The sequence below is a fragment of the Pelophylax lessonae genome (assembly GCF_965119305.1).
Source record: "Pelophylax lessonae genome assembly, chromosome: 11".
Taxonomy (NCBI): Eukaryota; Metazoa; Chordata; class Amphibia; order Anura; family Ranidae; genus Pelophylax; species Pelophylax lessonae.
Genome location: NC_138778.1, coordinates 227,197,228 through 227,341,406, shown reverse-complemented (window position 1 = coordinate 227,341,406; position 144,179 = coordinate 227,197,228). Strand labels below are relative to the sequence as shown.

Genomic DNA, 144,179 nt, shown 5'->3' with positions numbered 1-144,179 from the left:
TTAATTATTATTATACAGCATTTATATAGCGCCAACAGTTTGCACAGCGCTTTACAGTGTGGGAGAAGACAATACAGTTACAGTACAATTCAATACAGGAAGAATCCGTGGGCCCTGCTCGTTAGAGCTTACAATTTCTCCCCGTATTTTCTGATATCCTATTGCTCTAGCGTTTAGAATCCTACTCTTTTTATATAAAATTATTACACCAACTGAAGGTGCATTTTAGGGGCCACTGCCCACTACATCACTAAATCAGAATTACTAGCTTTGACAACTTTTTTGTTGTCTAATTTAGTAAATCTCCTGTATTCGGGAATAAATACGAGTTTACTGGTCCTTTCCTAATTCGATGCAGAGCATAATAAAAGGTGTTCTTGGGATGACCTCTCTCCTTTTCACATTTTTGTAGCTGTGGATACATCCCTGTGTGCGACTTGTCAGAGCTTACACAGGGTTTTTTCCCTGCCCACCCCTATGTGACAAGACTGGTCCAATCACTAGGCACCAGCACTGTCACATTGGGGAAGGAGGACTGTATCCATCTTCAATCTCCTCTACCTCTGCATCAGCCCCTCCTCTACTCAGAACTGACATCTCCATGCGTAGTCGCTATGTCAGTTTTCATCAACCCCCCCACCCCATATTGGTTGTGATTGCCTTAACGGCTTCAGCCCATGCATGTACAAAAGAGCTTACACAGGACTTTTTCCCACCCACTGCCATATGACAGCACTGCTCCAATCACTAGGTCACATAAGGGATGGAGGGTTGTATCTTGTCTTTAGTTTCATCCACCTCTTCTTCAGCCTCTCCTCTACTTAGGCTGCCATCTCCATGAAACCCCCCCACCCCACGTGCACACACATGCTGGTTGTAATTGCCTTAATGGCGTCTGCCCGTTTCTAAATGGAAGAGCTAACACAGGGGTTTTCCCTGTCCATCCCCAAGTGACAAGACTGGTCCGATCACTAGGTACCAGCACATGGCGGAAGGAGGGTTATATCTGTCTTTAATTTCATCCACCTCTTCTTCATCCCCTCCTCTACACAGATTTCCATCTCTATGCGTGGCCACCATGTGTCAGTTTTCCATATGCACACATTGGTTGATATTGCCTTAACGGCTTCAGCCCATTTCTGTACGAAAGCGCTTACACAGGATTTTTCTCCCGCCCATCGCCTTGTGACAGCCCTGGTCCAACCAGTTGGTGCCAGCACAGTCACATGGGGGAACGAGGGCTGTATCTGTCTTTAGTTTCAGCCACCTCTTCAGTCCCTCCTCTACTCTACTGCCATCTCCCCCCCCCCCCCCCCCATTGGTTGTAATTGCCTTAACATTTTCTGTACAAAAGAGCTTACACAGGACTTTTCCCCGCCCACTCCCAAGTGACAAGACTGATCCGATCACTAGGTACCAGCACTGTTCCATGGGAGAAGGAGGGTTATATCGGTCTTTAGTTTCATCCAACTCTTCTTCATCCCCTCCCTCTGCTCAGATTTAAATCTCTATGCATGGCCACCATATTTCAGTTTCCCCCCCCCCCCCCCCCCCCCCCCCCCAACACACACACACACACACACACACACACACACACACACACACACACACACACACACACACACACACACACACACACACACACACACACACACACACACACACACACACACACACACACACACACACACACACACACACACACACACACACACACACACACACACACACACACACACACACACACACACACACACACACACACACACACACACACACACACACACACACACACACACACACACACACACACACACACACACACCTTTAACTGCTTCAGCCCATTTCTATACGAAAGAGCTTACACTGGATTTTTCCCCCACCCACCCCCATGCGACAGCCCTGGTCCAATCACTTGGTGCCGTCACATGGGGGAACGAGGGTTGTATCTGTCTTTAGTTACATCCACCTCTTCAGTCCCTCCTCTACTCAGACTGCCATCTCTATGCCCCCCCCCCCCATTGGTTGTAATTGCCTTAACGTCTTCAGCCCATTTCTGCATGGAAGAGCTTACATGGGATCCCCCCCCCCCCCATTCCCAAGTGACAAGACTGGTCCGATCACTAGGTACCAGCACTGTCACATGGGAGAAGGAGGGTTGTATCTGTCTTTAGTTTCATCCACCTCTTCTTCATCCCCCTCCTCTACTCAGATTTCCATCTCTATGCGTGGTCACCATATGTCCACCCACACCCACACCCACACACACCCACACACACTGGTTGTAATTGCCTTAACAGCTTCAGCCCATTTCTGTACAAAAGCGCTTACACAGGATCTCCCCCTTTGTGACAGCCCTGGTCCAATCACTAGGTACCAGCACTGTCACATGGGGGAACGAGGGTTGTATCTGTCTTTAGTTTCGTCCACCTCTGCACTCCCTCCGTTACTCAGACTGCCATCCCCATACCCCTCTCCATTGGTTGTAATTGCCCTAAGGTCTTCAGCCCATTTCTGTATGAAAGAGCTTACACAGGATTTTTTCACATGTTCACCCATAACCACAACTGGTTATTTCCTTTTTCTCCCATAGCTGGTTGGGATAGGGGTGTCAAGGTAAGGTGAATAGACGATGTTGGGGGAGGGGGGGGGGTTGTAAGGGGTTGGGTAACCCTTTTATTATCTGCATAGACAAAGGAAAGGGTCACTTTAAGATATTACCAATTTCACCAGCCCCTATGCTTGTATGGGTAAAGGCCGAACCTACAGCACCAACCCTACCCTTGTATGGGTAAAGGCCGAACCTGCAGCATCAACCCTACGCTTGTATGGGCAAAGGCCGAACCTGCAGCACCAACCCTACGCTTGTATAGGTAAAGGCTGAACCTGCAGCGCCAACTCTATGCTTGTATGGGTAAAGGCCGAACCTGCAGCACCAACCCTACGCTTGTATGGGTAAAGGCCGAACCTGCAGCACCAAACCTACGCTTGTATGGGTAAAGGCCGAACCTGCAGCACCAAACCTATGCTTGTATGGGTGAAGGTTGAACCTGCAGCACCAACCCTACGCTTGTATAGGTAAAGGCTGAACCTGCAGCACCAACCCTACGCTTGTATGGGTAAAGGCCGAATCTGCAGAACCAATATTTTTAGTTTTACATAAACATATCTTGGAGGTATATATAATATATCATTCACACTTCCTGCTGTAGCAGCCTTCTGCTGTCAAATCGCGTCTCCACTAGCTTAGAGGTAGGCGAGCCCATAGATACTTTACTGACTTGGATTACTGTCCTGGGGATTGCAATTAAGCCATAGAAGCCCAAGCCCCTCACACACACACATTTTTGACAGGTCCCCTTTAAAGGAGCCATACTTAATAGTAAAATATCAATTTCGGAAGGTCCTCCTAATGTTCATGAACCATTTAAAGTGATTTAAACTGACAAGACTGACTCAATGTCTGCACCCAATTTCATATAAACAACGCGACTCCAATTATCAGAAGTCCCGCAACTTCTTACTGTTCTTTGTCCCAGCAAACATGGAAGTCATAGTAGGACATAGATGTTGTTGACTGTGCAGTGCTGAAGCCGTTATTATATACATAGAGGATACTATACAGCAAGGTCCCACAGGCAGCCAGTGTGATGCCGCTCCTTGGGGGCGAATCTGGCGATCTCATGTGTAGCTGTGATCTCCGATCATTCCGTCGAGGTGTAAATGATGAGATTCCCGTCTGTATGGGCAGAGATCCTCTTAAAGCCGGGGCGCAAGCGGGTGTAACAATTGTGGTGCTTCGCTGGGTTATAATCTTGAATGTGTAGTTAGGTTTCGGGTAATTGTACTTTAATATCTCGTCCTCTCTTGTGCTGAACATAAAACGGTCCTTATATTTATAGTGGATGTATTTGCTGGTTTTTGGCAGGTTTTAGAAAGTCGGTTATATGTGAAGTCATGGTAATCTTGACTTATAGATCCTATTTTTGTTTTCTTATAGAACTCCTTTTGATTTCAAGTTTAAAGATTAATTCCAGGTATGGCATTTTTTTTATTTTTTTACAGTGATACATTGATTCTAGCTTGGACCAATATAACTCTGCATATACCCAACCTGTGGGATCTATCTAGAACAGAGGTCTCCAAACTGTGACCTGGGGGCCAGATGCGGCGATTTGCTTGCTTTTATCTGGCCCTTAGGGCATTATTTCATTCACTGATACCAACAGTGGGGCATAATTTCCCCCACTGACACCAATGAAGAGGCACAATTTATCTGAATGGCACCAATAACAGGGCCCAGTGACACCAATGATGGGGCACATTTCCTCCCACTGACACAAATGAAGAGACACAATTTCTCGCAATGACCCTGATGGGGCACAATTCCTCCCAATGGCACCAATGATGAGGCCCAATTACCCCAATGATGGGGCACAATTCCTCCCAATGGCATCAATGATGAGGCCCAATTACCGCAATGATGGGGCACAATTCCTCCCACTGGCATCAATGATGAGGCCCAATTACCCCAATGATGGGGCACAATTCCTCCCACTGGCATCAATGATGAGGCCCAATTACCCCAATGATGGGTGCATAATTCCTCCCACTGACACAAAAGAAGAGATACATATTCTCACAATGGCACCAACGATGGGGCACAATTCCTCCCAATGGCACCAATGATGGGGCACAATTCCTCCCAATGGCACCAATGATGGGGCACAATTCCTCCCAATGGCACCAATGAGGAGGCCCAATTACCCCAATGGGTCACAATTCCTCCCAATGGCATCAATGATGAGGCCCAATTACCCCAATGATGGGTGCATAATTCCTCCCACTGACACAAAAGAAGATACATATTCTCGCAATGGCACCAATGATGGGGCACAATTTCTCCCACTGACACAAATCAAGAGACACAAGTTCTCCCAATGGCACCAGCGATGGGGCCCAATGACTCTGATGGGGAACAATTCCTCCCAATAGCACTAACGATGGGGCCCAATGACACCAATGATCATGGAACAATTCCTCCAACTGACACCAATGAGGAGGCACAATTTCTACCGAAAGGCACCAATGATGGGGCCCTAAGACACCAATGATGGGGCACAATTCCTCTCACTGAAACAGTCAAAGGAGCGTTATTTCCTCCCCACTGACATTGGGACCTTTCCTACTCCCACTGGTCACCGTCCGGCCCCCCTATCTTTGTCAGTGAAAGGAATAGTGCCGGTAATGGAATTAATTCTGCCCCACCATTGGTATCTCTGGGAGGGGGGGGGGAACAGTTCCCCATTTTTGCTGTCAGTGTATAAAATCGTGCACCAAGGGCCATGCAAAGCAAGCTAGCAAAGGGCCACATCCAGCCCCCGGCTGTACTTTGGAGACCACTGTCCTATAGCATGGGTGCTCAACTTGTGGCCCTTCAGCTGTTGCGGAACTACAAGTCTCATTATTCCTCTGCATTTGAGAGTCATGCTTATAACTGTCAGCCTTGCAATGCCTCATGGGACTTGTAGTTCTGCAACAGCTGGAAAGCCATAGGTTGAGCACTCATGTCCTACAGGGATCCCACAGGTATGGCATATTACATAGCTATATTGGAAGACGCTTGAACAATGTAGCTTTGTAAAAAAAAAAAAAAAATATATGCTATACCCAGAATTCTTTATATGCACCATTTACAAATGTCTAATTTCCGATTTCTGTGCAAAAGATATTTGCTGTAAAGCCAAGTGCCACTTGTTGTTCCCTCTTCTCTTATGAGGGACACTGGACAGGAAGTGATGTGTGTTTAGAAGACTGTCTCCCTTTTAGGAAACAGAATTTCTTTTTTTTTAATGTCTGAAAAGGTTTCTAAAAGTGTAACCTATAGATGTGGAAATGTTAATAATGAAGCCGTGGAAATGTTAATAATGAAGCCCTGCTTTACATTTACTGTCATGTAACCATTCTACGCTGACTTGCCTGTGTCTGATGCTAGCTGTTTAGGCATACTTGATGAACCACCACCACCACCACCGCCGCCGCTGGGTTGGCTCGGTTCCTTTTTTCTGTGTTGAATCGCATGCGGGAACAGCTGACGGAGGGATTGCAGAGGTGTGCACCTTAAAGAGGAACTCCAGACTGAAAACAGAACCTAATTAAAGGCTAAGATCACCTCTTACATAAAATGGGCCCAATGCAGACAAGGGGGGGCCCCAGTATAAAACGCACTGTACTGTTTGCGAAAAAATTTCTGTCACTCATGAAGCCTGGTGAATGCACAGTGTGCGCTCTTTCCCTCCCCTATCCCAGCACAGGCTTAGCTCAGCATTGCTGGGATAAGGGGAAAGAGAGGGCGCTATGAATAGGGAAAGCGCAGTTGAGGGGGCGAGGACTCGATGTCTGCTGTGTCATGTAAATAAGCCAAGACAAAGGAATGTAAACAGTGTGAGTATTTTGGCCGTGGTTCATCGCTAAAAAGGCCTAAGAGCCGGTTCACACTAATCCGACTTGTCAGGGGACTTGGTCACCTGACAAGTAGCTCCCAATGCTGTGCAAGTAGCTCCCAATGCTGTGCAATGGAACCGTTCTAATCAGAGCGACTCAAGTCGCTCCGACTTAGAAAAAGGTTCCTGCACTATTTTTTGGCAAAGTCGGAGCAACTTGCATTGACTTCTGTTATGAGAAGTTGTTTGCAAGCCGTGCTGAAGTCGTGCTGCACGGGCGACTTTGAAGTCGGGGCGACTTTGAGTCGGATTAGTGTAAACCTACTCTACAGGTATGACGTTTGCATTAGGAAAAGTTCACCTTTTTCTCCAAAAATTAAAAAGTGAAGTAAATATCCTGGCCTTCTCACCAGGCTCCACTGCACATAGTTGCTGTGATGCCCCGTACCGCCGATGTAGCAGTTTGTACTCCGTGCAACGCAATACGCAGCCCCAGAGTTGAGCACCATCATAATGCTCGCAGTGGCAAGTTCTCATTGGTCAGCATGCCCAATTCTCACCAATGTGCAGAGCTTCTTTCTTCTGGCACACCTTACTGGAAGAAGCACCAGCCTCAGATGTGCTTCTGATTGGCCAGCACAGTCACATGGCTACAGTGACCAATGAGCACTTGCCTTTGCGAGCGTTATGTTGGATGCTCACTCCGAGGCTGTGTATTGCAGTGTAAGGATCTCTACATCGGCAGCACAGAGGGCATCATGGCCGGGGTCCAGAGGGCTGGCCAGGATATTTAGAGTTACTTAACCTTTTTCATTTTTTAGATGAACTCGCCATTTAAACCTTATTCTTACCGCACGGTACATTTTAAAATAGCGGGGGGGCACCTTGTCTTTATTGGCCAATTTATGTAAAAGGAATTTGGCCTTTTAAAAAGGACTACTCTAAAAAAAAAAAAAAAAGCGCTATTAAAAATTGCCTGCGAATAACTTCTAGTGATCGAGTGCTCAGTAATCGCACCAATGATTTCTTATTGGGTTAGTGACAAGTTGGCCTGTAGCAACCGTTAAAGGTCAAGTCCACCTTTCTGACTGCCCCCCACTTACTTTAATTGTGGGGGGTTTTTGTATTCTTCTGAATTCGACACGTCTGCGTTATCCATTTACGGGGATCTGTGAATGGAAGACTACAAGTCCATTCTTCTACATTGTAGAGTTGAATGGAGCACACAAGTGTGGTGACATCCAGGCACGCACTTGTAGTGCATTGTTTGCTTCCTTCAGCCCCAACATGGTGTAGAGACCCTTGCCCTAACCTGGGGTTAGGGCAAGAGTCTTTAAGAGCCTGTGCACTGCACCCATGACAACGTTGATCATGGCTGCAATGTAAAAAAAAGTTTTTAAAGCTGAACTCCGGGATAAGTACATTGTCTAAATCCATTCATCATGTGTATTGAATCTCGGTGAGCTTTGTGTATTTCTTCCAGATCTGTGACCTAATCCAGTGTGAGACTTCCTGTAATAAAGACCGCTCACTGCCTGTCCCTCTCCTTGTGCAGCGTGACTGGTCTTGTCTCCACCCCCTCCTGCAGTTTCCTGTAGGCAGCCTGTAGTGGGTGGGTCCTGCTGGGCCCTCCCCCAGCCCTGCTCGCTCTCCTTGTGCAGTGGGACTGGTCTTGTCTCTGCCCTCTCCTGCAGTTTCCTGTAGGCAGCCTGTAGTGGGTGGGTCCTGCTGGGCCCCTCCCACATCCCTGCTCGCTCTCCTTGTGCAGTGTGACTGGTCTTGTCTCTGCCCTCTCCTGCAGTTTCCTGTAGGCAGCCTGTAGTGGGTGGGTCCTGCTGGGCCCCTCCCACAGCCCAGCTCACTCTCCTTGTGCAGTGTGACTGGTCTTGTCTCTGCCCTCTCCTGTAGTTTTCTGCATGCAGTCTAGTGGTTGGGGCCTGCTGAGCCCCTCCCACGGCTCTGCTCTCTCTCATTCTTGTGCAGGATGACTGGTCTTGTCTCCACCTCCTTCTATAGTTTTCTCTAGGCATCCTCTAGTGCAGTGGTCCTCAACTCCGGTCCCCGGGGCCCACTAACATGCCAGATTTTAAGTATTACCTAGGGCCCTGGTCCCCAACCCTGGTCCTCAGGGCCCACTAACAGGCCAGGTTTGCAAGATAACTGAAATACATCCCAGGTGATATAATTTGGTGCTCAGTGATTGCATTACTCTAGTCTGCATCTCCCCAAGGTAATACTTAAAATCTGGCCTGTTAGTGGGCCCTGAGGACCGGAGTTGAGGACCATTGACCTAGGGAAAATGCAGACTAGAATACTGCAATCACTGAGCAGCAAATGAGATCACCTGTGATGTAATTTAGTTATCTTGCAAACCTGGTCTGTTAGTGGGCCCTGAGGACCGGAGTTGAGGACCACTGCTCTAGTGGGTGGGTCCTGCTGGGCCCCTCCCACAGCCCTGCTCACTCTCCTTGTGCAGCGTGACTGGTCTTGTCTCCGTCCTCTCCTGTAGTTTTCAGCATGCAGTCTAGTGGGTGGGGCCTGCTGGGCCTCTCCCACAGCTTTGCGCTCCCTCTCTCTCTCCTTGTGCAGGGAGGGGTGACCTTGTCTCCACCTCCTTCTAATAGTTTCTTGTAGGCAGCCTGTAGTGGGTGAGTTTTGCTGGGCCCCTTTTATAGCTCTGCTCTCTTTCCTTCTGCAGTGTTTGGCATTGTCTGCCCCCTCTTGTAGTTTTTTTTGCAGGCAGCCTGTAGTGGGTGGGTCCTGCTGGCCCCTCCCACCGCTCTGCTCTCTATCCTTGCGTAGGGTGACTGGTCTTTTCTCCACCCTCTCCCTTAGTATTCTATAGTACAGTGATGGCGAATCTTGGCACCCCAGATGTTTTGGAACTACATTTCCCATGATGCTCAACTACACTGCAGAGTGCATGAGCATCATGGGAAATGTAGCATCTGTAGATGTTTTGGAACTACATTTCTCAGACCAGTCACACTGCACAAGGAGAGTGAGCAGGGCTGTGGGAGGGGCCCAGCAGGACCCACCCACTAGAGCAGTGGCTCATCATGGGAAATGTAGCATTTGTAGATGTTTTGGAACTACATTTCCCATGATGCTCAACTATAATGCAGCGTGCATGAGCATCATGGGAAATGTAGTTCTAAAACATCTGGGGTGCCAAGGTTCACCATCACAGCTTTAGTATATGAAGCCTGCTGGGCTTTGCTCCGGCGTATGTCCAGCACAGTGAGGTCACCGCTACTTTTAGAAGGTTACATCTGGGCTTGCAAAGACAATTGGTGCAAACAAAGTAGGTTTATACCCTTTGTGGCTATCGGAGAATAGATTAAAATGTATGTGCCTGGAGTTCAGCTTCTTTTTATAAATAAAAAAAAAAGTAAAAGTGGAATGTGCCTTTTAATTTTAATGCAATCAATTCTTACTGCTGTGTAATGAAAACAGCAGAGGGCGCCAACTAAGTGCAGCATATAGGAAAAAGACTTTATTAAAAATCACAAGTGGTGCCCTTCTCCTTGGTGTTTCTGCTGTAACACCACATAGGGAGTCCGTTGTTCCATCTGTAAAGTGAGATCTCCAATCTTGGCAGTTAAAGTGGTATTCCAGCCTCCCCCCTCTAAAGATTAAAAGTCAGCAGCTACACATACTGTAGCTGCTGACTTTTAATATTGGGACACTTACCTGTCCTGGAGTCCAGCGATGTCGGCACTGTAGCCGATGTTTCCAACGGTGTCGGGTGCTGCCCTTGCCGGTGAGGGAACCTGGCAGTGAAGCCTTGAGGCTTCACGGGCGGGTCCCTACTGCGCATGCGCATTCAGATTGGTTCGGTGATGGGGGAAGGAGGAGGGGGGCCTAACTTCCAAGGGACAGTGCCGTGTCCCGGAAGTGGGGAAGGGTACCTGTTAAAAACAGGTACCCGTTTCCCCCCCCCCCCCTCCCCCCTGAAAGGTGCCAAATAGGGAAAAAGCAAATGAGCAGAAGTTCCACTTTTGGGTGGAACTCCGCTTTAATTGCAGGCAATTTTTAATATCTCGTGACCGGGTGACTAAAAAAATAACTTTTCTACCACAGAGGCTAAAAATTGAACATAGCACTATTTACCGTACTAAGAGTTCTTCTTTAAGTAAGATCTGTGCTCACCATCCGCCAATCAGATTTATACATTCCTATGCTGAGACAGTTGCGATCTGATTGGTGGCTCGGGGGGCGGGTTCACACAGACAGTTGGGATCTGATCGGGAGCGAGTTCACACAGACAGTTGGGATCTGATCGGGGGCGAGTTCACACAGACAGTTGGGATCTGATCGGTGGCTCGGGGGCGAGTTCACACAGACAGTTGGGATCTGATCGGTGGCTCGGGGGCGGGTTCACACAGACAGTTGGGATCTGATCGGTGGCTCGGGGGTCGGTTCACACAGACAGTTGGGATCTGCTCGGGGGCTGGTTCACACAGACAGTTGGGATCTGATCGGTGGCTCGGGGGTGGGTTCACACAGACAGTTGGGATCTGATCGGTGGCTCGGGGGCGAGTTCACACAGACAGTTGCTGCCTATGATGTTTGTAAACAAGACTTTCTGTCTTCAGTCTGATCCACCTCTACTCCTCTCCCCCACCCGCCCCCGCTTAGACTGCTATCTCCATGCGTTGCCGCCATGTCAGTTTTCATTCCCCCCCCCCACATTGGTTGTGATTGCCTTAACGCCTTCAGCCCATGCCTGTACGAAAGAGTTTTCTGTATCACAACCGCCCCGCAAACAGTTGTGGCAGAGATGGATTTGAATATTAAGGTGCTTGGTTTTTGTTTCTTTTTTCTCTCTTTATATAAAGCCTTAAACTATTGACTTTTTTTTTTTCTTGCCTAATGAGGAATAATATTTTAATTTCATGTTCTAAATGTAAATATATTTATAATGATTAAAAAAAAAAAAAAAATTAGACGTCACTAACAGATTGTGAAAAAAAAAAAAATAACTTTGTGTGACTCCTGTTATCTTTTTTTTTTTTTTTGTCCTTTATTCTCCCCCGAGCAACATTGCTATGGTGTCATTCACACTAGGGATCGACCGATTATCAGCAAAGCCGATATGCACTTTTCCCGATATATCGGAATTGGCCCCGGAGGTTATCGATATTTCGGGAAAGTGTTGTACCGGAGTGATGCCTGCAGCTAGAGGCGTCACCCCGGTACCGGCATCCATAGCCGACGGTTGGCTGTCTTGTAATGACAACCGATGCGGCTGAGAAGCTGCTCGGCTGTCATTACAAGGAGGGGGTGTGTCCCCCTGCCCCTCCGCGGCTCGCCCCCGCCCCACTAGCCTGCATGGCTGCCGAAAACCCGATCAAAGCCGCATTCGCCTCTGATCGGGTCTCCATGCAAAATCCCGGAAGTGATGTCATGAGTGACATCACTTCTGGGTACTGTCTGGCGCCAGATTAAAAAAAATGACCGCATTCAAAACAGCCAAACTTGGCGTTTTGAATGCTTTTAGGTGCAGAGGAGGGGTTTGGGGTCTTTGGGTTTGGGGACCCCCAGATCCCTCCGAGGGGTTTGGGGTCTTTGGGTTTGGGGACCCCCAGATCCCTCCACAAGAGTACCTGTCAAAAAAAAATGTTTAAATGTACAAAAATATCGGTCGATACCGCTATGCATTGGCCAAAATATCGGTATCGGCAACGAAAAAACGATATCGGTGGAACAATAATTCGCACCCTGTACACAATTACCTGTTTTACTTTCATATTGGGACTACAACCTCTTGCCTTTGCAGTGTTCCCCCCTCTAACAATGCCTTGAAATTTTCCACATTTTGTTATGTTGCAACCAAAAACGTAAATGTATTTTAGTGGGATTTTATGCGATAGACCGGTGATGGTGAACCTTGTCACCCTACATGTTTTGGGACTACATTTCCCATGATGCTCCTGTACTCTGCAGTGTAGATGAGCATCATGGGAAATGTAGTTCCAAAACACCTGGGGTGCCAAGGTTCTCCAACGCAAAGTGGCACATAATTGTGAAGTGGAAGGAAAATAATAAATGGTTTTCAACATTTTTTTAACAAATATGTGAAAAGTGTGGCGTGCATTTGTATCCAACCCCCTTTAGGCCCCTTTCACAGCAGAAGTATGACAGCTGTGTCTCCGCGCTGTGTGCGGAAACACAGCTGTCGGTTCCCCATGCATCTCTATGGGGGAAATCGGATGGGAACGGACCGTTGGTCTGTTCTCATCCGATCCCATCTGATCCGATCCGCTGGACAGATGCAAAATAGGGTTTCCATCCGTCCAGATTTGACGGATCGGATTGGATGTCAGCGGACATGTCTCCGCTGACATCCGTTGCCCCATAGGAATGCATGGGGGGGGGGGACCGTTCAGATCCACCAAAAAAATGGACAGGTGGATCTGAACGGTCCCCCTGTGTGAAAGAGCCCTTACTCTGATACCCCTAACTAAAATCGGGTAGAACCAATTGCCTTCAGAAGTCACCTAATTAGTACCATTAATATTCTTATTAGAGTCCACCTGTGTGTAATTTAATCTCAGTATAAATACAGCTGTTCTGTGAAGCCCGCAGAGGTTTGTTGGAGAACATTAGTGAACAAACCGCATCATGAAGGCCAAGGAACACACCAGACAGGTCAGGGATAAAGTTGTGGAGAAGTATAAAGCAGGGTTAGGTTATAAAAAAAAAAAAATCTCCCAAGCCTTGAACATCTCACGGAGCGCTGTTCATCCATCATGGGAAAATGGGAAGAGTATGGCACAACTGCAACCCTACCAAGAAATGGCCGTCCACCTAAACTGACCGGCCGGGCAAGGAGAGCATTCATCAGAGAAGCAGCCAAGAGGCCCATGGGAACTCTGGAGGAGCTGCAGAGATCCACAGCTCAGGTGGGAGAATCTGTCCACAGGACAACTATTAGTCGTGCGCTCCACAAATCTGCCCTTTATGGAAGAGTGAGAAGAAGAAAGCCATTGGTGAAAGAAAGTCATAAAAAGTCCAGTTTGCAGTTTGTGAGAAGCCATGTGGGGGAGACAGCAAACATGTGGCAGAAGGAGCTCTGGTCAGATGAGACCAAATTTGAATATTTTGGCATAAAACCAAAATGCTATGTGTGGCGGAAAACTGACACTGCACATCACCCTGAGCACACCATCCCCACCGTGAAACATGGTGGTGGCAGCATCATGTTGTGGGGATGCTTTTCTTCAGCAGGGACTAGGAAGCTGGTCAGAGTCGATGGGAAGATGGATGGAGCCAAATACAGGGAAATCTTAGAAGAAAACCTGTTTGAGTCTGCAAAAGACTTGACTGGGGCGGAGATTCACCTTCCAGCAGGACAACGACCCCAAAACATCCAGCCAGAGCTACAATGGAATGATTACATCAAAGCATATTCATGTGTTAGAATGGCCCAGTCAAAGTCCAGACCTAAATCACATTGAGAATCTGTGGCAAGACTTGAAAATTGCTGTTCACAGATGCTCTCCATCCAATCTGACAGAGCTTGAGATATTTTGCAAAGAAGAATGAGCAAAAATGTCCTCTCTAGATGTGCAAAGCTGGTAGAGACATCCCCAAAAAGACTTTCAGCTGTAATTGCAGGGAAAGGCGGTTCTACAAAGTATTGACTCCGGGGGGTGAATACAAATGCAGCCACACTTTTCACAGATTTATTTGTATCATTTATCATTTTCCTTCCACTTCACAATTATGGCCACTTTGTGTCGGTCTATCACACAAAATCCCAATAAAATACATTTATGTTTTTTGTTGTAACGCGACAAAGTTGTAACACTTCAAGGGGTATGAATACTTCTTCAAGGCACTGTATCTACCTCAAAGGGATGGAATAAGGTTACCTATTTTATAAATAAATAAATAAATAATCCTGAGCTGGTTATCGAATTACTTTAAGACAACTTTATCAAAAACAGAGAAGAAATAGGTAGGATGGGATTTTAAAGGTGCTATTTGAGTCCACAAACCGGATAATATGAAATCCTAATATTTTATGTGTACAAAAGTTAAAAGCCAAATCCATATAGACAAATTACATATATGTGACAAAAATTTTGAACATTGCTTGTTATATTCTACACTGCTCAAAAAAGTTGAAGGAACACTTTTTAACCAGAGTATAGCATCAAGACAATTAAACTCCTGGGATATTGATCTGGTCAGTTAAGTAGCAGAGGGGGTTAATCTGTTTCAGCTGCGTTGGTGTTAATGCAATTAACAACATGTTCACTAGATGGGCAACAATGAGACTATCTCCAAAACAGGAATGGTTTTACAGGTGGAGGCCACAGACATTTTTTTCCCACTCATCTTTTCTGACTGTTTCTCACTAGTTTTGCATTTGGCTGGGGTCAGTGTCACTACTGGTAGCATGAGGAGATACCTGGACCCTATAGAGGTTGCACAGGCAGTCCAACTCCTCCAGGATGGCACATCAATACGTACCATTGCCAGAAGGTTTGCCGTGTCTCCCAGCACAGTCTCAGGAGCATGGAGGATATTCCTGGAGACGGTCAGTTACTCTAGGAGAGCTGGACAGGGCAATAGAAGGTCCTTCACCCATCAGCAGGACCGGTATCTCCTCCTTTGTGCAAGGAGGAACAGGATGAGCACTGCCAGAGCCCTTCAAAATGACCTCCAGCAGGCCACTGGTGTGAATGTCTCTGACCAAACAATCAGAAACAGACTTCATGAGGGTGGCCTGAGGGCCCAACGTCCTCTAGTGGGCTCTGTGCTCACTGCCCGGCACCATGGAGCTCGATTGGCATTTGCCATTGAACACCAGAATTGGCAGGTCCACCACTGGCACCCTGTGTTTTTTTGCAGATGAGAGCAGGAGGTTCACCCTAAGCACATGTGACAGACAGGAAAGGGTCTGAAGAAGCCATGCTGTCTGTAACAGCGTTCAGCCTGACCAGTTTGGTGGTGGGTCAGTGATGGTCTGGAGAGGCATATCCATGGAGGGACGCACAGACCTCTACAGACTAGACAATGGAACGCTGACTGCCATTAGGTATTGGGATGAAATTTGGACCCATTGTCAGACCCTACACTGGTGCAGTGGATCCTGGGTTCCTCTTGGTGCACCACAATGCCCGGCCCATGTGGCGAGAGTATGCATACAGTTTGTGGAGGATAAAGGAATTGATACCATTGAATGGCCCCCAGGTTCGTCTGACCTAAAATTGAATAGAACACCTCTGGGACATTCTGTTTTGGTCCATCCGACACTGCCAGGTTGCACCTCAGTCTTTTCAGGAGCTCAGTGATGCCCTGGTCCAGATCTGGGAGGAAATACCCCAGGAAACCATCCGTCCTCTCAGGAGCATGCCCCGACGTTGTCAGACATGCATACAAGCACGTGGGGGCCATACAAACTACTGAGGACCATTCTGAGTTGCTGTAATGAAATTTCAGCAAAATGAACTAGCATGCTACATCATTTTTTCACTTTGATTTTTGGGGTGTATTTGAATTCCGCCCTCTGTAGGTTGATCATTATTAATTTACATCAAACAATGTGGTATCCTTTCCTTCTTAACACATTACCCAGTCCAACCAGTATAGATCCTAACACAATAACCAGTCTATATCAGTATAGATCCTAACACATTACCCAGTCCATACCAGTATAGATCCTAACTCATTACCCAGTCCATACCAGTATAGATCCTAACACATTACCCAGTCCATACCAGTATAGATCCTAACACATTACCCAGTCCATACCAGTATAGATCCTAACACATTACCCAGTCTATATCAGTATAGATCCTCACACATTACCCAGTCCATACCAGTATAGATCCTAACACATTACCCAGTCTATATCAGTATAGATCCTAACACATTACCCAGTCTATATCACTATAGATCCTAACACATTACCCAGTCCATACCAGTATAGATCCTAACACATTACCCAGTCCATACCAGTATAGGTCCTAACACATTACCCAGTCCATACCAGTATAGATCCTAACACATTACCCAGTCCATACCAGTATAGATCCTAACACATTACCCAGTCCATACCAGTATAGATCCTAACACATTACCCAATCCATACCAGTATAGATCCTAACACATTACCCAGTCTATATCAGTATAGATCCTCACACATTACCCAGTCCATACCAGTATAGATCCTAACGCATTACCCAGTCTATATCAGTATAGATCCTAACACATTACCCAGTCCATACTAGTATAGGTCCTAACACATTACCCAGTCCATACCAGTATAGATCCTAACACATTACCCAGTCCATACCAGTATAGATCCTAACACATTACCCAGTCTATATCAGTATAGATCCTCACACATTACCCAGTCCATACCAGTATAGATCCTAACGCATTACCCAGTCTATATCAGTATAGATCCTAACGCATTACCCAGTCCATACCAGTATAGATCCTAACGCATTACCCAGTCTATATCAGTATAGATCCTAACACATTACCCAGTCCATACCAGTATAGGTCCTAACACATTACCCAGTCCATACCAGTATAGATCCTAAAACATTAACCAGTCCATACCAGTATAGATCCTAACACATTACCCAGTCCATACCAGTATAGATCCTAAAACATTAACCAGTCAATACCAGTATAGATCCTAACACATTACCCAGTCCATACCAGTATAGATCCTAACACATTACCAAGTCCATACCAGTATAGATATCCAGCATGATATTCTTCACTATTGAGATCTGATGTGTTTTCAAAGTGTTCCTTTTATTTTTTTGAGCAGTGTATTGAATTCCATATGCACTAACATCTTCTACATGTTTCGCCAAAATGGCTTCTTCAGGACATATTGAAGTGTGGATAACATAACTAAATGAAAAACTGATCGGAAATTAATACATGCACATATGTAAATTATTTCTATAACATCAAAAGCAACATCACATACCAAAGCTCTGAGGTCTACATCTAGGTGGAGTCAATGGGCCAACTACTTTTAATAAACGTTATTTTTCTGTGGACATTAAACTAGATCATTGCTGAGCACCTGCTAAGAGAGGTTCTGCCTTCAAGGGTTAGTTCATTCTTACAAAGAACTATCTATGCAGGTAAGGGGTTCCTGTAGAAAAAATAAATAACTGTGCAGCTTTGATTGAAGTTGGATAATGCCCTTGCTATACAGTAGGTGTAGCCCATTTATTTACCTCCAGAAGCCTGGCTGAGAAACTCCCAGAGATGGCATTTTCATGGTGCCAGCATACTAACACATATATGCTGCCATGGATTAGCCCAGGAAAGGAAAATTAGAGTATGTATTTTACAAATCTTTCCGTTATCCAGTTCCTCTCTTGTTGCTAGGACATTGCTAAGAGACTCCTAACTGTTACTGTTCACCCCACAAACGTGTGCTCCACTCTCTCCTCTGTCACTGAGCTCAGAGCTACTACAGCAGGCGAATGAAAGAGCGCAAGCATGTCTTTGCAACAAGGCAGGAAGGGATGATGCTGGGGTGGAGCCTGCTCAGGAGGTGGATCCATGACACCGCAGTAGTACTGATGTAATGACCTCACAACTATTTCCATCATTGTTACATTGTGGATGCAGGGCGCTGGAATGAAACCTGCTCAGGAGGTGGATCCATGACACCGCAGTAGTACTGATGTAATGACCTCACAACTATTTCCATCATTGTTACATTGTGGATGCAGGGCGCTGGAATGAAACCTGCTCAGGAGGTGGATCCATGACACCGCAGTAGTACTGATGTAATGACCTCACAACTATTTCCATCATTGTTACATTGTGGATGCAGGGCGCTGGAATGAAACCTGCTCAGGAGGTGGATCCATGACACCGCAGTAGTACTGATGTAATGACCTCACAACTATTTCCATCATTGTTACATTGTTGGATGCAGGGCGCTTGGATGAAGCCTGCTCAGGAGGTGGATCCATGACACCGCAGTAGTACTGATGTAATGACCTCACAACTATTTCCATCATTGTTACATTGTGGATGCAGGGCGCTGGAATGAAACCTGCTCAGGAGGTGGATCCATGACACCGCAGTAGTACTGATGTAATGACCTCACAACTATTTCCATCATTGTTACATTGTGGATGCAGGGCGCTGGAATGAAACCTACTCAGGAGGTGGGTCCATGACACCGTACACTCTCACAGGATGTGTTCCCAGTCTTCTTGGTTAAATGACGTTCAGCATCATAGAGAACATCTTGTGGTCGAGAAGAGGTACTGCGAGGGATGGGCAACGCTCCAGAGAGGAGGTACATATTGCAGCCAGGACTGCATCCTAATCTTCTTTTCAGCTGCTGGGGCGCCTTAAAAGAAGAAAAAGCAAGCTGGGCATTGAAGTTAAAAGTGGAACTACCCTGCATCTGAGCACCATAAACACTATTTAATTGCCAATCCCTTCGTGTCTCCATGCTTTATTTTGCTGAGAAATAACTTTGAAAAACAACCCCCCTAGCATTTTTGGCTGTTGCCATCTTGAGTAAGAGCAGAGGATTCATGTACCATTTACTTCCTGGAATCCATCTGCCCTTAGTTTAGCTGTGCAGGCATGAGGGAGCGTGCTTAAAGCGGAGTTCCGGCCTCAAAATCGAAAAAATCGATTTTGGGCCATCCGCTTGCTGAGTGCAACCTGAAAAAGATTTTTTTTTTGGTCACTTACCTTACAGAAGAAAATATACTCATCTTCGTTCCACTTCCTCCCTCTGCGGCCGCGTCCCGCGCCGTCACTTCCTGTTTGCGATGACTCCTGGGAGCTGAACGTCATCGCTTCCAGGAATCAATGCGCCTGCACCGGCCCCGCTCGTCACTTCCGGTGCAAGCGCGGCATTCCCTGCTATACAGCTTCTGGGCAAGGCAAGAAGCTGTGCAGGGATGCAGCGCCTGCACCGGAAGTGACGAGCGGGGCTGGTGCAGTGCATTGTGGGACTCCGACGTCACGGAAGAGGACACAAAGAGGGACGCTGCGGCTTCAGCTGCCCACACCTGAGGATGGCAGCGCTGGAGAAGAACTTTTCAAGGTAAGTATTTCTTCTAAAAGGTAAGTGCGACCTGGGACAGTTCAGAGGCTATCCATTGTGGAATGTACTAGCCCTGACTGTCCTGGGGGTATTTTTAGCTACAATTGACCCCCCCAGGCCGGAACTCCGCTTTAAGCTGAGAAAAAAAAAAACCTCTTCCCCTACTAAAGACTCCTGGGATGTATGACATGATTTGCCTAGGCCAGAAAATAGGAAGAAACTTAAAGCGGAGTTCCACCTAAAAAACAAAAAAATACATAAAAATACCCCCGGGACAGTCAGGGCTAGTGCATTCAACAATGGCTAGCCTCTAATCTGTCCCGGGTTGCACTTACCTGCAAGAAGAAATGCTTACCTTGAAAATGTCTTCTCCAGCGCTGCCATCTCAGGTGTGGGCAGCTTGAAGCCAGCGCGATCCTCTTCTGCGTCCTCTTCGGTCCCACGATGCACTGCGCCGGCCCCGCAGCGTCATCCCTGCAAAGCTTCTGGGCATGCCCAGAAGCTGTTTAGCAAGGTATGACGGCGCCTGCACCGGAACTGACGTCGGGGCCGGTGCAGGCGCATTGATTCCTGGGAGCTATGACGTTCAGCTCCCAGGAATCATTGCAAGCCAGGAAGTGACGACGGGCCGTGGCCGCCGAGGGGAGGAAGAGGAAGTAAGGTAAGTATATTATCTTCTAAACAAGGTAAGTAAAAAAAAAAAAAATTGTGATTATCCATTTGTTTTTCAGGTCACCCGGACCAAGAAGATGGAACGAACTTTCATTTTCGGGTGGAACTCCGCTTTAAGAAATGTAAAAAAAAAAACTTCTATTTACTAATACTAGCAGCAGAAGGATTACAAATATTCAATGTGGATTGGGAGAGTGAAGTTTTGTGTTAAACTAGAACTGAGCAGCTATGTGTCCCCAGGAGCACTAGGAATGCGTGGCATTTTCAGAAATGTCTGGTTTGTACTTTTACAGTGTAAGTTCTGTGCAGTTCAGGAAGTGGTCATATCCCTGTATTTATGTTCCAAGTCCAATGACACATTTCCCCTGCTCCGGAGTTACAAGGACGAACGCAGACATGGAAGTAGAGGATCAGCTGCAATAATCTGCTAAACACCTAAAAATAACAAAGTGACTAATGCAGAGGGTGAGGCAATGGTCTGCTTTACGAGGTAATTCCTGTATTGTGATTCCTTCCAATGGCTATTCTAGACCAAGGGCACCGGTTATTAGAAGATACTGTATAAACATGAGCCTGAGCAAGCAATAATGGGCACCCTAATGTGTCAATATTATGTAGGACTGTCCTCGTAGGGCTTGCTGTATGATGACTTATTGGGCTTCCTCGGATTACCAGCACACAGTCACTTATGGCTCGTTTCCACTGAGCTTTCTGGTACGGTTCGGTACGGTACACTATTTATGCCATTTCCATTATTAATGGTACCCTAATTCCGAACCGTACCGTACCACTTTTTGGTACCCTTTCGTTGGGGTACCAAGCGCATTAGTACCGTACCAACAGGGTGGAGCTACACTCTGCAGAACTTTGATTGGTTGACAGAGAATCGTCTATCACAGCTTTCCTGCTACACCACGCCTATCGTGAAAGGGTACTATTGGCAGTGGAAACGCAATGTGTACCGTTCCGAACCGTACCGTACTGAACCGAACCGTACCGTACCACTCAGTGGAAACGAGGCATTAGGGTACAGTTCACACATCTCTCCTTACTCCCAATAGCTCGTTGGTCATTAACCACTTAACCCCCGGAAGATTTTACCCCCCTTCCAAAACCAGGGCCTATTTTGCGATTCGGCACTGCGTGACTTTAACGGACAATTGCGTGGTCGTGCGACGCTGTACCCAAATGAAATTGACGTCCTTTTTTTCCCACAAACAGAGCTCTCTTTTGGTGGTATTTGATCACCTGTGCAATTTTTACTTTTTGCGCTATAAACAAAAAAAGAGCGTAAATTTTGAAAAAATAACAATATTTTTCACATTTTTTTAAATGAAATTCCCCCAAAAAAAAAATGTAAAAATCAAAATTTTTTAACATTTTTGGCCAATTTGTTTTCTGCTACATATGTTTGGTAAAAAAGAAATCGCAATAAGGGTATTTTGATTGGTTTGCGCAAAAGTTATTGCGTTTACTAACTGAGGGAAGTCATTTTTGGTGGGTTTTTTTTAACGAGTAATGGCGGCGATCTGCAATTTTTTTTTGCGTGACTGCGACATTGCGGCGGACAGATCGGACCCTTGACTGACATTTTTTACACTTTTGGGGTTACCAGTGACATTACTAAAGTAATCAGTGCTATACATATGCACTGTTACTGTAAAAATGACACTGGCAGGGAAGGGGTTAACTTTATTGGTGATCAAGGGGTTAAGTGTGTTCCTAGGGGTGTGTTTCTAACTGTAAAGGGGTGTGGCTAGTGGTGCAACAACAGAGACATATGATCCTACATAGCAGGACCGTATGATCTCTGTTATTACACAGGGGAGAATGACAGGTGGCTTTGTTTACATTAGCCGCCTGCCTTTCTCCCTCTCCACGGGGAGATTGCGAGTGACCGGCGGACATCGGATCCGCCGGTGACACGCGCAGACTTCTTAGGGAACGAGCGGGGGCGGGAGAGCGCCTCCGGCGGCGCACGCTTGCCCCCTAGAGGCTCACAGGCTAGTGAAGTAGTCCTACGTCACTTTGCCTGTACGGGGCTGACCGCCGTTGTAAATAGTTGTGCGGCGGTCGGCAAGCGGATAAACAGTCCAGGGGTATTGGTTTTTAATATTTATTGTAGAACTTGGATGGGAGAAGGGAATAGTGGGATACGCCAACTGGAACTATGTACTAGGGATCCACGGATTATCGGTGGCCGATATGCACTTTCCCCGATATATCGGTATCAGCCCCGGAACTGGCCGATATTTTTGTGACATCATTCTGCCTTCTTAGGCTGCCTCCCTCGCCTTGGACAGCCTCGTCTGGAGTCGGGACTAGTCTCGCGGGAGTGTATCACAGCCATACACCCACCCACAGCAGCCCGGTGCCAGCAGCCAGCCACCCACACCCACAGGCCCTGCACCAGCCAGCCACAGGCACTGTACCAGCGAGCCAGCCAGCCACCCACAGGCCCTGTACCAGCAAGCCACCCACAGGCCCTGTATCAGCCAGCCACCCACAGGCACTGTACCAGCCAGCCACCCACAGCCCCTGTGCCAGCCACCCACCCACCACAGGGTGCCAGCCACCCACCACAGGGTGCCAGACAGCCAGCCACCCACTACAGGGTGCCAGCCAGCCACCCACCACAGGGTGCCAGCCATTAAACACAAATTAACATGTTCAGTACCAGATTTGTGTAAAAAAAATGTATTTTTCAAAACTTTAAATGTACAAAATATCGGCCGATACCGAAATGCGATGGCCAAAAAATATCGGTATTGGCAACGAAAAACCGATATCGGTCGATCCCTAATATGTACATTGGATAAGGACAACTCTCACTTGGCTTCACCAGGTTGCTTGTGGAAGCAGTCACATTGCTTAAACCATACTGCCACATGTATAGAAAGGGTGAAGTCTCCTTGCTCTCTCTCTTACTCCAGCAATACTGTAGATTTGGTGATCTACATTATCTTCAGGATACTTTCTAGCGTCCCCGTTACGGACACCCGTCCACTGAGTCTTCTAGCTGCAGGGGTGCCCCCCCGGGGTGCCCCCCCCTCCCCCCCAGGTCAGGCCCCTTGACACAGATCTGTACTCACTGTATGCAGAATCATATCCTTCGCTGTCTCCCCTCTCAGTCAGCTCCACAGGACCTCTGGGTTCAGTTCCTCACTAGCACTCTGCAGACCCTAAGGTTGACCAGCTGAGGCCGCATGGCACCTCTACAGTGGAGGAGGCAACCGCTCCCTCCCTCAGGGACTCCGCTATCCAGACAAAAGACCCCGAGCACATGTGCTCCTAGCATTTATACAGTATCCCAGCATGCACCAAGGCACTTTCCTCTGCCAAATCACCAGGGCTGTATTAAACGCCTGTGCACTCATTCGTCAGGTTTCCTCCCACTGTCCAATATGCCTCCCTATTGGACCAGTGTGAAACACTCTGCAGACAGACTGAGTTGCAACTGAGCACAATGAGCAGACCTCACTAGCAGATCCTGCTCTCTGGTAGGCAGAGAACAATATAGATTTACCTGCAATCTCTCTGGTAAGCAGACAGGATTCACAACTATACTTTCTCTCTCTAGCACCTACTTAGGAGGGTGCTACAAGTATATCCTTATTTTTCTATTTTTTGCTCTAGCTTGCTTAAAAGTCACCGTATTGGAAGTGCTCTCAGTATGCAAATACTCCAAGCTGGAGCGCAGGCACGCTCCTCTCATCCCATTCAACAACGTTGGTGCCTTGGTGAAATTATGGGACATGGTGCTAGAGAACAACATACGGTGCACATCCCAGATCTAAGGTCTTCATAGCCAACATTTCTCAACCTATTTTCAGCTGTGGCACCCTTTAAAAGTATGTAAAATCTCGAGGCACCCCAGTTTGAAATGGAAGAGAAATATTGTAAATGTTAGTTTTAAATGGAACAATTGAGTACTGTCTATGATGCTTTATTTTGTATTTGCACCAACATCCAAATTGTCAGGATAAGATTCTGAGGTGTGCCCCCTTCTTCAAGGTCCAAGCAGTAGAAGAAAGGGACAAACCTCAAAAGCGTGTCCTGAAAATTTGGATGTTAGTGCAAATAAATAAAAGTAGCACGGACAGTATGCAATGGTACTAGTTGCAAGTGCACTAATATGACTGAGATTACCTCAAGTTATACATGGGAAACCTGAACCTGGGATAATGCACACAACCACCTTGACAAAATGAACTTAAAGGAGTTGTAAAGGCAGAAGGTGCATTCCATGCATTAAGATAAAAAGCCTTCTGTGTGCAGCAGCCCCCCTCTGCCCCTCTAACACTTACTTGGGGTCCCTCTCTTTCCAGCAATGTCCACGAGTTTCTCAGCCGCCTGAGATTCTCCCTCCTGATTGGCTAAGACACAGCAGCTGCGCCATTGACTGGCGTTGCTGTCAATCAAAGTCAGCTAGCCAATCAGTAGAGAGAGGGGATGGGATCACGTCAGAGGCACCCTATCACATCAGCCTCACCCCATCACGTCAGCGCCGCCCCCATCATGTCAGAGGCTCCTTATCACATCAGCACCCTCCCATCATGACAGAGGCACCCCATCACGTCAGCGTCTCTCCATTATGTCAGAGGCTCCCTATCACATTAGCATCCCCCCATCACGTCAGAGGCACCCTATCAAATCAGCCTCGCCCCATCACGACAGAGGCACCCCATCACGTCAGCGTCGCTCCATTATGTCAGAGGCTCCCTATCACATCAGCATCCCCCCATCATGTCAGAGGCACCCTATCACGTCAGCGTCGTCCCATCATGTCAGAGGCTCCTTATAACATCAGCATCGCCCCATCACACCAAAGGCACCCTATCACATCAGTGTCTCCCCATCACGTCAAAGGCTCCCTATCACATCAGCGTCGCCCCATTATGTCAAAGGCTTCCTATCAAATGAGCGTCTCCCCATCATGTCAGAGGCACCCTATCACATCAGCATTGCCCCATCATGTCAAAGGCTTCCTATCACATCAGCGTCGCCCCATTACATCAGAGGCACCCTATCACACCCAGAGGCCTACTACCACATCAGCATTGCCCCATCACATCAGAGTCTCTCCCTCACGCCAGTGGCCCCCTACCACATTAGCATTGCCCCATTACATCTGAGGTTTTCCCATCAAATCAGAAGACCCCCCCCCCCTTCATGTCAGAGGCCCCTAGTGCCACAGTCCCTCCATCACAGCAGAGTCCCTCCATCACACAGTCCTCTCTTCACATGAGAACCCTGCCTTTTGGCTCCAGCAGTGAGGCAGAAGCCAGGCAGTAGAGGAGGTCTTGAGGAAGGAGACTTCCGTCTTATACTAAATAATGGGTGCAACCCTGCATTCTGCCTGTCCTCAATCGGAGTCATGTGTTGCTGTGGTGCAGCCATCACCATAGCAACAAATGTTGCCGTGTGTCATTGGTTATTATGGTGCTGGTGGCCGTCCCGCACGTGCCATGACAATTCAATGACGCTGATCTGGGGCAACCTGGTACATTCCAAATGATTTATTGGTCTCATTAAAAGCAACACAAAATAGCTAACATGTTTCGGCTATGACAACCTTCTTCAAAGCAATACTTTGAAGAAGGCCATCATGGCCGAAAAACTTTAGCTATTTTGCGCCCCTTTTAATGTAGCCCAATAAAAAATGTGTGTCATGGACATGCAATAGTGTCTGGCAGCTTACCTTCTCCTTCATGTCTGCATTAGAGGCCAGACTCTCCTCCTGGCTGCTTTTTATCATCTCTCCTCCCTGTTTGGCTCCACCCCAGGCCATTCCAGGAAGTCTATATTAACCAGCGCACTGCAGGTCTGCTTTGCTGTTCAACAGTGTTTGTTAGTTTGTGTTCCTGTCTGCCGTGTGCTTCATCTACCTTTCTGTGTACCGACTATGGCTCGTTTCTGACTACTCCTATTTGCCTGTGACCCTGACCTTTGGCCTGTCCCTTGGTTACCCTCGTCTGCCTGTTGCCCCAACCTTGGCTTACCCATCACCATCCCTTGTGTCCTGAGTGGCTGCTTCCCCTCTCTCCCTACGGAGCGTGACCCACGGGACCCCAGGGGCCGCAACCTGGGCCCGGCTGCAGCGAAGTCCATCCTCAACACTAGAGGCTCTGGTGAACACCTGCTGGGTCTTAGACTCCGCGCCCTGGGGAATCTTGGGCTCACGTTTCTGTCCATCCACAGCAGTCAGCTATTGGGTTCACTACCTTGCGGTGCAGCCCTGCCTCCAACAGGATGCAGTTGTCACCTGGCCACAGGTGACCTGACAATGTGGAACTTGGAATGTACCGGGTTGCTGGGTCATTTCTTCTATGAATTGATGCCTTGGGAGACCAGTTGAACTTAGGTAAAGTTTCTTCAATATTTAGTAAGAAGTTATTTATGGGTTTTGGAGCTTAAAAGGGGAATACTGCATTATGCGTGCTGTTTTCAAACCTTACAATAGATCCTAAACTCTAAATTTGACCTCAAAATTGTTTATGATGTTAAAGGAAAACAATCCCACTCCCATTTTGCTTGACTTTTTCATTAAAATTATTTCCCTTCTCGAAGGAGGCGGGCAGTTGTCACCAGAACAGGTGTCCTCATTGAGAACTTTCCCTTCATCCATGTGTAGTGACATCTTTAAAATGTGGGCCAATGTCAGTGGTCACTAAGACAAATCGAAGGTTCTAACAGAGAGGGTCACAGACAGCAGTAAAAACCTGGCAGGGGATTTAAAGTGGTTGTAAAGCTTTGACATAAAATATAAACAAAGCATATCTCTCATTAGCTGTCATTTCTGTCCACTGACCTCCTTCCTCTACTCTTTGCATGACATGTTTTCCTGACACCAAGAGTTAAAAATATAACGGGAGGGAACCCCAGCACACAGCCAGTGATTGATACCCTCAGCTCTGTTCCTGTGTGAAGGGGTGTGTGTCCAATCAGCTCACAGCGCCCCCCTCAGTGAGCTCTACAATGTGTAACTTCAACTCTCCGCCCCCTGCTTTCTGAAAGCTCAGACAAGCTGTATACAATTGTGGACTTTGAATGGCTGTAAAGAAGAGAAGACTGTAGATAAACAGGTACAATTTATGTAGGAGGATTTGTTTCATCTCTGTGTATCACCTGAAGACAGTATATGGAATGGTTTACAACTACTTTATAGTGGTTGTAAAGGCAGAAGGTGCATTATATGCATTAAGATAAAAAGTCTTCTGTGTGCAGCAGCCCCCCCCCCCCCCCAATACTTAGCAACCTGTAGGACCACAAACCACCCGTGGAATTAAAACACATCCGAATAAGGTTCAGCACGCCTACATCACAAAGATTGATTATAACTGGGGCAGAGGAGTCTCTACTTCCTATCATCACATGAATGGTCAGGTAATAAAGAACATTGCAACCCCTGTGGTACTGACACCTCCCCCACAGAACTCTTCTACCAAACCCCCCAGTACAGAGCCCTCCCCCCAACCTCCCTCCCCCACAGAACTTGCCTACCAACCCCCTCCAGTACAGAGCTTCCACCCCAACCTCCTTCCCCTACAGAACTGTCTCGTCAACCCTCCCGTACAGAACATTCATCCTAACTTCCCCCACAGAACTTTTCCTCTAACCCTCCAGTACAGATTTCTCCCCACAGAACTCTCCTTCCAACCCCCTCCAGTACAGAGCCCCCCCCCCCAACCTCCTTCCCCTACAGAACTGTCTCGTCAACCCTCCCGTACAGAACATTCATCCCAACTTCTCCCACAGAACTTTTCCTCTAACCCTCCAGTACAGATTTCTCCCCACAGAACTCTCCTTCCAACACCCTCCAGCATAGAGCTTCCACCCCAACCTCCTTCCCCTACAGAACTGTCTCGTCAACCCTCCCGTACAGAACATTTGTCCCAACTCCCCCCACAGAACTTTCCCTCTAACCCTCCAGTACAGATTTCTCCCCACAGAACTCTCCTTCCAACACCCTCCAGTACAGAGCTCCCCCCCCCCAACCTCCTTCACCTACCGAACTGTCTCGTCAACCCTCCCGTACAGAACATTTGTCCCAACTTCCCCCACAGAACTTTTCCTCTAACCCTCCAGTATAGAGTTCTCCCCACAGAACTCTCTTTTCAAACCCTTCAGTACAGAGCCCTCTCCCCAACCTCCCTCCCCCACAGAACTTGCCTACAAACCCCTCCAGCTCCAGTACAGAGCTTCCACCTCAACCTCCTTCCCCTACTGAACTCTCTCGTCAACCCTCCCGTACAGAACATTCATCCCAACTTCCCCCACAGAACTTTCCCTCTAACCACCAGTACAGAGCTCTCCCCAAAGAACTCTCCTTCCAAACTCTTCAGTACAGAGCCCTCCCCCCCAACCTCCCTCCCCCACAGAACTTGCCTACCATCCCCTCCAGTACAGAGCTTCCACCCCAACCTCCTTCCCCTACAGAACATTCTTGTCAACCCTCCTGTACAGAACATTCGTCCCAACTTCCCCCACAGCACTTTCCTTCTAACCCTTCAGTACAGAGCCCTTGCCTCAACCTCCATCCCCACAGAACTTACTTACCAACACCTCAGGTACAGAGCTCTCACACCAACCTCCTTCCCCCACAGAACTTTCGTCCCAACCTTCCTCCCCCACAGAACTTTCCTTCTAACCCTCCAGTACATAGCTCCCCCCCACAGAACTCTCTTACTAACCCTTCGGTACAGAAATCCTGCATCAACCTACTTCTCCCACAGAACTTTCCTGCCAACCCCTATGGTGCAAAGTTCTCACCCCAACCTCCTCCCCCCCACAGAACTCTCCCACCAACCCCTCCGGTTCAGAGCTATCACACCAACCACTCTCCCCCACAGAACTTACTTACCAACCCCTCCAGTACAGATCTCTACCCTCCAACCTCCCTGCCCCACAAAACTTTCCTACCAACCCCTTCAGTACTGAGCTCTCACCCCAAACTCCTTCCGCTACAAAACTCCCCTGTCAACCCTCCCATACAGAGCTCTCGCCCCAACCTCCCTCTCCCACAGAACTTTCATCCTAACCTTCCTCCCCCACAGAACTCTCCTCCTAAACCTCCACTACAGAGCTCTCCCCCAACCTCCTTTCCCTATATGACTTTCCTGCCACCCCACCAGTACAGAGCTCTCCCCCACAGAACTCTCTTACCAACCCCTCCAGTACAGAGCTCTCACCCCAACCTCCCTCCCCCACAGAACTTTCCTGGACAGAGCTCTCGCCCCAACTTAACTCTCCCACAGAACTCTCCTGCCAACCCTCCAGTACAGAGCCCTCCCCCAACCTTCTTTCCCTATAGGACTTCCAGCCATCCCTCCAGATCAGAGGTATTCCCTGCAGAGCTCTACAGCCAACCCCTCCAGGACAGAGCTCTCACACCAACCTCCCTGTCCCACACAACTTTCCTACCAACCCCTACGGTATAGAGTTCTCACCCCAACATCCACCCCCAAACTATCGCACCAACCACTCTCCCCCACAGTTCATACCTACCAACCCCTCCAGTACAGCTCTCCACCCCCCAACCTCCCTTCCCCATATAACTTTCCTACCAACACAGTACAGATCTCTTCCCTGCAGAATTCTCCTGTCAACCCGTCCAAGAAAGAGCTCTTGCACCAACCTCCCTGTCCCACAGAACTTTCCTACCAACCCCTATGGTACAAAGTTCTCACCCCCAACCTCCATCCCCCACAGAACTCTCCTACCAACCCCTCCAGTACAGAGCTATCGCACCAACTACTCTCCCCAACAGAACATACCTACCAACCCCTCCAGTAGAGCTTTCTACTCCCCAGCCTCCCTCCCCCACATAATTTTCCTACCAACACCTCTAGTACAGAGCTTTCACCCACCCCAACCTACCTCCCCTACAGAACTCTCCTGTCAACCCTCCTATACAGAACTCTCTTGCCAACCCCTCCAGTACAGAACTCGCCCCCCCAACCTCCTTCCCCTAAAGGACTCTCCTGCCACCCCTCCAGCAAAGAGCCTCTGCCCCTACCACAGAGCTCTCCCCTGCCAACCCCTCCAGTACAGAGTTTTCCCCTCTATCTAGCTGCCCTGCCACCCCCCCCCCCTAGTGCGGAGTTCTCCCCCATCGCCCACCCCACCTGCCCTTCCCAGAGTCCCAGAGGAGGGCTACTGTAGGAGAGCACCTAGTATCTCACTGTGAGTGCCAGGTAGAAGTCCTCAGTGTAGGTGAGGGCTGTAGAAGAAGCCGCTGCTTTTACCAGTCCTGTGTTTACCGCTGACAGTACGGTAAGCACGAGGCAGTTGTGGTACAAAGTACAGCCACGTTCCGGACCAAAAAAAGCCCTGGATATTGAGAATCAGTGTTGCTTGCAGGAGAATTTCACACTCATTTGTCGGTTTTAGAAGCCATAGGGGGCTGCAGATTGAAAAATCCTATATAATAAATGTACAGTGCCTTGCGAAAGTATTCTGCCCCCTTGAACTTTTCAACCTTTTGCCACATTTCAGGCTTCAAACATAAAGATATAAAACTGTAATTTTTTGTGAAGAATCAACAACAAGTGGGACACAATCATGAAGTAGAACGAAATTTATTGGATATTTCAAACTTTGTTAACAAATAAAAAACTGAAAAATTGGGCGTGCAAAATTATTCAGCCCCTTTACTTTCAGTGCAGAAAACTCTCTCCAGAAGTTCAGTGAGGATCTCTAAGACCCCGTTCACACTGGGGCGACCTGTCAGGCGACCTGGTCGCCTGACAGGTCGCCGTAGGTCGCCTGCCATAGAGAAGCTGTGGACCCGTTCTAATAGGAGCGACACAAGTCGCTCCGACTTAGAAAAAGGGTCCGGAGCTTCTTTGGGGCGACCCGGAGCGACCTGCATTGACTTCAATGTTATGAAATCCGTGCCAGCCGCTACGAGGTCGCGGTGCGAGCAGCGCGCCGCGACCTGTGAGGTCGCCCCGGCAAGTCGGATCGCCCCAGTGTGAACGGGGTCTGAATGATCCAATGTTGACCTAAATGACTAATGATGATAAATAGAATCCACCTGTGTGTAATCAAGTCTCCGTATAAATGCACCTGCACTGTGATAGTCTCAGAGGTCCGTTTAAAGTGCAGAGAGCATCATGAAGAACAAGGAACACACCAGGCAGGTCCGAGATACTGTTGTGGAGAAGTTTAAAGCCGGATTTGGATACAAAAAGATTTCCCAAGCTTTAAACATCCCAAGGAGCACTGTGCAAGCGATAATATTGAAATGGAAGGAGTATCAGACCACTGCAAATCTACGAAGACCTGGCCGTCCCTCTAAACTTTCAGCTCATACAAGGAGAAGACTGATCAGAGATGCAGCCAAGAGGCCCATGATCACTCTGGATGAACTGCAGAGATCTACAGCTGAGGTGGGAGACTCTGTCCATAGGACAACAATCAGTCGTATACTGCACAAATCTGGCCTTTATGGAAGAGTGGCAAGAAGAAAGCCATTTCTTAAAGATATCCATAAAAAGTGTTGTTTAAAGTTTTCCACAAGCCACCTGGGAGACACCAAACATGTGGAAGAAGGGGCTCTGCTCAGATGAAACCAAAATCAAACTTTTTGGCAACAATGCAAAACGTTATGTTTGGCGTAAAAGCAACACAGCTCATCACCCTGAACACACCATCCCCCACTGTCAAACATGGTGGTGGCAGCATCATGGTTTGGGCCTGCTTTTCTTCAGCAGGGACAGGGAAGATGGTTAAAATTGATGGGAAGATGGATGGAGCCAAATACAGGACCATTCTGGAAGAAAACCTGATGGAGTCTGCAAAAGACCTGAGACTGGGATGGAGATTTGTCTTCCAACAAGACAATGATCCAAAACATAAAGCAAAATCTACAATGGAATGGTTCACAAATAAACATATCCAGGTGTTAGAATGGCCAAGTCAAAGTCCGGACCTGAATCCAATCGAGAATCTGTGGAAAGAACTGAAAACTGCTGTTCACAAACCCTCCCCATCCAACCTCACTGAGCTCGAGCTGTTTTGCAAGGAGAAATGGGCAAAAATTTCAGTCTCTCGATGTGCAAAACTGATAGAGACATACCCCAAGCGACTTACAGCTGTAATCGCAGCAAAAGGTGGCGCTACAAAGTATTAACTTAAGGGGGCTGAATAATTTTGCACGCCCAATTTTTCAGTTTTTTATTTGTTAAAAAAGTTAGAAATATCCAATAAATTTCGTTCGACTTCATGATTGTGTCCCACTTGTTGTTGATTCTTCACAAAAAAATTACAGTTTTATATCTTTATGTTTGAGGCCTGAAATGTGGCAAAAGGTCGAAAAGTTCAAGGGGGCTGAATACTTTCGCAAGGCACTGTAGATAAAAACCCAATCCCCAAAATATAATCTTTCACACGTTAAGGTAATTTAAAAGTCATTATCAGGATTTTAAAATCTGAAGTCCTCACTAAAATATTCCCCAGTGATCCTGTCATAAAGATCCTTGTTCAGGCATGTTAGTGGATGACAACATTCTCCCAAGTGTTGTCTCCATTGTTACCCCGTCACGTGTACACCTGGTGGAGACTACAAGCAGCCATGGGGGAACACACAATGTGCAGGCTTGGTTTACTGTTGTAACCATCTGTCGCCATTGCTTAAGTGAATGCATGTAAACAGGAAGTGGCTGAAAGAGACTGGAATAGATCAGCAGCACTGAAATTGTGGCAAAGGGATAAAAAAAAAAGAAAGAAAAAAAAATGTATTTAATAAAAGAACAAAAAGGCAGAAGTGTTTCTGATGCAGTCAGTTTATAGGAGGTCTCAAGAATGTGACATATTAGGTAGCGTTACAAACAAGCAAAGAGATCAGTTTTTGGAAGTTGTATTTATTTTATTATAAAAGAAAAGGATGTAGGATAAGGAACTAATAAAAAGGGAAAAGAGAAAACAAAAGTGTAAATGTCTGATCAGGCCCCTTTCAAGTTCAGGAACTAATTAGTGTAAGGAGTGGTCCTTGTGGCTTATCACAAGATAATAAAAAAATATCTTGGTCAGACATCTAGTGGAGGAAATGCAGCATTACATGCTTTGGCGAATTTAGTAGAAAAAAGCCTGGACCCTGCTGCCCTCTGCTGGAATCTTATGAATAGTGCATTTCACTAAAAGGCAAGTGTGCAAAATGTAGACTTGCAAATGTTTATTTTTTGCTTTTTTATAATATATATATATATATATATATATATATATATATATATATATATATATATACATACATACATACAGGGCTTTTTTTTCTCAGAGAATAGGTGCAGGAACTCCTCCGTTCTGGATCAGTTCTTGTCTCTGCCCCTACCCACCTCCGAACACCGTTTCTTGATTCAACCACCCCTTCTCCCCTACCTCTCAGTGCCGCCCCCCTTTAGAAAATACAGAGCCAGGTATAATTTTGTGGTGCTAAGTAATTTGTATGGAATTTGGTAATGATAGCAAGAAAATCAGTAAAATAGATCCCTTGCAGCCACCAGAAATAGACCCTCCCCAGCAACCACAGATCTTAAAGCAACCAGCATCAATAGACCTCTTCCTCAACAGCAGGTCATATCCAGCGACAATTGATTCCCCGGCATCATAAGCCCCCCTCCAGCAAACCAGCAACAATTGACCTCTCAAGAAACAATAAACAACCATGCATAAATAAAATCCCCTCCAGCAACAATAGATCCCCCAGCAGCCAGTATCAATAGACCCTCCAGCATGCCCCAACACCCCTTGCCATTAAATATAATACCATTCAGTACTGAAGGTCCCGGAACTGCGTTCCCCCACGTTCCCGCTGAAAAAAAGCCATATATATATATACATATATACACACACACACACACACACATACATATATATATATATATATATATATATATATATATATATATATATCAGGCTTTTTTTCAGCGGGAACGCGGGGGAACGCAGTTCCGGCAACTCCAGCACTGAATGCATGTAATGGCAAGGTTTTCTGGGGTATGCTGCAGGGTCTATTGATTGAGGTCTATTGTTGCTGGTGGGGGATCTATTGTTGCTGAAGGTGGGTCTTATATTGCTGCGGGGTCAGTTGTTGCTAGGAGGAATCTACTGTTGAGGTAGGGGTCTATTGTTGCTCGCTGTGAGGATATTTGTTGTTGCCGCTTGGGGTCTATTGTTGCTGGGGGGGTGAGAGTATATTGTTGCAAGCGGTCCATTGTTGCTGGGGGGATCTATTGTTGGTGGGGGGGTCTATTGTTGCTTGTTCTCGGGGCTCTATTTTACTGCTTTTCTTGTTATCATTGACAAATTCCATACAAATTACCTAGCACCACAAATGTTTGTATTCTCTAAAAGAGGCAGTATTAAAAGGTGGGTAGGGGTTGGAACCAAGGGACAATGTTCGGGGGGTGGATAGGGGGTGGAGACAAGGGGTGACTCTGAAAGGGGGAGTTCCTGCACCTATTCTCTGAGAAAAAAAGCCCTGTATATATATATATATATATATATATATATATATATAAACAGTGGGGATCGAAAGTAAAAAAATTGTATTAATGTGCATAAAGAAGCCAAGGAAAGATGGAAAAATCTCCAAAAGACATCAAATTACAGATTAGACATTCTTATAATATGTCAACAAAAGTTAGATTTTATTTCCATCATTTACACTTTCAAAATAACAGAAAACAAAAAAATGGCGTCTGCAAAAGTCTGGGCACCCTGCAGAATTAATATCTTGTACTGCCCCCTTTGGCAAGTATCACAGCTTGTAAACGCTTTTTGTAGCCAGCCAAGAGTCTTTCAATTCTTGTTTGAGGTATCTTTCCCCATTCTTCCTTACAAAAGTCTTCCAGTTCTTTGAGATTTCTGGGCTGTCTGTCACGCTCTGCTCTTTTAAGGTCTATCCATAGATTTTCAATTATGTTGAGGTCAGGAGATTGTGAAGGCCATGGCAAAACCTTCAGTTTACGCCTCTTGATGTAATCCCCCGTGGATTTTCGAGGTGTGTTTAGGATCATTATCCATTTGTAGAAGCCATCCTCTCTTTAACTTCAGCTTTTTCACAGATGGCATCAAGTTACCATCCAAAATTTGCTGAAATTTTATTGTATCCATTTTTCCTTCTACTCGTGAGATGTTCCCTGTGCCACTGGCTGCAATACAACCCCAAAGCATGATTGATCCACCGCCATGCTTAACAGTTGGACGGAGGTTCTTTTCATGAAATTCTGTGCCCCTTCTTCTCCAAACATACCTTTGCTCATTCCGGCCAAAAAGTTCAATTTTAACCTCATCGGTCCACAGAACTTGTTTCCAAAATGCATCAGGCTTGTCTATATGTTCATTTGCAAAGTTCAAACGCTGATTTTTGTGGTGAGGACGTAGAAGAGGTTTTCTTCTGATGACTCTTCCATGAAGACCATATTTGTACAAGTATCTCTTTATAGTGGAATAGTGTACCACAACTCCAGTGTCTGCCAGATCTGGAGGGATGGTGCAGTCAAACGTGGGTTTTGAATTGTTTTTCTCACAATCCTGCGAGCCGTTCTGTCTGATATTTTTCTTGGTCTTCCAGATCTTGCTTTAACTTCCACTGTTCCTGATGACTGCCATTTCTTAATTACATTCCGAACAGAGGATATTGACATCTGAAAACACTTTGCTATCTTCTTATAGCCTTCTCCAGCTTTGTGAGCGTCAACTATTTTCAGTTTCAGTTTTCTAGACAACTGCTTAGAAGATCCCATGGCGCTGATTGTTGGGGTAAGGTCAGATGAGTCTGGGCATTTAAAACCTTTGAGATTGACATCACCTGGTCTTCCCAGACAATGATTGAGAACAATCCATGACACTGGCAGGTCTCAGCCTTGCAAAGGGGGCAGTGCATGCTATAAATTCTGCAGGGTGCCCAAACTTTTGCAGACGCCATTTTTTTGTTTTCTGTAATTTTGAAAGTGTCAATGATGGAAATAAAATCTAACTTTTGTTGACATATAAGAATGTATAATCTGTAATTTGATGCCTTTTGGAGATTTTCCATCTTTCCTTGGCTTCTTTATGCACATTAATACAAATTTTTACCTGGGGTGCTATCACGTACCTGATCAGAGGCCGAGGTGCTGAGAGGGCTTCCCTTGTGGCTAAGTGCAAGGCACCCCTGGAGGTGGAGACAGGGAATGCTGTGCCCAAAGGAACAGGGGTCGCCAGCTGCGGCAAGCTCCGGTGAAGAGGTGACTGCGGTGGTTGTAGACACGTAGTGCGTGCTGAAATGCACGATGCCTTGAAGGTGACTGGAGAAGGTAGCCAGGCGTGCGACAAGAGCGAGGTCAAGATCAAGCCAAGGGGTCAAACACAGTTCATCAAGCAGAAGAGGAGTCCGTAGGAGCAAGCCGGGGGTCATACACGGGAACAGCAGACTGAAGCAGAGTGGGTAAACAAGCCGATGGTCGGAGCCAGGAGGAGAGACAAGACAGGTGAGACAAGCCGGGTCGGTAACAGGTAATCCAAGTAAACAGGAACAGGAACTCAGGAACACAGGAAACAGGAAGCTGAAGATCATCCAGCAACTAATGGCTGGAGCAGGCTGGTTTAAATAGGCCACTGGGCGTCGCTGCATTAGTGTGGGCGGAAGATCCAGCTCTCTTGTGGGAAGTTCCCTGACAGTGCCCCCCCCCAAAGGGCAGCCTCCGGATGCCCAATTGGGCCTGCTTCTCAGGATGCTTGTTAAAAAATTCTCTAAGAAGTTTGGGGGCATGAACGTTATTTGCAGGCTCCCATGAACTTTCCTCAGGTGAATACCCTTTCCACTTAATCAGGTATTGGACCTGTCTTCCCCTCTTTCGGCAGTCTAGGATGGCCTCTACCTCATACTCAAATTCCTCACCCACCGAGATGGGAGGTGGAGGTGGATCACCCCTTCCTGAGAAAGGGCCAGAAGAGGCAGACTTGAGCAAGGAGATATGAAAAACAGGATGGATCCTGTAGGAATCCGGTAAGGAAAGTTCGAAGGCTACAGGGTTGATTTCCTTCTTGATTTTGAAAGGGCCAATGTACCTTGGACCCAACTTCCGTGATGGGCAGGGTAGTTTGAGGTTTGCCGTGGAGAGCCACACTTCATCCCCCACTTTCAAGGCTGGATTCTCCTTTCTCTTCTTGTCATATGACCTCTTATAATCTTCCTGCGCTTTACGCATGGTTGCCTGGAGGGTTAGGTAGTTCTCTTGGATAAAGGTTAATCTATCCTGAACCGCGGGTACCGTTGCTTCTGGTACAGAGTTGGGTAAAAAAGAGGGGTGAAAGCCGTAATTGGCCCAGAATGGGGATTGGTTGGTGGTAGCATGAATAGAGTTATTGTAAGCGAACTCTGCGCAGGGCAGTAAGGCCACCCAATTATCCTGTGAGAAGGAAGAAAAACAACGAAGGTATTGTTCCAACGTTTGATTTGTTCTCTCCGTTTGGCCATTGCTCTGGGGGTGATAGGCAGAAGATAGGCAAATCTTGATATCCAAAGCCTTGCAGAGGGCCCTCCAGAATCGAGAGGTGAATTGTACCCCCCTGTCCGAGACAATACTGTTTGGTACGCCATGTAGCCTTACAATCTCCTTGATGAAGATATGTGCTGTGTCCATGGCTGAGGGAGTGCCCACCATAGGCAGGAAGTGTGCCATCTTTGATAAGCGGTCTACTACTACCAGGATAGTGGAAAAACCTTCAGAAGGGGGCAGTTCTACAATAAAGTCCATAGACAACATCCTCCAAGGCTGGTCTGGAACAGGCAGAGGTCTTAGCAAGCCCCAAGTCTGCGTGAGACTTCCTTTACTTCGGGTACAGGTCGTACAAGAACTTACATAGTCTTTGCAGTCCTGTCTAAGGTTGGGCCACCAATAGGAACGTTGGATCAGTTCTAATGTCTTGCGGACTCCAAAATGGCCTGCCAGCTGGTGGTCGTGGAACGTTTTAAGAACCTGGACTCTGGCTCCCTCGGGTACAAAAATCTTATCCTCGTGCCACAAAAGACCTTCCTGCCTTCTAAGTGTGGGGATTTCGGACTCAGGGCACCGGGAAGAAACCTGTTCCAGGGTGGCCCTTAGATCAGGCTGGATAAGAAGAAAGTTCTGGGGAGACAGAATGGTGCTGGGGGTGGCAGTATTTGGGGTCTCAGGGAACATTCGTGACAGAGCATCCGCTTTACCATTCTTGGATCCTGGGCGATAGGTGAGGTGAAAATTAAACCTTGAGAAAAACAAGGCCCACCTGGCCTGTCGTGGTCTCAATCGCTTGGCAGATCTGAGATACTCCAAGTTCTTATGGTCGGTGAATATCATAATTGGGTGCGCTGCACCCTCCAGGAGATATCTCCACTCCTCCAGAGCGACTTTGATGGCCAGCAGTTCCCGATCCCCAACATCATAGTTCCTTTCCGGCTGAGAGAGCTTTCGGGAGAAGAAAGCCACTGGATGCAATAGTGCTTTAGGGCCCAGACGTTGAGATAGGACGGCCCCTGTGGCGACTTCAGATGCATCAACCTCCAGTACGTAGGGCAGGGCGGGGTCGGGATGCTGCAGGACAGGGGCAGAAGTGAATAACGCCTTTAATTTATCAAAAGCCTCTTGAGCCTCTTGGGACCACTGGAAGCGGCAGTGTTGGCGGGTTTGCTGGGTAATCGGGGCGATAATGCCAGAAAAGTCCTTGATGAACCTCCGATAGAAATTCGCAAACCCTACGAACCTCTGAATGCCCTTTTTGTCCGTGGGAGCTGGCCACTCCAGGATGGCAGATACCTTCTGGGGGTCCATGGCTACCCCATCAATGGAAATGATCAGACCCAAAAATTGTATAGAAGTCTTTTCAAAGGAACACTTCTCTGCTTTTGCATAGAGTCCGTGTACCCTTAGTGTGGACAGCACTTTCTTGACATGGATTCTATGTAGTTCCAGGGTAGGGGAGAAGACAAGAATGTCGTCCAGGTACACAATCATGAAGTTATCCAGGTATTCTCTAAAGATATTATTCACGAAGTGCTGAAAGGTAGCTGGAGCATTACATAGACCAAAAGGCATAACCAGGTACTCAAAATGCCCAAAACGTGTTCGAAAGGCTGTTTTCCATTCATCGCCCTCGCGAATGCGTACTAGGTTGTAGGCACCGCGCAAGTCCAATTTAGTAAAGACCCGGGCGGTACGGAACCTCTGAAAGAGCTCAGGAACAAGCGGAAGAGGGTACCGGTTTTTAATTGTGATTTTATTGAGCTCTCTGTAATCCACACAGGGTCTGAGGGTATGATCTTTCTTTTCTACGAAGAAAATTCCGGCGCCAGCTGGAGAAGATGAGGGGCGGATGAATCCCTTTTTAAGGTTTTCATCAATGTACTGGCGCAACACCTCAAGCTCAGTCTCTGAAAGTGGAAAAATCCTTCCAAAGGGAACTTCTGCACCAGGTAATAGCTCGATAGGGCAGTCGTAGGGGCGATGAGGTGGTAGTATATCGGCCTTCTTTTTGTCAAAGACGTCCAGGAAATCATGGTAAACTAGAGGAACGTCCTGGCTGGAGTCGGAGACTGGCTGGACAGTCAGGCAACTGGAAGGAGACACAGGTTTGGGCATCAGACAGTGCTGAAGGCAGTAGGGGGACCCAAAGGAGATCTCCCTTCGGATCCAGTCTATCTGCGGGTTGTGTGCCTGCAACCATGGTATCCCCAGAATTATGGGGAACATGGGGGAACATAAAATATCAAACTTCAGGAACTCTTGATGGCCAGAGTCAGTAATGGTAAGAATAGGTACCGTCTCGTGAGTAACAGGCCCGGATCGAGGAGTGGTACCGTCGGCCAACTGGACCTTGAGTTTAAGTTCTTTAGTCTGAATAGGAATCCGGAAGTCCTTAGCAAGGGTTACATCCATGAAGCAACTACATGCCCCAGAGTCAATTATTGCTGGGAGTCGGACCTCCCCTTTCGCTACCTGTAGGGAGACATGGAGAACAAGATGAGTAAGGGAAGATCCTGGGACTTGCTGATACATGGAGTTGTGTGGGGAAGACTTACTGGGCCTCACAGGGCAGTTGCGGAGAAAGTGTCCGGCCTCCCCACAGTAGAGGCAGAGGTTAGCCCGCCTGCGCCGGAGTCTCTCATCAGAGGTCAGGGCAGAACGAACCATGCCAATTTGCATAGGTTCTCCTTCAGAGGAGGCTGCTGTGGCTGGAATAGGTGCAGGGACAACTGGGACCTTGGGTAGCATCCAGGAAGGCCGGAAGGACTGAACACGTTCAGATCGCCGCTCCCGCAGGCGTCTGTCCAGTTGGATGGCGAGCTGAATGAGGCCCTCCAAACTGGTGGGGCTTTCTACTCGTGCCAGCTCATCTTTGAGGGCCTCGGATAGGCCAAGTCGGTACTGGTGCCTGAGGGCGGCATCGTTCCATTCAGTATCCGCTGACCATTTGCGGAAGTCCACAGTGTAGTCTTCAGCAGGGCGCCTCCCCTGCTGTAAGGTATGGAGAGTGGCCTCTGCAGTGGCCCTGCGTTGTGGGTCATCATATAGTTGGCCCATGGCTTCAAAAAAGGTGTCCAAAGTGTTGATGACAGGACTTTTTTGTTCCAACAGGTGATGAGCCCAGGACTGCGGTTCATCGGATAGCAGAGAGATGACAAATCCCACTTTAACTGTTTCCAGGGAGAAGGTCCTTGGTTGCAGAGCCAGGTAGAGAGAACAGGCATTCTTAAAAGCCCTGAACTTCCTCCGATCGCCGGAAAAACGCTCTGGAGTGGGCACCCTGGGTTCAGGAGGAGGAGCCATCATCATAGGAGTGGGTGAGTGACGCTCCGGAGTCAGTGAGGCTGATGCAAGACCTGCAGAAGGAGGAGCTGTAGTTGCGGAGGATACTGCCAAGTTCTGTAAACGACCCTCCAACTGGAAGTACCCGTCCTGTAGGTTGGTCACTGCTTGGGTGAGGGCTGCGACTTGCTGGCACAGAGCCTCCAGCTGGGAAGCACCTCTGTCGGCCTCTGACATATTCTGGCTGGATGATACTATCACGTACCTGATCAGAGGCCGAGGTGCTGAGAGGGCTTCCCTTGTGGCTAAGTGCAAGGCACCCCTGGAGGTGGAGACAGGGAATGCTGTGCCCAAAGGAACAGGGGTCGCCAGCTGCGGCAAGCTCCGGTGAAGAGGTGACTGCGGTGGTTGTAGACACGTAGTGCGTGCTGAAATGCACGATGCCTTGAAGGTGACTGGAGAAGGTAGCCAGGCGTGCGACAAGAGCGAGGTCAAGATCAAGCCAAGGGGTCAAACACAGTTCATCAAGCAGAAGAGGAGTCCGTAGGAGCAAGCCGGGGGTCATACATGGGAACAGCAGACTGAAGCAGAGTGGGTAAACAAGCCGATGGTCGGAGCCAGGAGGAGAGACAAGACAGGTGAGACAAGCCGGGTCGGTAACAGGTAATCCAAGTAAACAGGAACAGGAACTCAGGAACACAGGAAACAGGAAGCTGAAGATCATCCAGCAACTAATGGCTGGAGCAGGCTGGTTTAAATAGGCCACTGGGCGTCGCTGCATTAGTGTGGGCGGAAGATCCAGCTCTCTTGTGGGAAGTTCCCTGACAGGTGCCCAAACTTTCGATACCCACTGTACACACACACACACATATACATAAATATATATATATACACACGCTATTATTATTATTATTATACATTTATATAGATTTATTATATACTGCAGTGCTGTACAGAGAACACTGAGCCAGTCACATCAGTCTCTGCACAAGAGGAGCTTACACTCTAATGTGCCCCCAACCCCGCCCCCCCCCCCCACCCAGTCACACACTATTATTTATTATACATTTATGTAGCTCTGACATATACCGCAGTGCTTTACAGAGAATACTGAGCCAGGCACACCAGTCTCTGTACCAGAGGAGCTTACACTCTAATGTCCCCCCACAGTCACATCAGTCTGTGTACCAGGGGAGCTTATACTCTAATGTCCCCCTACAGTCACATCAGTCTCTGTACCAGGGGAGCTTATACTCTAATATCCCCCCTCAGTCACACACTATTATTATTATACATTTATATACAGTATCTCACAAAAGTAAGTACACCCCTCACATTTTTGTAAATATTTTATTCTATCTTTTCATGTGACAACACTGAAGAAATGACACTTTGTTACAATGTAAAGTAGTGAGTGTACAGCTTGTATAACAGTGTAAATTTGCTGTCCCCTCAAAATAACTCAACACCCAGCCATTAATGTCTAAACCGCTGGCAACAAAAGTGAGTACACCCCTAAGTGACAATGTCCAAATTGGACCCAATTTGTTATTTTCCCTCCCCGGTGTCATGTGACTCGTTAGTGTTACAAGGTCTCAGGTGTGAATGGGGGAGCAGGTGTGTTAAATTTGGTGTTATCGCTCTCACTCTCTCATACTGGTCACTGGAAGTTCAACATGGCACCTCATGGCAAAGAACTCTCTGAGGATCTGAAAAAAGAATTGTGGCTCTACATAAAGATGGCCTAGGCTATAAGAAGATTGCCAAGACCCTGAAACTGAGCTGCAGCACGGTGGCCAAGACCATACAGCGGTTTAACAGGACAGGTTTCACTCAGAACAGGCCTCACCATGGTTGACCAAAGAAGTTGAGTGCACGTGCTCAGCGTCATATCCAGAGGTTGTCTTTGGGAAATAGATGTATGAGTGCTGCCAGCATTGCTGCAGAGGTTGAAGGATTGGGGGGTCAGCCTGTCAGTGCGCACACTGCATACAATTGGTCTGCATGGCTGCAGAAGGAAGCCTCTTCTAAAGATGATGCACAAGAAAGCCCACAAACAGTTTGCTGAAGACAAGCAAACTAAGGACATGGATTACTGGAACCATCTCCTGTGGTCTGATGAGACCAAGATAAACTTATTTGGTTCAGATGGTGTCAAGCGTGTGTGGCGGCAACCAGGTGAGGAGTACAAAGACAAGTGTGTCTTGCCTACAGTCAAGCATGGTGGTGGGAGTGTCATGGTCTGGGGCTGCATGAGTGCTGCCGGCACTGGGGGGCTACAGTTCATTGAGGGAACCATGAATGCCAACATGTACTGTGACATACTGAAGCAGAGCATGATCCCCTCCCTTCAGAGACTGGGCTACAGGGCAATATTCCAACATGATAACGACCCCAAACACCTCCAAGACGACCACTGCCTTGCTAAAGAAGCTGAGGGTAAAGATGATGGACTGGCCAAGCATGTCTCCAGACCTAAACCCTATTGAGCATCTGTGGGGCATCCTCAAACAGAAGGTGGAGGAACGCAAGGTCTCTAACATCCACCAGCTCTGTGATGTCATCATGGAGGAGTGGAAGAGGACTCCAGTGACAATCTGTGAAGCTCTGGTGAACTCCATGCCCAAGAGGGTTAAGGCAGTGCTGGAAAATAATGGTGGCCACACAAAATATTGACACTTTGAGCCCAATTTGGAGATTTTCACTTTGGGGTGTACTAACTTTTGCTGCCAATAATACTATAAAAATAACAATAACACTAAAACAACAATAATAAATTAATAGAATAATAATAGTAGTAATAATAACAACACAAAAACAATAATAATAAAAATAATAATCATAGAACAATAATAATAATAGTAACAATAAAAATAACATAGCAAATATAAAAACAACAACAATAATAATAATAAACTATATTAATATTAATAGTAAGGCCCTGTTCACACCTCAGCGTTTTTCAGCCCATAAAACGCTCATCTGTGAAAATCCAAAACGCCCAACAATCAAAATCCCATTAATTTCAGTGGCCCCTGTTCACATCTGAGCATTTTGTCCCCTGAAGCAAAACGCCTGTAGCTCAAAAAAGTACAGGAGCTTCTTTTTGGGGTGATCGAGAGCTGTTTTGGTCCCATAGGAATGCATTAAAACGCCGCTATCTGCGTTTCATGGGCGTTTTTTAAACACACAGGTGGTCTCCACCCCTTTTAACACACCCATTGTTTTTTTTAAAAACACCCAAAAAACGCTCACAAAAACGCCCAAAAATGCCTGAAAACGATACCCTCAGGTGGGAATGCAGCCTAACAATAAAAATACTATAATAAAAGCAATAATAATACTATAATAATTAAAATCAATAAAATAATAACACTTAAATAATATTAATCATAGAACTATAATAAATAAATAAATAGAATAATAATGGTTATAATAATAACAACACTAATAAAAATAATAATCATAGAACAATAATATTAATGCAATAATATTAATATTAGTAACCATAAAAATCACATTGTAATTATAAAAACAAAAACAGCAATAATTATAATTAAACTAGAATATTATTGTTAGTAATAATAAAAAAATACCATAATAAAAGCAATAATAATAATATTGTTCTAGTTTATTTATTATTGTTCTATGATTATTATTATTATTATTATTATTATTATTGCTTGTATTATGGTATTTTTATTGTTACTGTTAATATTGTTCTAGTTTATTATTGTTCTGTGATTATTATTATTACTATTATTAACAGTAACAATAAAAATACCACAATAAACCAAACTAATAAAAATAATATCCAGAGAACAATAATATTAATGCAATAATATTAATATTAGTAACCATAAAAATAACATAGTAATTATAAAAACAACAACAGCAATAAAAATAATTAAACTAGAATATTATTGTTAGTAATAATAAAAAATACCATAATAAAAGCAATAATAATAATATTGTTCTAGTTTATTTATTATTGTTCTATGATTATTATTATTATTATTGCTTTTATTATGGTATTTTTATTGTTACTGTTAATATTGTTCTAGTTTATTATTGTTCTATGATTATTATTATTACTATTATTAACAGTAACAATAAAAATACCATAATAAACAACACTAATAAAAATAATATCCATAGAACAATAATATTAATGCAATAATATTAATATTAGTAACCATAAAAATAACATAGTAATTATAAAAACAACAACAGCAATAAAAATAATTAAACTAGAATATTATTATTAGTAATAATAAAAAATACCATAATAAAAGCAATAATAATAATATTGTTCTAGTTTATTTATTATTGTTCTATGATTATTATTATTATTATTGCTTTTATTATGGTATTTTTATTGTTACTGTTAATATTGTTCTAGTTTATTATTGTTCTATGATTATTATTATTACTATTATTAACAGTAACAATAAAAATACCATAATAAACAACACTAATAAAAATAGTATCCATAAAACAATAATATTAATGCAATAATATTAATATTAGTAACCATAAAAATAACATAGTAATTATAAAAACAACAACAGCAATAATAATAATTAAACTAGAATATTATTATTAGTAATAATAAAAAATACCATCATAAAAGCAATAATAATAATAATAATAATAATATTGTTCTAGTTTATTTATTATTGTTCTATGATTATTATTATTATTGCTTTTATTATGGCATTTTATTGTTACTGTTAATATTGTTCTAGTTTATTATTGTTCTATGATTATTATTATTACTATTATTAACAGTAACAATAAAAATACCATAATAAACAACACTAATAAAAATAGTATCCATAAAACAATAATATTAATGCAATAATATTAATATTAGTAACCATAAAAATAACATAGTAATTATAAAAACAACAACAGCAATAAAAATAATTAAACTAGAATATTATTATTAGTAATAATAAAAAATACCATCATAAAAGCAATAATAATAATAATAATAATAATAATAATAATATTGTTCTAGTTTATTTATTATTGTTCTATGATTATTATTATTATTGCTTTTATTATGGCATTTTATTGTTACTGTTAATATTGTTCTAGTTCATTATTGTTCTATGATTATTATTATTACTATTATTAACAGTAACAATAAAAATACCATAATAAACAACACTAATAAAAATAATATCCATAGAACAGTAATATTAATGCAATAATATTAATATTAGTAACCATAAAAATAACATAGTAATTATAAAAACAACAACAGCAATAAAAATAATTAAACTAGAATATTATTATTAGTAATAATAAAAAATACCATCATAAAAGCAATAATAATAATAATAATATTGTTCTAGTTTATTTATTATTGTTCTATGATTATTATTATTATTGCTTTTATTATGGCATTTTATTGTTACTGTTAATATTGTTCTAGTTTATTATTGTTCTATGATTATTATTATTACTATTATTAACAGTAACAATAAAAATACCATAATAAACAACACTAATAAAAATAATATCCATAGAACAATAATATTAATGCAATAATATTAATATTAGTAACCATAAAATAAAAATAGTAATTATAAAAACAACAACAGCAATAAAAATAATTAAACTAGAATATTATTATTAGTAATAATAAAAAATACCATCATAAAAGCAATAATAATAATATTGTTCTAGTTTATTTATTATTGTTCTATGATTATTATTATTATTGCTTGTATTATGGTATTTTTATTGTTACTGTTAATATTGTTCTAGTTTATTATTGTTCAATGATTATTACTATTATTAACAGTAACAATAAAAATACCACAATAAACAACACATAATAATCATAGAACAATAATATTAATGCAATAATATTAATATTAGTAACCATAAAAATCACATTGTAATTATAAAAACAAAAACAGCAATAATTATAATTAAACTAGAATATTATTATTAGTAATAATAAAAAATACCATAATAAAAGCAATAATAATAATAATAATAATAATATTGTTCTAGTTTATTTATTATTGTTCTATGATTATTATTATTATTGCCTTTATTGTGGTATTTTTATTGTTACTGTTAATATTGTTCTAGTTTATTATTGTTCTATGATTATTATTACTATTATTAACAGTAACAATAAAAATACCATGATAAAAGCAATAATAAAATAATAATTCTAAACCAACAATAATAATCATAGAACTATAATAATAATAATAATTGTAGTAATAATAACAACAACATAATAGGGATAATTTAAAAAAATACAAAAAGAATAACACTATTCATAAAAAACAATAATCCTAGAACAATAATAATAATAGTAACAATAAAAAATAAAATGGTATATATGTATATATATATATATATATATATATATATATATATATATATAAACAATAATAATAATTAAAATAAAATTATAGAACAATAGTAATAGTCATAAAACAGTAATAATAAAAATATAATAATAGTAAAAAAATATTAAAAAATAATAATAATGATGATAATAATAATAATAAAAGTGATGATAATGATAATATTAATAAATAAAACACTAATAATATGAATTGTCCCAGCTGTAGGAAGTCACAGGAAGTGTGTTTGGCTCCTGCAGGCTGACCAGGCCCAGCACACAATATAAAAGGGATTTCTGGACCGGAAGTCAGCTGTGTGTTGAACAATATCGTCCCCCCAATACAGAATATTTTACACAGATCCCCACTGGTATAATAACGCCAACCTGTCGCTTATGGACACCGGTCATTCAATTTTATTTCTAAGCCACAATCTCTTTTCCCGTTCTCTTGCCCTTATCAAACATGGCGACTCCCCACTCCGCTCTCCCAGGGTTCCTCCCTGCCTGGGTGTACGCGCTGACCCCGCCCCACTGCTGTGACAGCCGGTAGGGGGAGGCCCGCCCTGCGTGACGTCACCGAGAGGCGGGCTCCGGAGCACAGCGAGCGCAAGATGGCGGCCACCACGGGCTCGAGTGAGTTGTGTGAGGGGAAGGCGGGGAGGGAGAGGCGGCGGAGGGGGAAGAGGGGCCGGGGGGGAGATGAGGAGGAGAGGGCGGGAGGCCGGTGAGGAGGGAAGGAGACCGGCGGAAGAGGTAACGGGGCCTGGCCCGCCTCATTCTGCCCTGTCACCCCACCCCCCCTTACCCTCCTTCCGGGAGACATGGGGGGGGGGGGGGGAAGCTGTCACTGGAGGGCCCCCAGGGGCCACACCTCCCCCACTCCCCTCCTATTCATTTCCTGAACCTGAATACTGCCCGGGGGGGCCACACCTCATAGAAGCCTGAGAGGGGGGAGACCACCTGGGGCCCCCAGGGGCCACACCCAGACCCCCTTCACAGGGCCACCTCATTCAGGCCTTGTTGAGGGTTCTGTTGTGTCTGGGGGCCCCACAAGGGCCCTTATTACACAGAGAATAGCATACCCAGCTTCTTATGAGGTTTATTTGGTTCTAGGGGCCCCTGAGGGCCACACTTGAGCCCTTTTTACAGCCCCCCATTCAGTGATTCTTGAGGCTGTGTTGTGTCTCGGGGCCCCACAAAGTGTCCTTATTAATATGATGTGTATTTGGTATGAGGGGCCCCTAAGGGCCCCACTTAAGCCCCCCCCCCCCTAAACAGGCCCATCCCCTGCGGTCCTTCTTGAGGCTGTGTTGTGTCTAGGGGCCCCACAAAGAATGTTGTGGCTGGGGGCCCCACTAAGGGCCCTTATTCATACATGAGATAAATTTGGTACCAGGGGCCCCTAAGGACCCAACATAGACCCCCTCAACAGGCCCATCACCTGCGGTCCTTCTTGAGGCTGTGTTGTGTCTGGGGGGGCCCCATAAAGAATGTGTCATGTCTGGGGGCCCCATAAATGGCCCTTATTTATACATGAGGTATATTTGATACCAGGGGCCCCTAAGGACCCAACTTAGACCCCCTCAACAGGCCCATCCCTTGTGGTCCTTCTTGAGGCTGTGCTGTGTCTAGGGGCCCCACAAAGAATCAAAGAATGTGTCATGTCTGGGGGCCCCACAAAGTGTCCTTATTAATTTGATGTGTATTTGGTACCAGGGGGCCATAAGGGCCCCACTTAGACCCCTCAACAGCCCCATCACCTGCAGTCTTTTTTGAGGCTGTGTTGTGTCTGGGGCCCCCACAAAGAATGTGTCCCACTCCCACAGAGGGCCCTTAATACATATGGTGTATTTGATACCAAGGGCCCCACTTAGATCCTCTCCTCAGGCCCATCCCCTTCAGTCATTCTTGAGGATGTGTTGAGTCTGGGGGCCCCTATTATACAAGGCACACCATTTACAACTTCTCACGGGGTTTGACACTGGGGGCCCCTAAGGGCCACACTTTGACCCTCTCAACAATCCCACCTCATTCAGTCCCCCCTGACAGTGTGTAGTGTCTGGACATCTCTATGCAGCTCCTTGTAAGGTGCGTCAACCTTAGGGGCCCCCAGGGGCCACACCTGGACGTCATTTTGTTTTGGCCTTTTGAATGTAATTGTATGAGGGTATGGAGTGTACTTGGGCCCTTGTAATACATAATGTACTATAACCAGCTCCCCGTAAGTTAGGCACTTGGGGGCCCCCCCAGGGGCCACTCCCGGACCCTCCCCACTGGTCTATTGCCTTTTGGTCTGAGAATGTGGCATGTTGGGTGGGGGAGGGGGGCAAAGTACCCTTTGTAATACATGGAATGATCTAACCAGTCCCTCAGGAGGTATGCTGACATTTGGGGCCCGAGGGGCCAGATCTAGGCTCTCTTCAGCTCTAGTCTTGGGGTGGGTTGTGGTTGGGGCTGTTTGTGATACTTGGTATAATGTAGCCGGCTTGTTGGGTCAGCTGGCACCTGAAGACTCTTAGGGCCACACGCCTTCTACCCAGACCCAGGGGCCTGGTGAGGAGACTGCCCTGACCAAGGATCCCACTGAGACGGCAGCCGGACCGAGGGTCCCTTTGGGGCTTCTGCCCGGACATAGGGTCCCGCCAAGGTGACCGGACTGAGGGTCCCTTTGACTGTGGGTCTCTTTGGGGCTTCTGCCTGAACCATGGGCCCTGTCACGGTGGCTGGCGGGACTTTTGTTCCCTTTTGGGCTGCTGTCTGCACCAAGGATCCCACTGAGACGGCCGGACTGAGGGTCCCTTTGGGGCTCCTGCCCAGACACATGGTCCTGCCAAGGTGGCAAGACTTGTGGGTCCCTTTGGGGCTTTTGCCCGGACTGTGGTCCCTGTCACAGTGGCCGGCGGGACTCTTGTTCCCTTTCGGGCTCCTGACTGCATCAAGGGTCCCACTGAGGTGGCTGGGCAGACTAAGGGACCTGTGGAGGCAGCCAGCCCGACTGTGGGTCCCACTGAGGGGGCTGGCCACACTGAGAGTCCCACAGAGGCCACAGTGGCAGGACAAACTGTCGTAGGTCCCTTTGGGGCTCCTGCTAAGACCGTGGGTGGCCGGCGGGACTCTTGTTCCCTTTTGGGCTTCTGGCTGCACTAAGGGTCCTGCGGAGGCACCCGGCCCGACTGTGGGTCCCGCCGAGAGTTCTGGCCAGACTGAGTGTCCTGCAGGAATGGCCAGCCGGACTGTGGGTCCTTTCTGGGCTCCTGCCTGGACCAAGGGTCCCACTGAGGTGGCCGGCCAGGCTGTGGGTCCTTTTGCGGCTCCTGCCCTGACCAAGGGTCCCACTGAGGTGGCTGACTGGACTATGGGTCCCATTGGGGCTCCTGCCTGGACAAATGGTCCCACTGAGGTGGCCGACTGGACTGTGGGTCCCATCGGGGCTCCTGCCTGGACAAATGGTCCCACTGAGGTGGCCAGCCATACTGTGGGTCCCACCAAAGAGGTCAGCTGAACTGTGGGTCTCTTTGAGGCCCCTACTGCACCAAGAGTCGTCCTGAAGCGACCGGCTGGACTGTGGGCTCTGCTCAGGCCCCTGCTCTGACGGGGGGGGGGGGTCCCCCAAGACTGTTGGACCCATCAGATGTCACTGTGTTGCTGTATAGTTTTGGCATGTGCAAATGTACAAACTTCACCGCCTCAGACCGTGCCGCTGCCAATAGAACCAAGTGAAACTGTTAATTTGTGACCTTTCAATAAAGTTGTTTCAAAAGAAAAAGTGAAGAGGTACTTTTGCGGCTCCTGCCCTGACCAAGGGTCCCACTGAGGTGGCTGTGCCCCAGGGTGGGCACTGCCGTTATTCCGCATTGTGTCCCCCACCAGCTGCTGTATTGTGACACCGCGGATGGTGTGACTGGACCCCAAATCCTCGTCCTTAGATAGTTCTGGATAAAAAAAAAAAAAGTTCTAGCTTGTGATACAAATGTAACCAATTCAATGGTTACATCTCTGCTGTGAGTTTATTTCCTGCCTAACAAATCGATACTTTTATCATTTTGCAAAAACAAAAAAAAAAGACAAGAAGTGTCAATTTAAAAGGAAAATTCTTCTTCTGTTCTCATTATTAGGGCTCATTAATGCATGCGGCAGCCCTCGCCACTCCTCTGAGAAGCAATCTGTGGTTGACAGGCGGCTGGGAGTTGATATGTCACCTTCTCGCTGTGCGATTTAACCCACAAAAGCCCGCGCCACAGCGCTGCAACCATGTCCCATTGCATACATTTGTGGCACATCCCCGGTCACTTGAATGGGTCTTGTTGTGCAGCTGTACTTACCGCCATATGTGATGGGGGGGGGGGGGGGTTATGTTTTTTCCTGTATGTGTACAAACCCCATCCCAGCTGACTTTGAAACTTTTGGTGGGCGTGGTAAAACCACAACTGAACCGCCTATTCTTACTAAGAGTAAACTAGTTCTAATTAAAAAAAAAAAGCTATATTGTTACTCTAGATAACAACATGTCGAAATGTTTTATTTGTCCTGTTCATTACAATTCTGGTGCAAAGCATTGCAGAGTTCTTTACAAGTCAAAGGTTTAGTTTAATGCAACACTGAAAAAATAAACCATTAAAAAAAAAATATATATATATGTATGTGTGTAGTAATATAATGTAACATCTAAAAAAAGCAAAAAAGGTAACCTCCAAAAATAAGGTAGCACAATGTAATATCTAAAAAATATTTACACTGCTCAAACAAATTAAAGGAACACTTTTTTTAATCAAAGTATAGCATCAAGACAAACTCCTGGGATATTGATCTGGACAGTTAAGTAGCAGAGGGGGTTGTAAATCTGTTTCAGCTACTTTGGTGATAATGAAATTAACAGGTACACTAGATGGGCAACAATGAGATGACTTCTAAAACAGGAATGGTTTTATAGGTGGAGGCCACTGACAATCCCCCCCCCCCCCGCTCCATCTTTTCTGACTGTTTTGCATTTGGCTTGGGTCAGTGGCAGTATAGATCCTAAGACATTACCCAGTCCATACCAGTGTAGATCCTCGTCCATACCAGTATAGATCCTCACACATTACCCAGTCCATATCAGTGTAGATCCTAAGACATTACCCAGTCCATACCAGTATAGATCCTAAGACATTACCCAGTCCATACCAGTATAGATCCTCACACATTACCCAGTCCATACCAGTATAGATCCTCACACATTACCCAGTCCATACCAGTGTAGATCCTAAGACATTACCCAGTGCATACCAGTGTAGATCCTAACACATTACCCAGTCCATACCAGTATAGATCCTAGCACATTACCCAGTCCATACCAGTATAGATCCTAGCACATTACCCAGTCCATACCAGTGTAGATCCCAAGACATTACCCAGTCCATACCAGTGTAGATCCTAACACATTACTCAGTCCATACCAGTATAGATCCTAACACATTACCCAGTCCATACCAGTGTAGATCCTAACACATTACCCAGTCCATACCAGTATAGATCCTAACACATTACCCAGTCCATACCAGTATAGATCCTAACACATTACCCAGTCCATACCAGTGTAGATCCTAACACATTACCCAGTACATACCAGTATAGATCCTAACACATTACCCAGTCCATACCAGTATAGATCCTAACACATTACCCAGTCCATACCAGTGTAGATATCCAGCATGAGATTTTTTCCAATTGAGATCTGATGTGGTGTTTTCAAAGTGTTCCTCTCTTTTTTTTTTTTTTTGAGCTGTGTGTGTGTATGTATGTGTGTGTGTGTATATATATATATAGATATAGATAGATATAGATATATATAGATAGATAGATAGATATATGTGTGTGTATATATATGAACATAGAAACATTTTTGTTTTGTTTTTGTTGTAGCCTGTTTCTACACGGCAGCCATGTTTGTGTAGTCGGCAGCCATTTTGTTGTGGTTTTCCATTGGAAATGGTGGCAGCCAGGACAGTGGAGCCCTGTGGGCGGCGATTTCGGCGGTACGAGACCCTCCTCATTCCTTGGTGCTGACTCCTGGATTATTTTACTTATTGCTGCATCTGTAGTGCAGATTCCCCTGGTGGCTGCTGGTGCCGGTTTCTGTGGGTGGTGAGTCTGGTCGGGTCCTCTCCCTCTCTGCTGAGCATCGCTTGGTGCTTTGTGCCTGGCGACCAGGTGGTGCTGCCAGCCTGGTGAGGGTTGTCCCTTAGCACTGTTTTACACTTTTTGTGGAGTCCCCCTGGTGACTCATGAAGTCTTTGAAACACGTTTCCCCACCTGATCCCCCCTCTGGGTCCCAACCATCCATCCATGCACTGACTGCCTGGAGTCCCGTATGTCCCGGGTGGAGATGGCTTGCGGACGACGGGCTAGGAAAAAGTGCCCCCCGCCTTCCGCTGCCTCCTCTTTCTCATCAGATCCTGAATCTGATTCGGCCGCCGCGGACGTGGGTCACCCTGCTTGGTCTGCAATCACGCGCCTGGAATCCTCTGATAGTGAGGATGATTCCTCCACGTCTGTGACCACGCAAAAAGAGGCGCTGGCGGATGCACAGAGTGTATCTGTGCGTGAGACCCTGAAGATGTAGATTGTTGCTAAAGAGTGGGGATGACCAAAGCATTCCCGGGGCGTCCCTAAGCGCTTTACTAGGTGATACCCCTATGAGGAGTTCCTTCTTAAGAAGGGGACTGTGCCACCGGTGGAGGACCCTCTGGTTTCCAGATTAAACAAGGCAACCGTGATTCTGGTTGAAGAGTCCCCGGCCTTTAAGGATCCAGCTGACCGGAAGGCAGAGGCTGTGGCCCGCACTATGTACATTCAGGCTGGTTCGGCAATGAGGCCTGTATTCACCATTGCCCTAGTGTCGCAAACTCTGACCGAGTGGGCTAAGCTTCTACGCTGTGACCTGGAAGGGGAACAGCTCCCCCTGCCTTTGCCGAGCTGGCGGACCAGCTAGTCCAGGGGCTGCAGTTTATCTGTGATGCCTCTTTGGATGCGGCTCCCCTGATGGCTCACCTCTGTTTTGGCAGTGGTCCTTCGGCGTGTCTTTTGGCTCAAGTGCTGGTCTTGTGGATCAGTCTTCAAAAAAGGCCTTGACTGATCTTCTTCCTTTTCAAGGAGAGTGCCTGTTTGGTGCTACCCTGGATGACATCATTAAAGTTCTCACAGGGGAGGAAGAGTACTTTTCTTCCGCTGGCTACTAAGGGCAAGGAACCTCATCATAGACGTGGGCCTTCCTTCTCGGCTCATAAGTTTTTTTTCGTCCCTCAGGGTCGACTGACAGGGCTTGAAGCCTTTCAGGGCCTCTTCTAGAGGATTCAAACACACGTAGTCTGGCAAGCCAAAATCGGGCTTCTCCGGACCCGTGGACAAGGCTCCTTCTGCATGAAGCTGTGCTCTCACGCGTATTGGGGGTGGGCTGGATATCTTCACTGGTTTCCGGACCCGTGGACTTCCCAGGTGCCAGACAAGTGGGTCCAAAAAGTCATTCAGTCAGGCTACAAGATCGAGTTTTGCTCTTGTCCCCAGGCAAGGTTTTTTCCTTCCAACTTGTGCCTGTCCCAAGACTGCTTACAGTGCCTTTTTGGGTAAGTACAAGGCCTGTTTCTTTAAAGGGAGAATGTCCCAGTTCCAACCTTGGAACGTTTTCAGGACTTTTACTCAAACCTGTTCAGTTTCCAGGAAGGAAGGCAAAGTGCATCCATTCCTGCACCTCAAGGAGCTAAACTGCTTTGTGCGGGTACAGAAGTTCAGAATGGAGTCCATTCGAACGGTGGTGGCATCCCTGCGTCAGCGGGGAATTTCCTCGCCTTTATCGATACCAAGGATGCCTACCTTCACATTCCAATATGTGCTAGTCACCACTGTTTTCTCCACTTTGCTGTGGGAGAGGAGCATTATCAACGGGGGATCGCGGTACTGGGCTACTTGGATGATCTTTCTGCGAGCGGAGTCTCCCTCTGCTCTGGTGGAGAACCTGGAGATCACAATACGAACTGTGCAGGAGTTCAGCTGGATTCTGAATTTTTAGAAGTCTGCTCTGGTTCCTTCCACAAAGCTCGACTATCTTGGCCTGACTCTGGACTTGGCCTAAGCCAGAGTGCTCCTTCCTCTGGACAAATTCCAGAAATTGCAGGCTGCAATTTGCCTCTTGCTGTCCAACAAATGGTCATCCCTCCGGACTTGCATGCGGGTGCTGGGCCTGATGGTGTCTACCTTCAAGGCGGTTCCGTTTACACAGCTCTATACGAGGTCCCTGTAAAGGGAAATTCTGACCAAATGGGACAAGACTCCGCAGTCTCTGGAAAATCAGATCTGGCTGAGTCGGGGCAAGGAGGAGTCCCTGATATGGTGGCTTCATTCTCTGGCGCTTCGGCTGGGAAAATCCTTCCTCCCCTTGTATTTGAAAGTGGTCACCACGGATGCCGGCTGGGAAGGCGTCCTCGGTAAGCATTCTGCTCAGGGGATCTGGACGCTGGAAGAATCCTGACCCCCTGATGTGCCATTGTCATTATTTTGTGGGGGGGGGGGGGGAGCGGGCTACCTAGATTTGACAGGTACCCGCTCCCACTTCCCCTCGGGCCGCCTAGGCGACTCGAGCAAAGTTCTCCTCTCTCCTTTCCCGCGCTCTTCTGGGACTCGTCACAGGTAACAGAAGATTGCTCGACCATTCAGGATGCGCAGCGCCCATCCGGCTGTCACAGCCAGGTGCTCACACTAGTGATGCAGAGGAGAGGGAGAGAACTGAGGCTTCGCCGAATTGTGGGACAGGTGAGTGTGTTTATTATTAATCGGCAGATACACTTCTTGTAGCTGCTGACTTTTAATAAACAGAAACGGCTGGAACTACACTTTAGCCAGTTCAGCGCTTTGGATGTACTATGTACGGCCAAAGAGTGCACCTTTGATCGCAAGCTGATGGGTGGTCACTGGACCCATGCTCCTCGATGCAGCCCTCGCTATCTACTGTGAGTAGTCACTGGACCCATGCTCCTCGATGCAGCCCTCGCTATCTACTGTGAGTAGTCACTGGACCCATGCTCCTCGATGCAGCCCTCGCTATCTACTGTGAGTAGTCACTGGACCCATGCTCCTCGATGCAGCCCTCGCTATCTACTGTGAGTAGTCACTGGACCCTTGCTCCTCGATGCAGCCCTCGCTATCTACTGTGAGTAGTCACTGGACCCATGCTCCTTGATGCAGCCCTCGCTATCTACTGTGAGTAGTCACTGGACCCTTGCTCCTCGATGCAGGCCTCGCTATCTACTGTGAGTAGTCACTGGACCCTTGCTCCTCGATGCAGCCCTCGCTATCTACTGTGAGTAGTCACTGGACCCATGCTCCTCGATGCAGCCCTCGCTATCTACTGTGAGTAGTCACTGGACCCTTGCTCCTCGATGCAGGCCTCGCTATCTACTGTGAGTAGTCACTGGGCCCATGCTCCTCGATGCAGGCCTCGCTATCTACTGTGAGTAGTCACTGGACCCTTGCTCCTCGATGCAGGCCTCGCTATCTACTGTGAGTAGTCACTGGACCCTTGCTCCTCGATGCAGGCCTCGCTATCTACTGTGAGTAGTCACTGGACCCTTGCTCCTCGATGCAGGCCTCGCTATCTACTGTGAGTAGTCACTGGACCCTTGCTCCTCGATGCAGGCCTCGCTATCTACTGTGAGTAGTCACTGGACCCTTGCTCCTCGATGCATGCCTCGCTATCTACTGTGAGTAGTCACTGGACCCTTGCTCCTTGATGCAGGCCTTGCTATCTACTGTGAGTAGTCACTGGGCCCATTCTACTCGATGCAGGCCTCGCTATCTACTGTGAGCAGTCACTGGACCCATGCTCCTCGATGCAGGCCTCGCTATCTACTGTGAGTAGTCACTGGACCCTTGCTCCCCGATGCAGGCCTCGCTATCTACTGTGAGTAGTCACTGGGCCCATGCTCCTCAATGCAGGCCTCGCTATCTACTGTGAGTAGTCACTGGACCCTTGCTCCTCGATGCATGCCTCGCTATCTACTGTGAGTAGTCACTGGGCCCATGTTCTTCTATCACCGGGAGGACTTTCCTCTCCAACTTGAGTCTCCATTTTTTCTGCACTGGCTGTGCGTTTGGAGATCAGGCCACCACCAAGTACGGTCTCTGGGTGTCATACAATACACCCTGTGTGTCAAATGTTAGTCTTGAACTTCTGGGTCACATTTTGAAGGAGCCACAGCAGGTGCTGCACCAGCTGCAATTTTTTAAGAAGCTTTGGCATCCTGCCTCCTGAGATTCACCCGGCCGCTCAAACTGCCTCCAGTTACAAGTCAGCTATAATATACAGACTTCGGTCTTCTCATAGACTTTTATCAGGTGCAAGTCCGAGAACTGGATCCTTCATCTGACTGTTTGCTGTGGGCAGCAGACTTTTTCACACTCTTATAACTTGGCCCCTGCTGGATAGAACTCTTAGACCCGGTTCACACTGCCACGACAAGTCACGCGTCCATTCTGTGCAATGGAACCGTTCTAATCAGAGCGACTCAAGTCGCTTCCGACTTCGAAAAAGGTTCCTGCGCTACTTGGGGGCAACATCGGAGCGGCTTGCATTGACTTCTATTAGAGAAATCGTTTGCAAGCCGCGATGAAGTCGCGCTGCATGGGGCGGCTTCAAAGCCGGGGGACGTTGAGTCGCCCCAGTGTAAACCGGCTTTTAACCACTTGCCGACTGCCGCACGACTATTTATGTCGGCGGTCAGCCCCTCACAGGCAAAGCGACGTAGGGCTACGTCGCTAGCCTGTGAGGCTCTAGGGAGCTCCCGCGCGGTCACACCCCCCCCCCCCCCCCGCGTGTGCCTGGCGGACCCGATGTCCGCCGGTCACTCGCGATCTTCCGTTACACCGGAAGAAAGGCAGGCGGCTAAGGTAAACAAGCCGCCTGTCATTCTTCCCTGTGTAAGAATGGTGATCATACGGTTCTACTATGTAGGACCGTTGATCTCTGTTCTTACACCAGTAGCCACAGCCAATCACAGTTAGAAGCACGCCCCTAGGGACACAACCCCTCCCTCTCCAATAAAGTTAACTCCTTCACTGCCAGTGTAATTTTTACAGTAACAGTGCATATTTATAGCACTGATTACTGTAGTAATGTCACTGATCCCCCCCAAAAGTGTCAAAAATGTCAGTCAAGGGTCCGATCTGTCTGCCGCAATGTCGCAGTCCTGCAAAAAAAAATCGTAGATCGCCGCCATTACGCGTTGAAAAAAAACAACAAAAATGACAAAAATCTTTCCCTTAGTAAACGCAATAACTTTTGCGCAAACCAATCAAAATACGCTTTTTGTGATTTTTTTTTTTTTTTTTTTTTTTTTTTTAACCAAACATATGGTAAAAAAAAAAAATAAATTGGCCTAAAATGTTAAAAAAATTTTGATTTTTACATTTTTTTGGGGGGGAATTTCATATAAAAAAATCTAAAAAATATTGCTATTTTTGCAAAATTGTCGCTCTTTATTTGTTTATAGCGCGTGATCAAAAAATCGCACAGGTGATCAAATACCACCAAAAGAAAGCTCTGTTTGTGGGGAAAAAAAGGACGTCAAATTCGTTTAGGTACAGCGTTGCACGACCGCGCAATTGTCCGTTAAAGTCACGCAGTGCCGAATCGCAAAATAGGCCCTGGTCAGGAAGGGGGTAAAATATTCTGGGGCTTAAGTGGTTAAAGAGTTTCTTTATTTTGGGGATCCTAACAGTTTTGTAAGGAGTCATTTTAATCGTACGTCAGCAAATATGAAAATAATCCGGCCGGTTTCATTTTGTGAAAACCATTTATAAAACTCCTGAGAATTTCCCGGTTTTCCCTGCCCTAAACCTGAGTGCAACCACATGCGGGTTTTTTTCTACAGTGAAAATTTGCCTTTTAAAGGGACTGAGAGAAAACAGAAGTCACTTTTGGGTTTTTTCACTGTAACATTTTGCTTCTTTCTATTCCCCGATCCTCTTTACTGGTCAAATGGGACTGCAAGGTTAACCGTTTACTGGCTGCAGTACATATACACTATATTGTCAAAAGTATTGGGACGCCTGCCTTTACACACACATGAACTTTAATGGCATCCCAGTCTTAGTCCGTAGGGTTCAATATTGAGTTGGCCCACCCTTTGCAGCTATAACAGCTTCAACTCTTCTGGGAAGGCTGTCCACAAGGTTTAGGAGTGTGTCTATGGGAATGTTTGACCATTATTCCAGAAGCACATTTGTGAGGTCAGGCACTGATGTTTGATGAGAAGGTCAGGCTCGCAGTCTGCGCTCTAATTCATCCCAAAAGCATTCTATGGGGTTGAGGTCAGGACTCTGTGCAGGCCAGTCAAGTTCCTCCACCCCAAACTCACTCATCCATGTCTTTACGGACCTTGCTTTCTGCACTGGTGTGCAGTCATGTTAGAAGCTATCAGCCAACAGGGATCCTTAAACTACGGCCCTCCAGCTGTTGCGGAACTACACATCCCATGATGCTTTGGAAAACTCTGACATGCACAGACATGACTAGGCATGATGGGAATTGTAGTTCCTGAACAACTGGAGGGCCATAGTTTGAAGACCCCTGAGCCATAACCCCGGTATTTTTATTTTTTTTTCTTCTTCAGCCAGCGTCTGGCTTTTTCATGAAAGCAGAACTGCTGAAATGCTTTCAGAAGTGGAGGGAGGGGACGTGTCGCACCGCCCCCCCCCACCACTCGCCAGTGTTTCTCGGGCTTACCGTTTTTTCCAGTGCGCCTGGGAAACTATCAGATGGTGCGGCTGGCTGCTCACAGAGGTGATAAGATCTTTGATCACCTCTATGGCCTTGGAGGACTGTAGTGACGTCATGACGTCACTTCCAGTCCAGGCTGGAAGTAAATGAAGTTTGCTTTAAGAAAGAGATCAAAAATTATTTTTTTTTTTTTATCTTTTGCTTGTAATATAAAGGAGAAATTTGGGGACTTTTTGACCCCAGATCTCTGCATAAATATGACCTTTAATTCTTATTTAAAAGTAAAATTTAATAAATAAAAAAATTAAGTGCCCCTATCGCTCCATGGTTTCGTGCAAAAGAGAGCGCATACGTGGGTCGCACATGCTTTTCATGGTAGAGGAGAGATCTGGGGTCTCCATAAGGAGGACCTATCATCCCTTAGATCTATCACAGGGGATGCTTACATTTCTTGTAATGGGAATAAAAGTGATCAAAAAAAACTAAAAAGGGAAAGTTTAAAAAATAAATTCATAAATTAAAAACTTTTTTTTTTTCTTTAACCGGTTGCCGACCGCCGCAAGTACATATACTGCGGCGGTCAGCCCCGGCCAGGCAAAGTGACATACGTAAATCCTGTATGACCTAAAAAATTGCAACGATCGCCATTTTATTCCCAAGGGCAGGGATATGCAAACTGTTTCCCTCAAGCTGTTGCAAAACTACAAGTTCCATCGTGCCTCTGGGTGTCATGCTTGTGGCTGTCAGTCTTGCTATGCCTCATGGGACTTGTAGTTTTGCAACAGCTGGAGAGCCACAGCTTGCATATGCCTGCCCTAGGGCATGGGTGCTCAAGGTGTGGCCCTCCAGCTGTTGCAGAACTACAATTCCCATCATGCCTCTGCCTTTGAAAGCCACGCTTGTAACGGTTAGCCTTGCAATGTCTCATGGAACTTGTAGTTCTGGAACAGCTAGAGGGCCACAGGTTTGAGCACAAGGAGGGTCAAACAAGGATGCTGTGGAGGCAACAGACATCCTCCTTATCAACTGATGATGCCATTGGTTGTTGGGAAAGTTGTAATGGTGCATAATGAAAACCTGTGGCTTTGTGTAACTAAAAGTCAGGCTTCATCCACCTGCTGGCTTGTATACAATTTTTGATCAATTTTTAGGCCTTTTATCAAGGCACCCCAAAGTGCCTGGGCACCCTGGTTGAAAAAGGCCACCCTAGGCTGCCTGCTAAAAAAAAAAAAAATTATATATATATATATATATATATATATATTTGGGGGTTATAAGTAATTTTCTAGAAAAAAATACTGATTTAAACTTGTAAACAAAAAGTGCCAGAAAAAGTCTGGTTGTCAAGTAGTTAACAGGAAGTCGACAATTTTATCTGTATCTCAGGATCTCCTGTTTTTTTTTTTCTCATGCGACAGTTTCACTTTTCTTTTTTTTTTTGTTTTTGTATTGGAGTCCTTTGACCTGCTTTTGTTTTTTGGTGTCCCGGGGTTGCCTATTGGTGTTGATTTTGTTGCTGTGGAGCTGAGAACTAATATTTGTTTCTCGTCATACAAGTAATATGCCAGCCTTTTTGTCTTATGTAGGGCTCATTTACACACGGCTTAGTCCTCTGAATAGTGATCCACGGTGGAATTGACAGGTGATGAGAAGGCGTTGCACCAGAAAGCCTGCAGGTTTTTTTTTTGTATTCGAGTCCTTTGACCTGCTTATGTTTTTGGTGTCCCGGTGTTCCCTATTGGTGTTGATTTCGGTGCTGTGGGGATGAGAACTCCCAGAATATGTCAGCCTTTTTGTCTTATTTAGGGCTCATTTACACACGGCTTAGTCCTGAATAGTGATCCACGGTGGAATTGAAAGGTGGTGAAAAGGCGTTGCACCAGAGAGCCTGCAGTTTTTTTTTTTTGTATTCAAGTCCTTTGACCTGCTTATGTTTTTGGTGTCCCGGTGTTGCCTATTGGTGTTGATTTCGGTGCTGTGTAGCTGAGAACTCCCAGAACTTTATGCAGTGTAGTCGTGGTGCTCATAAGTTAAGCCCCGTGCACACGGTCAGATTATCGAACGATCTGTCGTCCGTTTTTTGTGGCATGCTAGTCTGATGTGGAAAGTGAAGAGGTTATTTTCATACGAATTTTCCCGTACGTCCGAATTCTACTTCAGAAGTGATGTCAGGTGTTGGATTGCTTTCTATGCGTTCTTTCGTCTCTGAGCATGCCCAGTCTTGCTCTTAAGATTTTTTTCCATCAAAATCTGTACTAATGAGATGAAAATTGGACGAATTTGTATTACGGTCGACAAAAATTTTATAGCCTGCACATCAGGATTTTGTCAACTGAAAAGTCGGAATTGGCTGTTGAAAAGCATCATACTAACAATCCGAAAATCGGCAGATCGGTCGTCGGACGAATTTTCCCTACAGATTTTCTTATTGTGTGTACAGGCCTTTAGGCTCTGTTCTTTCCTTGGAAGTAAGAATGAGGCAAGGATTGTCTATTGTCACGATGATTAGGTCTTAACATGAGAGAGAGCAGGCTGAGTCAGGATGCTGGGCGGTGTGCTGTGCAGACAATTAACATTTATAGGTGACTATAGATATCAACATTTTTTTTTTTTTATGAGGTGATCTCAAATAGATCATGAATAATTTGTATAAAATTAATATTTGTTTCTCGTCATACAAGTGCCTTTGTGTCTTATTTAGCGCTCATTTACACACGGCTTAGTCCTCTGAATAGTGTTCCACGGTGGAATTGACAGGTGATGAGAAGGCGTTGCACCAGAAAGCCTGCAGGTTTTTTGGGGGGTTTTTTTTGTATTGGAGTCCTTTGACCTGCTTATGTTTTTGGTGTCCCGGTGTTGCCTATTGGTGTTGATTTCGGTGCTGTGTGGCTGAGAACTCCCAGAATATTACGCAGTGTCAGTGTAGTCGTGGTGTTCATAAGTAATGCCTCGTACACACGCAACGATTATCGGCTGACCGATCGTCCGACTTTTGTCCAGAGTGGTGTTTTGTTGGTTGGAATGTGCCTAGACTGTACACAAATTTTCTCGGCCAACAAAAATCAACTTCAGAAGTGATGGCATGTGCTGGTTTACTTTCCGTGTGTTTTTTCTTCTCGGAGCATGCCCAGTCTTGCTCATCAGATTTTTGTCTGCCGAAATCTGTACTGACTGACGAATAATCGGCCGTTGTGTTGACGGCCAACAAAAATTTTATAGCATGCACACTAGATTTTGTTTCGGCCGAAAAGTCGGAGTCGGGTGTCGGAAGCATCATACTAACAAGCCGAAAATCGGCCGATCGGACATTGGCCGAAAATTCACGGCCAATAATCGTTGCGTGTGTACGAGGCATTAGGCTCTGTTCTTTCCTTGGAAGTAAGAATGAGGCAAGGATTGTCTATTGTCACGATGATTAGGTCTTAACATGAGAGAGAGCAGGCTGAGTCAGGATGCTGGGCGGTGTGCTGTGCAGACAATTAACATTTATAGGTGACTATAGATATCAAAATTTTTTTTTTGTTTATGAGGTGATCTCAAATAGATCATGAATAATTTGTATAAAATTAATATTTGTTTCTCGTCATACAAGTGCCTTTTTGTCTTATTTAGCGCTCATTTACACACGGCTTTGTCCTCTGAATAGTGATCCACAGTGGAATTGACGGGTGATGAGAAGGCGTTGCACCAGAAAGCCTGCAGTTTTTTTTTGTATTCGAGACCTTTGACCTGCTTATGTTTTTGGTGTCCCGGTGTTGCCTATTGGTGTTGATTTCGGTGCTGTGAACTCTACAGAATATTACGTAGTGTAGTCGTGGTGCTCATAAGTTAGGCTCTGTTCTTTCCTGGGAAGTAAAGGCCCGTACACACGTACCGATCGTCAGCATACAAACGTCGGCGGACGAAAGATCTGCCGATTGTACGCTTGTTAGTATGGTGCCTCCGACAGCTGTCTGCGCACATTCTGCGGACAAGAGTCTTTCTTGCAAACATTAAAATTTTTGTATGCCGACACCAGAACGGACGATTGTTCGCCAGTCAGTACAGAATTCTGCCGACAGACCGCAGATTTGCAAGACTGGGCATGCTCAGAAAAGAAAAAACACAGGGAAAGTTAACCATTACATGACGTCACTTCTGTAGTCGGCGGCCAAAATTCTTGGGCAGTCTTTGCACTTTTCACCGACATCCCGGGGAGAAAAGACGAACGTTTGTATGCCGACGATCGGTACATGTGTACGGGGCTTAAGAATGAGGCAAGGATTGTCTATTGTCACGATGATTAGGTCTTTACATGTGAGAGAGAGAGCAGGCTGAGTCAGGATGCTGGGCGGTGTGCTGTGCAGACAATTAATGTTTATAGGTGACTATAGATATGTTTTTTTATGAGGTGATCTCAAATAGATCATGAATAATTTGTATAAACTGAATATCTGTTTCTCGTCGTACAAGTAATATGCCAGGCTTTTTGTCTTATTTAGGGCTCATTTACACACGGCTTAAGCTGGATACACACTATACAACTTTTGTTGTTAGATTTTCTTTAGATTAAAGCCCCGTACACACGCACAGATTGTTGGCCGTAAATTGTCGGCCAACGTCCGATCTGCTGATTGTCGGCTTGTTAGTATGATGCTTCTGACAACCAACTGCGAATTTTCGGCCGAAAAAAATCTGGTGTGCATGCTATAAAATTTTTGTTGGCCAACGAAAAACGGCCGATTGTTCCTCAGTCAGTACAGATTTTGGCAGACAAAAATCAGATGAGCAAGACTGGGCATGCTCAGAGAAGAAAAAACACAGGGAAAGTGTCAACCATCACATGACATCACTTCTGAAGTTGGTTTTTGTTGGCCAACAAAAGTCCAGTGCAAGTCTAGAGCACATTTCAACCAACAAACACTGGACAAAAGTTGGCCGATCAGTTGGCCAACAATCTGTGCGCGTGTATGGGGCTTTACCTTCAACTATGTTGTGCAAGGGCCTTCCAGATTGCATACAAATGGAAAGTGTTTAGATTTGATATTATATAATTTTGGTAAATCTAAAGGAAAAAATCTTAAGACAATTGTATATTGTGTATGGCCCATTAGTCCTCTGAATAGTGATCCACGGTGGAATTGACAGGTGGTGAGAAGGCGTTGCACCAGAAAGCCTGCAGTTTTTTTTTTTTGTATTAGAGTCCTTTGACCTGCTTATGATTTTGGTGTCCCCGTGTTGCCTATTGGTGTTGATTTTGATGCTGTGGGGATGAGAACTGCCAGAATATATGCCAGCCTTTTTGTCTTATTTAGGGCTCATTTACACACGGCATAAGCCCCGTACACACGAGTCGAAATTCGGCCTGGAATTTACGTCCAACCTATCTGCCGATTTTCGGCTTGTTAGTATGATGCTTCCGACAACCGACTCCGACTTTTCGGCCGAAAAAATCCTGGTGTGCAGGCTATAAAATTTTTGTCGACCGTCAAAACACGTCCGATTTTCGTCTCATTAGTACAGATTTCGATGCAATCCAACACATGACATCACTTCTGAAGTAGAATTCTGTCGTGCGGAAAAATTCATGTGCAGTCTAGAGCACATTCCAACCAACAGACACCACTCTGGACAAAAGACGGACGACCAGTCGGCGGAAATTCGTTGCGTGTGTACGAGGCTTTAGTCCTGAATAGTGATCCATGGTGGAATTGAAAGGTGATGAGAAGGCGTTGCACCAGAAAGCCTGCAGTACTGTACCACATTTGAGCCCCATTCCCTTGAATAGGTGTAACAAATGTGGGAACAACACAATTTTATAATGAAGGTTTACTTTAAAGCCACTGAAATATCTAGTGAATATTTAAAATGAACAGACCCACACTTACACATAAGTTACCATAAACATTACACAAAATACCAGAACTTAGGGCTCTTTCACACGGTCCGCCTCCGTAGGCGGATCCGTGCTGCTCAGCGGGGATTGATCCGCCAATTCCCGCTGAGCCTGGCGGATGACAGCTCCGTCTCCGCTTGCAGTGCGGAGAGGGAGCTGTCACAGCCCCCGCTGCTCTCTATGGGGGATCGGATGAGAGCGGACCGCCTGTCTGCTTTCATCCGATCCGAACCCTGAACGGATGGAAAAATAGGGTTTCCATCTGTCCAGATTTCACGGACAGGATCGGATACGGATGGCAGCGGGCGTCAGCGGAGGTGTCTCCGCTGACATCCGCTGCCCCATAGAGCTGCATGGAGGATCCGATCAGATCCGCCTAAAAAACTGACAGGCGGATCTGATCGGATCGCCCGTGTGAAAGAGCCCTAAAACATACACTTCTAATCCCAATATCCCAAAATATCAAATAGTACTTTGCTCTGGTAATTGAATGTCAACAGCTTACACTGGATTGCGGGAGGAACATGACATTAAGAAATCCTGGCTGCATGCTTGGTCTTTCCACAGCTCCAAAAAAACAGACTATTCCTCACGCTATAGACTCTTTTTATAGTCCTCCCACAGGATGTAATCATTCCTCTTGACCACTCACGGGTCATTTTGTGAGTGAGGTCATCAACACATGGTTGCACCCCCCCCCCCCCCCCCACCACATGGTTAATTGAATATGCGGCAAGCATCTTTAAATAAATACACGGCATCAAAAGCTCACTAAACCACCTGTGGGTGAGAGATATTATTACACATGTATGGGAACACTCCTATTCCCAATATCCCAAAATACCAAATACTTAGCTCTGGTAATTGAATGTCAACAGCTTACACCGGATAGCTGGAGGAACAGGACAATAAGAAATCCTGGCTACATGCTTGGTCTTTCCACAGCTCCTATTCCTCATGCTATGGACTCCTTTTTATAGTCCTGTATACCAGAGATCACCTCAGGATGTAATCATTCCTCTTGACCACTCACAGGTCATTTTGTGATTTGAGGTCATCAACACATGGTTGCACACCCCCAACCACATGGTTAATTGAATATGCAGCAGCCATCTTTAAATACACGGCGTCAAAAGCTCACTAAACCACCTGTTGGTGAGAGAGATTATTACACCTGTATGGGAACGTTTGTCATGAATCAGTTAAAAATATCCACAACTGATACAATAGGTCACATTCTGCAGACCGTGCTGCCTGCTGAACGAAATAGCAATCATAATTTGCGCCTTACTGCTTTGCATATACCTCCATACGGCTGCAAGTGTTTGCACAGCCTATTGCCTTAGGGTGTGCACCTCAAAGCTCTGATATACTCATATACTGATTGTGTCAGTAGAGCAGTGGACACTGTCAGTAGGGAAGAGAGTGGTGTCAGGGCAGTGGATGGTGTCAGTAGTTTTTATTTTTTTATTATATTTTACAATTTTAGTATTTTTTATAAAAATTGTAGGAGCAGTTAGGGGGCTTTGCTGAAATATCAGGGGTTCAAACAGGGGGAATCTGCTCCACAGGGTTATTAGGGTGTGCCCAGACACACCCTGTGCGCACGCCTATGTGCGTCTGCCTTACCTTTGCAGTTTACTGAGGCATTAACACCACAGCTCAACTGCATATTTTTACTGCCCCCCCCCCCTCCCCAACTGCCATGTTTTCAGAAGGAAACAGGGAAGGCTTACAACTAGAGTTGAATCAAATGGTACCGAAAATGCACGATGCACTTGGCCAAAAATTATATAATTGTATTTGACGTTTTAATCTCATGAATTTAAAGCGGAGTTCCGGCCTCAAATACCTTTTTTAACTAAAAATACCCTTATAATTCTAATCCATCGCCCTTTACAGAACCGCTATTTTCATACTTACAAGGTGTACAGTATTGGATTTCAGTCAAAATCTTACTTTTAAAAACGCTGTCTGGGTGCGGCCATCTTAGACGTGGGCATCTGAAGCCGCAGTGTAATCTGCTGTGTCCTCCTTCCTGATTCCAGGGAGTGTTCTGGGAGTTCCTCCTGATTGCAGGGAGTGTTCTGGGAGTTCCTCCTGATTGCAGGGAGTGTTCTGGGAGTTCCTCCTGATTGCAGGGAGTGTTCTGGGAGTTCCTCCTGATTGCAGGGAGTGTTCTGGGAGTTCTTCCTGATTGCAGGGAGTGTTCTGGGAGTTCTTCCTGATTCCAGGGAGTGTTCTGGGAGTTCCTCCTGATTGCAGGGAGTGTTCTGGGAGTTCCTCCTGATTACAGGGAGTGTTCGGGGAGTTCCTCCTGATTCCAGGGAGTGTTCTGGGAGTTCCTCCTGATTACAGGGAGTGTTCGGGGAGTTCCTCCTGATTCCAGGGAGTGTTCTGGGAGTTCCTCCTGATTCCAGGGAGTGTTCTGGGAGTTCTTCCTGATTCCAGGGAGTGTTCGGGGAGTTCCTCCTGATTCCAGGGAGTGTTCTGGGAGTTCTTCCTGATTCCAGGGAGTGTTCTGGGAGTTCTTCCTGATTCCAGGGAGTGTTCTGGGAGTTCTTTCCTGATTCCAGGGAGTGTTCTGGGAGTTCTTCCTGATTCCAGGGAGTGTTCTGGGAGTTCCTCCTGATTCCAGGGAGTGTTCTGGGAGTTCTTCCTGATTCCAGGGAGTGTTCTGGGAGTTCCTCCTGATTCCAGGGAGTGTTCTGGGAGCTCCTTCTGATTCCAGGGAGTGTTCTGGGAGTTCCTCCTGATTCCAGGGAGTGTTCTGGGAGTTCCTCCTGATTCCAGGGAGTGTTCTGGGAGTTCTTCCTGATTCCAGGGAGTGTTCTGGGAGTTCCTCCTGATTCCAGGGAGTGTTCTGGGAGTTCTTCCTGATTCCAGGGAGTGTTCTGGGAGTTCCTCCTGATTGCAGGGAGTGTTCTGGGAGTTCCTCCTGATTGCAGGGAGTGTTCTGGGAGTTCCTCCTGATTGCAGGGAGTGTTCTGGGAGTTCCTCCTGATTGCAGGGAGTGTTCTGGGAGTTCCTCCTGATTCCAGGGAGTGTTCTGGGAGTTCTTCCTGATTCCAGCCTCCTGGGAGTTCTTCCTGATTCCAGGGAGTGTTCTGGGAGTTCCTCCTGATTCCAGGGAGTGTTCTGGGAGTTCTTCCTGATTCCAGGGAGTGTTCTGGGAGTTCCCCCTGATTCCAGGGAGTGGTCTGGGAGTTCCTCCTGATTCCAGGGAGTGTTCTGGGAGTTCTTCCTGATTTCAGCCTCCTGGGAGTGATGACAAACAGCTCCCAGGATGCAATGCAAAGGCGGAAGTGATGTCGGTGGCTGTGGCCACAGAGGGGGGAGAAGGAGGAAGTACAATCAAAAAATGCCCTGAAAATAAGGTAAGGGACCCCCGAAAAAAAATTGAAAATGCCCAATTGTTGATCAGCATAGTGAGCACTCAGGAATCACTAAAGTTAAATTAAATGGCCTGGATTTGGCCTTGTGTTTGATACCTGTGTTCTAAAGGGACTCAGAAAACAGTAGGGGGGATGGCGCCGCCTTATCCCAGAAGACAACATTTTTCAAAGTTGGAATAAAAAGTAATAGGAGATTGTTGCTGGATGTGATGCTTGCTAACAAGTGAGTAAAACAAAATAGATGAAAAGCACCCTAGGGATCACAGAGTTTTACTTCTGCTTTAAATGAATAATGCATCCCTTTAAATTCTATGTATGTCTTCACACTGCTCCGTTGCGCTTGCGTTGTGGTGATGAAAATCTTGCTTTCTGCATTTTTGGTCAGTAAAAAAAAAAAAAAACACACAGGGAGGGTGAAGGTCTCTTAGAGTTTATCTTTTAGTGTGTTTGGTATCATATCATACCATGTGCTGCCAGAAACAGTACTTCCTTTTTTCAGACTGATAATGCTAAACCACGGCCTCACAATGTGCAGCAGCATTGCCCTGCGATCACCTACATATAGAGAGGGTGAATCTCCCTATTAGAGGACTGTCCGAGGCCCTCAAAGTGAAGAAATGTCATCCGAACACCAAGGATTCCTCCAAGGGTCCAAAGCTTTATTCCATTGTCACATGATAAATATACAGCAAATATACAGAAATGTCATCCACACACCAATGATTCCTTGAGGGTCCAAAGTAGTGATCGACCCATTATCGGCAAAGCCGATATATCGAGGGCTGATATGCACTTTGCCCGATATATTGGAATCGGCCTTTTGATTTACCGATATTGCCGATATTTCGGGAAAGTGCTTGTACCGGGGTGATGGCTGAAGCTAGAGGCATCTCCCCGGTACCGGCGTCCATAGCCGACGGTCGGCTGACTTGTAATGACAACTGATGCGGCTGAGAAGCCACTCGCTTCTCATTCCAAGCAGCGGGAGGGGACGTTCCCCCCCCCCCCCCCGACGCCTTCTGTCCCACCGGGAGACCCAGGCATCCTACCTTCACCGCCGCCGTCTGACCTGGACTCCATTTCTTTGAATTTGGCGCTGCCGAGTACCCGGAAGTGATGTCATGACATGACTTCCGGGTACTGGCGGTGCCGAATTAAAAAAACTTACAGCATTCAAAACAGCCAAACTTGGCATTTAGAATGCTTTTAAGTGCAGAGGAGGGGTTTGGGGTCTTTTGAACCCCCGGATCCCTCCACCACTGTACTTGAAGACATTTTAATGTCCGAAAATATCGGCCAATACCGATATATCCGATGCCCAAAATATCGGTGGTAAAAAAAAACTATATCGGTCGATCAATAGTCCAAAGCTTTATTCTGTGGTCACATGATAAATATACAGCAACGTTTTGGAGCCACGCAGGGCCCCCTTCATCAGGCAAGTGACACCGGACAATGGTCACCCGCCTGACGAAGGGGCCCTGCATGGCTCCGAAACGCTTCTGCATATTTATCATGTGACCACAGAATAAAGCTTTGGATCTTTTCGAGGAATCCTTGGTGTGCGGATGACATTTCTTCACTTGGAGTATCCAGTTTCCAACCTATTCAGTACAGCACCCAGCATGACTATAGCTGCACCATTCTGGATAAAAATTTTTTTTTGTAGAGGAATTCAAAGGTACCTTAACCCCTTCAATACCGGGCCCTTTCATCCCCCTTCCTGCCCAGGCCAATTTTCAGCTTTCAGCGCTGTCACACTTCGAATGACAATTGCGCGGTCATGCAACACTGTACCCATATGAAATGTATCTTTATTTTCACACAAATAGAGCTTTCTTTTGGTGGTATTTAATCACCGCTGGGTTTTTTATTTCTTACTAAAGAAAAAAGACCGGAGGTTTAAAAAACAAAATTTGGGTCGTTAAATTTTAAAAATAAAAAATTTTTCTCTAGCGCTCATCGACAGACGTAGTCCTCGGTGATACACCACCTTCGGGTTATGTTACCTCCGCAGGAGCAGGACTAGACAGGAAATTAAAAAGCTCTGGCCACACCCTAGGGGCAGTCCCAGAGGGTATATCCTCTCTCTCTCTGCCTCAGCAAATCAGTTATTTTCTGTCTAGTTAGGAGTAAGGACCTAGACACCTTGCTGGGATCTTAGGTCCTGGCAAGATTTTTTTCTTAAAAAGATTTTTTAGACAGCTTTTTTCTCCAGTGTTCCTGTGAGATCTTCAAGCAAGAAAGCTGAACTGGGCGACGGGCTGGATGTTGAGATCCGGTGGTCACCCCAGTTCAGCCTACGAGCGCGTGCAGGCCATAGCTCCGCGCTGGGTCGGCCGCGACAAAGTCCCATTAAAGGACTGTCCACGCGAGTTAAACGTCTCGCCGAAACGCCAAAGACCATGAGTCACGGCGTCCGTATCGGTCGACAGCCCTCCCGCCCCGGTGGAGAGGGGTACTGTCAGGAGTTGGTGCCCGCCTGGTTCCGGTATGGTGAGTAGTATGTTCCCCCTTTTTCCCTGACGGGTTTTGTGGTGAACGCGGGCCCCTCTCTGTATGGTAAGAAAGAGTCCTTTCTATCCTATAACACAGGGCTCGACAATCCCCGGGCGCCAGGTCGCATTTGCGACTAGAATTAGCGACCTGGCGCCTGGGGGTGCCCTGCAGAAGGTGTCCTGTCATTTTTGCCCGGACTTCCGCGCACGGAGTGCACGGACTTCCGGGCCGTCCGAAAATCGAGGCCCCGGCTTTTCGGCCTACTTGAGATGACAGGCTTCCAATGGGGAACTGGCGCCCTCTTGTGGAGGCCGGGAGTAATGACTGTTTCCACTGCCTTTTTGTTCTCAATTCATTCATTACCATCTCCCTGTCCAGTTAGTTACCTTTGACAGGGAGTGTGGTTATTATTATTTAATTTATTTTTTAAATGTAAAAAAAAAATATATATTTTTTTCTTTTTTTTTAATTATTAAAATAAAAAAAATTCTTTTTTTTCCAATTATTAAAAAAAAAATATATATATATATAAATATATATCTATATAAAAATATATATATATATATATATATATATATATATATATATATATATATATATATATATATCTCTATCTATCTATATAAATATATATCTATATATCTCTCTCTCTCTATCTATATATATATATATATATATATATATATATATATATATATATATATATATATATATATATATATATATATATATATATATATATATATATAATCTATCCTTTTTTTTTTTTTTTTTTTTTTTTCTCGTTGCCATGCCACAGCCGAAGGCCCCTTTCACACGGGCTGTCTGATCAGGTCCGCCTGTCAGTTTTTCAGGCAGACCTGATCGGACCCTTGATTCTCCTCTATGGAGCAGTAATCTGCCGCCATCTGATCCTGTCCACCAAAAGCAGACGGATGGATCGGATCAGATGGCATTGGATGGAAAGAGACAGACAGTCTGTTTTCATCCAATTGTGCTAGAGGAGAGTGGGGTTCTAGTCGTATTTATGTGTAAATTTAGTATCCGTTTTATTAAATAAAGCTTGGTTGTTAGTTTAAAAAAAAAAAAAACTGGCTCCTAACTTTTTTAGCTGGCTCCTAGATTTCAGGAAAATTTGTCAAGCCCTGCTATAACATGTCACAAATCCTCCTACTTTGAGTGTGATTTATGTGTGCAAAAGCCAGGAGGCTTGGCTTGGGAGCTAACAATCTATTGTATACATGTTTTAAAGATGTAATCTGTGGCATTCTGGGAATCTTATGGGTTAAGTATAAGCTAACTACCAGTCAGAAGCCACGGACATGTAGACTGCCTTCCTAATCAGATCTCCAGCTATTAGCAGGCCTCCCGAACGGCCACGCGGTCCGCCAGGGCCGGTACCGCCAACCACGCCATATCCCCATGCAGAGAGAGTGTTGTGTGCCCTGCAGCACACCGCTATTCAGTTTAGGCCGCCGCCATTTTTTTTTTTTTGCTGGATCGCACGAGCCGCCATTTTGGCGTAGCCTCGTGTCTCCAGCATGGGGGCGGCCATGTTTGAGGTGATCCTACACCTCGTGGAGCTTGGGGGAGGCGCCGGAAGGCGTGCAGAGGGGCGGAGCCGCCTCCTTTCTTCCTGGGCAGCCAGCCAAGAGACTTCCTGTTTGTCAAGACAGCGCTGTAAGCTGTTGCAGTTTAACTCTGAGCATCAAGTGGTGAGCCTGGGGGTCTATCTCTCTCTCTCTCTCGATCGATAGGGATCCCTAAGCAGGTAACACTAAGGGGCTTTTTGTGGCGCTGGGGGTCAGAAAAGAAAAAAAAAAAAAAGTTTTTTTTTCTTTACTTTTGAATTATATTATCCAGGAAGTAACTGGAGTTATTATGGACCCTGCCACACATATTCCCCCACCTGTTTCCCTCGAGGGGGCCTCGGGACCCGCCGGTGCACAGAGTATAGAGTCATTTACAGCAATTTTGGAGTCTGTGGAGGCGGCCTGTCAGGGACGGGGGTCTAGGAAGCGACCCCCGCCTACCCCTATACTATCTGACACCTCTGACTCAGATTCAGAGATGGTCACGGCAGTTGCAGGTTCCTCTGCAAGGGCTGTTATCCCAGGTAAAGCCCCCTCAGACAGTGAGGAGGACGCTTCTTCTCTTGCTATAATTCAGGAAGAAGCATTGGTGGACGCACTAGTTGTGGCAGTGCAAGAAACCTTAAAACTTGAGGCTTTACCGGCAGAGGCAACTGAAACAGAGAGGCCTTTTGGGACTAATAAGCCCATCAAGACGGCGAAGGCTTTTCCTGTACCTAAATGTTTTGGTAATCAGATTAAAGGAGAATGGGAGCATTCTAAACGTACCTTTACTATTTCCAAGCGTATTGCTAGACGCTATCCGTTTGAGGAATCCATCATTAAGAAATGGACGGTACCACCAGTCGTGGATCCGCCTATTTCCAGGCTGAATAAAGCCACGGTTATTCCAGTGGAGGACACTTCGTCCTTTAAGGATCCGGTGGATCGAAAGATGGAAGCAGAGTCCCGCACTATCTTTTCTCTGATAGGGTCAGCATTTAGACCAGTAATCGTTATTGGTCTAGTTTCCCAGACACTTACGGAATGGGCGAAAATGGTACGCCAAGATCTTAGGGGAAAAGATATTCCCCAGGAGACATCTGATTTGATGGAACAGATCATACAAGGGCTACGGTTTATCTGTGACGCAGCCTTGGACACTACTCCCCTATTAGGGCATGCATCTAAGTTAGCAGTGATCCTCAGACGTGTGCTGTGGTTAAAATGCTGGTCAGCTGACCTAGGTTCCAAAAAGACCTTGACCAATCTCCCCTTTCAGGGGAATCGTCTATTTGGAGCCAACCTAGATGAAATCATTAAGGATGCCACTGGGGGCAAGAGCACTTTTTTGCCACAGGCTGCAAAAGCTAAGGGACCTCGCAACAAGCGAGGACCTTTCTTTACCGCCCATAAAGGGCGCCCGGCTGGTACTAGCGGGAAAGGCAAGACTCCTCCAGGAGGGTTCAAGAAGGGGACCAACCCAGCCAAACCCGAAGCAAAGGAGTACACAGCCTGAAGGTGCGCCCCCACCCGGTTTCAGGGTGGGGGGACGCTTTCACCGGTATTCAGGACATTAGATCGAGCATCAACCACTACTACCGGTGCGATTCTTCCCTTCCAACATTTAAGTACCACAGGAAGCGGTAGTTACCGTTCCCTGAAAAGATCTTTTCCTTTACCTTTTCCTAAGATTAGTCCCGATACCTCACAGGAATCGGATCTGGTTGACCAGATAGGCCAAGTAGCCTCTAGTCGGGTGACTTCGGTCCCTGAGGTTCAACCAGAAAAGATCACCCTTCCTGATAGCAATCAGGTATCTGATAAATGTGTGGGAACAGAAAACGACCAGACTTTCTCGGATGGTCGGGGCCAGATACCTCCTAGGGACGCCTGGTTCAGATCCAATCAGCGCCAGTGGTCCTAGAAATTCTAGGCTGGCCTCCTCAAGCCGGCCTGGCCGACTTGGACATGTTAGTCGCAGACGTTCCGTGGGAACTTCGTCTCAGGGAGTGTCTGTGGTCTCAAGGACCAATTTACCTTCATGCTTTACAGTCGCTGGTTTTAATGGCCTGGCCATTGAGACCCAAGTACTGAAGGACAGAGGTTTGTCTACTTCAGTCATTCCTACCCTTATTAAAGCAAGGAAAGCGACTTCCAGCAAAGTCTATTATCACACATGGAAGACTTATATTGCGTGGTGCGAATCTTTAGGATTTCCTCCACGTACCTATTCGGTGACTCGAATATTGGCCTTTTTGCAACAAGGGGTTGAGCAGAAGCTAGCCTTGAGCACCATCAAGGGTCAAGTTTCAGCATTAGCAATCTTCTTTCAGAAGCCTTTAGCTACCAAATCCTTGGTGCGGAATTTCATCCAGGGGGTGCGGCACCTGGCTCCTCCAGTCCGCGCGCCCTTACCGCCCTGGGATCTTAATTTGGTTTTGTCGGTTCTACAGAAACCTCCCTTTGAAAACATCAGGGAGATTCCCTTGCTTACTCTATCCCAGAAGGTGGCCTTCTTGGTGGCTATTACTTCTGCTCGCAGGGTGTCAGAACTGGCTGCATTATCATGCCAGTCACCATACCTAGTGATTCATAGGGATAAGGTAGTACTTCATCCTAAGCCATCTTTTCTTCCCAAGGTGGTTTCAGATTTTCATCTGAATGAAGATATTGTACTACCTTCCTTGTGTCCTCAGCCCAAGCATCATCGGGAACATGCGTTGCATTCCTTAGATGTGGTTCGGGCAATCAGGGTATACCTGAAATCTACGGAATCATTCCGTAAGACGGATTCACTTTTTGTGATCACGGATGGCCCCAGAAAGGGTTTGCCTGCATCTGCCGCGACCATTGCCAAATGGATTAGACAAACGGTGGTACAGGCTTATTCTATTAAGGGTCAGAGTCCTCCGTTCCCTGTTAGGGCGCACTCCACTCGAGCGCTCAGTACTTCCTGGGCCTTTCGCCATCAGGCGTCAGTGGTCCAGGTATGTAAGGCGGCCACCTGGTCGTCAGTACATACCTTTACAAAATTCTATAAAATTGATGTGACGGCATCGGCGGATGCCTCATTTGGCCGCAAGGTTTTGCAGGCCGCAATTTGAGGAGACCGGTGGTCTACCTCGAGGGTTTTTTTCTGTTTGAAAAAAAAAAAAAAAAATTGTTTTCTCTTTTTTTTGGTTGAGTCTCATCATTAAGGATGAGCATTGTAAACTTCTAGTTGGCACCGGTTGGGCCTTCTAGATTGGGATTGATTTCCATTTTCCCACCCCTCAGTTGTGATACTGCTCTGGGACGTCCCGAAGGTGGTGTATCACCGAGGACTACGTCTGTCGATGAGCGCTAGAGAAAAATGGATTTTTGTAAAATCTTACCGTAAAATCCTTTTCTCTTAGCTCATCGACAGACGTAGTCCCCGCCCCTCTGTTTTGGAGTTGGGTTGGGTTAAATTCTCTAAGCACTGCTTTTTCACATAACTGATTTGCTGAGGCAGAGAGAGAGAGGATATACCCTCTGGGACTGCCCCTAGGGTGTGGCCAGAGCTTTTTAATTTCCTGTCTAGTCCTGCTCCTGCGGAGGTAACATAACCCGAAGGTGGTGTATCACCGAGGACTACGTCTGTCGATGAGCTAAGAGAAAAGGATTTTACGGTAAGATTTTACAAAAATCCATTTTTCTCCACTGATGTGCGCTGAGGCGGCACTAATAAGGTACTAATATGCCGCACTGATGAGGTGGCACTGATGATGTACTAATATGCCGCACTGATGATGTACTAATATGCCGCACTGATGATGTACTAATATGCCGCACTGATGATGCGGCACTGATGATGTACTAATATGCCGCACTGATGATGTACTAATATGCCGCACTGATGATGTACTAATATGCCGCACTGATGAGGTACTAATATGCCGCACTGATGAGGTACTAATATGCCGCACTGATGATGTACTAATATGCCGCACTGATGATGTACTAATATGCCGCTCTGATGATGTACTAGTATGCCGCACTGATGATGTACTAGTATGCCGCACTGATGATGTACTAATATGCCGCACTGATGATGTACTAATATGCCGCACTGATGATGTACTAATATGCCGCACTGATGAGGTACTAATATGTTGCACTGATGAGGTACTAATATGTTGCACTGATGATGTACTAATATGCCGCTCTGATGATGTACTAATATGCCGCACTGATGATGTACTAGTATGCCGCACTGATGAGGTACTAATATGCCGCACTGATGAGGTACTAATATGCCGCACTGATGAGGTACTAATATGCCGCACTGATGATGTACTAATATGCCGCACTGATGTACTAATATGCCGCACTGATGAGGTACTAATATGTTGCACTGATGAGGTACTAATATGTTGCACTGATGATGTACTAATATGCCGCACTGATGATGTACTAATATGCCGCACTGATGAGGTACTAATATGTTGCACTGATGAGGTACTAATATGTTGCACTGATGAGGTACTAATATGTTGCACTGATGAGGTACTAATATGTTGCACTGATGAGGTACTAGTATGTTGCACTGATGAGGTACTAGTATGCCGCACTGATGAGGTACTAGTATGCCGCACTGATGAGGTACTAGTATGCCGCACTGATGAGGTACTAGTATGCCGCACTGATGAGGTACTAGTATGCCGCACTGATGAGGTACTAGTATGCCGCACTGATGAGGTACTAGTATGCCGCACTGATGAGGTACTAGTATGCCGCACTGATGAGGTACTAGTATGCCGCACTGATGAGGTACTAGTATGCCGCACTGATGAGGTACTAGTATGCCGCACTGATGAGGTACTAGTATGCCGCACTGATGAGGTACTAGTATGCCGCACTGATGAGGTACTAGTATGCCGCACTGATGAGGTACTAGTATGCCGCACTGATAGGTGGCACTGATGGGCGGCATGGGCAGGCACTGATGGTGGGCACTGTTTTTTTTACTTTTCTGTAATCAGGGCGCTGATGATCAGTGCCCGGATTACCTGTCCTAGACTCCCCTTTGAGGAGGAGCCGCTGATCCGCTTTCCTCGCCACACACTCTGATGCCCATTGGATCTGGAGAGGTCCCAACTAATCAAAGGTCATCATAAAGTTTAGATACATCGTGTATCACCAGTTGAAGTACAATCCCTAAGTTTGGTATCCCTATCACTTATGGTTTGGGAGCAGTGCCATGTCAAGCTGACCAAGATTTCCCATAGACGCCAATGTTAAAAACCGGGAGTAGTGCCATGCCAAGTTGACCAGGCTGTGTCTGTACTCACGAGTGTATGTAAAGTAATGGTACTTAAAACAGGGTATGCCTGTAGTCTCTGTAGAGGATTTCCTATTGGATCAACAAATGGGAGAAGTCTGAGCAAGTGGAGAGCTTACAGTAATCTTTAATGCATCCATGGGGGTTGAATGCCTCTCCCAATAAAAATTTGGTCAGAAAAAGGCTTAGTGTTGGTTCACATATATGAGATGCGGGAACTCTGCGAATCCACTGCTGGTTTCCCGCATCGCATTCAAATCGCAGGCAGTTCACACTGCCATATGCGAATCGCTGGGGGTGTCATACAAAGGTTACGACACCCCCAGGTCAGTTTGCATATCGCAGTGTGAACTGTCAGTTCAGACATGAATCAGATCGCATAGGTGTGAACACCCATGTGATCCGATTCTGCTGCAGACCCCAAAAAGGTCCTGTGCGAGTTGTCCGCATGCGTTTTCAAATTCAGCCATATAATCTGTATGGCTGCACAGACATCGCATGGGATTTTCAGAGCAGTGTGCTCCGAATCACATCCGATGTCTGTCATCGCATATATGTGAACCAGGACTTAGTCTTTAAGAGGTTAAACTGCCCTCCTTTAGACCTCGTTCAGTCTGCGGCGACACGACTTGCTGGGGCGACCTGTGAAGTGCACCACGACCTCGACACGACTTGCACTGACTTTATATAATTGAAGTCAATGCAGGTCGCCCCAACGTAGTACAGGACCCTTTTTCTAAGTTGTGTCGCTCCTATTAGAACAGGTCCTGTACTACTCAATGGCTGGCGACCGACCGCGACTTGTCAGGTGACCAAGTCGCGCTAGTGTGAATGGAGTCTTATAGACGGAAGTTCATTGCTTTGATCTAAAAGAAGGAAATGATACATTGTAAAACATTGTGTTTATAGTTGTCTAGCAGCCCTAGCAATGTTTTTTTTTTTTTTTTTCTTTTTACAATTGAAAATATTTTATTAGAGGAATAAACGGGTACAAAAGATGAATAACATCATATTAACAATGTTAATAAACATTTGCTGGAGGCCCTTTTTATTTTGACAGCTGTAAGTGAGCAGAGAACAGCTCTGCTCTGTATGTATAAATCGAGGAAATGCCATTTTAAGATTGTGGGGGGGGGGGGGGGGGCGGTGGGTGTTCATCGTGATCGCAATTTTTTTTTTTTTAACGATTAATCGAGCATAACTGAACAGCCGGTTATCTTGAATGTGTGTGGGAAATATTGCGTTTGGATGTGACCGAGGTCCTAACTCTTCACTCCAACCATACCTACCAGTAGTTTTGGCTCCTGTAACGCTTGTGTGTGTATATATATATATATAGATATATTTATATATTTTACTGAGTGAACAGAAGAAAAATCGAAATCCAATCAATGTTTGGATGTTTGGAGTTACCACCAACCCCCCCCCCCCCCCCCCCGCCTTTGGCTTCTTTCTTCTTGGTAGACTTGTACATCGTTTTTGAAGGAACTCTGCATGCACTACTTTTTGAAACATGGCAATCACATTGCATGGTACTTCATATGATCCAGTGCAGGCAAACACACTGCATTTGTGACCTGTGTTTGGGGTGAGGTTAAAGTGTTACTAAACCTAGGACTCTGCATTCATTATATCTGATCTCCCTAGGACCCTGCATTCATTATATCTGACCTCCCCCGGACTCTGCAGTCACTATATCTGATCTCCCCAGGACTCTGCATTCATTATATCTGGTCTCCCCAGGACTCTGCATTCATTATATCTGGTCTCCCCAGGACCCTGCATTCACTATATCTGGTCCCCCCAGGACTCTGCATTCATTATATCTGATCTCCCCAGGACTCTGCATTCACTATATCTGGTCTCCCCAGGACTCTGCATTCACTATATCTGGTCTCCCCAGGACTCTGCATTCATTATATCTGATCTCCCCAGGACTCTGCATTCACTATATCTGATCTCCCCAGGACCCTGCATTCACTATATCTGGTCCCCCCAGGACTCTGCATTCACTATATCTGGTCTCCCCAGGACTCTGCATTCACTATATCTGGTCTTCCCAGGACTCTGCATTCACTATATCTGGTCTCCCTCCCCAGGACTCTGCATTCACTATATCTGATCTCACCAGGACTCTGCATTCACTATATCTGGTCTCCCCAGGACCCTGCATTCACTATATCTGGTCTCCCCAGGACTCTGCATTCACTATATCTGGTCCCCCCAGGACTCTGCATTCACTATATCTGGTCTCCCCAGGACTCTGCATTCACTATATCTGGTCTCCCCAGGACCCTGCATTCACTATATCTGGTCTTCCCAGGACTCTGCATTCACTATATCTGGTCTCCCCAGGACTCTGCATTCACTATACCTGGTCTCCCCAGGACCCTGCATTCACTATATCTGGTCTCCCCAGGACTCTGCATTCACTATATCTGGTCTCCCCAGGACCCTGCATTCACTATATCTGGTCTCCCCAGGACTCTGCATTCACTATATCTGGTCCCCCCAGGACTCTGCATTCACTATATCTGGTCTCCCCAGGACTCTGCATTCACTATATCTGGTCTCCCCAGGACCCTGCATTCACTATATCTGGTCTTCCCAGGACTCTGCATTCACTATATCTGGTCTCCCCAGGACTCTGCATTCACTATATCTGGTCTCCCTCCCCAGGACTCTGCATTCACTATATCTGATCTCACCAGGACTCTGCATTCACTATATCTGGTCTCCCCAGGACCCTGCATTCACTATATCTGGTCCCCCCAGGACTCTGCATTCACTATATCTGGTCTCCCCAGGACTCTGCATTCACTATATCTGGTCCCCCCAGGACTCTGCATTCACTATATCTGGTCTCCCCAGGACTCTGCATTCACTATATCTGGTCTCCCCAGGACCCTGCATTCACTATATCTGGTCTTCCCAGGACTCTGCATTCACTATATCTGGTCTCCCTCCCCAGGACTCTGCATTCACTATATCTGATCTCACCAGGACTCTGCATTCACTATATCTGGTCTCCCCAGGACCCTGCATTCACTATATCTGGTCTCCCCAGGACTCTGCATTCATTATATCTGGTCTCCCCAGGACTCTGCATTCACTATATCTGATCTCTCACAGTACACAGAACATGTAAATTCAATAGTTTTAGTAAATTTAAACTGCTAAATACCTTTTCTCATCAGCCGTATATAGAAGTTTTGTGACTACTATCAGTGTCTGGTTAAAGCTTGTAGGAGAAGTTTTCATTCTCCTTGAAGAATACAATATACAGGGATCTGGGAAATGAACACACACACACACGTTGAACTGGATGGACTATTGTCTTTATTCAAACTTAAGTACTTTGCAACTCTAACTGTCCTATGAGGCTGCAGAACCTCGGACCCTCTGTCTGGACAGTGCTGATTGGCCCTGTGCTGATCACATGCACCCCCATATGAAAAACAAAAATCTCTCTAGCAATATACAGCAAACTGTGCATGCGTAGAGTCCCCCCCCCCCCCCCCCCAAGGCTCTGTACTGTCAGGAGATGGATTGGGAACAGTGGAAGAAGGGGAGAATCAGAGAAGACATGGTCAGACAGCCTTTTTACACAATACAGAAGATTAACCCCTTAGGTTCCATAGTGAGTATAATGCGCATGCTTTGTTGTATATACACATTGATATTAGTGTTGTTGGTTTAGTAACACTTTTTTTTTTTTTTTCCAAATATTTTTCATAAAGTTTTTCAAAAAGGTACACACTATGCACAAGGGATACAAGTATGGTTTAGTAACACTTTTAACTCTTCGCCATGCGGTGCAGGAAGCAATGCGGCTTAACCCACGCTGCATTCGGGTGTGAACGGCCCTGAATCTTCTTGTCTTGTCACAAAACGAAGGTTGATTTGACCCATTGACGGTTCGAAAAATGAGCAACCTCAAGAACATTCTTTTCCTAAGGTTTGATTTGAAATCCTTCCCATCTATGGGCAGCTCTGCTCCCCCCACTCTCTCTCTCTCTCTCTCTGATCCCCAGACTCTGTACAAGGTTCATTTTGTGGCGGTTGATTGCGGTGACGCTCTTCTGGCCATTTCTGGTTTGTCTTTGTCTGCGGAGGATTTTCCAGAGATGTGCAACGTGCCACAAGACATAAACACTCAGACGATCTGTGGAATGTTGTGCCTGGTCTTCCCTCTGGAACCCTCAAACATCGTCCTGGTGGTCCCCCCACCACGCCACATCAGAGGAGAGATTGCTGGCACTGCAGTTTCCGCTGTGTCTCCTGTCCTCTGGCTCTGCACTCCTTCGCAGTGTTGCTTCTGGAGATGGAGAGAAGTCATTGTGAAGACTCAGCCATTATTCAGCCAGTTAGTTTGAAGGGGGAAGTTACTGCCTGTAGCTGGGCTTTGACGATTTGATGTGGCAGGAAGCAATGCTCAGCCAAAGGCAGCACTGTAAAAAAATGTCCTCATGGCTCTGCTTAAACACTTCAGTCCCGGAAGGTTTACATCCCCCCCCCCCCTTCATGACCAGGCCATTTTTTTCGATACGGCACTGTGCTACTTTAACTGACACTTGCACAGCCATGCAATGCTTGCACATTATTTTTTTTCTGCAAAAATGTATTTTTCATTTTTTCCATAAAGGTGAACTTACCCTTTATCCACTCGACCTCTGGAAGATTTACCCCCCCCCCTTCATGACCAGGCCCATTTTTGCAATTTTGCACTGTTATTTTAACTGGCAATTGCACAGCCATGCAATGCTTGCACGTTATTTTTTTTCTGCAAAAAAATTTTTTTAATTTCTCCTTAAAGGTGAACTTACCCTTTATCCACTTGACCTCTGGAAGATTTACCCCCCCCCTCCCTTCATGACCAGGCTACTTTAACTGACAATTGCACAGCCGTGCAGTGCTTGCACATTATCTTTTTCAAAAACATGTATTTTTTTTTTTTTCATAAAGGTGAACTTGTCCTTTTATCCGCTTGACCTCCAGAAGATTTACCCCCCCCCCCCTCTTCATGACCAGGCCATTTTTTGCAATACAGCACTGCGTTACTTTAACTGACAATTGCACAGCCATGCAATGCTTGCACTGTATTTTTTTCTGCAAAAACGTATTTTTTATTTTTTCTATAAAGGTGAACTTACCCTTTATCCACTTGACCTCCGGAATATTTACCCCTCTTCATGACCAGGCCCATTTTTTGCTATACAGCACTGTGCTACTTGAACTGACAATTGCACAGCCATGCAATTCTTGCACATATATTTTTTCAAATCATGTATTTTTTATTTATTCCAAAAAGGTGAACTTACCCTTTATCCACTTGACCTCCGAAAAATTTACCCCCCTTCATGACCAGGCCATTTTTTGCAATACAGCACCATGCTACTTTAACTGACAATTGCACAGCCATGCAACACTTGCACATTTATTTTTTTTCTGCAAATAAGTTTTTTTTTTTTTTGTTATTTTCATAAAGATGAACTTATCCCTTTATCCACTTGACCTCCGGAAGATCCCCCCCCCCCCCCCCTCTTCATGACCAGGCCCTTTTTTACAATACAGCACTGTGCTACTTCAACTGACAATTGCACAGCCATGCAATGCTTGCACATGATTTTTTTCTGCAAAAACATATTTTTTTATTTTTCCATAAAGGTGAACTTATCCTTTATCCACTTGACCTCTGGAAGATTTACCCCCCTTCATGACCAGGCCCTTTTTTGCGTTACGGCACTGTTACTTTAACTGACAGTTGCACAGCCATGCAATGCTTGCACGTTATTTTTTTCATAAACATGAATTTCTCTGTCGCTCATTGACAGACGTAGTCTTCTTGATTCACATCAATTGGGTTATGTTGTCTCCGCAGGAGTAGGACTAGGCAGAAAGAAAAAACGTTCTGGCTCCACCCTAGGGGCAGTCCCAGAGGGTATATCCTCCCTCTCTCTGCTACAAGGAATCCGTTTTTTTCTGTCTAGTTGGCCGCAAGGTTTTGCAGGCCGCCATTTGAGGAGACCAGTGGTCTACCTCGAGGGTTTTTTTCCGTTGGAATTTTTGAGTCTCATTCTTTGTTTATAATGAGCCTTTAAAACTTCTAGTTGGCACCGGTTGGGCCTTCTAGATTGGATTTTGATTTCTGTCAATCCCACCCCTCATTTGTGGCACTGCTTCTGGATGTCCCAATTGATGTGAATCAAAGAGGACTACGTCTGTCAATGAGCGACAGAGAAAATCGGATTTTTGTAAGATCTTACTGTAAAATCCTTTTCTCTTAGCTCATTGACAGACGTAGTACCCGCCCCTCTATCATTGAGTTGGGTTGGGTTAAATTCTCTGTTGCTGCTTTATAACAGAACTGATTCCTTGTAGCAGAGGGAGGATATACCCTCAGGGACTGCCCCTAGGGTGGAGCCTAGTCCTACTCCTGCGGAGACAACATAACCCAATTGATGTGAATCAAGAAGACTACGTCTGTCAATGAGCTAAGAGAAAAGGATTTTACGGTAAGATCTTACAAAAATCCGATTTTTTTATTTTTTCCATAAAGGTAAACTTACCCTTTATCCACTTGACCTCCGAAAGATTTACCCCCCTTCATGACCAGGCCGTTTTTTGTGATACGGCACTGCATTATTTTAACTGGCAATTTCGTGGCCATGCGACGCTTTACCCAAATACAATTGTTGTCGTTGCCCCCCCCCCCCCCCCCACAAATAGAGCTTTCTTTGGTGGTATTTGATCATCTCTCCTTTTTTTTTTTTAGAAACAAAAAAAAAAAAATAAAAAAAAACAATATTTTTTACTTTGTTTTAAAACATAGGTACACATTTAACCCCTTCATCACCCACAATGTTATCCCCCTTCCCTGCCAGTGTCATTATTACAGTAACAGTGCATATTTTTAGCACTGATTACTGTAGTAATGTCACTGGTACCCCCAAAAGTGTCAAAAATGTCAGTTAGGGGTCCAATCTTTCCGCCGCAATGTCGCAGTCCTACTAAGAATCGCAGAGCGCCACCATTACTAGTACAAAAAAATAAAAATGACATAAATCTTTCCCATAGTTGGTAGACGCGATAACTTTTGCACAAAGCAATCAAAATACGCTTATTGCGATATTTTTGGTAAAAAAAAAAAAAAAAACATTCTGCTATATGACATTCTCAAAAAAAAAAAATTTAAATTAAAAATCAAAATTTAACATTTTAGGCCAATTTGTTTTCTGCAACATATTTTTGGTAAAAAAAAAAAAATGTTGCAAATTGGCCTAAAATGTTAAATTTTGATTTTTTTTTTTTTTTTTTTTTGAGGTCATAAAGCAGAATGTTTTTTTTTTTTTCAGAATTGTCGCTCTTTTTTTGTTAAGGGTCCATTCACACTAGCGCTACTTGGTGGCCTGACAAGTCACGGTGGGTCGCTCGCCATTGAATAGTACAGGACCGGTTCTAATAGCGACACAAGTCGCTCCAACTTAGAAAAAGGGTCCTGTACTACTTTGGGGCGACCTGGAGGCGACTTGCATTGACTTCAATTATATGAAGTCCGTGCAAGTCGCGCCGAAGTCGCGGTGCACGCTGTGCACCACGACTTCACAGGTCGCCCCACAAAATCCTGTCGCGGCAGTGTGAATGGGCTGTAATAGCGCAAAAAAAAGAGAAATGACAGCTGCCAACCGAGCACGAGGAAAATGGCACAGACGTCACTCAGAGGTCTGTAGATGCAGAATGGGGAAGTGAAAGGAGAAGACAGATACAGGATAAACAGGCTCTACAAAGCTTCTCCAACTACTAGCTGGTTATTATTGCACCCTCATTTGAGCAGAGAGCCCTGCCTGAGATGTCCCTAATGCAAAACAACTCCCTGCTTTTGCTATAAATAAAAGGAGAGGGGGGGGGGGGGAGAATGAGCCGCATAGTCCAGCAGAAAACTGGGCAGGGCTGCCAACCAACATTGCTTGAGATTTAATTGCAGCAGAGGCAGTGTTGTCACCTCAAAACAGGAAGTCGGGAGCTCCCTAGAGTTTTAGTATAACGGGTATCTTTAGATAACAGAAGTGACAAAATCTGCACTGTGTTAATACAGGTGCATCTTAAAAAACATTTGAATATCATCAAAAGGTTTATTTCAGTAATTCAATTCAAAAAATGAAACTCGTATTTTATATACTGTATTTTCTGGTGTATAAGACTACTTTTGAACCTCAAAATCCCCCAAAAATGGGGGGTCGTCTTATACGCCGAGTATAATAACTCCAAGGTAACCTAAGTATAAGTATTACCGGTAGATGAAAATTAGGGGGGTCGTCTTATACGCCGGAAAATACGGTAGATGTTACACAGAGTGATACATTTCAAGCATTTCTTTCTTTTAATTTTGATGATTATGGCTTAGGCTGCATTCACATGTCAGCTTATAATCGCGGGCAGAACCGCCGTGGTTCCGCCCGTGATTCGGAGATTTATTGCAAATCGCGGGACGCCTAGCGTTGCCCGTTGATTTGCAATAGCCCCCCAAACGCCGAGCGATGTTGCCGCGATTTACGCCCGCCGAATCGCGGCAACATCGCGCAAACAAAATCGCGGGACGCAATACGCTCCAAAGAAGCTCTTGTACTTTTTTGGAGCGTATTGCGTCCCGCGATTTTGTTTGCGCGATGTTGCCGCGATTCGGCGGGCGTAAATCGCGGCAACATCGCTCGGCGTTTGGGGGGCTATTGCAAATCAACGGGCAACGCTAGGCGTCCCGCGATTTGCAATAAATCTCCGAATCACGGGCGGAACCGCGGCGGTTCTGCCCGCGATTATAAGCTGACATGTGAATGCAGCCTTACAGCATGGGTGTCCAACCTTTTGGCTTCTCTGGGCCACATTGAGTGTAGAGACATTTTCTTGGGCCGCATATAAAATATATACTATTAGTTAAGGTATATAAGTAATAAAACGATGCGGCGCCCCCCCCCCCCCCCCCCCAGCACTAATTTAACACGACTAGTGGAAGATCCCCTCCAAGGCTGCCTCTGTGGCCTCCTCCCCAACAAAAAAAAAAGAAAATTGTCAGGGGGCAGTGGGCAGCATTGCCTGCGGTTTCCGGGCCGCAGGTTGGACATGCCTGGCTTACAGCGAGTGACACCCCAAAATTCAGTATCTCAGAAAATTAGAATATTGCATAAAACAAAAAAAAGGATTTTTAACTACTTCTGGATTATGACCAGGCCATATTTTGCGATTCGGCACTGCGTTACTTTAACGGACATTTGCGTGGTCGTGTGACGCTGTACCCAAATAAAATTGATGTACTTTTTATTCCCACAAATAGAACTTTCTTTTGGTGTTATTTGATCACCACTGCGATTTTTTATTTTTTATTTTTTGCGCTATAAACAAAAATAGAGCGAACTTTCTGACCAAAAAAAAAAAAATAAAAAATTCACATTCTGCTATATAACATTCCCAAAATTTTTTTTTAAAAAAAATCAAAATTTTTTAACATTTCAGCAGTGTTAATTTTGGCAGCAAATTTCAATTTAGTTTTAGTCTTAGGACTAAAATGGCATTTTAGTTTTAGTTCCATTTTAGTCTTCTGCAAGTGTTTTAGTCGTATTTAGTCGACTAAAACTCCAGTACATTTTAGTCGACTATAACTCATTTTAGTCGTCTATAATGGAATGGGTGTAGTTCAATTGTAATTTGTAATGCATTATTTAAGCATTTCTCTACAATTTCCAAACTCATTATATACTACTGCTGGTCCTGGAGTGAAAAATCTAATATGTTATTATTTATGGTATTAAGCTTTGAGCATGCACCAGCGTTAATTTTGGCAGCAAATTTCGATTTAGTTTTAGTCTTTTGACTTAAAATGCCGTTTTAGTTGTATTTTAGTCATCTGAATTGTTTTTAGTTTTAGTCGTATTTTAGTAGACTAAAATTGTGTTAATTTAGTCGACGAAAACGTTTTAGTCGACGAAATTAACACTGCATTTCAGGCCAATTTGTTGTCTGCTACATATTTTTGGTAAAAAAAACACAATAAGCGTATTTTGACTGGTTTGCGCAAAGGTTATCGCGTCTACTAACTACGAAAGATTTATGTAATTTTTATTATTTATTTATTTTTTTACTAGTAATCTGCGATTTTATAACGGGACTACAACGGACAGATCGGACCCCTGACTGACATTTTTGACACTTTTGGGAGGACCAGTGACATTACTGCAGTAATCAGTGCTAAAAAATATGCACTGTCACTATAATAATGACACTGGCAGGGAAGGGGTTAACACAGTGGGCGATCAAAGGGTTAAATGTGTACTTAGGGGCGTGTTTCTAACTGTATGGGGGCGAGGCTTGTGAAATGATCATAGAGACCTGTGATCCTATATAGAAGGATCACAGGCACTCTGTGATAATTCCAGTGAGAACGGTCAGCATGTGTTTACAACGGCTGACCGTTGTTCTCTCTCAGCAGGGAGCGATTGCGGGTGTCAGGCGGCAATCGGAGAGCCTGCTCCGTGCATCGGAGTCCCCGCTGCCGAGTGGGGGCGGGAGTGCGCCCCTAGCTACAGGCGCGCGACCGATGTATACCTACGGCGGTTTGCGCAGGAGAGCGGTCCTTTAGTGGGTTTATTTTATGTCCGAATGCGCTTGCGCTGACCTCTGTCATGTCGCCATGTTTTATATTTGCACTGTAAAGAGAGTCCACTAAATATTGGCAGCATTAACTGGCTGTATCTAAACTACCCACATTATATTTCCTTGGGTACTTCAGAAAACAGCAGTGCTTCCTGTGTGGGGAAGGGATGAGATGAAGTTCAGAGAGTCAGATTGTAGAACTTTCTGTGAACGTTTTCTAAGATCATCATCATCTAGGACAGTGATGGCGAACCCTGGCACCCCAGATGTTTTCTAACTACCTTTCCCATGTTGCTCATGCACTTTGCAGTATAGTTAAGCATCATGGGAAATGTAGTTCCAAAACATCTGGGGTGCCAAGGTTCGCCATCACTGATCTAGGACAGTGGTCCTCAACCCCGGTCCTCGGGGCCCACTAACAGGCCAGATTTTAAGTATTACCTTGGGGAGATGCAGACTAGAATACTGCAATCACTGAGCAGCAAGTGAGATCACCTGTGATGTAATTTAGTTATCGTGCAAACCTGGCCTGTTAAGGGCCCCGAGGACCGGAGTTGAGGACCACTGATCTAGGATGTTTGACTGGAGAGATGGCTCCGCCCCATTTCCTGGGGACAGCGACATCAGTTGCGTTTTGTTGCCTCTGATGACGTCTCATTGATGACAAAACACGTACGTCACGCGCACACGCGACGCAAGCACGCCATCTTGGTACACCTACCATGTTTGTATTGATTTACTTGCAAGTGAGTGTATTGGAGTTTTTAAATGTTTCTGAACTACTACACCATACAAGTTCCTTTATTTCGGAGGTTAGCCTGCTTTTACCTGGATCCACCTGTTCGTTGTCAAAGAAGGGGTCAGTGACAGCTTAGTTTTTGTTACCGATGCGGCTGGTCTCTGGTCCATGTGTTATACACTCATTTGACTCTATAATTTTGAGGGTCAATTGCTTCTGGTAAGCAGGTATTCTGTTTGCACACAGTGGTGAAGCGTGCTTTTCAGCAATCGCGGCACCTGGTGTGGGAATCATCCCCATCTCTGTCTCTTAAGAACTTTTTTATTGGACTGTTTCTTGATGCTGCACCCCTCTTTTATTGTTTCCATGGGTTACAATCATATCCATTGGTGCTAGCAGCCTTGTTCTATTGGATTTTAACTCCTTACCAAGCGCAGATATATTTCTTGTTTTCTCGTCTACCTTCACAAACCAATTCAGCTTGGGGTTCAGCTGCTGGTGTCTGAGACCCCCCCCCCCCCCCAACCTGCACCCATCAGCAGGCCAGTGAATACTGTAGTGACTGGCTGGGGGTCATGCATGCAATACCCTTCCTTCCCTTTTGTGACCCCCTTCCCTGTGTTTTTGGCTCCTTCGAAAGAGTAATTCCAGATGGATCCAGCTTGGACCAATGGAACTAAATATACACTATATTACCAAAAGTATTGGGACGCCTGCCTTTACACACACATGAACTTTAATGACATCCCAGTCTCAGTCTGTAGGGTTCAATATTGAGTTGGCCCACCCTTTGCAGCTATAACAGCTTCAACTCCTCTGGGAAGGCTGTCCACAAGGTTTAGGAGTGTCTATGGAAATGTTCGACCATTCTTCCAGAAGCACATTTGTGAGGTCAGGCACTGATGTTGGGTGAGAAGGTCTGGCTCGCAGTCTCCGCATAATTCATCCCAAAGGTGTTCTATCGGGTTGAGGTCAGGACTCTGTGCAGGCCAGTCAAGTTCCTCCACCCCAAACTCGCTCATCCATGTCTTTATGAACCTTGCTTTGTGCACTGGTGTGCAGTCATGTAGGAACAGGAAGGGGCCATCCCCAAACTCCTCCCACAAAGTTGGGAGCATGATTTTGTCTAAAATGTCTTGGTATGCTGACGCCTTAAAAGAGAAGTATGAGGTTTCTTTTTCCCCCATTCATACTTGCCTAGGTGGGTGCAGTATCAGTCTGATCAAACACCACGATCGCTCGAGTCTGACTGCTCCCCGAGCAGAGAGCTGTTGACGGCCAGCCAGCAGCTCTCTGCTCTGCCCCCTCCTTGCTCACGAGTGCTGGGCTGCGGAGGGGGTGGGGAGCGGCCAGCTCAGGCTCTCAGTGGCTTGCTGAGAGGCTGAGCCGGGTGTCAGTCCAGGCACCTGGGGTAGTTTTTTTGCATTGAAGATTGTAGGTGGTCATTTTTTCATTGAGGTCAGTAGGGAGTCATTTTTGCATTGAGGTCAGTAGGGGTTTGTTTAGGCATTGAGGTCAGTAGGGGTTTGTTTAGGCATTGAGGTCAGTAGGGGTTTGTTTTTGCATTGTGGTCAGTAGGGGCTCGTTTTTGCATTGAGATCAGTAGGGGGTCGCTTTAGCATTGAGGTCAGTAGGGGGTCGCTTTAGCATTGAGGTCAGTAGGGGGTCGCTTTTGCATTGAGGTCAGTAGGGGTTCGTTTTTGCATTGAGGTCAGTAGGGGTTTGTTTAGGCATTGTGGTCAGTAGGGGCTCGTTTTTGCATTGAGGTCAGTAGAGAGGTTCGTTTTTGCATTGAGGTCAGTAGGGGTTTGTTTAGGCATTGAGGTCAGTAGGGGTTTGTTTAGGCATTGAGGTCAGTAGAGGGGCTCGTTTTTGCATTGAGGTCAGTAGAGGGGCTCGTTTTTGCATTGAGGTCAGTAGAGGGGCTCGTTTTTGCATTGAGGTCAGTAGAGGGGCTCGTTTTTGCATTGAGGTCAGTAGAGGGGCTCGTTTTTGCATTGAGGTCAGTAGAGGGGCTCGTTTTTGCATTGAGGTCAGTAGGGGTTCGGTTTTGCATTGAGATCAGTAGGGGGTCGCTTTAGCATTGAGGTCAGTAGGGGGTCGCTTTTGCATTGAGGTCAGTAGGGGTTCGTTTTTGCATTGAGGTCAGTAGGGGTTTGTTTAGGCATTGTGGTCAGTAGGGGCTCGTTTTTGCATTGAGGTCAGTAGAGGGGCTCGTTTTTGCATTGAGGTCAGTAGGGGGCGGTCGCTTTTGCATTGAGGGCAGTAGAGGGGGTCGTTTTTGCATTGAGGTCAGTAGGGGGGGTCGTTTTTGCATTGAGGTCAGTAGGGGTTCAGTTTTGCATTGAGATCAGTAGGGGGTCGCTTTAGCATTGAGGTCAGTAGGGGTTCGTTTTTGCATTGAGGTCAGTAGGGGTTTGTTTAGGTATTGAGGTCAGTAGGGGTTTGTTTTTGCATTGTGGTCAGTAGGGGCTCGTTTTTGCATTGAGGTCAGTAGGGGTTTGTTTAGGCATTGAGGTCAGTAGGGGTTTGTTTTTGCATTGTGGTCAGTAGGGGCTCGTTTTTGCATTGAGGTCAGTAGGGGTTCGGTTTTGCATTGAGATCAGTAGGGGGTCGCTTTTGCATTGAGGTCAGTAGGGGTTCGTTTTTGCGTTGAGGTCAGTAGGGGTTTGTTTAGGCATTGAGGTCAGTAGGGGCTCGTTTTTGCATTGAGGTCAGTAGAGGGGCTCGTTTTTGCATTGAGGTCAGTAGAGGGGCTCGTTTTTGCATTGAGGTCAGTAGAGGGGCTCGTTTTTGCATTGAGGTCAGTAGAGGGGCTCGTTTTTGCATTGAGGTCAGTAGAGGGGCTCGTTTTTGCATTGAGGTCAGTAGGGGTTCGGTTTTGCATTGAGATCAGTAGGGGGTCGCTTTAGCATTGAGGTCAGTAGGGGGTCGCTTTTGCATTGAGGTCAGTAGGGGTTCGTTTTTGCATTGAGGTCAGTAGGGGTTTGTTTAGGTATTGAGGTCAGTAGGGGTTTGTTTTTGCATTGTGGTCAGTAGGGGCTCGTTTTTGCATTGAGGTCAGTAGGGGTTTGTTTAGGCATTGAGGTCAGTAGGGGTTTGTTTTTGCATTGTGGTCAGTAGGGGCTCGTTTTTGCATTGAGGTCAGTAGGGGTTTGTTTAGGCATTGAGGTCAGTAGGGGCTCGTTTTTGCATTGCGGTCAGTAGGGGGGGGGGGTCGCTTTTGCATTGAAGTCAATGGGAGACAAAGCATGCCATTTTTTACAAAACGCTGATAACCCCATTTTCGGCTGATAATTCTGGCGGCCAATATATCGGTGCATCCCTAATATACATAGGTACATTGATCCAAGAAAGACCAATGCAACTTTGTAAAATATACCATGCCTGGCATTCTTCTTTAAGATGGACTAGTTGGTGCAGCGAGTCCCTTCTGGTTCTCAGGGAAGTTCCTGTGGAATGTTTGGTGGTTTATGTGTAGATAGCGTGGGAAGGGTTATGGACCATATGCAGGTTTTTACTTGTGTGTCCCAATTGGGGGAGATTTCCCCCACTTCCTGTAACCAACTGGAAATCCCACTGTTCCCAGTTGTCTTTGAAACAGGAAGTGAATGAAGCACCTATCCAAGCAACAGCTATCAAAGTTGGAATTTCGTTTTGCTTTGGAAAGCTTTCTCCTTTACTTCTCCTTTACTTCCTGACACTGGGAGAGGAAGTGAGGAAAAGTCTTGCCAATGGGGGGACACCTAAGACAGTAGTGTTGTGTCCAATCTCAGTCTTAGTGTTTGAGTTCCACTTTATGGGGTAGCCGTACCTCTGAAGTATCTGTGTGTATAAATGGTCGTTTCATTCAATAAAATCTGGACTGGAATTGAGGAAAAGCTTTTTTCTCTTCTGCTTTGGTCATTCGTGTTAAGTTCTGTACTTCTCAGTTTGAAGGAAACCTCTCTGACTGCCCTTCTTCATTCTATCCAGGCATCAAAGTCCCTCGTAATTTTCGACTGTTGGAAGAACTTGAGGAAGGACAGAAAGGAGTTGGTGACGGCACAGTCAGCTGGGGTCTGGTGGACGATGAAGACATGACACTCACCAAATGGACTGGTATGATCATCGGACCTCCTAGAGTGAGTAGGATCCCCTTTTTGGTCTAAATGTTTTTCTCGGTTGTTTGTGTCCCGGAGTAATGACATTTTGGGGTACAGCTGAACTCCAAGCCAATAGCTAAGCGCCGGTTCACACTGGCGCGACGCTACTTTCAGGGGCGACCTCCGAGATCGCGTTGCGAGCAGTGCGCCGCGACCTCGGAGCGGCCGCCACAGACTTCATAACATTGAAGTCTATGGCGGTCGCCTCCTGGTCGCCCCAAAGAAGCTCCGGGCCCTTTTTCTAGGTCGGAGCGACTTGTGTCACTCCTATTAGAACGGGTCCGTAGCTTCCCTATGGGAGGCGACCTGCGGCGACCTGTGAGGCGACCAGGTCGCCTCACAGGTCGCCCTAGTGTGAACCGGGGCTTAATGTTCAGTTCAAATCTATTATTTGTATTTATTTGTATTATTTTATTTTATTATTATTGTATTTTATATTTTATTTTATTTGTATGTATTTGTATTTTATTTTTATCTATTATTTATATTTGTATGTGCGTTTTTGTATTCCTGTCTATCCAGTCTTGAAATGTAACCCCCTTTGCGCCTAAGGGTAAAACCGATCTAAATGCCTAAGCACAATTTTGCAACTTTGAGTTAGTAAAACCCTACAGATCATCACAACTACTCTGTAATCCAGGTGGATTATACCGTGTTTTTTTCAGGATAAATTGGGCTTTCATTCAGTGGTAAATATTTTTTTATTATTCCCAAAGAAAAAATGGCCCGAAATAGTAAAAACATTTTTAATTTATATTGTATACGTCTTGCCATTATCATAATTTACCACTGAGGCCCCGTTCACATAGGGGCGATCCGACTTCCCCAGGCGACCTCCGAGGTCGCGGTGCGAGCAGCGCGTCGTGACCTCGTAGCGGCCGGCACAGACTTCATAACATTTGAAGTCTGACGGTCGCTCCGGGTCGCCCCAAAGAAGCTCCGGACCCTTTTTCTAAGTCGGAGCGACTTGTGTCACTCCTATTAGAACGGGTCCGCAGCTTCCCTATGGAAGGCGACCTGTAAGGCGACCAGGTCGCCCCAGTGTGAACGGGGACTAAAGAACAACCCAATATAAATTCTTCTGCTCTGGACAATCACAGCGATACCACATGTGTAGGTTTTGTACCCGTAGTACAGCCCAGAAACAATGGTGCACGTACATTATTTTTTATCCTGCCTAACACATAGTAATATCTTCAGATTTTTTTTTTTATTTTTTTTTGTTAAAAAAAATTAATAAAAAATCAGAAGATATCAATTACTATGTTTTAGGCAGGATAAAAAATAATGCAAAGCATGCACCATTGTTTGAGCTGTACTACGGGTACAAAACCTACACATGTGGTATCACTGTGATTGTCTGGAGCAGAAGAATTTATTTTGGGTTCTTATTTTTTTTATTTTTTGTTTAATTACATTTTCTCCTCCTAGGAAGGAGGGGGAGTTGCAGGTGTGTGTGTGTGTGGGGGGGGGGGGGGGGGTACAATGGGTTTAGAGGAGAAGGCATATACACAGGGCCAGGCTTTACAGTGATAGCAAATCAGAGGCTATCACAGCGATCAAGTGATTGGCAACCGGGCTTTTTTCCTGATCGTTAGTGCAGGACCTGGGGATCTCAGTGAGAACCCATTTGCGCGCTCCCAGCACTAAGACATTTGCGCACCTATGCGACCTCATGGAAGAAGACCAAAGCCACATGTGTGTACAGGCGGCAGCAAGGGGTTAATGTACTACATTGCTTTTCTAATCATTCAACTAAACTTTTTCTGTGTTTCTCTTTCAGACAATTTATGAAAACAGAATATACAGCCTTAAAATAGAGTGTGGACCTAAATACCCAGAATCCCCTCCATGTGTTAGATTTGTAACAAAAATTAATATGAACGGGGTGAATAATTCTAATGGAGTGGTAAGTGTTTTTTTTTTTTTTTTTTTTTATTTACATTTTTAATTTATCCCATTTTTGAACTGAAACTTTTTGAAATAAATTGAATTTTCCTCATTTACTGTAGCGGGCTCTATGCTCAGAAATTGGGTTTCCCATAAACATTCCTGAGATGGTTTGCTTATAGATTATTTTTAGGGTTCTTTTTTTAATAAAGTATCATGCCACTTTAATTTCTTATAAGAGCATTAATGATATTTAATTTTACATAATATATATATATATATATATATATATATATATATGAGTTCAAATTTATTTCATTTGCATAATAAAAAGTGTGTACTTTTATATATGTTTATATATTTTTATATATATATATATATATATATATATATATATACACACACACACATTTTTATTATGTATGTGTATATATATTCTCAGTATCTCACAAAAATGAGTACACCCCTCACATTTTTGTAAAAATAGTATACTAGTGAGTGTACAGCTTGTATAACCATGTAAATTTGCTTTCCCCTCAAAATAACTCAACACACAGCCATTAATGTCTAAACCGCTGGCAACAAAAGTGAGTACACCCCTAGGTGAAAATGTCCAAATTGGGCCCAAAAGTGTCAATATTTTGTGTGGCCACCATTATTTTCCAGCACTGCCTTAACCCTCTTGGGCATGTAGTTCACCAGAGCATCACAGGTTGCCACTGGAGTCCTCTTCCACTCCCCCATGATATCACGGAGCTGGTGGATGTTGGAGATCTTTGCGTTCCTCCACCTTCTGTTTGAGGATCCCCCACAGATGCTCAATAGGGTTTAGGTCTGGAGACATGCTTGGCCAGTCCATCACCTTTACCATCAGCTTCTTTAGCAAGGCAGTGGTCGTCTTGGAGGTGTGTTTGGGGTCGTTATCATGTTGGAATAATGCCTTGCGGCCCAGTCTCTTAAGGGAAGGATTCATGCTCTGCTTCAGTATGTCACAGTACATGTTGGCATTCATTGTTCCCTCAATGAACTGTAGCTCCCCAGTGCCAGCAGCACTCATGCAGCCCCAGACCATGACACTCCCACCACCATGCCTGACTGTAGGAAGACACACTTGTCTTTGTACTCCTCACCTGGTTGCCGCCACACACACTTGACACCATGTGAACCAAATAAGTTTATCTTGCTCTCATCAGACCACAGGAGATGGTTCCAGTAATCCATGTCCTTAGTCTGCTTGTCTTCAGAAAACTGTTTGCGGGCTTTCTTGTGCATCATCTTTAGAAGATGCTTCCTTCTGGGACGACAGCCATGCAGACCAATGTGATGCAGTGTGCGGCGTATGGTCTGAGCACTGACAGGCTGACCCCCACCCCTTCAACCTCTGCAGCAATGCTGGCAGCACTCATACGTCTATTTCCCAAAGACAACCTCTGGATATGACGCTGAGCACGTGCACTCAACTTCTTTTGTGGACCGTGGCGAGGCCTGTTCTTAATGGAACCTGTCCTGGTAAACAGCTGTATGGTCTTGGCCACCGTGCTGCAGCTCAGTTTCAGGGTCTTGGCAATCTTCTTATAGCCTAGGCCATCTTTATGTAGAGCAACAATTCTTTTTTTCAGATCCTCAGAGTTCTTTACCATGAGGTGCCATGTTGAACTTCCAGTGACCAGTATGAGAGAGTGAGAGCGATAACACCACATTTACCACACCTGCTCCCCATTCACACCTGAGACCTTGTAACACTAACGAGTCACATGACACCAGGGAGGGAAAATGGCTAATTAGGCAAACTTTGGACATTTTCACTTAGGGGTGTACTAACTTTTGTTGCCAGCGGTTTAGACATTAATGGCTGTGTTGAGTTATTTTGAGGGGACAGCAAATTTACACTGTTATACAAGCTGTGCACTCACTACTTTACATTGTAGCAAAGTGTCATTTCTTCAGTGTTGTCACATGAAAAGATAGAATAAAATATTTACAAAAATGTGAGGGGTGTACTTTTGTGAGATACTGTATGTATGTATGTATGTATATGTGCGTGCGTGTGTGTGTGTGTGTATGTATACACACACACACACACAGTGATACCGGCAAGGAATGCCGAATGGGCTATTGATGCTGGGGCATCCATTGTCGCTGGGGGTGTAGTATTGCATAGGAAGTGGGTCTATTTTTTTCTGGGGAAAAGGGGGGTTTTATGTCGAGGATGAGTCTATTTCCATTTTTTAAGTTTATTTTAAGCATGGGTTTGTTATAAATAAATGTTTTCTTTTTAAAACTCTGATGTCTGCAAAGATCCGAATGCCCCAGGGAATGTGGAAGAGAGATTGAGATGCTCTGACTTCTCATCTTTTTTTGTTTTATTTTTAAATTTTTTTTGTTTTCTTTCCCCCTCCAGGTGGACCCAAGAGCCATATCCGTTTTAGCAAAATGGCAAAATTCCTATTGCATCAAAGTTATCCTGCAAGAAATGCGACGTCTAATGATGTCCAAAGAAAATATGAAACTTCCTCAGCCGCCCGAAGGACAATGTTACAGCAATTAAAAAAAAAAAAGAAGAAAAAAAAAATGAAACCACAAAACAAAAAAATCAAAAACAGCAAAAATGAAAAAAAAAAATGTTCATGCCCAATTTAAGAGGAAAAAAAAATATGAATTTAAGCTGTCTTCTTTTTCTGCGGTAGTCAGTTTTCTAGACACATCCTGTAGACCTCAGACTTACTGAAAAGGAAGTTTCCGAGATAAACAAAAAAAATCAGTTTTTATCTTGAGACGCTGTAAATTATACTAATTTTATTTTATTTTTGTTTTTTCCCATTTTTTCAGAAAGAAACAAAAATATGAATTTGTGCTATAACCCATTAATCATGTCTGCATAGTTAAAGTTCTGGTATCGAGAAAAAAAAAAAAAAAAAATCTATTTAAATTTATTACTGTTTAAGAGACGTGTGGCACATTTATTTGACTGTGAAATCATGTATCACACAATCACATTGCTGCAGTTATTTTTTCTTTATTTCTTCCTCCCTGATTTTACTTTTCCTGGCTTTACACTTCTAGTTCTGAGCTTTTGGTCTGACGAAGCTCCTTTTTTTTTTCCTCCCCACCCCCTCCTCATTTAATTTTATTTTACTTCCTCGTTTTTTTTTTTTTTTTTGTGTCCAGTTTTCAAACTGGGTTTCATGGACTACTAATGGGAAAGCGTGCTAACTTGGGTCACCCACCCCACCCCTCTCCCTCCTCCTTCCCCCCTCCCCTCGCCCCTCCTCCTCCCCCCCTCCTCGCCCCTCCTCCTCCCCCCCTCCTCCTTCCCCCCCCCCCCCTCCTCCTTCCCCTCCTCTTTTTTGTGTCGTCTTTAATAAATGCTGGATATGGCAGATTGGCTTGTTTGGTTTTTGTTGCACAATGTAGGATGGGGGCCCTCTTTACATTGGTGAGGTATCAATGTGTTGTAATTCTATTAAAGGGATTGTAAAAATAAATTCATCTATCATCCATCGACAGACGCAGCTCCATATCTTCATTACCATTGGGTTATGCTCCTCCTATCAGGAATAGGCACTAGGCAGGAAAAAAAACGTTACCCTATGGGGGCGGTCCCTGCAGGCATACACCCCACTCACTCTGCTTCAGATTGCAGTTGGTTTCTGCCTAGTTTAGGAATAGGACCTAGCTCCCTGCTGGGACTTCGGTCTTAGCTGTAAATAGGGAATTTTCATTATTTTGTGATTTTTTTTTTATTTTTTTTTATTTTCACTAATTGGTTCCTGGAGAACTACAAGCAACAGCCGACTGTGGTGTTAGACTGGGTAATCTACATCCTTAAGGTCTCCCAGCCAGGCTAGCGAGCATGAGCAGGTTATAGTTCAGAACTAGGCTTCGCCACGACAGAGCCCTGATTGATAGGAAAGAGCCTGGGATTGACCTGGAATGCCCTGAGTTGCGGCGTACCCCCTGGCTGACAGCACCCCATCCCGGGTGGGAGGTGATCTGTTTCAATGTGGCTCCCACCTGGTATCGTGGTATGGGGAGTAATTGTCCCCCCAAAACCTCTAGCGGTCTCGGGGCGGATGTGCGCCCTATCCCTGGAATGGTCGGACCCTCGGGGCTCCCTCGGTTCCCCTGGCCTCTTGGGAGGACTAGGCCCAAACCCCTCTGTTTTTTCCCCTCCCTGTGCAGGTTCCTACCTTGGGGGGGGGGGGGGGCGGAGATATTGCAGCCGCTGTGGCTCCCTTTTGATGGGGGTGGCTGGTCCTGGTAGGGTCCCTTCCTAGGAACCCTCTGATGCCTAATGTTTTGGGACCCCCTATTGGGGGTCCTGGAGCCTGCACGACGCGCCGTGGGGGCCGCCATTTTTCTGTGGATCAATGTGTTTTTTTTCCCATTGTATTACATGGGCAGCCATTTTCTGTTAGTTCCCCATAGGATGCATGGGGCGGCCATTTTCCTGTGGTCCACAATCGCTGGACAGGCAAGCGGCATAGCACGTTAATTCTAGCAAAGACACCGATGTAACCTGAGAAAACCATACCTCGTAAAAATTCCGTACCCACGTCACTTCCTGTCAGAAACAGCTGAGCAGTGTAGCAGTGCGCATGCTCACAGCTCCGGTTACGTCATTGAACAGCTGATGAGCTTAGCCTTGCGCATGCTCGGAGGGTATGGAATGTTCACGGTAGTGTGTTATAACGTTACACCGCCTCAGCTGTTGCGGCGGTTACATTAAAACAGCTCGGCTGCAACATGAGTCATCTCCGCTCCTACCACTGTCACTTCCCTGATCTCGGCTAGTAAATGTAAAAGCGGCGGCGGGTGTATGAAATGTAAATCACGGCGATGTCGGCTCCGTGATCCGCTTTTACATTTAGTAGCCAAGATCATGGAAGTGACAGGGGTAGGAGCGGAGATGACTCTTGTTGCAGCGGAGATGTTTTAATGTGGTGATGCGGTGTAACCTTATAACACACTACCATGAACATTCTATACCCTCCGAGCATGCGCACTAGTAAGCTCCTCAGCTGTTCACTGACGTATGTGCTGACGTAGGTGCATCGGAAGTGACGAGGGTATGGTTTTTTCACGGAACACCGGCTGTTCTTTCCTTTTTCTGTGCAGATTAGTTTCACTTGCGTTTTCACAGAGCATGCTGGCAGTCTCCTGAGTGGTTTGGTTAAATGTTTCTGGGGTTCCCTGTGGGTTTTCTTTGTACACTCTCTATTAGATTGTACTAGCCTGGGGTTGGTAGCCCGCTAAGATATCGGTGGGATCGCGATTTGGCGACTCTTAAAGGGATATTGCACCTTTTTTCTTACCAGTGTAAAATGGAGTCCCAGGATAAAATTTCACCTACAAACCCCTTAGGTGCAGCTGCGGACCCTTTTGGGGTCACAGTCCGACCTCACAGCATTTTTACGTCTGATGTCAAAAGTATATTTTGTAAATAGTGTTGCCAGCCACAAACACCCTCTGCCTTCGCCTCCGTCGGCAGTGTCATCAGGTTCTTGAGGCAGATATGGCCGCCGCAGACGCACCCCACCCTGCAGGGTCTGTGTCTTCGCATTCTGACAGTGAAGAGGGCCTTTCCTCATCAGCCGCTGTGCGGGAACGCGCCTTGTTGGAAGCACTTATAGTTTCAGTGCGGGAAACTTTAAAATTGGCTGATGAATCTACAGTGTTGGGCAGGTTTCTTTTGGCTCCCCCAAATTCCAGAAATCGTGTAAGGTGTTCCCTAGTCCTGAAATGTTTCATGCCATTGTGGATGAACAATGGCGGTGCATCAAGCACATGCTGGTAGTGCCTAAGCGTTTTAAACGCTGTTACCCTTTTGCAGATGCAGTATCCACTAGGTCAGGGGTGTCAAACTCCATTTCATCGCGGGCCGCCTCAGCATTACGGTTGCCCTCAAAGGGCCGGTTATATCTGTAGGATTAGATGTCCAGAGCACCCCATGTCCTGGGGGGGCAAAGAGGAGCCTTTCTACAGCTGCACAGAGGAGTGCAGGATCTGGCAAAGGAGTTCTGTTTTCTCTGCTGTTGACTACAGAGACAAGGTGGGGGCAGAGACAAGGGGAGTACCGCAGCTGCAGGAGAGGTGCAAGGGCCACATGAAATGGCCTGGGGGGCCGCATTCGGCCCGTGGGCCTTGTGTTTGACACCCGTGCACTAGGTGGACTGATCCACCGAAGGTGGATAACCCAGTTTCCAGGCTAAATAAGTCTTCTGTGGTTTCGGTGGAGGAATCACTGACTTTTGTGAACCCCGTGGATAGACAGGTGGAGTCCCTATACCGCCATTTACATGTGATAGCGGGTTCCATTTTGAAAACTACTTTTGTGAACATTCTGGTGTCAGACGGTTACTGAATGGGTGAAGCTACTAAAAGCAAATTTAGAAGCTGAACGGCTCCCCCCCTGCGGTGCTTGAGCTAATGGAACAGCTGGCTCAAGCCCTGGAGTTCATGTGTGATACCTCCCTGGAATGCGGCTCTGCTAGTGGCCAGGGTGTCGGCAGTGGGGATTCCTATTAGGACACATGGGTTCACGAACTGACCCGCTCGGGGTACAAGATCGAATTTCGGTCTCGACCGCCGGACAGGTTTTTCCCGTCCAATCTTCACCTATTTACAGACCGGTTAAGGGACTTGCGAGGGCGGTACACAATTTGCTGTCGCAAGGAACAATTGTGCCAGTTCCTTCTCAGGAACGCTTTCAAGGATTTTATTCAGACCTGTTTACCGTGCCCAGAAAGGAGGGCAAGGTGCGTCCCATTCTGGACCTCAAGGCCCTGAAACGCTTTGTGCGGATACAGAAGTTTTGGATAGAATCATCTACTCGGTAGTGATGTCACTACACCAGGGAGATTTTTTTTGGCCTCAAGAGAGATAAAGGACGCATATCTACACATTCCCATCTACGCTGGAGACTAGTGGTGTCTTCGCTTTGCAGTAGCAGGAGAGCATTATCAATTTGTGGCGTTACCCTTTGGTCCCGCCTCCGCCCCAGCATTTTTACCAAGGTACTAGCCCTATTGTTTGCATTCCTGCGCCAATGGAGACAAGGGGCCAAAGTTCTTGGACACTTTGATTCGGTTGAGCCACAACACACAGTCTGCTCTGTTGTGGTGGCTTCAGTCACCAGCACTATGCCAGGGCAAGTCCTTCATCCCGTTGTATTGGACGGTGGTAACCATGGACGTCAGCCTGTCAGGCTGGGGTGGAATCCTGGGGAAGCGCTGTGCCCAGGGAACCTGGACAGCAGAGGAGTCCAACCTGTTGATAAATGTTTTGGAGCTCAGAGCGATAAAGCTTTGTCTGCCACAATGGACGACTCGTCTGCAAGATTGTCCGGTTCGTATTCAATCGGACAATGCCACAACGCTGGCTTACTTACTTCAATCACCAGGGGGGCACCAAGAATATCTTGGTGGCCAAGGAGTTCGTATTCAATCGGACAATGCCACAACGCTGGCTTACTTACTTCAATCACCAGGGGGGCACCAAGAATATCTTGGTGGCCAAGGAGGTGGCCGAGATTCTGGCCTGGGCTTAACAGTTTGTTCCAGCTCTTTCTGCGGTGCACATCCCAGATGTAGAAAACTGGCAAGCGGATTACCTGAGGAGTCAGGTGTTGGACCAAGAGGAGTGTTATCTCCTGTGTGTTCGGTGGGTGACACCCGAGGTCAATCTGTTTGCTTCTCGTCTCAACAAGAAGGTGCAGAGGTTTGTAGCTAGGTCTCGAGACCCTCTGGCCAATGCCACGGAGGCACTGGTGGCTCCTTGGCGGTCCGTATAGGCTTATTTAGGACTTCCCTTTGTTAATACTTCTGCCAAGGCTTCTACGCAGGGTAGAGGTGGAAAGAATTCCGGTCATTCTGGTGGCCCCAGACTGGTCTCGCCGGTCTTGTTACACAGACCTAGTAAGGTTGGTCGCTGATGCTCCTTGGAGACTTTCTCTCAAGGAAGATCTGCTGTTCCAAGGCCCGATCTTCCATCCTGCCTTAGTCGCTGGATTTAACAGCATGGCTGTTGAAAGCCAGGTGTTGAGAGAAAGATGTCTTTCTGACTCTGTTATTCCGACTGTTGAAGGCTAGGAAGTCAACTTCCAGGAAGATGTATCCTCGTACGTGGAAATCGTACATTTCATGGTTTGAATTGCTGAAGGTGCACACTCGCTTGTTAGCAGTTGCTAGGGTTTTGGCCTTTCTACAAAAAGGGGTTTAACAGCGGTTGGCTTTGGGCACTGTCAGCCAAGTGTCAGCTTTGGCTATATATTTCAAACGCCCATTAGCCACGCATGCCTTGATTCTTAGTTTTATTCAGGGAGTACGCCATATGGCTCCTCCGATACGGTCCCCGCTACCTCCGTGGGATGTCAATTTGGTATTATCTGTTCTTCAAAAACCTCCTTTTGAAAACATTTGGGAGATTTCTCTGCTTTCATTGTCTCAGAAGGTTGCCTTTTTGGTGGCTTTCACTTCTGCTCGCAGAGTAACTGAATTGGCGGCATTGTCTTGCCGCTCACCTTATCTGGTGGTCCACAGAGATAAAGTGGTATTTCAACCTAATCCATCTTTTCTTCCTAAGGTGGTTTCTGATTTTCATTTGAGTAAAGACGTGTTGCCTTCACTCTGTCCCAAACCTAAGCATTCTAAGGAAATTGCTTTGCATTCTTTGGATGTGGTTTGGGCGATCAGGGTTTACCATGAGGCCTCTGAGTCTTTTAGAAAATCACACGCTCTTTTTGTCCGTACCGAGGGACCTTGTAAAGGATTGGCTGCGTCTGCTGCGACCATATCCAGATGGGATCAGGCAGACTGTGGTTTAGGCTTATTCACTGAAGGGTCAGGTTCCTCCTGCAACTAAACTGCAATCTGAAGCAGTGTGTGTGGGGTTATGCCTGCAGGGACAGCCCCCATAGGCGTGGTAACGTTTTTTTCCTGCCTAGTCCTTATTCCAGATAGGAGGAGCATAACCCAATGGAGCTGCGTCTGTCGGATGAACTTCATATAAAAGGATTATACGGTAAGTTTCTCTTTCATTCATTGATGGATACCGCTACAGAAACTTATTGACCATTTGGTTAGGCTGCCCCCTACAGGAGTAGAACACTCGGCAGGAAAAAACTTTACTATGCCTATGGGGCAGTCCCAGGGGGTACAGGTCCCTCTCAAAAAATTATCATATTGTGATAAAGTTCATTATTTTCTGTAGTGTACTGATAAACATTAGACTTTCATATATTTTAGATTCATTACACACAACTGAAGTAGTGCAAGCCTTTTATTGTTTTAATATTGATGATTTTGGCATACAGCTCATGAAAAACCAAAATTCCTATCTCAAAAAATGAGCATATTTCATCCGACCAATAAAAAAAAAGTGTTTTTAATACAAAAAAAGTCAACCTTCAAATAATTATGTTCAGTTATGCACTCAATACTTGGTCGGGAATCCTTTTGCAGAAATGACTGCTTCAATGCGGCGTGGCATGGAGGCGATCAGCCTGTGGCACTGCTGAGGTGTTATGGAGGCCCAGGATGCTTTGATAGCGGCCTTGAGCTCATCCAGAGTGTTGGGTCTTGCATCTCTCAGCTTTCTCTTAACAACATCCCACAGATTCTCTATGGGGTTCAGGTCAGGAGAGTTGGCAGGCCAATTGAGCACAGTAATACCATGGTCCGTAAACCATTTACCAGTGGTTTTGGCACTGTGAGCAGGTGCCAGGTCGTGCTGAAAAATGAAATCTTCATCTCCATAAAGCTTTTCAGCAGATGGAAGCATGAAGTGCTCCAAAATCTCCTGAGAGCTAGCTGCATTGACCCTGCCCTTGATAAAACACAGTGGACCAACACCAGCAGCTGACATGGCACCCCAGACCATCACTGACTGTGGGTACTTGACACTGGACTTCAGGCATTTTGGCATTTCCCTCTACCCAGTCTTCCTCCAGACTCTGGCACCTTGATTTCCGAATGACATGCAAAATTTGCTTTCATCTCAAAAAAGTACTTTGGACCACTGAGCAACAGTCCAGTACTGCTTCTCTGTAGCCCAGTTCAGGCGCTTCTGCCGCTGTTTCTGGTTCAAAAGTGGCTTGACCTGGGGAATGCGGCACCTGTAGCCCATTTCCTGCACACGCCTTTACACGGTGGCTCTAGATGTTTCTACTCCAGACTCAGTCCACTGCTTCAGCAGGGTCCCCCAAGGTCTGGAATCGGTCCTTCTCCACAATCTTCCTCAGGGTCCGGTCACCTCTTCTCGTTGTGCAGCGTTTTCTGCCACACTTTTTCCTTCCCACAGACTTCCCACTGAGGTGCCTTGATACAGCACTCTGGGAACAGCCTATTCGTTAAGAAATTTCTTTGTGTCTTACCCTCTTGCTTGAGGGTGTCAATGATGGCCTTCTGGACAGCAGTCAGGTCGGCAGTCTTACCCATGATTGCGGTTTTGAGTAATGAACCAGGCTGGGAGTTTTTAAAAGCCTCAGGAATTTTTTTGCAGGTGTTTAGAGTTAATTAGTTGATTCAGATGATTAGGTTAATAGCTCGTTTAGAGAACCTTTTCATGATATGCTAATTTTTTGAGATAGGAATTTTGGTTTTTCATGAGCTGTATGCCAAAATCATCAATATTAAAACAATAAAAGGCTTGCACTACTTCAGTTGTGTATAATGAATCTAAAATATATGAAAGTCTAATGTTTATCAGTACATTACAGGAAATAATGAACTTTATCACAATATGCTAATTTTTTGAGAGGGACCTGTATACTTCCAGTTCCTGCTATAGGCACTCATTTTTTTTTTTTTTCTGCTTAGTTCGGAGTAAGGATCTAGTTCCTTACGGCGATCTCTCTGATTCTATCATATTCCTCGCTTGTTTTCTGTTCCTGTGAGAACTATAATTGACTGCCAGTCCGGCCAGCAAACGCGACCCCATCTCAGTTCCGCGCTAGGTCAGCCGCGACATAGCCCCACTAGATGGGGGCTGGCCGGAGAGTTAAATGTCTTGCAAGAACCTAGTCAGGGCCTGAGTTTCAGCATACTTCTGGCCTGCAGCACCCCCATTCCAAGATGGTGCGGTGGTCTGCCTAAGGTGGTGCCAACCTAGTTTCCTTGGTGCGGTAAGTAGTGCCCACTTTTACTGGTGGCCTGTTGGGGTGGAGGTGGGGCTCTCCCTGGGATGGTTGGAACCCCCCAAGTCCCGGTTCTTCCCGCATAGCGCCCCCCTCATTTATTGGGGTCCAGCTGTGGACTACCCCCCATTTGCCCACACCTAGCACCCCCCCCCCCTCCCTTACCCCCTAGGGGTGACCATACTGTATTAGCTGTTTTTGGGATGTTAGGTGGGTGATTATAGTTGGGGGGATGGGGGTTCCTGCCCATTCATTTCTGGGGGTCTCGGGAACTGCGTGGAGCTGCCATTTTGTCGTGGATGGCTGCTGTATCTATCGGTGGCCATGTTTGTGTAGTCCGGAGGCCATTTTCTTGTAGTTTCCCATTGAATAAAGCGGCAGCCATGTTTTTTCAGCCTACAGAGCAGTGATTCGGCGGTGGACCTCTAGTGTTAACTCCTGCGCTTCCTCCTTTCTCTGAAAACCGGACGCTCTGCTCTGTACCTGGGTAGGTGGTGGTGAGTCTGTGGGTGTAAACGGCTCTCCCTCTCTCTTCTCTGCTATAGCAGCAACAGTAACTTGGTGTGCTGGGACTTGTGGTGCCCCTTGTGCGGCGGTGGGGATTTTTTAGCATGGGCCTTTCTTCTAGGCTCACAAGTGACCTTTTTTGTTCCTCAGGATCTCAGGACAAGGGATCTAAATCTGTTTGAACGCCCTTGGGAGGTTCCCTTCAGACCAGCAGACAAAACTTCTGCCTGAAGGTGCGCCCCTCACCTGTATCTGGGGTGGGGGGGGGCGTCTTTGCTTTTTTCCGGACCCGTAGACCTCCTCCTTGATTCAAGGCACAGGGAAGGCATTTGGGGCACAGGGAAGGCAACACTTATTCATTGCCTTAATGTTAAAATCAACAGAGAAAGTGCATATATCTCACAAAAGAACACAATAAGTACATATGATATACACAGAATAGGGAGATAAAATCCTACTACATATTAGGACAATGGATGGTGGGTGTAAAAACAGACTTATTATAGGACCTGCTGGTGCATAGACCCAGCCAAGCCTGAAGCCAAATCTTTGCAACGTCTGAGTTCAAAATTAGGAGCGTGCAGGTAGAAACAGCCCCCAGATGATGCGCTATTTATGCGCATAGTAAAAACACTCATGTGATCATGCGCGCTTGGACTATATTTTGTACTGAGTGTTTTTACTATGCGCATAAATAGCGCGTCATCTGGGGGCTGTTTCTACCTGCACGCTCCTAATTTTGAACTCAGACGTTGCAAAGATTTGGCTTCAGGCTTGGCTGGGTCTATGTTGATTTTAACATTTCTTAATAAACTGTTCTTTTATAAAATCGTGCCTTTAAAGTCCTTGCCTGGTTCACACTCAAAAATCCAGTTAGATGGTCCAGAATCCGGCTCTGTGTCTAAACGGATCCAGGAGAAGAGGGGTGGAACTCTCCTTTGAGCGCAGCGTGGAGCGGGATGACGTCACAGGACATGTTGCAATGTGTTTCCGAGCATGCGCACTGGCGGTGACAAGTCAGAGTGCGCTTCTTTGTAAGTTTCAGACTGACAAAGCGCATGCTCAGAAACACGCCACAGCACATCCTGTGACGTTAATTCGCTCCAAGAAGCGTTCTACCCCTCTTCTCTTTCGTTCACACACACTGTCGCCTTCCGGACTCAGCAGAATGGGGTTAGAAGCATACACAGCGCGATTGTTGTCCCATGGAGGGTGGACTGTTTACTTATTTGCTTTTATCTATGCAATGTGAGTTTCTTTTTAGCTTTCTGCTAAATTCATGTTTAAAACAGTCTACTCTTTTAGATGCGCCTCTGTATTTTTTCTCCTTCCTACATGGTCTTGGAGACTGCTTCTACTCCTCCTCAAGAGGCTTGCCCTGAGCTGCGGACAATACTGAGCCCAAAAAAAGACTGGACTAGTCGTATGTGACTTTCTTTTCTATTTAACATTGCATCCAAGCTATATGTAGATGGTCATAGGGAAAAGTAGTAATAACTATTGCGCCAATGTTTACTGTTGACCTTTTTCTCTATCGTTCATTGACACAGGCAGCCTCCATCTTCATTCGCTGAACCGGGGGCAGCACAACCCATGCAGCTAATAAAGATGGAGGCTGCGTCTGTCAATGGACTTCAGAGAAAAATATTTTATGGATTTTATATTTTAAGATCTTACAAAAATCTTGTTTTTGTTTTGTTAGAAAATTACTTAGAACCCCCCAAACATTATATATATATATATATATATATATATTTTTTTTAGCAGAGGCCCTATAGAATAAAATGATGGGTGTTGCAATTTTTTATGGAAAAAATACACTTTATTAAAGAAAGCAAAACACAATTTCTCTATCGTTCCTTGATAGACGCAGCTTCATTTCTTCTTGACCATTGGGTTATGCTGCCCCCTAAAGGAGTAGGACACTAGGCAGAAAAAAGCTTTACCACGCCTATGGGGCTGTCCCTGCAGGCATAACCCCACACACTCTGCTACAACTCTGTTTGTTTCTGTCTAGTTTAGGAGTAGGACCTAGTTCCCTGATGGGACTTCGGTCTTAGCTATTAAATAGGAAACTTTTTTTTTTATGTGTTACTTTTAAATACTAGTTAGAGTTCCTGGAGAGCTACAAACAACAGCCAGCTGGGTTTCGGACTGGTTATTCTAGATCTTTAAGGTCTCCCAGCCTGGCCAGCGAGTGTGAGCAGGGTGTAGTCCAGCACTAGGCCTCGCCACACCAGAGCCCCGTTGGACTAGCCCGCGAGTGGACCATCTTGCTAGGACAAGACTGACCTGGAATGCCCGGAGTCGCAGCATACACCTTGGCTCACAGTACCCCCCATCTCGGATGGGAGGTAGTCTGTTCGGAGTGGCGCCCCCACCTGATACTGTGGTATGGTGAGTAAACTGTGCCCCCAGGGCGGACGTGGGCCCCCTCCTTGGAATAGTCGGACCCTTAGGTATCCCTCGGTTCCACTGGCCTCTCGGACATACCATGCCCCCCTCAGCGGTTTGTCCCCATCCTATAGTAGGTTCCTACCTCTAGGGTGGTGGATATACTATGGCTGCTGTGGCATTTCTGTGGGGGGGGGGGTGACTGTCCAGGTGGGGTCTTTTCTTGGGGACCCTCTGATGCCTTTTGTCTGGGGACCCCCTATGGCGCACCGTGGGAGCTGCCTTTTTTTTTTTTTTATATTCATGCTCAGCTTTTCGCAAGGAAATGCATGGGCAGCCATTTTCTGTTAGTTCCCCAGAGGAATGCATGGGGTGGTCATTTTCTTGTAGTCCATGATCACTGGACAAGCTAAGGCAGACACTAAGAATCCAGCAATGACCCAGATACTTTTCTATTTCTGGTGTCGGATCGTTTTTTCCCTTTCTGCTGCACAGATTGTTCCTGTAAGCCTCCTGAGCGGTTTGGTAATGTTTTCAGGGTATCCCTGTAGGTTTTCTCACTCACTCTGCTGACAGACTGTATTAGATTGGGACTCACTATACTGCTAGTGACACTGCATTAATTCATTTTCAGTGTAAATGAAGTCCCAGGACAAACTTTCACCTGCAGACCCCCTCGGTGCAGCTGCGGGACCCTCTGGGTCGCAGCCCCTGTCTGCTTTTAAAGCAGTTTTGGGAAGCCTGGTATCAAAAAGTGGATTTAGTGTTAAAAAGTGCTGGTTGCCATAAGCGCCCTTTTGCCTTCACCTCTCTCTGTAGTATCCTCAGATTCTGAGGCAGATGAGGCCACTGCAGATGCACCCTACCCTGGTGGATCTGTTTCATCGCATTCTGATGATGAAGAGGACATGTCTTCATCAGCCAAAGAGCGGGAAAACGCATTGATAGAAACACTTATAGTTTCAGTGCGAGAAACTACTGTATATATGTGATGTGTCGCTGGATGCGGCTCCCCTAGTGGCCAGAGTGTCTGCGGTGGGGATTGCGATTAGATGCATTGTGTGGTTAAAGAGCTGGTCTGAGGACCAGGCTTCCAAAAAGGCTCTGTCGGACCTTCCCTTTACGAGGGAGAGGTGGTTTGGATCTTCTCTGGATGAGTTGATCAAAGGCCTTACGGGTGGGAAGAGTACTCTTCTCCCTCCATCCTCTAAGGCAGGGGTGGGGAACCTATGGTTCGGGGGCCGTATGCGGCCCCCGAAGTCATCTGGTCTGGCCCCCCATGCAGCTGAGTCCGTGTCTCTCAGCTGATCTGTCAGAATGGAGCTGATGCTTCCTGTATAGTTCCTGCTCCGTTATGACAGTTTGAGTGAGTCACAGGCGGAGTGATATCAAATGCACTCCGCTTGTGACCAATACAGAAAACATCACCTCTTCCTCCAGCATGGCTCTGCTACACTTCTCCTAGCCAGCATTTCCCGCCAGCAGCACACACAGCAGTACCAGCCAGAGCCAGCAGTACTCACAGCAGTACCAGCCAGAACCAGCAGTACCCACAGCAGAACCAGCAGTATCAGCCAGAGCCAGCAGTACCAGCCAGAGTCAGCAGTACCTACAGCACAGTACCAGCTAGCAGTACCTACAGCACAGTACCAGCCAGCAGTTCCCACAGCATTACTAGCCAGCAGTACATGCCAGCAGTACCAGCCTGAGCCAGCAGTACCCGCCTGAGCCAGCAGTACCAGACAGCAGTACCCACAGCACAGTACCAGCCATCAGTACCAGCCTGAGCCAGCAGTACCCACAGCAGTACCAGCCAGCAGTACCTACCACACAGTACCAGCCTGAGTCAGCAGTACCCACAGCAGTATCAGCCTGAGCCAGCAGTACCATCCAGCAGTACTCACAGCACAGTACAAGCCAGCAGTACCAGCCTGAGCCAGCAGTATCAGCCAGCTGTACCCACCAGCAGTACCAGCCAGCTATACCCACCAGCAGTACCTACCAGCAGTTCTTTTCAAAACTTACCACCACAAAAAAGTCGTCTGCGCTCCAGACTGACCGATGCAAACCTGGAAAACCTGTTGCGAGTAGCAACATCATCAATACCAGCTAACATCACACACTTCACCAAAGAGAAGCAGTTGCAGCCATCACATTAGGGGTGAGATAATTGAATGTTTGACCAAATATAACAGGCTAATTTTTAAGGTGATAATTTTGTACGGCCCCCGAATGGTTTTATAAATACCCAAATGGCCCTTGGCAGAAAAAAGGTTCCCCACCCCTGCTCTAAGGAAAAGGCACCATGTGTTAGACGGGGGCCTTCTTTTACTTTTACTGCCCTTTTGTACCTCCGGGTTGCAGGAAAAAGGAAAGCCAGTCAGGTCTCCTTGGGGTTCCAAGAAGACATGATCAGGTAAATCGAAGACCGAATCTGCAGACAAATCCTCGTCTGCATGAAGGGGCGCCCTCATCCGTTTCTGTGGGGGGGGGGGGGGGGGGTGAACGTCTTTGTTTCTTTCCGGAACCATAGACTTCCTTGATTCAGGATTAATGGTTTCACAAATAATTGTTCCTGGTTGAGCTTCATGTTACCTGGTTGGCTAAGTTTAGCCTTTGGGGAATTGTAATTTTTGTTGAGTTGTTTTCCCACCCCTCATGCATATACTGCTTTGGGACATCCCAATGGTCAAGAAGGTATGAAGCTGCGTCTGTCAATGAAGATAGAGAAAACTGGATTTTTGTACTTACCGTAAAATCCTTTCTCTGAAGTTCATTGACAGATGCAGCACCCACCCCTCTAATTATGAGTGGAATGGGGGTTTTTTTGTCTTTTAAACACTGCTTGCAATGAAACTGAGGGTTGTAGCAGAGTGTGTCGGGTTATGCCTGCAGGGACAGCCCCATAGGTGTGGTAAAGCTTTTTCCTGCCTAGTGTCCTATTCCTGTAGGGGGGCAGCATAACCCAATGGTCAAGAAGATATGAAGCTGCATCTGTCAATGAACTTCAGAGAAAAGGATTTTACGGTAAGTATAAAAATCCAGTTATATACCCCAATGTTTGGTAAAATATAAAAGATATTACACAGAGTAAATAGATAACAAATATGTCTTGCTTTAAAATTGAGCATGCCCGTGCAATGGTGACAAGCTACTTAAACAAAAAAGGAACTGCAGTCTGTTCACATTTGTAATAAAACTCTACTAAGTCTGGGTCTAAGTTTGCACATTTCTCCTCTCTAGATGAATACACATGGATCTCTGCAGTCTCCTGCTATCTCCGCCTTCATCGAGCCCCCTCCAGCTCTGTAGCTCTTATTGGCCCTCCTATGACTCACCCCTCATCTCCCTTGCTGGCAAACTCTCACGAGAGAGGGAGAGAGAACTGTGCATGATGTCATTAGCCTAGGCCAATGACCAGACAAGAAAGAGGAAGTGGGCTGTATAAAGTATTTACTGGCCGAAAAAAAACAAAGTTTCTCTTTTGTTCGTTGATGGACCCAGCTTCATATCTTCATTAGACAGATGGTTATGCTGCGTTTCCTAGGAGTAGGATACCAGGCGGAAAAGGGTTGCCTATGGGGCAGTCCCAGGTGGTATACTCCCACTTCCTCAGCAAAAGATACATTTAGAGCTGGTTCACACTGCCGCGACCATAAGTCGCCCCATGTCGGAGTGACTTTTTACCGCGACTTCAGCGCTACTTGTGAATTATTTTGCGTGACTTATATGACAGACGATTTTGTATTTGGCCAATCAGAATATGATGTGTTGTGACCTAATTCCCCTTTTCTGTTTTTTTTCTTACTCATTTCCTCATTGCCCACCAGTGCCACGTATCAGTGTCCACCAGTGCCATGTATGTGTCCACCAGTGCCACTGCCCACCAGTGCCACGTATGTGTCCACCAGTGCCACTGCCCACCAGTGCCACATATCAGTGCCACGAATCAGTGCCATGTATCAGTGCCACAAATCAGTGTCCACCAGTGCCACAAATCAGTGTCCACCAGTGCCACATATCAGTGTCCACCAGTGCCACGTATCAGTGTCATGTATCAGTGCCACGAATCAGTGTCCACCAGTGCCACATATCAGTGCCACGAATCAGTGTCCACCAGTTCCACGTATCAGTGCCACGAATCAGTGTCCACCAGTGCCACATATCAGTGCCACGAATCAGGAAAGTCTGATAACAAGTCGCTTCAATTAAGATAAGGAGCCGACTCCCATTGAAGTATATGGGACAAGTCGGATCACAAGTCGCCTCAAAGTAGTACAGGACCCTTTTCTGAAGTCGGAGCGACTTCAGTAGTGCCAATTAAGATGGCACTGATTGATTAACATTGCTTTTGTTATGTCAAGCGACCTGGGGCGACACAAGTCGCCTCACAAGTCGCGCTAGTGTGAATGGGCTCATATAGTCCTGCAAGGTCTCAAAATAGGGAAACTCCACAATATAACAATAAATACAAAAAGCACACATTATGGATTGAAGCTCTACCTCTCTAATATATATCAAATATTTTTCCTCCTTTGAATAAGAAAAAATAATAATATAGAAACGTAATTGAAAAACTCAACCCTGCCTATCAACCCTATAGCTGCAGGAGGAAAATGGAGGAGATTGCTTCTTCTGTATGCTGCCCCCGCCACTTCTATCCAGTTCACTTGTGTTCTGCTGTCTCTGGCCCCCTGTGTGCTCCCCTGCCCCCCCCCCCCCCACCTTGATCCCTCCCCTCTCCTGCCGGCTGCTGCAGGGGATGTGTCACAATAGAGAACCAGGAAGGGGTCGGTAAGAATGTAATTTACCAGCTCCTTCCTTTTCTGAATGGACAGAGTCATAGTCAGTGACATTGTAAAAGAAAAGAAAATAAATTGATAAAAAATATTACAATTAAAATACCAAAAAATAAAACTACTGACAACAGTGGGTGAACTTCCAGGATCGCAAAGGTCACACTTGCAACCGGGCCCTGGCTTTCCACCACCGTGGGGAGACCCCAAGATGGCAGGAAGGGGGCCCACTGCAGAAATTGTGAAAGGGTCCCGCTGCGGGACCGTAATAAAAGGGCCCTGTAACGAGAGTAAAGGGCCCCAGGATCAGTGGGAAAAGCCCCAGGCTGCCACGGGTCCAGGGGGCCCTTCATGGTTTCTTGCACTGGGGCCCTGAAGGTTCTAGTTACGCTTCTGCTACTACTAGTTGTCATCACAAAAGATGGATCTATAATTCACCTAGTAGTCAATTTATGCGAATTAGTAGAAATTGCAAATTAGATTCAGATTATTTGATGTAAACTAACCTATTGATGGAAAGATTTGTAGAGAAGGGGTAAACTAAAGTATTTCTCGAAAAAGAAAGATCGTGTTTTTGCTAGGTAGAGACATGAACTATTAACTAATAACAAACAGAGGAATAAAATGGTGGATGTAGGATGTAATTTCTTTACTGATTACAACCTACAATCCAAGAACATTGAACAAGCTATTAAAAAACATTGGCCTATATTACTTCAGGATGACATCTTGAAAAATATATTGCCTAAATACCCCAAGAAAAAATAGATCAATACGTAGTAGGATTGTCAACAATGTTCTAGACCCCCCACAACAAATGCAATTATTTCCTGATATGAGAGGATTTTATAGATGCAAACAATGTAAAGCTTGCCGCAGAGGCGTAACTAGAACCTTCAGGGCCCCAGTGCAAGAAACCATGAAGGGCCCCCCGGACCCCTGGCAGCCTGGGGCTCTACCCACTGTTCCTGGGGCCCTTTACTCTCATTGCAAGTTCTGCAGCGAGGGCCCGCTCGAAAGTGTGACCTTTTGCGATCCTGAAAGTTCATCCACTGGTGTCAGTAGTTTTATTTTTTGGTATTTTAATTGTATTATTTTTTATCATTTAATTTTAATTTTTCTACAGTGTCACTGACTATGACTCTGTCCATTCAGAAATGAAAGGAGCTGGTAAATTACATATTTACCGACCCTTCCTGGTTCTCTATTGTGACACATCCCCTGCAGCAGCCGGCAGGAGCGGGGAGGGATCAAAGTGGGGGGGGGGGAACCAGGGGAGCACACAGGGGCCCAAAGACAGCAGAACACAAGTGAACTGGATAGGAGGAGTGGCGGGGGCAGCATACAGAGGAACCAATCTCCTCCATTTTCCTCCTGCAGCTGCAGGAGGAAAAAGGAGGACAGTGATTTCTCTACATGCTGCCCCTGCCGCCCCTCCTATCCAGGTGTACAGGGGAGCCGCACAGGCCCCCCTGAAGCATGGGGCCCGTTTGCAATTGCAACCCCTGTAGTTACGCCACTGGCTTGCCCAACAACTAATAAAGATAAAAAGAAAATTACAGAATTTGAAGCAATTACTACTAAAAGAAAATACAAGATTAAATCGTTGTGAGTCCACTCATGTGGTTTATGTTTTAGAGTGCCCATGTTGTTTTACAATATATAGGGAGAACTACAAGAAAATTGAAGGTCCGTATAGGGGAACACTGCAATAATATAAGAAAAGGTTTTGAATAACACAGTGTGTCCAAACATTTTAAATTAAAACATAACAGAGACCCGAGCTTACTCACCTTTTATGGAATAGATAGAGTTAAAGGAAATTGGAGAGGATCAGATATGATGAAAGAAGTATCGAAAAAAGATACCCAATAGGTTTATAAAATGGGTACCTTGCAACCGCATGGGTTAAACATTGATATTTGACTAAAATTATTTAATATATGAAGAAAAAAAATAAACAATAAATATTGAATATAATATATTGTTGTGGATAATATAATTGATGATAAAAATAATAATAAAAAGTTGGAGTACAATAAGGTAGTAGATATTAATATCAATTCTTACTATTTTTAGATTATGTTTTTCAATCAATGATTTTATGACCTTCTGTTGATAAATGAAAGATATTGAGTGGAATAAGCCATTAATATAGGATTATATGAGCAAACAAATAATTGAATTATTATCTAGAAGATTGCCATCTAGTATAATATATGAAGAAAAAACTGTCTCCCCTTAAATAAACAATAAATATTGAATATAATATTTTGTTGTATTTTTATAAAATTGGATAAAATAATTGATTATAAAAATGAATAATAAAAAGTTGGAGTACAATAAGGTAGTAGATATTATTATCAATTCTTACTATTTTTAGATTATATTTTTTATTCAATGATTTTGGTTTTATTCAATGATTTTATGACCTTCTGTTTATAAATGAAAGATATCAAGTGGAATAAGCCATTAATATAGGATTATACAAGCAAATAAATAATTGATTTATTATAGAAGATTGCCATCTAGTGGAAAGAATAGATAATTGTAGGCAAATAAGAAATATTCAGCGTATTTCTCATTGAGAAAAATTAACTTCCATTTTTTTAGCATGCAAATGTTTTTTTAAAATATTTATGGTAGAAAAATTACTTATTCAGCATATGTGTGAGGACAGAGGAGTTTGTATGAGGCGCTACCTGTGTGAGCAGTTTCTCCAAAAGGGGGATAGTAACCCCCACACAAATGTGTATGCACCTAAAACAAATATCGCAATGATGTGTAAAGTGCTGAAAAGAATTAGTGCAGGGGGTGGATTGACATGCACCCCCCAGAAACAAAGTGCACAGTGCAAAATAAATAGTATAGGTGACTGCTCATATGAATAAAATCAATAAATAAAAAGTGCACAAAATGTCATAAATATTTATTGCCTAATTGGCAGTGCCAGTGAAATATATATATATATAAATACAGTTGTAGTGAACAACAGTGGCTAAAAATATCACTGACTGTAAACAAGACAATGTGAAATCACCAGTGGTGTATTTTGGTTTTGTGCTGCCCTAGGCAAGACTTGCCCCCCCCCTCCTCTTATGTAAATTTGCCCCACTCCTTTTTTCATGGATGTGACTCCCTCCAAAATCGAAGGACTACAAGTCCCAGCATGAACTCCTGAGATCTCACGGGGGGGGGTGAGAGGGGGTGGGAGAGAGAGAAAGAGAGAGAGGGGGGTGGGTGGGTGAGGGAGGGAGAGAGGGGGGTGGGTGGGTGAGGGAGGGAGAGAGGGGGGTGGGTGAGGGAGGGAGGGAGAGAGGGGTGGGTGAGGGAGGGAGAGAGAGAGGGGGGATGAGAGAGAGAGAGGGGGGGATCAAAGAGAGAGATAGGGGGGATGAGAGAGAGGGGGGTGAGAGAGAGAGGGGGGTGAGAGAGAGAGAAGGGGTGAGAGAGAGAGGGGGGTGGGAGAGAGAGGGGGGTGGGAGAGAGAGAGGGGGTGGGATGGGTGACGGTGTGAGAGAGAGAGAGAGGGGGGGGATGGGTGAGAGAGGGAGAGAGAGACGGCTCTAGCAACCAGTGGCCAATTGAATCTCAGGTGGAGGGGGGGGCGGCTTTTTGCTGCCCCCCTGCAAAGTGCCGCCCTAGGCCTGGGCCTTGTTGGCCTTGGCCAAAATACAGCACTGGAAACCACACCTTCCAAGTGTTATAAAACAGTGAGTGGGTGATTTAAAACAAGGTGTTTGTGAGTGAGGTGCCTGAAGTGAAACCGATATTTGAAACCGATATTTGAAACCGATATAAGTGCATACACATTTGTGTGGGGGTTACTATCCCCCTTTTGGAGAAACTGCTTACACAGGTAGCGCCTCATACAAACTCCTCTCTCCTCACACATATCGTGCTTCTGGTCTTCCAGGGGTTGGTTTGTGGCCGCTTACACCTGTATTCATTTATTTCTTACATTTAAGATATTTCATAGCGCTGGTCACCCTAGTTTTTTACTTATTCAGCATATGCCAAGTTGTTTTGTATGTAAAGATTATAAGGAGGTTCCAGGAAATAATTATATCACGAACGATGTGTATGGGCGTGCGCCCTGATATAAAATGGCGGAGTGGTTTCAACATCTTGCTGCTCCATGAGGACGTCACATGACGAAACCAGTAGGGTGGGACCAGGACGTTAAATGCACAGCGCAGGTCTGATTTGTCTCGCGGCTTGCAGTATAGCAGCCGGAGACGAACAATCCCCACACAAAGGAGGAGAACAATCTAACTGATTGTTTTTAAATACATTTTAAGTCACACTCGAACCCTTAGTGCCAGGATGACACATGTTGAATGTAAGTTGAACCTTTATTGAATAAAAGTCTATATGTTTTATGGAATCACGCTATGTGAATTCATCTTTCCTCCTAATACATGACACATCCCTGCCTGATATATGAGATTGCCTGTCTTAGGAGGACCATTTAAAGTGGATTACGAACCCGCATACTGGATATACTCTATAGAGAAAGGCCTAATAGCTGGTTTATAATCTTACCAGCCACCCCATCCGGTGAGTCAGTTTGGGGTGATTGGTGGAAGCAGAACACAGGGTGTTTCTTGGCGCACACCTTTTGTTAAAGATTTGTTGATATCACAATAATTTGGGGTGATGTATAATTTTCAGAGCACTAAATATAGAGAGGATTTTGGCACTGTAGGACAGTTCAACCTCATTCTCCTTTATCTCTGGAAGACTCTATTGATGAGACTCTGTGCTGAGTTCCTGGGTCTGCAGGGCTGCTGGGCCCATTATGAGAGACTTACACCATCTATAATGGAACCCACAAAGGTGGCTGGGAACACCCAAAACACTCAAGTAGTCTGGAACAGAGATCTCACTGGTGGGTGGTCAAGAAGAAGCCAACAACTAAATGCACCTACCATTAAAATAATACTTTTGGACGAACCTTCTAAAGCCCCGTACACACGTACCGATGGTCGGCTTACAAATGTTCCTCTTTTCTCCCCGGGATGTCGGTGTCTGCTGAAAAGTGCAAAGACAGCACAAGGACAGCACAAGAATTTTGTCCGCCGACTGCAGAAGTGATGTCATGTAATGGTTAACTTTCCCTGTGTTTTCTATTTTCTGAGCATGCCCAGTCTTGCAAATCTGCGGTCTGTCGGCCGAATTGTGTACTGACAGGCGAACAATCGTCCGTTCTGGTGTCGGCATACAAATATTTTCATGTTTGCACGAAAGACTTTTGTCCGCGGATTGTGCGCAGACATCTGTCGGAGGCACCATACTAACACGCGTACAATCGGCAGATCCTTCGTCCACCGACGTTTGTATGCCGACGATCGGTACGTGTGTACGGGCCTTTAAATGTGGGCAAGGCATGTTAGTGTGGTGACAGTTCTCAGTAAATGCATGTTTTTGCCTCAAGCAGAACTGACAATGTTGGGTAACTAGCTAGAAAATCTATCCTTTGAATTCCTCTTTATAATGGGTCATGCTCTTTTAATTGTCCTCCCTTGGCACCCAGTCTTAAGCTTAATGCCTCTCCTTTTGGGAAGTTTCAGTGATAAAACTGACACAATTCCAGGTAAGATGCTTTAACCAACCTTCCTGATTTGTGGTTTGCTGTGGATGAGAATTTATTTTGTCTTGGCGGCTTAACCGGTTGCCGACCGCCGCAAGTACATATACTGCGGCGGTCAGCCCCGGCCAGGCAAAGTGACGTACCGGTACGTCACTAGCCTGTCACTAGCTTGTGAGCCAGTAGCGGGCGAGCACGCGCCCACCGAGGCGCGCGCCCGCCCCGACTCGTTCCCTAGGAAGTCCGTGCATGTGACCGGCGGACTCGATGTCTGCCGGTCACTCGGTGATCGTCAGTGGAGAGGGAGAAAGGCAGGCGGCTAATGTAAACAAGCCGCCTGTCATTCTCCCCTGTGTAGGAATAGTGATTATACGGTTCAACTCACTGTTCCTACACCAGTAGCCATGTCCAATGACAGTTAGAAGCACACCCCTAGGACACACTTAACCCCTCCTTCCCCAATAAAGCTAACCTCTTCCCTGCCAGTGTCATTTTGCAGTAACTGTGCATATATATATAGCACTGATTACTGTAGTAATGTCACTGGTAACCCCAAAAGTGTCAAAAATGTCAGTCAAGGGTCCGATCTGTCCGCCGCAATGTCGCAGTCCCGCAAAAAAATCGCAGATCGCCGCCATTACTTGTTTAAAAATAAAAAACACCAAAAATTACTCAATCAGTGTCCACCATCAAGTGGATATAGGAAGAGTTCCCTGTAGTGCATTTGCACATCTTTCCCAGCAAGGAGTATTATCTCCAAGGGTTAGAAAGGCTGGATTCATCTCTTTTTCATGGATAGTGTAGGACCCACTGATAATGGGGTACTTTGACGCAGTAGTGGGCTTGAGCACGATATGGCCATATGGTGGGACCAAACCCCCATTTTTATTTATGGATTGTCTTCAGATTTGGTAGTTATTTCTTTTGCATTTGCGCGCTATTCTTTTTTTTAATATACATGTCTTTTGGTTCATAGCTGCAGCAGCTTTAGAAATACATGGGTATGCTCCCCCAAAATTTTTTGCCTGTTTAATACTTTTGGATGAACCTTCTAAAATGTGGGCAAGGCATGTTAGTGTGGTGACAGTTCTCAGTAAATGCGTGTTTTTTCCTCAAACAGAACTGACAATGTTGGGGGGTTGTTGGGTAATTAGCTAGAAAATCTATCCTTTGAATTCCTCTTTAAAATGGGTCATGCTCTTTTAATTGGCGCATGTCCCCCTCTTGGCACCCAGTCTTAAGCTTAATGCCTCTCCTTTTGGGAAGTTTCAGTGATAAAACTGACACAATTCCAGGTAAGTTGCTTTAAGCAACCTTCCTGATTTGTGGTCTGCTGTGGATGAGAATTTATTTTGTCTTGGCGGTTTAAGGAGGTGACCCTGTCAGTTCAACACAAAAAAAAAAAAAAATACAAATCAATGATTCATTCCAGAGAAGAAGGTATTATACTCGCCTCTCTGTCTGTCTGTGTCTTCTACCTCCTTTTTGTTCCAGTCCCGCAGCCTCCATCCTTGGCTTTGGCATTCTACACCTCCGGGAGTGTCCAGATGTCTGTATCCCCAACCATGTGCTGTGGTCCAATTCTCCAACCCCCTACATCACTGCTATGTCCTGGACTGTGGTAGAACAGTGGTCCCCAACCTCCCCAGCACCAGGGATCAACCTCACGGAAGACGGCCCCTCAGTGGACGGGGGGGAAGGGGGTGGTTTTGTGGGGTGTTGACGTGGGTTTGCAGCTTGCCACTCAAGTCTTTTTTTTTTGTATCTGTATTTATTTAATCTTATGAGAAAAATATTGATGGTTTTTATTGTGTATGCTCAAAAAATAAATAAAGGAACACTTTTTATTCAGAGTATACCATCAAGTCATTTAAACTCCTTGGATATTGATCTGGTCAGTTAAGTAGCAGAGGGGGTTGTTAATCAGTTTAAGCTGCTTTGGTGTTAATGAAATTAACAGGTGCACTAGATGGGCAACAATGAGACGACCTCCAAAACAGGAGTGGTTTTACAGGTGAAGGCCACTGACTTTTTATTTTCCCCCTATTGATCTTTTCTGACTGGTTTATACTAGTTTTGCATTTGGTTAGGGTCAGTGTCACTACTGGAAGCATGAGGAGATACCTGGACCCTATAGAGGTTGCACAGGCAGCCCAACTCCTCCAGGATGGCACATCAATACGTCCCATTGCCAGAAGGTTTTTTGTGTCTCCCAGCACAGTCTCAAGAGCATAGAGGAGATTCCAGGAGACAGGCAGTTACTCTAGGAGAGCTGGACAGGGCCGTAGAAGGTCCTTAACCCATCAGCAGGACCGGTATCTGCTCCTTTGTGCAAGGAGGAACAGGATGAGCACTGCCAGAGCCCTACAAAATGACCTCCAGCAGGACACTGGTGTGAATGTCTCTGACCAAACAATCAGAAACAGACTTCATGAGGGTGGCCTGAGGGCCCGACGTCCTCTAGTGGGCCCTGTGCTCACTGCCCGGCACCATGGAGCTAAATTGGTTATTTTTCATTGAACACCAGAATTGGCAGCTCCACCACTGGTGCCCTGTGCTTTTCACAGAGGAGAGCAGGTTCACCCTGAGCACATGTGACAGACATGAAAGGGTCTGGAGAAGCCATGGAGAACGTTATGCTGCCTGTAACATCGTTCAGCATGACCGGTTTGGTGGTGGGTCAGTGATGGTCTGGGGAGGCAAATCCATGGAGGGACGCACAGACCTCTACAGGCTAGACAATGGCATCCTGACTACCATTAGGTATTGGGATGAAATTCTTGGACCCATTGTCAGACCCTACACTGGTGCAGTGGGTCCTGGGTTGCTCCTGGTGCACAACAATGCCCGGCCTCATGTGGGGAGAATATGCAGCCAGTTCCTGGAGGATGAAAGAATTAACACCACTGAATGGCCCCCACGCTTGCCTGGCCTAAATGCAATAAAACACCTCTGAGACATTCTGTTTAGGTCCATCCGATGTCTCCAGGTTGCACTTCAGTCTGTTCAGGAGCTCAGTAATGCCCTGGTCCAGATCTAGGAGGAAATACCCCAGGATGTCGTCTCATTAGGAGCATGCCCCGACGTTGCCAGGCATGCATACAAGCACATGGGGGTCATACAAACTACTGAGGACCATTCTGAGTCACTGCAATGAAATATCAGCAAAATGGACTCGCCTGCCGCATCATTTTTTCATTTTGATTTTCAGGGTGTCTTTGAATTCAGCCCTCTGTAGGGTGATAGTTAATTTCCCTCAAACAATGTGGCATCCTTTCCTTCCTAACACATTACCCAGTCCATACCAGTATACATCCTAACACATTACCCAGTCCATACCAGTATAGATCCTAACACATTACCCAGTCCATACCAGTATAGATCCTAACACATTACCCAGTCCATTTCAGTATAGATCCAAACACATTATCCAGTCCATACCATTATAGATCCTAACACATTACCCAGTCCACACCAGTATAGATTCTAAAAAATTACCCAGTCCATTTCAGTATATATCCTAACACATTACCCAGTCCATACCAGTATAGATCCTAACACATAACCCAGTCCATACCAGTATAGATCCTAACATATTACCCAGTCCATACCAGTATAGATCCGAACACATTACCCAGTCCATACAACTATAGATCCTAACACATTACCCAGTCCATACCAGTATAGATCCTAACACATTATCCAGTCCATACTACCAGTATATATCCTAACACATTACTCAGTCCATACCAGTATAGATCCTAACACATAACCCAGCCCATACCAGTATAAATCCTAAAACATTACCCAGTCCATTTCAGTATAGATCCTAATACATTACCCAGTCCATACTACCAGTATATATCCTAACACATTACCCAGTCCATACCAGTATAGATCCTAATACATTACCCAGTCCATACTACCAGTATATATCCTAACACATTACTCAGTCCATACCAGTATAGATCCTAACACATTATCCAGTCCCTACGATTATAGATCCTAACACATTACCCAGTCCATACCACTATAGATCCTAACACATTACCCAGTCCATACCAGTAGGGATGCACCGAAATTTCGGCCACCGAAATTATCGGCCGAAAATGAGCCTATCCCATTTCGGCCGACAATGGGTTAACATTGTCGAAATTAATATGGCCGCCGTGAGGAAGGAGGAGGGCGCAGCGCAGGGCAGGTTTTAAAAGTCCCGCCTCTGGCCGGCCGCCAGCCTCTCAATGACGTCTCTACTACGATCTGTGCATTAATGAAGGGAAATACCAGGCGGGAGGGCGGGGCGAGCGGCCGCTAATAGATAGAACTATGTGATCCTTCCCTGTCAGCTCAGCGGGACTGTGTGTGAATGAGAACTGACCTGACACCGGGCGGGGGGGCGGGGCGAGCGGCCGCTATAGATATAACTATGTGATCCTTCCCTGTCAGCTCAGCGGGACTGTGTGACTGTGAATGAGAACTGGTCTTATGAAGGGGAAATACCACGGCAAGAGGGAGGGTCAGGCAGCAACAAAAAAATCAGTGTCAAATTCTACACCTAAAGGGCTGCCTTCCCTTCCCCAAATCAGATATGATGTATTTTTGGGGAGGTATGTGTCCTTTTATGTTTTTTTGCTAGAGCCTTTTTTATTTTGGGGCCTCGGTGGGCACTTGTTGGTATCATTGGTAATTAAATTAACCTCTTGCCAACCCATCACAGTACATATACTGTGACAGGGTGGCAGCAACAGGTGTACATCACTGTCTGTTTTTGGTGTATGCCCCTGTTCTATCTATTTTAAATTTTTTTGGGGGAAAAAGTCATTTTCGGTTTTCGGCAAGGGCATCCTGCATTTTCGGTTTTGGTTTCGGCCCAGAATTTTCATTTCGGTGCATCCCTACATGCCAGTGTAGATCCTAACACATTACCCAGTCCATACCAGTATAGATCCTAATACATTACCCAGTCCATACCAGTATAGATCCTAATACATTACCCAGTCCATATCAGTATAGATCCTAACACATTACCCAGTCCATATCAGTATAGATCCTAACACATTACCCAGTCCATACCAGTATAGATCCTAACTCATTACCCAGTCCATACCAGTATAGATCCTAACACATTACCCAGTCCATATCAGTATAGATCCTAACACATTACCCAGTCCATACCACTATAGATCCTAACACATTACCCAGTCCATATCAGTATAGATCCTAACTCATTACCCAGTCCATACCAGTATAGATCCTAACACATTACCCAGTCCATACCAGTATAGATCCTAACACATTACCCAGTCCATACCACTATAGATCCTAACACATTACCCAATCCATGCCAGTATAGATTCTAACACATTACCCAATCCATGCCAGTATAGATTCTAACACATTACCCAGTCCATACCAGTATAGATCCTAACACATTATCCAGTCCATACTACCAGTATATATCCTAACACATTACCCAGTCCATACCAGTATAGATCCTAACACTATACCCAGTCCATACCAGTATAGATCCTAACACATTACCCAGTCCATACCAGTATAGATCCTAACACATTATTACCCAGTCCATACCAGTATAGATCCTAACACATTACCCAGTCCATACCAGTATAGATCCTAACACATTACCCAGTCCATACCAGTATAGATCCTAACACATTACCCTGTCCATACCAGTATAGATCCTAACACATTACCCAGCCCATACCAGTATAGATATCCAGCATGAGTGTGTTTTAATCTTTATTTGTATCTGTTTGGCTGGTCTCCTCTGCTGGCACCTGCTGCTGTCTGAATAGCCAGATAACCACTGCGCCTGATTTGATTTTCCAGTCAAAGTTTGACAAGTCATGTGATGCCCACGGGGCCATCCACGGCTAGAATTTTATCCTATTTAACAGGAATCCTCCAAAATTCAACCAGTTTATGGCAGGCTTAACTTCCCATGGATGGCTGAGTGGTGGTAAAAAACAAATCATCCATGTTTGCTGCCCCCTGATGGCCTACCTACAAAATAACATGGTGGATACTCAGCTCTGTGTACACATTGCTATGGGCGCAATGCTTTTTTGGAAGGGGGCCCACTGCAGAACTTGTGAAAGGGTCCCGCTGCAGGACCATAATAAAGGGCCCCGCAACGAGAGTAAAGGGCCCCAGGATCAGTGGGAAGAGCTCCAGGCTTGAAGGGAAGGGGTCCGGGGGGGCCCTTCATGGTTTCTAGCACCAGGGCCCTGAAGGTTCTAGGTACGCCTCAACTATGTGCAGAAATTTGTTACTAATATTCAGTGGCCAAAAATTGAGGCCTATTGTGATTGCTGCCAACACCTATCAGAGTGTCCACCTGTGACTCTCCAAACCAAAAATCGGTATAACATAATCAGTTTAGCGCAACCAATATAAAGTACAATCAAAAAAATAATCCAATAACTGAAAAAAAACCAAAAAAAAAACAAGTTTTGTGTATAAATTCCATTGTTGTGCAACTAAAAGTGATAATATTTAAAATATATGTGATCCAGGGAATTTAGTGACCGCCACCTCTGGCTGGAATGCCTGCTCACCTCCAAATTATGACCCCACTGCAGAGGTCCAATCACCTGTTAGGATGTCTCTCAGGTTGCCACAGGGGGGGGGGGGGGGGGTCGTACTCCTCCATAGGATCTCCCGGAATCACACTGAGCTTTTGGAGTCTCAATCAATCATGTGCAGCAATAAAATAATAAGGGGAGGCCATAGTGCTCTCAGCTTTCTATATTTATCATTAAACTTCATACAGGGATTAACCACTTTAAGACCGGAAGGATTTTGGCCCCCTTAATTTTAATTAAATTTAATTAATTAATTATTTAATTAAATTTAATTTGCCCCCCATATTTTGCAATTCGGCACTGCGTTGCTTTAACGGAAAATTGCACGGTCGTGCAACGCTGTACCCAAATAAAATTGATGTCCTTTTTCCCCCCCCACAAATAGAGATTTCTTTTGGCGGTATTTGATCACCTCTGTGGTTTTTATTTTTTGCGCTATAAACAAAAAAAGAGCGACAATTCTGAAAAAAAAAAAAAAATATATATATTTTTTACTTTCTGCTATATAACATTCCTCCCCCCCAAAAAAATGTAAAAATCTAAATTTTTTTAACATTTTAGGCCAATTTGTGTTCTGCTACATATTTTTGGTAACAAAAAAATCGCAATAAGCGTATTTTGATTGACTAGGGGAAAGATTTATGTAATTTTTATGTTTTTTTTTTTTTTACTAGTAATGGTGGCGATCTGCGATTTTTAGCGGGACTGCGACAGATCGGACACCTAACTGAGATTTTTGATACTTTTGGGGGGACCAGTGACATTACTGCAGCAATCAGTGCTAAAAATATGCATTGTTACTGTAATAATGACACTGGCAGTTAACACAGTGGGTGATCAAAGGGTTAATTGTGAGCCTAGGGCAGTGTTTTCTAACTGTATGGGGGATGGGCTTTTGAAATGATCACAGAGACCTGTGATCCTATATAGCAGGGGCTCTGTGATCATTCCAGAGAGAAGAACGGTTGGCTGTGTTTACAACAGCTGACCGTTCTTCTCTCTCAGCGGGGAGCGATCACGGGTGGCCAGCGGTAATCGGAGTTCCCGCTGCCGAATGGGGGGGGGGTGGGAGCGTGCCGCCGGTGGCGCTCGCTCGCCCCCTAGCAGCAGGCGCGCAACCGACGTAGGGCTTCATGGGTTCGCGCAGGAGAGGCTGTCTGCCGCAGTATACATGCGGCGGGCGGTCCTTAAGTGGTTAAAAACACTTGCATAAATGTGTGAAAAACATGCATATCGTTACCTCTCCATACTGACACACAAGCAAAAAAAAAACGTCCTGAGTAACAGCTTCCCACACCTGTACGCGTTACGCCCTCTATTGAGCTTCTTCAGTTGGTAGAGGAGCCATTAGTAGACTGTAGTGCCGTAAAGCCAGCCACTTTGCACACAGTTGTAGCACCGTATTGCAGAATAAAAAAGGACCAGGGGAGCACACAGGGGCCCAGAGACAGCAGAACACAAGTGAACTGGATAGGGGGGGGGCAGCATACAGAGGAACCAATCTCCTCCATTTTCCTCCTGCAGCTACAGGAGCAAAAAGGAGGACAGTGATTTCTCTACATGCTGCCCCCACCGCCCCTCCTATCCAGGTGTACAGGGGAGCCACACGGGCCCTGGAGCATGGGGCCCGGTTGCAATTGCAACTCCTGTAGTTACGCCCCTGTGTGTGTGTGTGTGTGTGTATATATATATACTGTATAGTGTGTGTTTTTAGACGGAGTGGGGAGAAGTATAACTCCTGTCGGGTTTTCACTGCTATCTGGGGCAGTACTCTACAACCCTAGGCCCACCCTTTTTTGAAGCCTATTAGAGCCTCTGGTTCTAATCATGCGCTTAAAAAAAAAAACCATTGGAATTCATGCGTCCGGCACCATGCATGTAGATTAGGGGGCCGGACGCATGGATGGGGGGGCACCGCCCCTGCGTCCCCAATGGACGGGCCACCACTAATCAGTGCACAGACAGAAATAACAGAAAGGGGTTTTAGCCATCCTTTTTAATGTACTAAATGAATCTGCTTTTTCTGTCTGCTTTGTTGGAGAGTTCCCCTCAGTTTTTGTTTTTGTAAAATGTTGTCAGCAGGACAGGAAGTGAAGGGAAATCTCTCTAGAATAGCCCCAGATAGCAATAATATCTGACATAGTACATGCATTGATGGGTTGATATTACTCTTTGCCATGAAATTAGTCTGATCCTTCCTTGCAATTTCAAATTTTCTGCAGAAAAACAATTTGAAGTTTGATTGATGTGAGCAACTGACATGTTGTGTGTGTGGCTTTTTTTTATTTTGTTTTTTTCAATTCGTTTTCGGGTTTCTGTTTTTCAATTTTTGCATTTTATTGCTTTGAAATATACAGTACATATAACCCAGATCAACTGATTTCAATTTTCCTCTATTCCTCCCACAGATGCCAATGATGGGGCACTATTCCTCCCACTGACACCAATGATGGGACACTATTCCTCCCACTGACACCAATGATGGGACACTATTCCTCCCACTGACACCAATGATGGAGCACTATTTCTCCCACTGACACCAATGATGGGGCGCTATTCCTCCCACTGATACCAATAATGGAGGCGCTATTCCTCCCACTGATACCAATGATGGGACACTATTCCTCCCACTGACACCAATGATGAGGCACTATTCCTCCCACTGACATCAATGATGGGGCGCTATTCCTCCCACTGATACCAATGATGGGGCGCTATTCCTCCCACTGATACCAATGATGGGACACTATTCCTCCCACTGACACCAATGATGGGGCGCTATTCCTCCCACTGATACCAATGGTAGGGTGCTATTCCTCCCACTGATATCAATGATGGGGCGCTATTCCTCCCACTGATACCAATGGTAGGGTCCTATTCCTCCCACTGATACCAATGATGGGACACTATTCCTCCCACTGACACCAATGATGGGGCGCAATTCCTCCCACTGATACCAATGGTAGGACACTATTCCTCCCACTGACACCAATGATGGGGCGCTATTCCTCCCACTGATACCAATGGTAGGGTCCTATTCCTCCCACTGATACCAAAGAGGGGACACTGTTTACTCCCACTGACACCAGGACATTTTCTACTCTCGCTGGCCACAGTCCGGCCCCCCTACAGTTTGAAGGACAGTGAACTGGCCCTTGGTTTGGGAAAGTTTGGGGACCCTGGTCTAGGGGAACAAAAAGAAGTTACCCGATCCTCTGCTGCTTCCCACTGCCGTACCAGTGCCCACAGCCGCTTCTCCAGCAGTCTAAGATCCTGATGTCATCAAGACCAAAGCAGGGCCTATTGTCTTTTCTTGGACATGACGCTGTAGGGAGAGTCCACTGCGTGGGGGGAGGGGAGGATGGGGGTAAGTAAAACTGCAATTAGCAGTTGCAGTGTGGGCACACCCCCACAACAAGGGATCATTTATTTGTTGGGCATTAAGCTTTACCATACTATTGTAATTTGAAGATTCTTTCAATATTATATCTGCAGAATTTATTACAGTGGAATTAAACACGCAATTTCGAAAAACCACTGGCAGGTTGGGATTTTATAACAGAAGAGATCCTAATTGTCGGGACTAGGGTCAATGTATGAGTGAGTTTGGGTCGGAGGAACTTGACTGGCCTGCACAGAGTTCTGACCTCAACCTGATAAAACACTTTTGGGATGAATAAGAGCGGAGACTGTGATCCAGGCCTTCTCGTCCAACATCAGTGCCTGACCCCACAAATGCGCTTCTGGAGGAATGGTCAAACATTCCCATAGACGCACTCCTAAACCTTGTGGACAGCCTTCCCAGAAGAGTTGAAGCTGTTATAGCTGCAAAGCAGTGGCGGCTGGTGCTCAAAATTTTTGGGGGGGCGCAAACAGAAAAATTTAATAGGCATTGCTTTGCGGCAAAAAACGCTGTAAAAAATTGCATGACTTTGAGGTCGCAAAAGTGTGAAAAGGGACTTCAGTAATTAAGGTATAGTGTTCCCCCTTTCAATGCAGAGAGACCAGCGTGCCCCCTTTCAATGCACAGTGACCAGTGTGCCCCCTTCAAAACAGTGACCAGCGTGCCCCCTTCAATGCAGTGACCAGTGTATATGCCCCCTTTCAATGTAGTGACCAGCATACATGCCCCCTTTCAATGTAGTGACCAGCATACATGCCCCCTTTCAATGCAGTGACCAGCATACATGCCCCCTTTCAATGCAGTGACCAGCGTACATGCCCCCTTTCAATGCAGTGACCAGCGTACATGCCCCCTTTCAATGCAGTGACCGGCGTACATGCCCCCTTTCAATGCAGTGACCAGCGTGCATGCCCCCTTTCAATGCAGTGACCAGCGTAGATGCCCCCTTTCAATGCAGTGACCAGCATACATGCCCCCTTCAATGCAGTGACCAGCGTACATGCCCCCTTTCAATGCAGTGACCAGCGTACATGCCTCCTTTCAATGCAGTGACCAGCATACATGCCCCCTTTCAATGCAGTGACCAGCGAAGATGCCCCCTTTCAATGCAGTGACCAGCGTACATGCCTCCTTTTAATGCAGTGACCAGCATACATGCCCCCTTCAATGCAGTGACCAGCGTACATGCCCCCTTTCAATGCAGACACCAGCGTACATGCCCCCTTTCAATGCAGTGACCAGCGTACATGCCTCCTTTCAATGCAGTGACCAGCATACATGCCCCCTTTCAATGCAGTGACCAGCGTACATGCCTCCTTTCAATGCAGTGACCAGCATACATGCCCCCTTCAATGCAGTGACCAGCGTACATGCCCCCTTTCAATGCAGTGACCAGCGTACATGCCCCCTTTCAATGCAGTGACCAGCATACATGCCCCCTTTCAATGCAGTGACCAGCATACATGCCCCCTTTCAATGCAGTGACCAGCGTACATGCCTCCTTTCAATGCAGTGACCAGCATACATGCCCCCTTCAATGCAGTGACCAGCGTACATGCCCCCTTTCAATGCAGTGACCAGCGTACATGCCCCCTTTCAATGCAGTGACCAGCGTACATGCCTCCTTTCAATGCAGTGACCAGCATACATGCCCCCTTCAATGCAGTGACCAGTGTACATGCCCCCTTTCAATGCATTGACCAGCGTTCATGCCCCGTTTCAATGCAGTGACCAGCGTACATGCCCCCTTCAATGCAGTGTGCCCCCCGAGACCAGTGCACTTACCTGGAGCCCTGGAGCAGCCGCGGCGGCGCCTTCTCCTCAGTGTTCCCGGCGGCGGCCTCTCTTCAATCCTCCGGTATCTCCTCCAGTCCTCTCTCTCCCGCCTCCTCCTCGGCCAGTGGCATGGGGTTTGCCTTGCGGCCAATCAGGAAGCGTGTATCGGACCCGCTCCCTGATTGTCCAGGAGGAGGATCCGTGTGACAATAGCGGAGAAAGGAGCCCCTCGACAGCAGGGCCCCACCTGGGACCCAAAAGGACACCCCACAGGACAAACTCAAATAGGGCTTCCAAGTGGTCCCAAAAACAGAAGGAACAAGGACAACAGCCATACACACACATCAACATGGACATAAACAAACACACACACACCCGTCCCCCACCCTCCATAAACCCGGCCCGGGGGGGGGGGGGGTGCAACAGACACCACAGTATAGTCGTCCCACAGAATCCGTAACAATCCGTGACACCGGGGGAATGCATATATACAATATATACACACACACACATAAATAAATATATATATATATATATATATATAAATAAATAAATATATATACATATATATATATATACATATACACACGCACATAAATATATATATCTATATACACACACGCACATGAATATATATATATCTATATACATACACATAAACACACACACACATACATAAATCTATGCAACTTAGGACTGAGCAGTAGAGCACTAGGATAATTGTAAAATACGTAGCTAGGGCATATATATATATATATATACACACACACACAGACAAACACATATATATACATATATATATATTTATGTGTGTGTGTATATATATATATATATATATATATATATATAAATAAATATATATATTTATATGCATATATATATATATGTATATATATATATGTATATACACACACGCACATAAATATATATATCTATATACACACACACATACATAAATCTATGCAATTTAGGACTGAGCAGTAGAGCACTCAATTATTTGTAAAATACAAAGCTAGGGCATATATATATATATATATATATATATATATATATATACACACGCACACACAGACAAACACACACATATATATATATATATATATATATATATATTTATGTGTGTGCATATATATATATATATATATATATATATATATATATATATATATATATATAAATAAATAAATATATTTATTTATATGCATATATATATATACACATATAAATATATATATATATACATATAAATATATATATACATATAAATAAATAAATAAATATATATATATATATATATATATATATATATATATATATATATATATATATATATATATATATATATATACACACATACATAAATATATGCAATTTAGGAGACTGAGCACTCACTTAATTGTAAAATACGAAGCCTGGGCAGGAAAGTGAAAGTTTGTTTTCAGCATTTGGAGAGCTCAGTACGGAGGGCACGAGGTTGGTGTTTTGCTTTTAGGGGGTGGAGCATCAAGAGGCAGACGGCTTAGCCCCTCCTCCGAGGCACGTGTACGGGGAAGTTTTCCTTCAGCGTTGGGTTCTGCAGGAGAGAAGAGAAGAGAACGATCTCCGCTCTGCTGTTTGAATTCCGGGGATCGAAGCTAGAAGATTCCAATCCAGATGCAGGCATCAGTGCCCTGCAAGCCCCGCAAGAAGACATATTATCTGCTTCAGCCAACTGCTTACTTGGTGACTCACCAAGCACCAAAACATGGCTTTTCACCACAGGCTGTGCTTGCTTCTCTACACCATGTCTCTATGTCTCAATGCTTGGAGTCCAACCAGGACCTCAGAATTGGAGAAGCAATGGAACCTCTCCTTTCTCCTCACTGCCTTTTGGGTTCATCTCCAAGCTCAACATCCCAGCAGGCGCCCACACTTGGGGATCCATTGCAGCCTCTGTCTATTACTCAATGCTTGGTGTCTAACCAGGACCTCAGACTTGGAGAAACAATGAAACCTCTCCCTTCTCCTCACTGCCTTTTGGGTTCATCTGCAAGCTCAACATCCCAGCAGGTGCCCACACATGGGGATCCATTGCAACCTCTAGCTATGTCTCAATGCTTGGTGTCCAACCAGGACCTCAGACTTGGAGAAGCAATGGAACCTCTCCTTTCTCCTCGCTGCCTTTTGGGTTCATCTGCAAGCTCAATATCCCAGCAGGCGCCCAGACATGGGAATCCATTGCAACCTCTGCTAACTCCACATTGTCCTACAAGTATATCTGCATGCTCAGTATTCTACCAGGAGCCCAGACATGGAAGTGCACGGCAGTCTCTGCTTACTCCACAGTACCATGAAAATGCAGCTGCAAGCCCAGTGTCCCAGCAGGCGCCCAGACATGGGGATCCATTGCAACCTCCGCTACCTCCACATTGTCCTAAAAGTATATCTGCATGCTCAGTGAACCTCAAGGTCACCAGATTTGGTGAAACACCGCATCCTCTGATGTCTCCTTACACCCATGAAAGTGGTTCTGCAAGCTCAGTATTCTACCAGGAGCCCAGACATGGAAGTGCACAGCAGTCTCTGCTTCCTCCACAGTACCATGAAAATGCAGCTGCAAGCACAGTGTCCCAGCAGGTGCCCAGACATGGGGATCCATTGCAAACTCCGCTACCTCCACATTGTCCTACAAGTATATCTGCATGCTCAGTGAACCACCAGCTCACCAGATTTGGAGAATCACCGCATCCTCTGATGTCTCCTCAAACCCATCCAAATGGTTTTGCAAGCTCAGTATCCAACCAGGAGTCCAGACGTATAAGTGCACTGCAGTCTCTGCTTCCTTCACAGTGCCATGAAAATGCAGCTGCAAGCCCAGTGTCCCACCAGGCACCCAAACGTGCAAGTGCACTGCAGTCTCTGCATCCTCCACAGTACCATGGAAATGCAGCTGCAAACCCAGTGTCCCTCCAGGCGCCCAGACATGGAGGTGTTCCACAGTCTCTGCTTCCTCCACAGTACCATGGAAATGGAACCAAAGGCCCAGTGAATTGGCAGACTCCCAGACTTGCAGAATCTACTCATCCTCCAATCTCTTCTCACACACATGCAAATGCATCTGCAAAACCACTATCTCACCAGGTGCCCAGACATGGAGATGTTCTGCAGCCTCCGCTTCCTCCAGACTACCACGCAAGTGTATGTGCTCACCCAGTGTCTCACCAGGCCTGCAGACATAAAGATTCAGTGCATCCTCGGTTTACTCTTCACTACCGTTTAACTGCATCTGGAGTCTCAGTGTTACACCAGCCCCAAAGATTTGCAGAAGATGCTTTAGTGTCTACTTACAGCTGTGAAAGTGAGTCTACATGGCCAGTGTCATCCCAGGTCCCCACGCCGTTGATCTCTACTCCCAGCCATGCACATTCCCCTGTGTTTTCCGTGTCCAACCAGACTCTTGGACTTGGAGAATCAGCCCATCCTTTGATCTCTCCTCACAAAGATGGAACCGCATGCTCCATGCCTGAAAAAGCTTCCAGACTTGAAGAATTGATGCAGCCTTCACATCCACCTAGACAGCCGGTGAGTAGAATGGTTCCTGGGGGGGGGGGTTCTTCTGTGTCCCTGGTGGAGTTAAGTTTCCCCAACCTCCCATTTTGCTAGAAGCTCTCTCCACTAGAGCAACAGTAACTTCTTGTGGTGTTTGACATCAGTCTGCTATGTTTAACCAGTTCTTGACCGGAAGGATTTTCTCCTTTAATGACCAGGCCATTTTTTGCGATTCGGCTCTGTGTTATTTTAACGGAAAATTGCACGGTCGTGCGATGCTGGACCCAAATAAAATTGATGTCCTTTTTTTCCCCACAAATAGAGCTTTCTTTTGATGGTATTTTATCACCTCTGCGATTTGAATTTTTTGCGCTATAAACAAAAAATAGCGACAGTTCTGAAAAAAAAAAAATATCTTTCAGTTTCTGCTATATAACATCCCCCCCCCCCCAAAAAAAAAAGTTTAAAAATCACATTTTTTCATCTTTCTAGGCCAATTTGTATTCTGGTACATATTTTTGGTAAAAAAAAGAAAAAGTCGCAATAAGCGTATTTTGATTGGTTTGGGCAAAAGTTATCGCGTCTACAAACTAGGGAAAAGATTTATGTAATTTTTATTTATTTATTTACTAGTAATCAGCGATTTTTAGCGGGACTGATCGGACCCCTAACTGACATTTTTGACACTTTTAGGGGGGGCCGGTGACATTACTACAGTAATCAGTGCTCAGAATTTTCAGGATTGCAACATTGCGGTGGACAGATCGGACCCCTAACTGACATTTTTGACACTTTTAGGGGGGACCAGTGACATTACCACAACAATCAGTGCTAAAAAATATGCACTGTTACTGTACTAATGACACTGGCAAGGAAGGGGTAATCTAGGGGTGATCAAAGGGTTACATGTGAGCCTAGGGGAGTGTTTTTTAACTGTGGGGGAGGGGCTTGTGGAATGATCATAGAGACCTGTGTTCCTATATAGAAGGATCACAGGCGCTCTGTGATCATTTTGGAGAAAAGAAAGGTCAGCTGTGTTTACAACAGCAAACTGTTGTTGTCTCTCAGCGGGGAGCTATCGCGGTTTCCCGGCGGCAATCGGAGCCGCCGGTCTCGTGGATCGGCATCCCCACTGTCTAGTGGGGGCCAGAGTGTGCCGCCACCGGCGTGCGCTCGCCCCCAGGAGCGCTCCCACGGATCGCCGTACAGGTACGGCAATTCACGCAGCTGAGGGGGACATAGGAGAACATGCTGGGGAGTCATAGGATAACATGCTGGGGAGACATAGGAGAACATGCTTGGGAGTCATAGGATAACATGCTGGGGAGACATAGGAGAACATGCTGGGGAGACATAGGAGAACATGCTGGGGAGTCATAGGATAACATGCTGGTGAGACATAGAAGAACATGCTGTGGAGACATAGGAGAACATGCTGGGGAGACATAGGAGAACATGCTGGGGAGACATAGGAGAACATGCTGGAGAGACATAGGAGAACATGCTGGGGAGACATAGGAGAACATGCTGGAGAGACATAGGAGAACTTGCTGGGGAGGCATAGGAGAACATGCTGGGGAGACATAGGAGAACATGCTGGGGAGACATAGGAGAAAATGCCGGGGAGACATAGGAGAACATGCTGGAGAGACATAGGAGAACATGCTGGGGAGACATAGGAGAACATGCTGGGGAGTCATAGGATAACATGCTGGTGAGACATAGAAGAACATGCTGTGGAGACATAGGAGAACATGCTGGGGAGACATAGGAGAACATGCTGGGGAGACATAGGAGAACATGCTGGAGAGACATAGGAGAACATGCTGGGGAGACATAGGAGAACATGCTGGAGAGACATAGGAGAACTTGCTGGGGAGGCATAGGAGAAAATGCCGGCTTGACATAGGAGAAAATGCCGGGGAGACATAGGAGAACATGCTGGGGAGACATAGGAGAAAATGCCGGGGAGACATAGGAGAACATGCCGGGGAGACATAGGAGAACATGCTGGAGAGACATAGGAGAACATGCTGGGGAGGCATAGGAGAACATGCTGGGGAGGCATAGGAGAACATGCTGGGGAGACATAGGAGAAAATGCCGGGGAGACATAGGAGAAAATGCCGGGTAGACATAGGAGAACATGCTGGGGAGACATAGGAGAACATGCTGGGGAGACATAGGAGAATATGCTGGAGAGACATAGGAGAACATGCTGGGGAGACATAGGAGAATATGCTGGAGAGACATAGGAGAACATGCTGGAGAGACATAGGAGAACATGCTGGGGAGACATAGGAGAACATGCCGGGGACACATAGGATAACATGCCGGGGAGACATAGGAGAACATGCTGGGGAGACATAGGAGAACATGCCGGGGAGACATAGGAGAACATGCTGGGGAGACATAGGAGGACATGCTGGGGAGACATAGATGAACATGCTGGAGAGACATAGGAGAACATGCTGGAGAGACATAGGAGAACATGCTGGGGAGACATAGGAGAACATGCTGGGGAGACATAGGAGAACATGCTGGGGAGACATAGGAGAACATGCCGGGGAGACATAGGAGAACGTGGTGGGGGGAACATAGGAGAACATGCTGGGGAGTCATAGGAGAACGTGGTGGGGGGACATAGGAGAACGTGGTGGGGGAACATAGGAGAACATGCTGGGGAGTCATAGGAGAACATGGTGGGGTGACATAGGAGAACATGCTGGGGAGTCATAGGAGAACATGGTGGGGTGACATAGGAGAACGTGGTGGGGGGGACATAGGAGAACGTGGTGGGGGGACATAGGAGAACGTGCTGGGGAGTCATAGGAGAACGTGGTGGGGGGACATAGGAGAACGTGGTGGGGGGACATAGGAGAACGTGCTGGGGAGTCATAGGAGAACGTGGTGGGGGGACATAGGAGAACGTGGTGGGGGGACATAGGAGAACGTGGTGGGGGGACATAGGAGAACGTGCTGGGGAGTCATAGGAGAACGTGGTGGGGGGACATAGGAGAACATGCTGGGGAGACATAGGAGAACATGCTGGGGAGACATAGGAGAACGTGATGGGGGGACATAGGAGAACATGCTGGGGAGTCATAGGAGAACATGGTGGGGGGACATAGCGTGGTGGGGGGACATAGGAGAACATGCCGGGGGGACATAGGAGAACGTGGTGGGGGGACATAGGAGAACATGCCGGGGAAACATAGGAGAACGTGGTGGGGGGACATAGGAGAACGTGGTGGGGGGACATAGGAGAACGTGGTGGGGGGACATAGGAGAACATGCCGGGGAGACATAGGAGAACGTGCTGGGGAGTTTACTAGCTGCAGGAAAAAACGTCTGACTCCAAAAACAGCTGCTGTAAAAACGCCCCGTGTGTATGAGACCTTTATGTGTGTTTTTTTATGTGTTGTTTTTTTTTGAAAGGTGTTTATTTTTGAATTTTGCAAGAAAACACATAAACAACTGAACAGAGAAACAAAACAGCATACAATGGTAAAGGCCATTAGTGCCCGTTCACATACGAGCGACGCTACTTCGCACCGCGACCTCCGAGGTCGCGGTGCGAGCAGCGCGCCGCGGCCTCGGAGCGGCCGCCACGGACTTCATAACATTGAAGTCTATGGCGGTCGCCTCCTGGTCGCCCCAAAGAAGCTCCGGACCCTTTTTCTAAGTCGGAGCGACTTGTGTCGCTCCTATTAGAACGGGTCCGCAGCTTCCCTATGGGAGGCGACCTACGGCGAACTGTGAGGCGACCAGGTCGCCTCACAGGTCGCCTTAGTGTGAACGGGGGCTCACAAGTACAGAAGAAATATCATTACCTCACCAAAACATGGTGCAAGGCCAAACAGTGGCTGACAGGATAGGGGGCTCACTCTCAAAGGGGGCCAACCGCAGAACCTGAATAGGGCGAGTCATAGCCTAAAATCTAGCAGTAGAGGCACTGAAGGGGTAATTAACCACGTTAAGACCGGGCCTATTTTTGACACTTGGTGTTTACAAGCTAAAATCTGTTTTTTTGCTAGAAAACTACTAAACATTATAAATATATTTTTTTTAGCAGACACCCTAGAGAATAAAATGGAGATCGTTGCAATATTTTTTTATCACACCATAAGTGCGCAGCGGTCTTCCAAATGCAATTTTTTTTTTGGAAAAAATGCACTTTTTTGAATGAAAAAATAAGAAACAGTAAAGTTAGCCCAATTTTTTCCCATAATGTGAAGATGATGTTACGCCCAGTAAATAGATACCCAACATGTCATGCTTCAAAATTGCGCACGCTCGCGGAATGGCGACAAATATTGGTATTTAAAAAACCCCATAGGCGACACTTTAAAAATTTCTACAGGTTACCATCTTAGAATTACAGAGGAAGTCTAGGGCTCAAATTATTGCTCTCGCTCTAATGATTGCGGCGATACCTCACATGTGTGGTTTGAATACTGTTTACATATGTGGGCGGGACTTGCGTATGCGTTCGCTTCTGCGCGTGAGATAACAGGGACAGAGCGCTTTAATTTTAAATTTTTTTCCCTATTTATTTTATTTATTATTTTTACACAGTTTTTTAAAAAAAAGAAAAGATGTTTGATCATTTTTATTTTTCCAGTTCAATAACATTCATTTCCTAGCATAGAATAACCGGTTGCCGACCGCTTACTGCATATTTACTGCAGGCAGTGTGGCTCCCCCAGGCAAACCGACGTAGGGCTGCATCGGTTGCTTGGAGGCAGCTAGGGGGCGAGCACGCGCCGCCGGCGTCAGCGGGGAAGCTGATGCATGGGGCAGGCGGCTCCGATTGCTGCCTGACACCTGCGATCGCTCCCCGCTGAGAGAGAAGAACGGTCAGATGTTGTAAACACAGCCGACCGTTCTCTCTGGAATGATCACAGAGTGCCTGGGATCCTTCTATATAGGAACACATGTGTCTATAGTCATTCTACGAGCCACGCCCCCCACAGTTAGAAACACACCCCTAGGTACACATTTAACCCCTTGATCACCCACAAAGTTAATCCCTTCCCTGCCAGTGTCATTAGTACAGTGACAGTGCATATTTTTAGCGATGATTACTGTAGTAATGTCACTGGTCCCCCCAAAAGTGTAAAAAATGTCAGTCAGGGGTCCGATCTGTCCGCCGCAATGTCGCAGTCCCGCAAAAAATCGCAGATCGCCGCCATTACTAGTAAAAAAAACCAATAAAAATGACATAAATCTTTCCCGTAGTTTGTAGACGCGATAACTTTTGCACAAACCAATCAAAATACTCTTATTGCGATTTTTTTTTTACCAAAAATATGTAGCAGAAAACAAATTGACCTAAAATGTTAAAAAAATTTGATTTTTACATTTTTTTTTTTTGTTGGGAATGTTATATAGCAGAATGTAAAAAATATATATTTTTTTTTTTTTATGCAGAATTGTCGCTAATTTTTTTTTTATAATGCAAAAAATAAAAACCGCACAGGTGATCAAATACCACCAAAAGAAAGCTCTATTTGTGGGGAAAAAAAGGACATCAGTTTTATTTGGGTACAGCGTCACACAACCGCGCAATTGTCCGTTAAAGGAACGCAGCGCCGAATCTGAAAAAATGGCCTGGTCATTAACCACTTCTGGACCGGAAGGATTTACCCCCTTAATGACTAGGCCATATTTTGCGATTAGGCACTGCGTTACTTTAACAGACAAAACAAGGCAAAACTGGGTCTGGTCATTAAGGGGGCAAAACCTTCCGGTCTTAAAGAGGTTAAAACAGCTGCCCGTCCTCTCTCAGCGGAGAGCGATTGTGGATGCCCCGTCAATAAGGGAGCAAATCCTTTCAGTCTTAAGTGGTTAATGTGTTTTAATGCACTTTCAATGCGTTCCAGTGCTTTTTTTTTCTTTTTTTTTTAAGCAAATCTCATGACATTGTGCAATCCGCTGCGTTTACATGCATTTTGCTGTGTTGTAAATGCGTTCCATACAGAAAGATTGCAACGAGTTGTACTTTTACTGACTGCACTGGTGTAAAGTAGGGATATTGGAATACATAGGAAGCACTGCATACGTTTTTTATTTAGGGCTGGTTCCCACCACAATTTGTGCATTCCAGATAAATTTCTGCAATTTTACATGCGTTTTTTGATGGGTTCTTGTGCATTTTTCCTCACTTTTTTTTTATTTTTACTTTATCTCAATTTAAGACGTGCATTTACATGCGCTGCAGTGCGTTTTCCATGTGTTTTGCCACGTTCCAGATGCGTTTCATACAGAAACAAATGCAACATGTTCTACTTTTGTGACTTGCACTGGAATGCACTGCGCTGGTGTGAATTACGACCCATGGGACCCATGGGAAAACACTGTGCATTGGGGCTGAACGATAGTCGATGTGATATCGACTATCGTTCGGCAGGCGTGGGCGATATTCATATCGCCGAAGACACGATATTTAGCAATAGGCAGGGAGGCAGGGAGAAGTCGGGACTCGGGGGGAGGAGGAGGACTCACAGTGCTGGCAGCCGACACATCCGTTTTGCTTTTCGGCTGTGATCGGAACTCCGCCCCTCCAGCCCGATGCAATCCAGCCCTCCCAGCTCTGCCTCTAGTCTCCAGCCGACCATTACTCCGCCCTGCTCCGCCCATTGTCTCTCCTGGCTGCATCGGGGGCGGGATCAGGCTGTAATGTTTTGTAAATAGATTCAATGGAGAGACAGTGGGCGGAGCAGGGCGGAGTAATGGTCGGCTGGATACTAGAGGCAGAGCTGGGAGAGCTGGATTGCATCGGGCTGGAGGGGCGGAGTTCCGATCAAAGCCGAAAGCAAGGGGAAACTCGTTTCTTTGGGGAAACCGATATTGACACAACACCGGCGGCGGAGAGGCTGCAGAGCGCTACAGTGCAAAGTAGCAGGAGAGGGGGGAGAGACATCCGGAGCATGGCGGAGGAGCACCGGGGACAAAGGCTGCTACCATACTACTGCTGGGAAACTTCACTCAGCCCACTTCCTCTACACTCCGGCTCCGACACAAGGCTCGGGCTGTCCGGGCGGGAGAAGTCCTACAAGTGTGGCGGATCCCCCTGGCGGAGAGCTGAGCTCTGCTCACTGATCCCTCCTCCGGAGACTGTCCGGGGCGCTGTGTATTCGGAGCTGGCACTGGGTGCGAGGATGTTCTTCTACCTCCTACCACCACTGTGAGTCCCGACTCTGCCTAATCCACACTGTCAGTGTCTTCTGCATTCCACCCAGAGAAATATTGCGATATATATCGTTGAAAACCAAATATCGCATTATCGCAATGTACTTTTTTTTCCCAATATCGTGCAGCCCTACTGTGCATGCTGGTTAGTGGGCATGGGGTGAGTGGGGAGGGGCTGGGTTGTCATTTAACACTGTGTATACGCCCACATGTGTAACTCTATAGTCACATGGGCTGCACAAATGTGATAGGGAGGAAATACTCTGCATAGAAACTCACTGACAACTGAGCATGTGCAGAGCTGCCAACACTGCTCTGCAAAATCCCCTAGCTGAATCGGGGACATGGACAGAAGGGGGAGACAGAGAGCAGCAGGATCAACCAGGTGTTTTGCAGAATACAGAAAAGGAATCTCATAGTGATTGAGTGAGTATGAACAGCATGGAATACACCATTTATTGATCTTTTTTTAATGATGTGGGATTAGTGACACTTTAACTGATATATTAGGGAAAAAGTTCTGGCTACACCTATGGGCAGTCCCAGAGGGTACACCCTCTCTCTTTCTGCATAGGATGTCAGTTTTAATCTGCATAGTCAGGAGTAAGGACCTAGTTCCTTGCTGGGATCTTTGGTCCTGGCATAGAAGTAATTTTTTTTTTATGTAGATTTTTTTAGCTATCCTTTTTTGCCTGCATGGAATTTTTTTTTTCCTGTGAGATCTTCAAGCAATTATGCCGGGCTGGGCGACAGGCTGGATCCCTATATCCAGTGGTCACCCCAGTTTAGCCACGCTGGGTCGGCCGCAACATAGTCCCACTGGACGGGGTTTGGCCCTGCAAGTTAAACTTCTCGCCAGGACGCACACAACAGGGTCTTGGCTTATGTTGCAGGGTTCCTATTTGACCGACAGCCCCCCACTTCAGGCACGTGGGTCCTGTCAGAAGATGGCGCTCGCCTGTGTTCCTGGTATGGTGAGTAAACGTTCCCCCCCTTCCCTGGCAGATTTTGGGGTGGACGCGGGCCTCCTCCCTGGGATGGTCAAACCCTCCTGGGTTTCCCTCTATCCTGTTGTGACCCCCCCCTCCACGTGGGGGACTGTTTTGGC

At 45.9% G+C, this 144,179-nt stretch overlaps 1 protein-coding gene across 1 annotated transcript; it reads left to right on the top strand.

The window, feature by feature from the left end:
• Nucleotides 1-47,846: 47,846 nt before the first annotated feature.
• Nucleotides 47,847-98,970, top strand: LOC309566862 (ubiquitin-conjugating enzyme E2 variant 1). The gene is made up of 4 exons (XM_082272207.1): nucleotides 47,847-47,967; nucleotides 94,086-94,234; nucleotides 96,039-96,164; nucleotides 98,547-98,970. The coding sequence occupies exons 1-4, from the start codon at nucleotides 47,946-47,948 to the stop codon at nucleotides 98,691-98,693; spliced, it is 444 nt and encodes a 147-aa protein (XP_082128333.1). The 5' UTR covers nucleotides 47,847-47,945; the 3' UTR covers nucleotides 98,694-98,970.
• Nucleotides 98,971-144,179: the final 45,209 nt, after the last annotated feature.

What these genes read in the sequence shown, in the direction of transcription:
- LOC309566862 (XM_082272207.1), top strand. Translation starts at nt 47,946, where the DNA reads ATGGCGGCCACCACGGGCTCGA. An exon ending in GGCGGCCACCACGGGCTCGA is followed by an intron (nt 47,968 to 94,085) that starts GTGAGTTGTGTG and finishes CATTCTATCCAG; the next exon opens with GCATCAAAGTCCCTCGTAAT. An exon ending in TGAATAATTCTAATGGAGTG is followed by an intron (nt 96,165 to 98,546) that starts GTAAGTGTTTTT and finishes TTCCCCCTCCAG; the next exon opens with GTGGACCCAAGAGCCATATC.